Source organism: Gambusia affinis, linkage group LG23, assembly GCF_019740435.1.
Source record: "Gambusia affinis linkage group LG23, SWU_Gaff_1.0, whole genome shotgun sequence".
In the NCBI taxonomy this organism is placed as follows: Eukaryota; Metazoa; Chordata; class Actinopteri; order Cyprinodontiformes; family Poeciliidae; genus Gambusia; species Gambusia affinis.
The window spans coordinates 8,586,461-8,705,716 of NC_057890.1; the positions used below are offsets into that span (position 1 = coordinate 8,586,461).

The following is a 119,256-nucleotide window of genomic DNA, read 5'->3' on the forward strand; positions in this document are numbered from 1 at the left end:
GAATCTTTGGAATATACGTTTTACAAAAATACATCGATTAGAAGGTCTGCTCTGATGATTCTGCTAGAATAAAAGTTATACATATGGACCGACACCTGGCCAGCTGATTATTGTACAAGACACTCTCACAAACGGGTGTACTGTGTGTCACTTAGGCGGCAATTAAAAGGCTCGGTAAACAACGCACGGGCTCCCAGGGGTGGGATCTGTGCAGTTTGTCTAGAGACGCATGCTGTGACTGGAGGTGAAATAAAAACCCCAATCCAAACAATTATCCGGCCCCTCTTTCATCTCTCCTCTCGCACACCTGAACCCACGTACGAGAGCGGTAGTCCACACCCAGAAGGAGTCCCGAGAGAACGTGCTGCGAGTTTACAGTTACGGCACGAGCTTGTTTGGATAAACCGGCGCTCACTTCGGTTCTCAACTATGTTATTTTACTAAAAGCTGTACTGCAGAATTTATCAAAAGGTAAATATGTTTCAGAGGCAGAAAGGTAAAAATCTTTACAGTATTAATCAGTAAATCCCACTTTGAACACAAAAAGAAAAACATAATAAACTTTTTTTTAAGGTGTAGCTTGGATGATCATGGACGACAGAAAAGAATGGAGTGAGAACTCTTTTTTTCCCCTCCTCAAAGATCTTTTATATTGAAAAACTGTGTGAGATTTGTGAAAATAAATCGATGCACATGACAGATTTTCCTAATTCAAAACAGTTTCTCTCCTCAGTTGACTTTATGCACCAGAATTATAAAACAACTGGAATCTGCGTGGGGAAAGGCTTGTTTGCATATTAACAGATTGTTTGCATATTATTATTTTTTGCTTTATGAACATTACTCTTGTCTTGGATGGCCATTATGTTTTGCAATGGACCCCCGATGTGCTGTGTTCTTTGGAAACATCTAACTCCATGCTTGGCTGGGTTGCTCGTTTTTATTTTTTTCTTCTTCTTTTTATGGCATATTTCTTTACTTCAGACCTAGAAATGGCGATAATCACCAGGAGCCTGCATACAACTGAGGAAAAAAAAGCAATAAAACTGATAAAAAAACTTCCTTAACTTACATTGATGTATGTGGATCTACTTCATCCATACTGTTACGACGGAGAGTTGGGGCCACGCTACGAAAATAGAAATAGTGGAATTGTCTTAGAGAACTAAACAAGCCATGTTTTAAGACGATAACCTTAAATAATCAGATTTTTCACAATTATTTGTATTTGAATGTAAAAATATAAAGACAGTAGTAGACAGTCTTATTTTTTTTCTTCTTCTCTAGACTCACTTCCCATGCCACGGCTTTCAGTACATCTATAAGACAAGGGAGGGACAAAACACTTGGGGCCATAGATTTTAAGTGGCAGAATGATAGATGGATCAGACACATGGGAGGCATGTCCAGAGGATACAAGCCAAAATTTCTGTCAGAGGCAAAAATCCAACAGAGAGCGCTTTCTCAAATCCTACCGTCTTCTTCCTGCTCCTCCCCTTGGAGAGTTTCATCCCTCCCATTGATGCTGTACTTTCCAGCCATACTTTCCCTATCCTTTAAATCCCCCCCCCCCCCCCGCTCTGCTCTCCCTCACTTTTTATGGCTCTCCTTTTTCCCAATGTCCTCCATCTGTCTCGCCTCCTTTCCCTCATCTTGCTGCTCTTCCCCTTCTCTCCTCCACTCATCACCGAGGCGATGACAGAACTTCCCGGGCACATGTTGCTAAAACATCCAGACTCTGTGGAAGAGCACCAACACACACAGACACCGATTCGCTAGTCACATGCCGAAGGGATTAAAACAACTGTCCTTCACCAACCTAAGTGATGGACCGTGCACGGGAAGCAAACTAAAGTCTGTGTGTCTAACATTTTACCAAGACAATCCAAAATACCCTCTATTCTTCTTTTCTAAGAATCTCCATTCAGTTGTTTACACACAACAAAGTAAATGAGTAGGAGCATGAGTTCGGTGTTTGTCACCGAAACTGAACTGAAAGAAGTACTCTGAGGAAGATAGCATGAAAACCAAACTACAACTAAAATGCGGCTCAGTTTGTAAAAATGCTACGACTTGCAACAAAAAAAAAAAGAGAATAGATTCTCATGCCACAGTTAGGCCCGATTACTAACTGCACAAGCAAGAAACCACTTGAGTAGAACCTGTCTGACAACGTGGGCTAAAAGATCTGAAAAAGTAGTATGTGTTGTGATCCAAGGAAACGTGAGAACAGATGAGATAAATGGCAAACTACAATGAAAGCCATTATCTACAAATGGGGAAAAACATGAAACGGCGGCAAACACTTCAACAGCAGTATCCATTACTACAAGAAAGAGATGAGGCAATGAAGAAATCAATTAAAGAGCTCAGAGGAAAGAAGCGCTGCTAAGTAAGACGAACAAGATCCGTTTTATTTTTGCCAAAAAAACCCAAAACATGCTGATGATGATTTTTGCAGAGATATTCCATGGACAACAATGTCTGGACATCGGATATGAAGTTAATGCATTTAAGAAAACTGTATGTTGACAAACTCAAGTCAAATTTAGATGCTGTGACTTAACCTTAAACAAAGAAGAGTCAAACAAATTTCCTCTACAATTTAGAAGTCTTGTTGCCATGAAGGTGGCATTCATTACTAGTGTCCCGCTAACAGCACTTCCAGTTAATCACAGGGCGGGGCTAGACGACTTTATTCAAAGGACTGTGTGTATTGTGAACCATGGTTGTGGAGGGTTGTTGATCTGGGCTTGTTTTAATGAAAATGTAAGCTACAGGACTTGCAACCAGACTATATCATGAATTCCTCGACATACCAATGATTGGAGTCACGTTTTGGGCCATTTGTTAGATGGCTGAAGTTCAACAGAACAATGCTGTCAAGCCTAGCAGAAAATTTGTACTGGTTGCAAAACAAATGGGAAATTATAGGGTGAAGTAAAGAATGATTACTTTGAGTTGTTGGTGTTAAAAGCTCTCGGATCAGAAGGTAACCGTTTGTTTCATGCGCCTTGTGCATTTTGACTTGAGGATTGAGATTCATTTTGTACATTTTAAGACCAGATGAGGAACCAGCTGAGTCTTTCTGATGTTTACCAGCTTGAAATAAAATTTTGCTCTGACTGCATGTCTGGTTTATTTAACAGTGAATGATCTCTCCTGATACATCGAGTGAACCTTATCGACCTGATTTGTCAACTGTTTGGAACAATAATATATATATTTATATATCTGGATTATGTTAAAATTATTTTCATAAACAGCTCTGTAAGTACAGCAGGCATGTTTCTTTGTTGCCCGATGTTTTCTGTGTTGTTTTTTTTTATTACTCAGGGAAAAATAATGACTGTACTATCTGGCCAGAAATCTACATTTGTTTACAGTAGGGAAACTTGCTGTCCCACTATTCAGAACGGCGAGCATTCACTCAGGCCTCACACATTTCTCTGGCTGTTGTTCGACGAGAAGGCATGAAACCTGGCATTGCATTTGCACTTGTCTCTACATCAAGGCAGATAAGTTGTGCGGGTCCAGATTACTGATTACATCCTCTGTAAATACAATCCTGTGCATCTATCAACTGAAACTAACTCTGGTGTGAATTGCTCTGAGTGTGAGTGGCCAAAGTGGATGAGGGCAACTGTCTGTGTGTGTTACATGTGTTTCTCATTGCTTTGTTCGCCTATCTGAGCCTGTTTCTCACCTCCAAATCTCCGGGGACTTATCCTAAGGGAAGTTTGAGAGAACTTTGAGGAATAGCTTGTTCTTGGATTACAAACACAAAGATAAAAACTGTAATATTTCTTGATAGATTTGCTTTTAAATTTATAGCAGAGCCCCTTTCTGCTCATCTAGTTGTACATTTTTTTATTTGATGTGATCAACCAACATCAAAATGTCTATGAAGTGGAATAAAAATTAGAACAAAAAAATGTATATCTCTTTCAATTAATCTAAAAGACAAAAATCAGTCCCTTTTACTCTGGTGCCCCTAAACAAGTGCAACCAACTACCTGCAGAAGTCACATAGGAAAGACTCGGTACATCATGACAAACTCTCTCCAGAACTACATTTAATTCTGAGAGGCAAAAGTGAGACCTTTATGTAATCTGGAGTGCGAACTCCAAAAGTCTCCTCAGCTCACTTCCTTGACAAGTCCTTAGATCTCAGGAATGATGATATTGTTGCCAAGCAAATATCAGATTGTTTTACGCAACAGTTTGAAAGTTTCTCTGCGAGACAAAAAAAAAGAAAAAAGAAATCGTTCCCCAAGACGCTTTAGTTTGGAGAACGTTCAAAGCGTTTTCAAATAGATTATTTGTCTTATATTTTATCTCTCTCCAAGGGGCTGCAGTCTTGGGACTCTAGGGAGGATTTGAGATACTTGGCTGCTGTTGTAACAGTGACAGGAAAATTCATTCCTGGACTGCAGAAGACATTTGTTCTCCTTGGCCTCCCAAGTCGAGAGTACAGTCCAAGGTCCCTCCCTCCCCTTCGTGATTCTTCGCTCTCCTCCTCTCCTTGCTTACTTTCACCCTCCTTCTGATCTCCAGCCTTGCCCTTGGCTGACATCGCTCGGATTTTCAGTGTGTGGTTGTGCGCACACGTGTGATTGTGTGTGAAACATTCCTGAGAATGGACTCAGGAGCTATGTGCTGTCACACACTTCCTCCCTGAGGTCCACAGCCTAAAAGAGGAGGAGGAGCTGAAGATACTGTAGCAACAAAAAAAACAAAAAAAAGGCCAAAACTAGGTGAAACTTGTGCTGAAGTACAACAGAAAAATAGCACATGATCAGATTCCACCTCCAGAGACTAAAAGTAAAGCAAGTGAGTGTTTGTGCGAAGTGATTCTGTCATGCACACTTGTTGAAATCCAATAGTTTGTTTGTTTTTTCTTTTAAGCTAAAACATAACAGCAGGTCTCCATTGTTGTCACTCCCTCCATTGTGTATATGCACAACACACATCTACTACACATTATGGATGCAAGTCTATGAATAAAATCAGCTCTCAGTTTTTCATTTCTTAAACACTATTGATTACATAACCCTGTAACAAATGGATTTTATGGAACATACGTGATTATGTTTTTGGTCATTTAAATTGGGTATTGAGATAAATCAGCTGGATTTCGGACAAAATAGGTTTTAATTATGCAATATGATTAAAAGCTTTCTGCAGTCTAAACCATCAGAACATGATCTTTTGCTTTAAAGGACACTCTGGCATGAAGTGTCAAACATTCAAAAACAGAACTTTTGATCACGGCGAGGTTTTCAGCACGCATCTTGATCTGGAGGATGAAATGTTTATCTGCCCAGATTTAAGTCAGAACTAACACAGTATGAAACAGGTTCAATCATAGGTGGTTGAATGAAACACACATAATAACCCTAGCTATTGTTAAATTAGTATAATTAGGTGAGTGATTCCATGTTGTAAAAAAAAAAAAAAAAAACCTTTGACCCACAACGTTCCCAATAACCGTATCGTCATATCCCTGACTTCAATGCCTCTCCAGGCTTTTTAGCGATATGGCTAAAAGATTGAAAGAGGAGAGGCAAAAGCAAATGAGGTGGATAAGCAGTGCAATCCAACTGATAGAGTCATCCAGGATATTTTACTGTAAGAAATTGTCTCTACCGCCCAAATAGTGAACTGTTAGCATGTCAGGATAGTAATGAGACTGTTATACATCAAGAGAGGCTTTAGTCAGAGGCTTATTCAGGTTTGTTGCAAAACTGACCGCTACTGGAGCACAATCCTGCCCACAGTCTCACCATCCATAAAAAGGATCCACAAAGAAAATTCTTGAATGAAATGAGTTACAGCAACGTTTAACTACAGCTGATAAATGACAATTGATTACCTGAGTAAATGCAATGAGAAGTTTTCAAATTATGATTTCAGCTAAGAGAAAAAGGCATTCCTAACCCACTTAGCCAGATGAGAAACAGTATTGCATCTGACAACATGTGACAGGTCATGTGAATGAAAAATATATAAAGTAACACAGATGAGTAGACATGAAAGCATCTTGTCACTGTTCATATAATTTAAAATAAAAAGGTTATTACATGTGCTCACCCAAATAAATGAATCATTTAACCAAAGAGTTGCTGTTTCATCTTATGTGCAGTGGTTGTATTTGAGCTGAACTTACTAAAGTTGAGCCAAACTCTCATGAGACCATGTATGGTCATGGACTGTTGAGTAAAACACTCATTGCTAAGGTATGCCAGCTATGGCAGCTCAACTGCTGGAGGTCCTGCACAGGTTGGAGGTAGCATTCCGAATGCGATTTGTGATTTTTGCCTAATTAGAGGTGTGTGTGCCTGTGTAAAGTCTAGATGTCTTGAAGTCTTGATGTGCCCTCAGTTATGACCAAGATATCTACCTAATGGGATTACAGTTTAACCAGGCCATTCACTTGTTGCTGCACACCTGTGAAAAAAAGGAAGCAAACTGTCAGGAAACGGACCCTGTAGGGGAGCAGACGATGTTGAGCTACTTAATTCAACTATTACCTCTCAGAGGAGGCAGAAATTCCAGAAATGGGCAGGGGTTATGCATTGGCAGCCTTTCCTTTCGTAAAAATACCTGAATGACATGACTTAGCTTCGCTGGTGTCCCTCTATGTTCCTCCTCTGTCTACTTCAGGTGCAAGTTTCTTTTGAACACTAAGTTTTAAGTAAAGGAGTTTCCTTGTGAGCAGAATGTGGTACAAGAGCATTAAGACCTTACATAAGGAAGTCTCTGTTAACTAAATGTTCAGTGTAGAGCAAAAAGTATTCATACCTCTTGAACATTTTTTGGCATTATCCCATAGTTTACCACATTAAAAAAACGAATAAGAAAAACTAAGATTGCGCCTCTCCCTCGACCCTAATCCAGTTTGTCACGACGGCAGAAATAACACTAGCAGATAGACACATGATGGGGATGAAACAAATCACTGAACAGAGAGATAAACAAAAGTGACAGTAACTAAGTGGGTATGTTGCTACTGTGAGATTTATAGTCAGAAATTAGGACATCTTAAAGGAGATCACCGTCTCCTTTAAGATATTGTTAAGAAACTGTCGGATGTTAGGGATGTTCTAGAAAAACAGCCCAGCTTGCTATTGTTTGACTGACAGTTTTCCTTCAGGCCAAATCTGGGACCACTTACTCCACTCTCGCAAAAGATTTTGGTGCAGGGTTGTACGGGGTCACAGTAAATAGAGTCCACAGAGTCATAACCAGGAGAACGAACCAATTTTTGTGTCGTAGAGGAATTAATCCAGGCTACTGAGATCAAATTTCGGTTCCAGTTTAGGCTGTGAGTTTTCATGCAGCCTTCATGAGCAAGATTGTAGGGAGAAATTAGTACCAAACATTACATTTCAATGGTTTTAAAACACAACAGGGTGCAGATAACAATGTGGATTCCTACTTGGTCATAAAAAAATCGAACAAGGCAAAACATAATAGAGTTGACAATGGACCCCTGGTATTCACAGGGGTTAGGGACCACAGCCAACCTGCAAATAGATTAAATCCATCAACAAGGTTAATGTTTGGAGGAGTTGAAGGGAGACTTTTGAACTTAACAACACAGCGGCTGCCAACATGATGGTGGGAGCATCGTGCTCAAGGTCCGTTTTGCTTCTTGACGAACTGATATTGTCTTTTACTTCACCTTAAACCAACAGCTGTAAAGTTGAAACCTGGACTTAATGGGGTTTTCCGACATCGCAATGATTCCAAGCACACATGGAAACTTCTTCAAGAATGTACACACTGGAAAAAGGAATGCTTCAAATAAATCGATAAACGTGCGTCTTTAAGCCTCTGCCCAGATTTGTACCGTAACACTAGCTGTGATACAATGTGTAGTTTCCAGCTGGTCATGACCCAGCTCAATGTGGCTCAGTTTTCCCCACAGGGTTAAATGTCAGTTAAATACCCAAATTCATTAGTCACATTAATGGCCCGGTGTCTAGTTTTGTAGTGGTTTTAATGTCCAGATATCACTTTTCAGAGCTCTTCTGAATCCCTCGGCTGCACTTTTTTGTTTTAATATTGCAACGTTTTCATGTATTATCGCAACTCCTTCACATTTGTCTGCCGCAAATTAATTACCAAACGTAAGATGTGATGCAAAAGTCCAACAGCTTTTCAATCTCCAAAAACATGAAAAATATGGCATAACCAAGCAGGCCACTGCATGACAGATGGCGTGGATGCCTTTTATCCGTTATGAAAGCCAGATATGCTGATAGAAAGATAACCTGCCTTACTTTGCAATTTGCCATTCACTGCACATGACACCTAAGCCAGCATCAGAAAGTGTGCAGACCCACATCAATCTGGATTGTTTTCAAAGCAGTGTTCCATAAAGATGACGGAGAGAAAGCGAGATCAGAGATCTACCAGCCCGGCGTGCCCGACTTTGTGGCTTTTATCAGCCAGCCTGCGGTTCCGAACTCCAGAAGGTTGCAGGGTCAGGATTTACTGACCCGGAGGCCGCTTTTGTGCTCTCTACACAGCACTGATCCTCGCTTCCTTTCCAGCTACATGCGTAGGCCTATAGGCTTACCTTTCATGCCCTACTCCCCTTTTCTGTGTCTGCTGTAAATAGGCTTACAATGTTACAGATGTCTGCGAGAGGGAACACAAAGAGCTAAGGGGAAGCACAGAGAGTGGCTCTATGCTACAGTGAGGCAAGGAGAACAGGTGGAAAGAGAGTCATCTGGATGCAGAAGATTTCTCAAGGAAAAGCTAAGGTGCTATAAGCAAGACCGCTTGAAGTTCTAATGCAACTCTCTCGGTAAGTTAAGTGCAAGAGTAAACAAGCAAAAGTATGCCTAAAGTATGAACTGTAAACAGCAAATCAAGCTGTCAGGACGCTGGAGCAGCCGCCAGCAGGGTGAACGAGGGCGTTCCGTGCGGTTCTTACTGTGTGGGCTCACTGGCTGGCAGGGACAATGAGCCATACTGTTTGACCTGCCCCGGTCTGTCTCACTGCCAGCTTTACGGACATTCAAAAAGACCCACACTCACTCTCCCGAATTCAAAGCCAGGAATGAAAACTCAATCCAAAAGCTGAGCCCTTCAGATCAGCATCTAAGGCTCCGACTTCATCTTTGGCAACACTGCCAGGGTGGACCCTTTGACCTGTGGAGATGGGCACAAGCCCCTTGTAAAAAAAAAATGAAAAGACATTCCTGTACATCTGCAACCGTCCATACTCTAGATGCTTAGGACCAAATCTTCAGGTGGGTACCTGAGCCTGGTCGACCAAATGCGTCACCATAGATTCTTATGTAGATTTCCTGAGGTATCAGTAAGTCACTGTGCTTTCTCAAAGGAAATCAGTGTTGGGTAGCAACAGCCAGTGCTGCTTTACATTCCCACTGAAGCACCTTCTTTGGATGAGATTATTTAAAGCCAATCAATTGCTCCACTTAAGTCCACAGAGTAAAATCACTTAACCCACTGCGAACCTATAAAGTTTAGTGAGTTGCTCTTACTAAACTACACGAGAAGCAGATTTTCTTTAAGAGAATCACTTTTCTAATGTACGTTTCCTTCTACAATTGTTGGCAACCTCGCTCACCTTGAGTCCTACTTTCAATGTGACCACGTTTTCGATAGGGAAAATATTCCCACAATTGTTCCACACAAGGACTAATTGTGGATTCTTTAACTGCCTGGTTATTGGGTGCCCTCCTACAAGAAAAGGGTCCCAAGTTATTGGGACCCTTTTCCCAATAACTTGGGAAAAGTTATTGGGAACGTTGCAGTTTCGGGAACGTTTTGGGAACGTTGCAGTATCGAACGTTGCAGTTTCCCTTCGTGAGCAGGGTAGACATCCATCCATCCCAAACTGTAAAGCTTATTTAAATGACATCCTGCTGAAGGTTCTAACGTAAAAAAAACAGCTCCCGATTAGATGGCACTTAATTAAAAAATAGAAATTGCATAGCTGAAAGTAATAAAGCTAGGAACAATTAAGTTAAACGCCAAGTTATTGGGACCCTTTTCTTGCTTATATTTTATGCATCTTATATTCAACTGGAACAGCAATTGATTTTCTCATTTGACACTTTATAAGGTGGTAGTAAAAATAGAGAGGAGTATTTGTATAAGAAAGTGTTGGCCTCTAGATTTTCCAGAGTTCTAGATCCTCTCTTATAGTCTGTTTTCCTCAGGTCAAAGGATTTATGGGTTTGGGTTGATATGGTCATGGAAGACGGTCGATTTTCTGTCCAGCTAATCATTCCTGCGTTGATTTGCACATATTGTATTAATGGACGGCCATCCTGAGAAAGACTAAATGATGAGCTATTTTCTTTGTTTTTACTTGTTTGTATTTCAGCATTGAGGATGTAATGCTCCCTAAAAAGGCTTCTAGAGTTGGAAGGCCAAGATGCCAATGGTCAGATGTGTGGTACGGCATTGTAAATGGGATTTGATAACTAGTACTGACAACATCTCATTTCCGAAGTAAATGTAGCGGTAGTGATGTTCAGATTTGTTAGGACAAATCCTTTAAGTTCACAGATTCAAAGCTTTTAGAGGTATTTGGTGCAGATTTGAGCCTTTCTAATCACATTTACAATCCCACTCTTGGAGAAATATGCAAATCATCTGCGATGCCATGCTGCCGTTTCATCCTCACTCGCCTACACATTCCTACCGGAACGAAACCATGTAAATTAACTTTGAAAAACCACAGCTGAGCACCGAAATGCTACAGTAAATGATACAGGAAACACAGTTTGACATTTTCTTTCCAAGAAAAGAGCAGGAGGTCCTGTGACTCAAGTTCACTTGGATGTCAATTAACGGCTCATTAAACCTGCAAGCAAAGGAGTGTGTGTGCGTTGTTTTACAAAATGCGCTGGGTGTACTGGCTTTTCTTTTACAGTTGGCTGTACAGATAATAACCAGCAGTGTTTATCTGAATAAACCATGCGCACCACTGATCTTAACTTATTAGGACTGAATTTGAGGAGTTTTTTTGTGTCATGTTGTAGGATTGTGTCAGTGAAAACAGATAGGAAAGAACAGCTTTTCATTCCTTTATTCAAACTAATTTTTCAGTCTGGACCTTCCTGATTTTGTTTATCCAATCTAAAACTAAATTAGCATATTCACTGAATAACTGAAGCCAAGAGCATTTTCTGATTTAATTACGGCAATTTTACTATTATTTCTTACTTATCTTGTACTTATAGGAGTCTAAGCTTCCCTAAAAGTGCATGCCAGGCATAAATGTTTTTCTACACCTCTGAAACATATGGGCTCATGAATTGGAACCATACAAAATGTTTAGGTGCCATGCGTGCGTATGAGTGGGAGGGAAATAGAGGCGTGGGGATCTGCGCGTTTCAGCCAATGGGCGCACAGCACCACAAATGTGTTCTCTGGACGCCTTAACTCCGTGCCAGAGCTGCGCATCACTCTGCCCCCGTGGTGCGCCCCCTCACTCAACCTCTCTCCGGCTCTGCGCATCGTCATGCACCGAGATACTTCGTTCCTGAGCTTCTCCATGACTTGAGTTGTGATTTTTTATCATCTTTTCTTCTTTTGTTTTTGCCCCCTTTTTTTCCCTATTTGCCTGGATGCGTCAATAGTTGTGATTTCTACACTGTGATTTACGGATTACTGCGCCTGAGTTGTTTACGTCTTTGGAGGTGAGTGTTTGCTGTATGAGGTCTTGTAAAATTTAGCGGTCATTTTTTATGCGATTTTTTTTTTAACTCTTTTTGCTATTGGTTAACTTTAGTTTGAAAATGGATGTTGAGAAATATTACAGGGGAAGGCTGCAGTTTATATTATCTACCAAGAATACTTTCAACGTGAGTGTGAGCGTAAAGGTGCACTAAACGTAGGGTTCCGCGTGAGTTTCCAGATGTGTGGACTCAGCTGTTGCTTGTCACTCAGGTGAGCTCGTTTCACCCCCCTCCCCTCCCTCCACACGCACCCCTCTTTTTTAAATTCTTGCCGGTGTGTTTTGAACTATTCAGAGACCCCATCGGTGTTGACAGACCGCATTCCAAAATCCACAGAAACTCTACGTGCCATATCTCTGCAACCGCACCGTCCACAAAGTGCAAAACCCCTCTTCCTCCTCTCCACACTATGATTTCAAACATTTTACGATCCGATTACCCGAAAATCTATTGCTTATTATTATTATTTAATTGTATTAATTTATTAGTATCTATTTAGTCCTTGTTGTGTGTGATGTCAAAAGAAAAAAAAGAGTTTAGATTAACTTTTCTCTTTCAAAAAAAAAAAAAAAAAAGTCAAGTGGTGGCACCTAGTGGTGGCAAATATGCTGTACCGATGTTTGGTGCTTTCTATGTTGTAGAAATATTCCCAACATTTATTTTTTTTTTGCTCTGTAAATAGAAAATATTTAAAGTCCAGCGACACTTTCCATGTAGCACGTAATCTGCCTTGTAGTTAGCAGATCTGGAGGTGTTTCCCCCACCCCCCGCTGTGGGAGGCAGGCTTTGCTGGGGGTATACACTCTCTGCAATGCTAAGCCTTTGTTAATGAGTATGTATCCCTGTCCCTTCTCTGTGTGTGGTACCGGCTCTAAGTGCACGTGGATCCAGGTGTCCATTACGTTTAATGCTCGAGTGCGTGCACTCATGTGTCCTTTTTCTCCTGTGTATCTGCACTTCTGTCGCTACTTGTGTGTTTATGCATGTGCGATAGAAATAGGTGCTTGGACTCACGAGTTAAGCTGCTGTTAATTGGTTAGCCATTTGGACCACAGGGGAGACTGGAGTCAGGATGAAGTCATAGGGATGTTTGGCATGATCACTGCCTACTAAGGGATATATAAACTGATTGTTGCTAATATAGATTCCCAAAAGACTCCATCACTCCCATCCATAATTAATTTTTTTTTGGTAATTGAAACATTTTTGTTGTCCAAAAATGCAGAGGTAGGTTTGATTAATGTCCCCGAGGAAGGGAAGACAGGAACTTAAAAACTGGATGCAAAGGTAATGGAATAATAATTTTCAATGTAAATGTTTTATGCACAACCAAATACTGTTAAAAATGATTTAGTGCGAAATATCTTGATCCTGTTGTGTCTAGTTTGTGACTAAGCAGGGGTTGGTCAATTTCAACCCCCATTTCAAAAAACGTGCAGCGAAATAGGGTGTCTAAGTCCCACTTTTGAAGTATTTTGTTGAAATAGTTCAAAAGGAAGTAGTCCTCTATCTGCTGCTATTTGTGCAACAAATTGTACTCTAGATAAACTATAGCAAATAAACATTACTGAGAGTTTATCCCAATGTTGTCACCACACACCAAGCCTCAAAATCAAGAATTCCACACTAAACTTTTCAACACATTACAGTTTATTTATCACACCAATGCAGTCTATTTTTTCCAAATCACTTCTTGCTAGCTGTAGCAAGAAGTGGTGCTGGAAACCAGTGTGTGGTTTTCAGCACCACATACTGGTGCAACCGATCCTGGTGAACCAGAAAGTTGCTCTTTGCCTGTCTGATGCCTGAACAATCTAAGTTTTATATACAATTTCGACATCCGAGAGGCTGCAATTCTGTTTCAAAGGTTCATCGAAGAGGTTTGAGAAGATTCAGTCATTTTGCCACTCATAAAATTACTTTATAAAAGTAGATAAGTTTTAACAGATTGATTATTAGTGCTTCGCAGTCTTGCCAAGAAAGTTAAGAATGATTGCCAAAAATCAGCACAATTTTTTTCTTAACGTGGGAAGTTTACCCCAAGACCTTCTACTGGTTTAACAAATAGTAAGATGGATGAAAAGTTGAACGTGTCATAGGAAGGAAGAGAGAAAGATGTGATGCAGATCTCGTTGAGATGACCCTCAAGAGTCTTAGCTGTAGCTGGAGAAGTGCTTAGACTTTTGAAGGCCTCATTGAAATTTTATTACAGTGCTTTTATGACAGAACTGCTTGTGTTGTGTTCGTGGACAGTTTTCAACTGGCAAACTTGCTTTACAGGAGCTTCACCAACAGCTCTCTCCTCTTTTTTTCTTTCCTGTGAAACCCAAAAAGTCACAGAGGAAATCCAGCTTGGAGATTGTTTTGATATTGTTGGACACTCTCCTGGAAAACCTTTTTTTCTGCTCAACAATCAAGCATGCCTGATTTAGTGCAATAAGGTCTTGTGGAAAAACACATTGCCTGATCGCAGATATAACACCGAAGAGTTCAATATGGACCGTAATTCTGCCTAGAACTGCAGAAATTAAGTCAGAAAAAAAAAAAAATTAAATTGATTTTTCTCTGTTTCTACTGTGACTTCAAGAACATTCTGTTCCCTAGAATTTGGCGTTTTGAGTAAAATTGCATCAGGATAAAAAAAAAAAAAATACACTAATAAGAACCAGGAGTTCAGATTGGAAGCTTGAGTGAATTTATGTGTGTTAAAGTAGAAAAAGAGAAACACAAGAGGCTTCCATTTAATAGCAAGTCTGCACTGTTCTGTACAGAGTAAACCATGTGTGGATACAAGACAGTTCATTCTGTCATACTGTAAAACAATCAAGTCCATAAATCATTCAAAACCTTCACTTCCACCTTCTAACCAGCACAAACTCATCTATACACACACAGCTTCACAAACAACTCAACACAGTCAGTGCAAAGGGCCAAAAATTAAGGGGCCAATAGAGAAAAAAAGTGAAGCAATCTCATCGTGTCATAAATAAGAAGAGATTACCCGATTTAAGACATATGGTAATTAGTTCTAAAATTGCTCAAGCTAAAAATAAGTAGGTGCTTTTCAGGTAAATGCAAATACATACTATGTGTTAGAGAGACAATATTTTAGGCATTCGCTTTGAAGGAAGTTGCCTCATTGCTAACTGGTGTATCACTTGGACACGCTCAATTTGACCCTGAAGCGCTCGTCCAGGTAGCCGGGGACCTTGCTGCGGTACGTTGTATATGTAGGCACTAACCGTTATAATGAGATTCTCACGTTTCCACAAACCCGAAAAAATACAGCCGTCCTAAACAATTTAGATGTTAAATGCATTTTTCCAAACTCAACTCGACACGCTGTCCTTTAGGTCACTTTAAAAGCGTAAAATAGTGAAGTTCATGACAACATTTGGGTGATATTTTGCTGCAGTTGGTTAAGGGTTATGTAGGAGGGAAAGACTCAACATAAGGTCAGGGAGGGATTAAAATCTGGAAATACAAATGTTTCCATGCTCACACTTATAAGAATGCACAAGATCTCTCATGTACATAACGTAACCTGAAGGCCTAATTTGAAAACAAAACAGAAAATATTTTGAAGTGCAACACTGATTATTAGTTACAACAATATCTACACTCTTTACCATGGTACACATATTTATATAGAAATGCTCAATAAACAGCTAGTATAATTACTAATCATTACTTAATTACCACTAACCACTTTATGCGTATCAGGCATCAGTCTTGGTCAGGGATTTTCATGTGTGTGGGAGGGCTTGGTCAGTAGTCCTTCGTGTACAAACACTTAGTGTAATCTTTGTGCTCATTGAGTGGTTTCAGACCAAACCCTTCAGGCCGCATTGGCTCCAGAAACCTAGTATTATGGTTAGTTTGTGGGTTGGAAAAGTAATCCCAGGCTTAGCAGACTAGGAGACACTGAGTAATGGAGTCCGAGGAAGAGTTACGCTAAATTCTGTGTCAGAACTTGCAGCGGAGTTGAAATGAAGTTGCCCACAGCGCTTTCCGGAGCAACACTGCTGCGCGGAGAAGGGCCGCTGACTCGTGCCTGCGAGTGAGAGTTGATACGGCACCACCTTAATTACCTATACACACAGCTCTATTTGATGATGATTAAAGCCACCCTCACGCGTCTGCTCAGACGGTGTCGGCCGCCAGCAAACACGGAGACATTAAAGGCAACGATCATTAGATGATGATAATTAAAAGGCTTTAAAGTTCAAGTTCAAGTTAAAAGTATAGATGGAAGTAGAGGATCGCATAGGAAGGCACAACTGCTTCGAAGAAAACACGTAATTATTTCTTATCAAATGACCACCCTGGGGGAGAAAACACAAATGATAGCTTTCTGTTTGGTTTTTGACTGGGGACAGAGATAAAACGGTCCCCAGAGCAGATTCTGGGCTGATGAGTTTTACTTCCAGACATACAACATTGCTCTTGTGGTGGGAAAACTGTAATTTGTATTTTTTCCTTTCGCTTGTTTTCTTGATCATGCTTTGAGTTTGAGGTCTTCCAATGTGAGCTTCCCAATAAGAACCACTGCTTTGCCATAATTATTCTCTTGAACTTTTCCACATTTTCTCACAGTGGCACCATAAACCTCAATGCAGATTATTGATATTTGGAGTGGCAGAAAACCCTCGTAGTGTATGAATACATCGGACATGATTCCAATTTAGAACAAAGTATTTGCATGGGTTGGCATTGTCCAATCTAAGATCAGGTCTGTATCCACTCTACTTTTACAAAGCACAGTATCTCACACCTCAGCGTGTTTGACATACCAGATTTAAATGGAGTGCCGTAGCCGATTAAATATCATGAGGAAACCTGGCCTTTTGCAAGAAAGTTGTAATTGAGCCAAAATACAAGAGATGTGCTTGTTATTATAGGATTAAAACATGACTCAGCTTCTGCCTCTTCTTAGATTTGTTTCATGTGTTAGACATTTTCATCTTGAGGCAAAGACAGACCCTTTAAGTGACTGTCTCAAGTCAGCTCGAATAAAGGACAGTTTGTTGCTTCCTCTCTTCGTTTTATCATTTTATTTTTGTTTTAATAAGGGGTTCTATTGCTAGTCAGGACAAAATAACATCATGAATTGTGAATTTTGCTCCTTAAACATTAGATCTTTAAGTACTTGAGAGAAATGTTAAGTGGAACCTATTTATCATTACATCGGGTGGTTGTGTCTCTCCAGTCGTTCCCTGCCTGTCACAGTTTCTCCACATCTCCTTACATCATCCCAGAGGAATAGTGGGTCTTTAATTCATTCTAAGAGGAAATGGCTCCCTCGAATCTGATGCCACCCGGAGTCAGGAAATGGACCAGTGTGATAAATGCAGCATAATGAGGGTGGAGAAAATTACAGGATTTTCACAAAATTTGCTGAAAGCTACACATTTTTCCTTTACTTGTCCAGAAGGGAGCTTAGTCTTTCTTTCTTTAAAACATTGGCTCAAGCTAAAGTAGGAGACTTTCCATTGCCAGAAGGTGACAACACAGTAAATGTTTCAGTTTTCAATGCAGTGCTGAAACCAACACCTTTTAAAGTGACCCAATACAAGATCGAATTTGAAATCAACCCAGCTGTATAAAAACAAATGAGCATGTATAGTTTACTTAGTCCTCTACTGTCTATACATGTTTGAAATATTCCCAAGGTAGGTGTAAATTCAAGTAAGATTAGGAATAATGTCTCCTGTCATTTGGCTCCGTCTCATACCCAGAAAATTTGGAGTCTGAAAAAAATCGAAAACTTCAGTGACATGTAGCGCTCATCAGGCATGATCCATATTCATACTGAAAGAACTACCCCTGGCTAAAGTCTTAGAGCTTAACTTTTTCTATTACCATTAATGTCGAGAAATTCTGTATGTAACACACTGACACAGTCTGGTCTTTTTTATTTTGACTGCCACACTTTCTTCTGGCCTGAAACTCATGTGTTTTGCCTTACTTCTTTCTGCTTCATAGATCTCAGCAAAAACTTTGACATACCTTATCAATTATTAATGCTTAGCAGCAGGCAATGGTAATAATAGTCAACAATAATATTGATAAGAAATGTTTCGGTGAGCACAATTCATAATGTTCCTATTATTTTTACAAGCTCTCTGCTGCCCCCAAGTGATAAAATATATTGCTAAGATTCTTTCATTTACAAGAGAAAGTAGTCATATTCAATAAAATAGGAAATGAGGCCAGTTCATCAGATTTGAAGGACTTTTTGAAAACAACCCTATGTATTAAACAGTTTTTAGTAAGCCCACATTTCTGTGCTATTTTTTAGGTGTCTGATGCAATAATCCAATTTTAAATCTTATGTCTTCTTTTGCTGTAAGTGGAAAATCTTAATTAAGGCTTTCAATAATATTGCAATCAATTGAATATGTCTGTACTTCTGTGCACAACATCATGATATCTTTACTATAGCTATGTTTGGTACCCTTTACCTCTCTAATTAATTCAACTGTCACAAGTTTATTTCCGCAGCACCAATTAGCAAAAGTGACGTATTAGAGAAAGAAAAACTGGTCCGTTTTATATCCAAATCAGTCTAAATTTTAAATTCTGTGCCTTGCTAACTCCTAAAAACATATTTCAGATAGGAGAATAGAATAAAAAAAGTTTGGGACTTTCCAGTTATATTTTGTAAAACCTAAGAAACAGTAATTTGACTATTATCTGCGCTTCACTGCTGCTAGACGCTAACGTTTAATTCAACTTTCGTTTTGTTTGTTGTGGAAAGGTGATTAAATGGCCGCTTGCATTAATGAGTTGGTATATAAATGTCTTAGGTGTTTACACAAATGATCTCCAAACCCCAACAGTAAAGTAGGGGCTGAGGGGAATCATTATCTCCAACCAGCCACCCATGAAATAACAACATGTGGGGCCCTGTTTGTGTGTGTGTGTAGTGCTGATCTACATTTGTGGGCCGGCATGTGTTTTTTGTTTATTCTATAATTTGCATGTGTGTATTTTAGTGTTTTGGGGTGTCCTCTTTAAAGAATATCCCCTGTATTCCACAAGTTAACAAAAATGCAGACTGATGGGTTACATCTTGAACTAAAATGTACTTTTCGGCCCCCTGGGAGTCTCTGGTTTGCACATCGTTGCAACAATGCTCAGGCTTTGCTCTGAACTTGGCTGAAACCCTATCGTTTGGTTCAGAGGGGCACAAATATGCTGTATATCCCTCTTATACTACTTCCTTCCCCCTAGTTGTTTCCCATCTGTTGCAGATTAGTTTCAGTGTGTTTAGAGAGAAAAGCCTGTCGCCGAGCAGGACTGATAGTAAACTCACAAGTCAGAACTGTCAGGTAGGTCCGAATTAACAGACGCCAGCTGAGGATATGGCAATCGGAGAGGTTGGGGGCAGGAGGGGGAGGGGGCGCTGCAGGAAAGAGACAGACAGAGAGAGAGAAGGGGAGTCTGAAATTACACAGCGAGACCACCAAACGGTTCATCTGTTTACCCACTAAGCTGGACCATTACTCGGGGGCCAGTGTGGAATGCCAACGCCGATTGCCAGGCCAGATTTAAGGGCAGAGGACAAACACCCTACAAGACATGCTACATCGGCTCTTATGACGGGGTTTATTTCAGCATCACAAGATGTCAGTGTGCTCAAAGCAGTTGTCCTATTACACATAGCTTTGACCACTCTTTTGGCATTTAAATTTTAAATGTTTGCTAGACCATGCAGCTGCTTCACTCTCGGCCTTCTAAAATGTCTTTCAGTTTAAGGTGAAAAAAAAAAAAGTGTTTAAGAAAAGGTTTGTGGTTCCACACACATCCTTCTCTGACACTACGGCATATTGAGAATTGTGCAAGCACATGTTGTCCCAACTTTAGTAATGAGTGTGACAAAGTGCCTCGGGGGCTGCAAACTTGGTCCGACCTGTCATCTTTCCCAGCCCTGTTTCTAATGTTAAATCATGGGGGGGGGGAATATAATAAAAAATAGGGTATTTGTTGGGTAACACACAAATGTGTGGGTGGGTGTGTGCATGTCTGTTCTGGTTGAGTGATGTACCATCCCTCTGGGGTCCTATTATTAAGGCTATGTGTACACAACCCCCCAAACCACGGCCAATATCTATCTCTATCCCTCTGTCAGAGGGGAATTCACACACTTACACCAATGTACAATCAGGTTTTCCCTAAAAATGTGATGCAACGATTCTTCTTGATTTGCCTGACATGTCATATTAAATGCTTCTTGTTGTTTTTTTAATGCAGTCAGTTTCTCAGGAATATTTCTCAGGAAACTGACTGCACATTGCATGGATCCGCATTGAGTGGCACAATTCATTAAAGGTTCTGTTTGTGTTGGCCAAATATTGACATTGCGTAAATCACTTGAGCTGATGCTCACAGCGGTAGAGGGACCAAACGTAGCAACGATTTATCACTCCTAGATAAATCAGAGTGATAACGTTGGCCAGCAAAAACAAAAACATGCTGAATTTTGACAGGTGCACGTAAAGTCGGCCATTTCTCTTTATCTGTCAAGACGAACAAGATAAGTTAGTTTCTTATCTTTTGTTGTCATCTCTTGGTTTCAGAAACATGAATTCATGGCAAGTTTCTATTGTGATTCTTACCAAGCAGCTCATGTGAAATATTCCCAAGTCGTCTCGTTACTTTAAGTGACGTCACTGGAAGATGTGGGCTGTATGATGTTAATTTGTTGGGCTAGTTTCCACATGACATTTCCAAAGAACTGGGTTTACTTTCCTTGTAAATAGCGACACCTGCATTTGTGGAAATAAAGTCTTACCAATTATTTAGGTTTGAAATCCTTTTATTGAGATGCTAGAGAAAGCGTCCAACAGACCAGATTTTTGTCCATCTGCAAGTAGTATAGTGTAGCGTCAGGCATCCTGATCACCCAACTGCTGTGGCGCATTGTTGGTCAGCTGGCTGCATTTTTTTTTTTAAATTTGATGACATGGAAAGCAATTTTAGCCTCCCTTTTAATGTAAAACGATTTTAAAACCGCAGTAGCCAACCATGGCTATCAGAGCTAATAGCTCAACTACCAGTTGTTAGTCTGAAAAGCATAACAAAAGGAACGATCTGCTCAATAAGACCTTGAAAACCACCAGCATAATGATGGGTATTAATCCTTTGGTTTCCGCACCATCGCTGTCCATGTTTTGTTTTTTTATGACTGGAAATATTTTCAAACAGCTTATTCTTTATGTAAGTTGGGGAATAGTGCAGCAGCTTTCTTTCACTCAACTCACCGACACCGACTGGCCAACACACCACAAAAACTAATTTTCCTTTTCAAAGGAACCTTATGGTGTAGCATTTTCATCATTCTGAAACCCTAACTTGTTACAATTGGAAATATACATCGATTACAGCAATTGTACCGTATCAGCTCCAGTCTGTTCTGTTGTATGCAACTTCGTTTTAGGTTGAAGCCGGCAACATGATTTCAAAATGCTTGAATTCCCCAACACACACACACAATTAGACACACACACACACAAACACTCCTTTCAAAGCAAAGGGTAAATGACCCTACGGCTTTTATTAAAGAAGGAATGCATCACTTAAAATGATCAAATTAGAGTTGGATAGGAAGCACAACACTGCTGTCCCCTACATGCTTATCACAGTTATGCATTTCTATAAGTCTCTAACGTTTTATTTGTTCTGTTTAGCGTATAGGTTTCTCTTTATTAGACAAAGTGTTCAGCTCAGGTACTGCTTGCTAAAATTCAAAGTGAAAAAGTATGGATACAACTGCTCTAAAGGCTGATTAACAATACTGCATACTTTCAGTACACATGCATGCCATACCATTGCCCTTTCTGAAAATTATTAATACATGTATTCTGTCGCCCCTTCACAATAACTACAGCAACCGTTTTGATTTTGTCAGACATTATTTCTCTGAAAACTCATATCCATCCAAGCCAATAAAGAACATCATCTTTCAAAACGTGGCTTTATTTGCTGAATTTCTTACCATTATTGTGGTTTCAAAAAAAGTTCAATGCAAAGTTTTAAAACCTAATTCCTGCCTGTGCTTCCTTCGCAGTTGACAATTTCCTGCGTTTTATAGTTCTTTTATTGCCACTTCTGTCATCCTGGAGGTGTGCAGCTAACACCCTGCCGTGGTTTACAAATCACGGCAGAAAGTTTTACAACTCGAAAGTTAAACTACACTTGGAGAATGAGTGTCAACGAATATTAACACTGACCCGACGGGACGAACTACAAAGAAGCTCCGCAGACCTGATACGGCTGTGGAAAAAGGCAAGTTGAGCCGGTGGGCCTTGTTAGGAAGAACTGAAGGTCTACTTTTCCTGGCGTGAAAGGCCGCCGAGAGGCGTGTGTCGGCATGGAAAAGCATGAATGGGTTGGGAAAAAAAAAAAAAAAACGGAGTCAAAGTGGATGTGAATTGAGACGCTGCTCTGAGGGTTTTATGTGAATTCCATCTGTGTAAGCTGATTGTCAGCCACAGAGGACATAGCTTGGATAAAGGCACCTTGAATACACTTCAGTTGTCAGATACAAGCTCTTCCTTATAGAGATGTCTGTTTATTTTCATTGTGTCAGTGACAACGCCGTGTTAATCTCACACCCTTGTTATTAGAATCGTGGGTCTATATCGCACATATTTGTGACTTCGACAAAGTGCAACCACTTCAGTCACTTTTAATTGTGCGGAGCTGTTTGGACAGTCCTGCATACATCTTTGTGTCTTCAGACTTTATGCATACTTAGCTTCTGGAACGGTCTCTGCTCTGTTTGAGTTTGGCTTTTATGAAAAACTACCCCGCAACACGTTGAGACATGCGACTGTCCTGGCTAATCTTCTTTTTGAACAATCAAACAAATCTCTCCGATGTCTTCTTTAAACAATCGAGTAAATCTCTCCTGACAGATTCCAGGTGTGAATATCTGGTTGAATGTAAAAGTAGAGTACAATAGAAGAGGAGCATGTTTGCTTAGTAAGCCATCCCTCCACAATACCAACCAAAAAAAAAAGAAGAAGAAGAAAAGGCCAAATCATCTGGTAGACTCTGCCAGAACTGCCAGTCTTCAGCTTTTGCCAGGGGAAAATAGCTTTCCTTGAAAAGTTATTGAGGAAACTTGATCAAAAGCTGTGTCCCCCAACTATTTTCCAATTTGGCTACATTTAAGATTAAAATTATACGTTGGTCCAATAAAAACTTGGTAGTTTCTTTTTGGATATGAGCCTAGCCGTTGGTAAAGAATGTGGAAAAAGCCAGATAATTTTATCATCTGAAAATCTAAAGAGCTTTCTGTTGGCAAAGGTGGAAGAAATGTATAATTTTATCTACATGTAATTACATAAACATTTTATTGTAAAAAACAACCAATCTACATGTATTTTTAGAAAATGTTTTTCGCTCTAACCAAACACTTCTCCTTCCTACTCAGCACTTCGAGGCATCTCAATACAACCACAGAAACATCGGAACTTGCATACAAACAACTTTGTCTTACCATAGAACGTTCAAAAAAAATGTGGCATAAAAAGGAATGTTATAAAATGATATTTTTAACGACACAGAGTAGCTATATACTTTTAAAAATAGAACCGTAGATTATCACTCCCTTTTCCCTGCCTTTTGCAGGGTTCTCCATCAGTTGTGCACTACTACATGACACCATTCTTTCTCTCTCAAAAAAAATAGACAAAGAAAGATCAAATTAAACTTGTTTTAGACTGTTATGCCCTGAAAATCAGACAAGCAAGGAATATTATTGTTTTTTCAAGAAGATATTGTTCTTATTGCAAAAATTAAAGCGACATGATGTAGTTGTCTTGTCTCTCGCTCTAATAAACAACCTACTGCAGGATTTAATAGGGGGGAAACATACTAAATAAATAGAGAACATTAGCATTGTTGCGCTCAAAGTTGCAAATAAATCTTTAGAACTTGAGGAAAAATTATTTTACTCTAGCTGCATTCAATACTAGCCTGGTAACAAACAGCCCCTTTTGCCATGCTTTTCTTCATAAATTGCCAAATGTATGAAGACTACAACTCTCAAAAAGCGCAGAAAGTCAAAACTCACAATTCCTCCTCCCTCTGTTCACTGATTGGCTGCTTGAAATTCTTCCTGAGAAATCCAGCTCAATGGGAGAAAGCCCAGACAGGGCACTGCAGGAAGGTGAGAATTGAGGGTGAATTGTCTGAGAAGGAAATGGATAAGCTAATGCAAGACATTTGTGTCCAGATATTTGAAGGAACGACTGCAACTGTTTTCTTGCTTCTTGATGTTGGCACACAACTGAACCTACAGCTTGAGGGCGGACATTGCTTTAAATAAAAATGCACATTGTTTCCATCTGCTATTACACACGACACCACGTTTACCGCTACTTTTTGTCTCACACTACGAAAAATAACAGAAATAAGAACAAAATGACTTCATTCTTTACACATGAAGGGTTTGGGATGTTTTGGATATTTCAGTATTGCCAAACTATTCACCCGTCCTAACAGTAGCATTGTATGATATTCTAATAAGTGGTACTCTGTGACGGTTGACCTTGCTGCCAGGATTTAGGAGTCTAACTCCAAAAAAATAAAACAGATCATTTAATCTTTTTAATGTATTATGCACTTTTGTCCTCATTTTTTTGCACTGTTGCACTCTTTATATTCTTTTAGGAGGAAGCCAAAGAGATGGGAAGGTCAGTTGTGTTTTCTAAAGAACCACAGATCTCTGGCCAAAGAGCCCAGGCCAAGTCTGAAAGACAGATTTCTATCCATTGTCTGCCATAAAGCCAGTCATCCTCAGCCCTGTCGTCTATTCATGCAGGAGCATTCTTCTCCCACTCGTTCCCTGTTTTCATTATTAGGATTAAGTACCTCGCTGTCAGAAAGAAAAAACAGAGTTTGTCTTCTCCCTACCCATCTGCCCGAATAAGATCTGCAGAGCTTCTGAAATGCATATCCAGCTGAGTATCTCTGGAAACCCAATGAAACCGCTCTGAGTGGGGGGAGCAATGAGAAGCTTTTGTACAGCACAGCCAAGACCGTTGGAGAATCTTGGAGCTTTTCTGAAAGGTTTACCTTGTGACGTAACATGACTTTCTAAATATGAATCGGAAGGCCAGGAAAAAAAAAAAAAAAAGAAAGAACTTGCCTCTCTCTCACTCTCCCAAGCTAATTAGCAAAGTGAGTCATTTCTCATTTCCAGCAGGTTATGGCATGCGACAAACAGCTCCGCTGCCCTGTTTGGGCAGCGACTTTGTTGGCTCATCAGAGAAGAAGGCATCATTGTCCGCCAGACAATTGACTAAACCCATTTCTCATCTTTGACTGTTTAAATGAAGCTGTTGCCGCTTTTCAGCCTCTCACAATGATGGATGGTGCAGAACTTGATCAAATAATCACAACAAACATCTCCAGGCTCATCTGGCGAGTTTGCTTTAACTCACTCGTGCGACGGTTTCGTGGACAATCCAGAGGGAATCCTTCTGAAGGATTTTCTCCGCTGCTATATATACCAAATCGTTGAGAGTTTCCTGAAGCAAAGTGGTCCGTGACAATAACTTCATTGTGATTGCCTGAAGTGAGAGATGAGAGCGGGGGACCCCTCTCCTCTACATCATTCAGACCTCTAAAAGAAGAAGAAGCGCAGTGGGGACGTCTGCATGGGGAGGGTGTGACTGGACCGACCATGAGAATTTCCAGAGATGGATGAGAGTGGCTTGAGAGGAAGCAGGGTTAATCTTTAACTCCTGACTCACCAACAAGACATGAGGGATTTTTAGCTGCTTTTAAATACGTCACAGGAGGGAGGCTGTAAGTTAGGTGTGGAAACGTTGCCAGTGAGAAACAATTTTAAGTTTGGTAAAATTATTCTCTGCACAAATCTAATAACTGCCCATGAGATAGTTTTTATGCTACGTTCGATTTATCTCCGATATGAAAAATGGATCTGGGAACAGTTACCACAATAAAGTTTACTGTATAGTTGTTGCCGCAAGTTGCCAACTGCTAGTTGCTAGAGCTATCATTAGTGCTAGAATGCAAGGGGATAGTAGCAAATATTTCATGATGTTAGGCTTTAAATCAATCATGTAGTCTTTGTGTAAAAAGGATCTATGCTAAAAGTCTTTGAGTATTCTTTGCACGCAGAACCATGAGTAAACAATCTGTTTCTGTTCCTAAGATAATGGAGCAGATGGGCTAAACGCACTATAAGCATGACCCTAATATAATCAGCGGCTGAATACAAATTAATGGAAAACTGGGAGAGCAAATCATCTCTAACTCATTAGTCTGGACTCTCACAGAGACAGAGAAAACCACAACATGCAACTGTTTTGCATCAGTACAATGAGTTTCATATAGATGAATGTGTCAGGGAAAGACAATGAAATAAAGATAACGTTTCCTGTAAGCAGCACAAAATACTGCAAATTCAAGCACTTAAGCTGGTATGACGAAAGTGAACATTTGTCTAGTAAAAGATTTTAAAAGTTAGAGACTAAAAGAGAAGACATGTCATCAGCAATCATGCAGCCCAGTGCGGTGCTGCTGGCTGCAGGGCCTGGTGTTATGCCGGTGGAGGAAGGGAATGCGGAGATAGAGACGATGGGTGAGGGGGGTGTTGATTCTGAAGTGTGTGTGTGTGTGTGTGACTGCGAGAGACACTGAAGTGCAGAGACAGGCGATTTGCTCTTTAGGGCAGGAATAAGGGAGGGGCTGACAAGGCTTGGCTGCCCCAAGAGCACACAGTCAGAGAGGGATCAGAGATACAGCAGATAGAGACGTCACCTCTCTGCCCTCGCTGCTCCCTTACTGGACTTGGAAGCATTTAGACTGCCAAATGGGTTTCTCCTCCGACTGCTTCGGAGCTGTTCTCTGAGCGTCGTGATAGCTTAAGTTGACTTTTAAAAGAAGAAGGCTGGAAGGAAGGGTTGTTTTCTGACTGATCCGGATCCGATTAGAGGATGGATGCGTGCTGCAGGAAGGTGGCCAGAGCTGGGAAACTGAATGACATTTTTTGAAGTTTGTCTCAGTTTTGTGCAACAGTGGAGAGAGACAGATGCTTTCAGCAGAGGTAAGACTGAAATAGAGTCCAAATCTGAAATGAAAAAAGCATTTTCTGAGGTTGTCTTTTTTTTTTCTTTTTTCTTTCTAACAAGTGCAAGTGGTCTCATTTAAGCTGTCAAGTCTCCTGAGCATCTCCTAAAATTATTGGTCTTTTAGTTAACTCCCTCAAACTGTCAGAAAGCAACGATCTCCATCTCTGAGCTTATATAATAAACTTCCGTAAGTAAATCCCAGCACATTTACACAATATGAAAGTGATTTTCTTTTTTGTTAACTCTTGCTTGCCAGCTGAAGCTTTGATGGATTGATACTTTTCTGCCCACTCAAGAGTATCTAAAGCACGTATGTGTACACAAGCTCACATTAGCACAGCTGCCCTCTAATGTAACTTAGAAAAGCAGTCGAAAACACATAAAGCATTTTGTCTTGTATTTTTGTCATGTGGCAAAGTTTTCTTGTTAAAAACTAAAGGGAAACACTCCTTCACACGTTTTTGTTAGCAGTTTGTTCAGTTATTTTGTCACCTGTCAACGAACTTTGCTTTCGTTTACTGTTTCAGTTCAGCTTAGAGTTAGTGTTCGTACAGCTTACTGCTACTGGGAGCTAGAAAAGTGGAAGTTTATAACTTTTATGAAACACTGTCAAATGGGTTGAAATTGTTCACGATTTGTTTAGCCATTTATTTTTTGGTCACGTTGCAACTATTTGTATGTATAAATTGTTTCTGTCGGTAAAAGCTAGTGGTAGCACAGCTAACTCCTACAGGAACTTGGAAAAGTAGCAGTCTAAAACAAATTAATTTTTGCTTCAAAAGTCATGGAGTTGTATAGTATGTTTTTATTCTTTTGTCATTTGGCAAATTTTTTTATCTATGCCTATTGGTTTTGTCGAGGTGCAAGCAAGCAGTGAAGCACAGCCATCTGCTAGAGGAAGGTAGAAAAGAAGTAGGATGTTTGGAAAAGTAGCAGTTTAGTGAATTTGTTCATTTTTTACACTAAACCCTGTTCCTACTTTTGCATACTATAAACATTCACGTTTTCAACAACCTGCTTTTGGAAGTTAGCACAGGGAACAGTTCCAGGTATTTTCCACCTAACTGACATGAAATGCGACACTCGTATACTGACCAAGATTATTACAATTTAAAACTATATTACCCAATCAAAGTTATATAAACATAACAATTTTTTTTTGGCATACTATTAGTATTTACATTTGTTCCCTGCCAAAAAAGGGTAATGGGATGTATTTTGATGATTTGCTTTAAGTTTGCCAGCTAAGTTGAAAAAACAAAAAAAACAAAAAAACTACATCTGGCCTGTGTTTACTTGTTTACTCCAATGCAATGTTGTGGCTCCAAATGGCCGTTTGAAAAAAGAAAGAAAAGAACTTTTTCTTTTTAAAACTCCTCAACGTCCTTTTGTTGCGCCTCCACAGTTGCCCACATCTTGAAGAGGAATACCTTTCTGTTTGTGTTTTTTTTTTTTTTTTTTTTTTAACAAAGACAGCCATTGTGTTATTGCCAAGTGGTGACATGGTGAAATGTGAGTTGCTGTGTATATTGGCTCAGGAACCCGCAGTCACCTTTTCCCTGTTGCTTGCGGGATGAGAGGCAGGGGAGCTGAATGGCAGACGCACATGGTGACAGTGTTGAACAAAGGGGCACCATGTCCAGTTCAGTCAAAGTGAAGTAATGAGGGGGTTTTTATTATTATTATTATTATTATTATTATTATTATTATTATTATTATTATTATTGATTTAGAACTTTTTTATAAAGTGCATAGGATGGAAAATACAAGATAGTTTTGGTAACTCAAAAATACTTTTGCATGAGAAATAGACATTTTTCCACCTCCCAAAATTGTTGGCATGTAAGTAGGTTCAAAAGCTTTAAAGTAAATGGCAGCTATGGGGATTGGTGACGCCAAGTGACTGATCCTTGCAGCAGCTCTGAGATTTGGAGATTTCTTCCACAGATTAATGTGTGGAAGTGGCCATAATATATTGTGTCATTACATTGATATAAAACATACGGCCTCAGTGATTTTCATTTTCTTGCAGAGGACACCAGGATTTTTATTTAAATTATCAAGATGACCTGGGTCCTAATCCAACCCTATTTTTCTTACATGATTTTGTTTGTTATATATATATATTTTTTTATTATTATTATTATTCCTATGTGGTTTAGAGTGGTAGCTGGTATTTTCCATTGTAATCAAAGTATTTAAATATTGCTTTTGTTACATTTTTTAGAACATAATTGTTTCATCTCTGGAAATTTGTCCATTTTATGTTGGACAAAGTGCTGTATAAATAACAATGTCATCTGCGTAGCATGAAACTAACTGGGTTTCATGCCATTTATTTATTGTTTACTTATCACACTTATTTCCTGTTGAGTCATTATCTCCCCTCAAGTGAACGCAACACTCAAATTAAAAGTTGGATCTGCTCCGCTGTCAGATTATGTAACCGCAATCAAAAATGAATTTGATTATTGGCAGCTTTGCACCAAAAGGCACCAACAATTTTAGAGGGTGCTAAATTGTAGTAATAATTAATGACGCAAACTTATTTTTTAAACATGTTTTTCACCTAATCTCATCATTTGTTGATCTCCACTGGTTAAGATGAGATGATACAGGATGAGTAAAGAGAAAAGCTTCTGCTTGATAACACTATCTATCTCACTATTACAGATTAGCCACCGAGGAACAAAGCAATGATAACATTCCTTTTTGTTCCGTGATAAGAGCTGCAGGCTTGCTTTAAACTACGACTCTTATCTGTAAGCACTACGTTCTGCCGCCCTGTATGCTAATTGGAGGAATGCTTTTTAAGCCCCGAGTGTTGTTCCTGGGGTGACGTTGGAAGCCTGGGGGGGTGATATTTTATGTAAAACAGGCCCCCAGAGTTAAGTGTAGGTTATTTTTTTATAGCTTTAAACATTTACATTCTTCTTTTAGGAAAAGAAAACAATTAGCATAAAATAAGTGAAATATTTATTTTCTAAAAGTATGTCGGTGGAGATTTCTACAGATGTGATTCGTTTATACTTACAATTTTGGAAGTGGCACTAGTTGTAATACACGTGAGAGAAAAGCACCCTCACAATTTGAAATTTACTTGCGTTTGTCCCTGTATGTCGACATGCGGCCCATTTATCCAAAGCGACTCACTGGTGAGGAATTTTACAAGTGTAATTAGAGGCATTGAAATTTCACACTGATAATTATAGCTCAACGCAAAATACCGAGACGTGATTGTCCCTCAAAATTCTGTTCTTATCTAAACTCTAAACTCCATTCAGTTTTGAGGTGGATGTGTGAAGTTTCTGTCTGGTTTTCACCCAAACAGACCACTCTGGACTTTATTTCGTTGGGAAAGATGCAGAGTTTGGGTCCTGTCTACACGGGAAAGTGGCTTTTTCGACACCTCTAGCTCTTGTTATCGGGCTGCGGGACCTGGAGAACATAGCCGCTGCAAGATAAGAAAGCTACTCCTGAAGGTGGAGGAGGGTGAGACGGAGTTGGGGAAAGAATTGATGGCCCTCCAAGCATTAGCTGGTCCAAGCGTTTCTTTTTTTTTTCCCCCCAGCTCATAGAACAAAATCCGTTTGCAATGCTCCTGCATGTAGATTCCTGCTGCAGTTTGAGTGTGTGTTTTGTAAACTGTTGCGTCTGAATAGTTTCACGGGATTCAGTTCAGACTGTTGGATTTTGCATAAAATGAAACTGTGCTGCATTTCATGTCAGGCTCTAAACATTAGATTTGTTTATATTGTGTGCGTCTCAATGGAAACTACGTTTTATGCGAAAGATTTGTCTGATAGTTTCTTTGTCCAACTTGGGTCTACAATGGATAAAATGTATAATAGACTGGGAGTGGCATCTTCTTTTTTACAGACTTAGGGTTTATTATGTTTAAGCCAAAAAAAAAAAACCCTGAAAATGTTATCTTTTTGGTATTTCACAAGTTGAATTCAGCTTTTAAAACTGTCATAGTGTCATGTCTAATAGAAATAGGTATAGAAATTATAAGGTTCTTCGAGCAGTTGTGTGTACTGTATGTTGTCCATTATTTCCTTTAGTTAATATTTATTGTAGGGAATTTTATATTCCAATTCTTTGAAGATTTAGATAAATAGAAGTCCCTTTAAAACTCCACTTAAAGTCATGTTTGGTTGTAGAGGGTCTTTGAATGATAAGATTTTTTTGTTCTTATCTATAAGCAATCTGTAGATTATCTAAATTTAACAGCATTTTCACTCAGATACTAATTTATAATCACTACATTTTATTACTCTGACTTGTGTTAATTCTTGTATCTTAATTTCTATATTTTTTAGGTTTTCTTTATGTTTTGTGATAAACCAACTTTTTTTAAACTTTGTAATATATGTTATTTGTTCCCTATGTACCAATTCAATAATTAAGGTAGCTTTCTAATCGACCCTAATCCAATTATGATCCAAGGATCTTGTGGCCGTGGCCACCCGTTGGCCACCTCTGCACTACGCCCCTGCAGTTGTTATTCTTGTGTTTGACATGTGAACTGGCTCGGTGCTAAATTGAGGGGAAACTGTTTTTACTTCACTGCTCTTCGAATGTTTTGTTTTCAGCCAGTGTTAAACTCTTACAAAAATGCCGGTGCAAAGGCACTTTTCCCGTTGAGACATTAAAATAAACAATGGCAAACTGACCGATTGCGAGCAATTGAAAAATAATACTTGTGAGAAAATCCAATATCAGCAATATTCCAACCAAACGAATGACGAAATGGCAAAACTCAGACGTTTAATTAGGTTAAAAACATGTGACGGAAGCAGAGAATTTGAAAAATAAAGGGCCACTTTTGCAAATATTAAATCGCCAATCTGTTCCGTTTGTCCTCGCAGCACCGGAGCGCGATGAACCTTGAGCGCAGCGACAGAAGGGAGCGTCCCGCACCCCGAGGGCCAGAGATGGAGGCTCGCTTGGGGGGGAAAGTGGGGAAGATCATGTCTGTGGGCTTCCAGAGGAGCTCCACCTCAGATGACGACTCTGGCTGTGTGCTCGAGGAGTACGCCTGGGTGCCGCCGGGACTCAGGCCTGAACAGGTAACAGCCTTCCAAAGGGATTTAATTTGACCATTTGGAGAGATGTACATATAATCTTTGTCTTTAAGGGTATGTTTTAGAAAACCAATCTAATTTTAGTGTAGGATAAATTGCTGACAAAGCCCGAAAAATCAACACATGTAATTGGAGTTTAATTGTGCAAAGTTGTTTGCTATAAGCAGGAGGTTTAGTTCAAGTAAGGATATTTTTGCGCCGACATGCCCCGACACTGAGCATCTGCTCATCCACATTTAGCTGTGTTTACTGAGGATAAAGACATTCATTTCAACTCAGTCAGAAAATACTTTGCCATGTTTTCTTTTGCCTCCAAGGACATGCAATCACCTTTTGCTCCGGCTTCCGTTTCTCCTGTCAAGGGAAATTAACCGAGGCAAACATTAACATTTACAGTCCCTCGCTGTCTGCTTTTGTGTGAAGAGATTTCACAGTCGGGCGCCTGTGACTAGATATAGATCGACATGTTTGGCCCATGGAGTCACAAAAGAAAGACACACAGCGATATGCCCGGTTGACAGCCTAAGACTCTCCTCTCTTTAATGCCTTAAAGCAACCAAAACAAAGAAGTTACCGAAAGGGCCTGGCGACAGTTCAGAATTGCTCATGCATGCGTCTCTCTCCTTCTCCAGGTCCAGATGTATTTCGCCTGTCTGCCAGAAGACAAAGTGCCGTACGTGAACAGCCCGGGAGAGAAACACCGGATCAGACAGCTCCTCTACCAGCTCCCGCCACACGACAACGAGGTACAAAGACTTTTTGTTCAGCGTGTGACAAGAAAAACACAGTTATTCAGAAAGGAAACAGAGCCAATGTTCCAGTTACACAATAAATACTTAATTAGACAACAATAAAACTAACTTTTCATATTGTTCTGTTTGTTATGACCGATATTTCTTTTTGCATCAGGCTCCTTTTAGTTATTCACTTACAAAATGCAGACATTGTTGACGGGTAGCATTCAGCTGCATGTGCAAGTTAATCCCAAATACATAGAATAGTACACAAAAACACATTTATATTTTGTTGTACAAAACATAAAATAAGATTGCAACGGCCAAAGGGGCAAAAACAGAGAAGAAAACCCAAAGCAAGAATGTAAAGTCGGGCAGTGACGCCCCTGCATCTAAAACTGCTGGCAAACGATTGAAGAAGGCGGTGTAAAATAAAACAAAATTTAATTTCCTTATTTTATGGAGACTTTATGCAGATTAAAGAGTGGCATTTCAACCATTTATTTCTGTTATCCTTTATGATCATGGCTTAATGACAACATCAATTGAATCATCCACAAATAGGATAAGTCATCGAGTCTTTGCAATTGGAGCTGGCTATCCATAGATTGCTCTATCCAAGCATATTGATGGAAAGTTGAACAGAAGAAAAAAGTGCTTCAGATGTTTGGTAAGTCCAAAATGGAGGATTTGTCCCCACAATAACCAATATTAACCAATAACAAAATGACCCAAATGACTAAAGAAGGGTCATATTTTAAGCAGATAGTCGAGGTTGTATTTTGTAAATCCATTGAAATCACTTACAAAACTGCCAGGAAACCTGGTAAAGAATTATACGAGTACATCCTCCATCAAAAAATCCCACTGTGCTGCACCAAATTTTCCTGCAGTTCTAAAAGAAATAAAAAGCATGCTGGAGACGTCCTTACATGCTGCTGGTCTTAGTGACAACTAAAGATCCAAAATCTTCCAAGTTTCATACAGAAGTTAATCATTAAAGGTTAAGAATCTCCCCAAGCAAAAGGCTGCCAATTGAAACGCAAACTCGCCTGCTCAGTCAACAGCTTTGTTGCCCTTAGATGTGTGAGGAGAGTCCTGGCACACAACATGTACATGATACAGGTGTTAAGCAGACAATACAGTGGACTGGGTGGTGAATTAATGAATTAACTGGATGAACATTTCTAAAAGAGAAACCTTACAACAGATGCTTTCCCTCAAAAGCAGCAAAATACAAATGTGCTCCACTTATGATGTTCAAACCAGCTCCCCTCCTTCTCACATATGGAGGGTTATCACCAGCTGACTAACAAGAGGGGCTGGCAGGGGTGCTCTTTGTGTGTGCACATTTGGAAGAGAGAACAACAGGTATACTCGCAGTGTTTGAGCAGTTTTATGATGTTTGCTAGCATCGCTGGCAGCTTGGGGAGGCGAGGTGATGCTGGAGTGGCAGTGGTTTGGAGGGGATAAGCCGTGTGTGTGTGGGTGTGTGTGTGTGTGTGTGGGTGAGAGGAGAAAGAGACAGAGTCTGCATCGCTAGCTGTTGTTTAGAGATCATCTGAGCTGGTTGTTAGGACAGCCCTGCTCTTTTATCTGAGCCTTTATCCTCCTCTCTAAATACAGAGGAAGGGTTTGTATATTGTTAATGCCGTCCTTTCAAAGCAGCCTTGGGCAGAGAATTAGCTTCAATTAAACTCTTTCTACAACCATATTTGGAGCTGCTTCACCCAAACACACAGATGAAAGCAGTGCTATCTGCTGGACTTGGTGCTCATTTAGCTTTTGCTTTGCACTTAAAATACCCATTAAGTGGACAGATGTTGTGCAAATAATGTTGTGCATATATATATATTTATATTTCATCCCTTTTTACTATACCCATACAAAACTCCAACTCACCTAATTAGCAAATAGATTCAAGCTGCATGTAATTTATTCCTGAATAAATCCAGCATCCTCATTACTGAGATAAAGCAGAATAGATTGTGTAAGTGTATATTCAAAAGCCAGTAGATGACAGAAAACTTACACCCTGAACATCCTCACTTTGAAACATGGTGGTGACAGCGTCATACTTTGAGAATGATTATCAGAGTTAATGGGAAAATGGATGGATCTGAATACAGGGCAGTCCTGATAGAAAACCTGTTGGAGGTTAAAGACTGGGGCAAAAGTTCACCAATCAACAGAACAATGAACCTAAGCATTCAGACAATTGAATGTGTTGGTGTAAGCTACATTTTTGCATTAAAATGGCCTACTGAAAGGCAAACCTAAATGTAGTTGAGATCCGCCAATGCTGATAGAAACACACAGTCTCCAAAGTAATCCCTACATTTCACAATTTTCAGATTTACTCATAAAAATGTTGAAACCAGTTTGTCACAGTTCAATTATCCACCACATACAGTATTAATTCCTGAGAAAGTAGATATAAGCTTTTGGTTGCAATATAAAATGTAAATAATTGACCTTTATTTCTTGCTATGCTTTTTAATTCCATTTTTTTGTGGTTGCTTCCTACAGTTGCGCTACTGCCAGTCGTTATCGGAGGAGGAAATGAGGGAGCTTCAAATATTCAGCACCCAAAGAAAGAGGGAGGCGCTGGGGAGAGGGACGCCAAAGATCCTCCCTAGAGCCCTGCAACACACTCGCTGTGAAAACGTATGAGCCTCACACACACACTGACATATTACTGTGCACACATCCGCTGAGGTGAGATAACAGTCACAGAGAAGCCAACTCATTTAAATCACGTGAAGCCGATCCACTATCCTTTTCTGGTCCTGACTGGCTAATATAGTCATTTTAATCACTGACATAAACTTCCTCATTAGGGCAGGAGAGGAAACGGGGAAATTGGAGGGCTCATGTTTAAACCAAGAAGAGAGGCCATTTTCCTCATGAGGAGCTCAGCCAATTTCCTGTCTGCCATCTATAACCCAGCGTGAGAGACTGCAAATAAGTGGCCAGATTAATTAGTAATTCTTGCACAGTCCTAAAATCCTGTTTTTATCCAAATGAGTCACAGTATGAAGCAGACAATTCCACATTAAGTGCTGTAATTAGACCATGCAGAGTTGGTTGCGAGGCATCTTGACATTTTGAATGAAGTTGGGTTGAGATCAGGACAGGAATCAGTTGCGTTTGCAGATACCGTAAACAGAAACATTAAGTGCTGCTGATCGTATTTCTGAAAAAAAAAAAAAAAAACCCGCCTGCCTTCGTTTCTCCAAACGTAAATATTGGTATTATGCGTCTTCCGATGCGAAGAGTGACTCAACCACATCCTCTTCCAGGCCCCCAGAAGGGAGCAGATGAAGCTAATTCCCCTCCCCGAACATTCAGATGCAGTCTGTCACCACTCAGACACAGAAGCTAAAATGGAGGGGGGATGCAAGGTCACACACATGCTCCCAGGATTCCAACGGACACATACACACACGTTGGACCGGACATGCATATCTTTACGGCAGCTCTGCAGACATATGCTATTGTCAACCACAGGGCGTTTAATGACAACACAAACCTCATCGCTTTGCTAGGCTTGGCTTGTAGTGATATGCAACACCACAGTTTTCAAGGCCCCAGTCTGTCCAAAGTGGTCATAATGGCTAACAGCTGGGCATGCTGTCCCATAGCTCTCTATGAATGCCTTATAAATATGCCTAGTTATATAAAGACTGCATGTTCAGGCAAGCTTTAATGATCTCTATGGAGTCATGAGACCTTTTGTCAGAAGGCCAAGGCCACTTTACAGACCAGAGGTGCTTTACTATGAATTACTGACGATTGGACTGGGCAGGAAAAAAATGGTATAGGTCCCCGAATAATCTTTAGCTTCAGTATGCTCAAGGTACGATCACCTTTACGTCTTTGCCGTCTTCGCGAAACTTAAAACTTAGCAGATATACAAGTGTATGTCAATGAAAAGTGAAGCTCTAATGTGAGAATGCCAGGTATGTCCTTGTACCGCACAGTATATGCACCAACTACATCGCCTGGAGTTGCTTTTCTTTGGATAAATCACTGCCTTCGTATAGAGTGGCAAGGAGCCGAACAGCCTATGTCGCTGCTGAGGTGTGAAGGAAGTCAATTTTCCTTTAATATAGGCTCAGCTGCATTGCTGGATCTGGTGTCTAACGCAAGGAATGCCGCAGCTGTATATACATCTGTCTTTGGTGGCTCTTGAAGCCCTCACTTGAGCCACAGTTCACACCGTGTAAATCTCTACAAAAACCTTGGCTTGAATGGGCTTCGCTTCACAATCCTCTCAAGCCTGCTGTTTTTAATTCATTTCACCTTCCACTAAACCTTTCAGGAATATGCTTGGGATCTTCTTTACCAATAACCTTTTGTCACCTACCCCACTTGTGGAGGGGTGTGAGTGATAAAGATTGGATTGGCAAAAGAGGGACCATTTTTTATTGCCATACTCTAATAGAAAAAGACTTTAATTACCAGGCGTAATTAATCTGTATGTGTTTTATCCTTTTCATTAAATGTACTGAAATAAACTTTCAAAGACACTCATTTATTAGAATGTGTCATGTATTTTTGGCATTTTCACTGTCTACTGATTTAATCCATTCCACATGCCTATTTTGAGGTTTATTTCGCAATCCGCTTTACTTAGATTTGCACGGAAGAGTAATTATCACTATTAGCGTTGGCAGCTTAATCTCACATATTACCTGCTGCTTGTGTTCGACAGTGTTGCGGCGGCATTAATGGAGGGGAGATGGCCATTTTTGCCTCCAGAGCAGGTCCGGGTCCCTGTTGGCACCCGGCATGCTTTGCATGCTCCATGTGCCAGGAGCTTCTGGTGGATCTCATCTATTTCTACCAAAATGGCAAGATCTTCTGCGGGAGACACCACGCAGAGCTCATGAAACCTCGATGCTCTTCTTGTGATGAGGTAATTGGCCCGATTATTTAACTGCTGTATTTTAAGTTGATGCAAACTAACGGTGGTTTTGCAAATGTACTTAGATCATCTTTGCAGATGAATGCACCGAGGCTGAGGGACGCCACTGGCACATGAAGCACTTTGCCTGTTTTGAGTGTGGGACTATGCTAGGTGGACAGCGGTACATCATGAAAAATGGACGGCCCTACTGCTGTGGGTGCTTTGAGTCACTGTATGCAGAGTACTGTGAGGCATGTGGTGAAAACATTGGTAAGTCATACTTAAAATATTGAGAAAAACTTTGTGACAAACATATGTCTATGCATAAATTTGAGTGTTAAAACATTAAACTTGTGGCAGGCATTTGTATTCCACCAAAGACTGAATCTACCAAGTAGCACCTTGAATACAAATTACTTGTTAAAAAATTAAAATTTACAGCTTTAATATCACAAAATGTGGAACATATTGAAAAAGATTCTCTATCAATCCCTAGTCAGACACATGAAAACAAGATTACAGTAACGTGATTCTTACTTTCATTTCCCTAGGTGTTGACCATGCCCAGATGACCTACGAAGGCGTTCATTGGCACGCCACAGACCAGTGCTTCTGTTGTGCCCAGTGCAAGACATCTTTGCTGGGTTGTCCCTTCTTACCCAAACAAGGGCGCATCTATTGCTCAAAGGGCTGCAGCCAGGGGGAAGATGTACATGCCTCAGACTCATCAGATTCTGCTTTCCAGTCAGCCCGCTCTCGCGAATCCCGACGGAGCGTCCGCATGGGGAAAAGCAGTAGGCCCGCTGAACAGTGGCGACAGTCACAGCTGTTTAGCCCTCCTACTATAGTCACCTCTTATGAGCACAGGTTTGGGGAGGGTGAAGAGGACAGAGATGGTGATAGGGACATTGATATAGTGGGGAGCAAGCTAACGCGTCTTGGTCTGGAGGAGGAGAGATTCTGGAGGGAGCGGGAGGAACAGGACGCCGGTGGAGAGGAGGATCCAGAGGAGTGGGCTCAGCATGAGGACTATATGACTCAGCTCCTGCTCAAGTTTGGTGACCATAGCATGCTGCACCAAAATCAACCACCGTCCCTAAAATCACCGAGCCCCAACAGTGACTCAACGCAGGTAATAAGTACATCAGATCCCTGGCTGAAGTCCGATTCAAAATCTGTGGGTCTTAACCCCTCATCCCCCGCCCCTAACAGTCCCACCCAGAGCCAGACTTCTGATCAGTCTCGAGCCAATAGCCTCAGTCCAGGCTTGATGGATAAAAAGCATCTACCTGAAATGTACTGGGCCCAGTCACAGGACGGCCTCGGAGACTCGGCATATGGAAGCCATCCAGGTCCTGCCAGTGCAAGAAAGATACAAGAGCTAGAGTATGACCAAGATCAGGAGCAGTCTGGAGTAGGAAAGCAGGCTTTTTGGCCAGATACCAGGGAGTGGTACGAGGACTCCCTGGAGTGTATTGCTGATGAGCTAAGGAAGGCTGAAAAGGGTGTTGGAGACTCCATGGATTCCCTTGCTTTGTCAAACATCACTGGTATGTATAATGCTTACTGTCTTAATTCGGTTCTTACATTTGATCTCAAAAACACATTCTAACAAATATTCCTTCTTCACTCTTATTTAGGTGCATCAGTGGATGGGGATGCACCCACACTCTACAACCTTCATGGCATCCAGGATTCTTCCATGACTGTCGAGTGTGAGAAAATGAGCAACATGGGTACATTTAATTCTTCCCACATACACCACAGTGCAAACTCCCTTAGTCTCAACATGGAAAGGAGAGTTGAGGAGGCAGAGAATGGGATTGGGCTTGGAATGAGGGTTGGTGCTCCCACAGGACTTCACGCAACATCTCCTCATTCAGAGGGCCTCCCTGGATCTTTTGTTCAAGCTCCGGCTCTAAGGAGAAGCAAGTCACAATCCAGGCCTCCTCAAGTGGTCAAGTTCTCAGAGGACACAGTGGACAATGGATATAATGATGGATTTGAGGTTAGTGTTATGAAACATCCCATGAGTGAGAAGCCACAAAGGAGAGTGTACTGCCCAGATGAACCTGTCAGAGCAAGAAGCCACTCAACAAGCCACCACGGCAGAAGCAGGCCCCAACACCACCGACCGGGCCGGCGCCACAGGAGCCGCAAAACTCGCTCGGACAACGCGCTTCACATGGTACCTGTAGACAGAGCGCAGAGGCTGTTTGAGCATCAGCAGCAGGGTATAGTAAGTCCACCATATGGTGCGATGCGTCTTCAGAACCCTGCACACATGCTGCCGTTGGCCTACTCCCAAACCCGATCTGACTATATGTTCCGTAGCTCAGACCAGAATGACCCACGGTTTGAACATTTCATGGGTCTCCACAGAGATGAGGACGACTGGTGCTCAACCTGCTCCTCATCATCATCAGACTCTGAGGAAGAGGGTTATTTTCTTGGCCAACCAATCCCACAACCTCGAGCGGTTGGGCGCTACTATGCAGAAGACTACCCAACAAGAGTGACCGCGCTCACGGCCCTCAGCCACAGCTCACAGACTGGTTGCAGAAAGGGCCATAGCTCCAAAAACTGTATCCTTTCTTAGCGAACCAAGCCATTAATCTTATGAAGTGCACTACGCAAAGCAATATGGTGAAGATTTTCAGTTAGGTCTGTCATATTATGTAAAGAGGCCATTACTGACCTGTTTAGACACTTATTACGTGTATGCAAAGCTGGTTAAAATGTTCAACATTGATAGGATTTGAATACCAGTGAAAGTTTGGAATTTCACCAAGAGAGGATTTTATGTTCAGTCAATAGTTTTGCAATGGTAAATATGGTATATGGTAAAAACATCCCCCCTGAGTTTAACAATGCAAGTAAAGCCAAGAAACTAACCAAATAACTATTTAATGTTTACTAAGACAACATAAAAATGTAAATAATAAGTTAAAATTTCAGTTCTAGTATTTTATACTCATTTAAAAGTGTAAACATTGTTTTGCTTGAGAGAAGAATCACCAAGTTGTCCACAGAAAAAGCCCACATTATTCCTGTTTGATGTTTGCAACACCTTCCACATTATGTAATCACAAACCAGTACAGAACTGGCAGCAGCACACCTGTATTTGCACCTGACTACAAGCATTGCTCTAAGATAACCAACGTACGCTCTGTGATGTAAAGGTGCTTGCAATAAATATTTTCTCTCCAATTGCTCAAGAATGCTCTGCTTGAATCATGTTGTACAATTTGTAACATATAATGTTTTGGTTTTTTTCTCCTAATTTTGACTTTGAGTAGACAAACTTTCTAAATACTGAAATAAGAGGGAAAAACAAGCAAATATGAAAGTAATGTAAGCTAGGTAGTCTTGACCTTCAAAAGTCAGCAAATGGCTACAATACAGAAAGCTACTCAATATGTCCGTATCTATTGACAGAGAAAGCAAAAAAAAAAAAGAAAAAACCGACAAGGTTTTACCGGGTTGCCATTTTTCCCCAATATTAGCACTTGATCCCACGAGATAAAATTATTTAAAAATTCAGCAAACTTTTTTTTTTATACATAAAACACTACAGATCTTTCTACGTTAAAGGACAACCAAGTTATTTCCAGTTTTAAAGTAACATTTACAAAAAGATAACCAATACCTTCACTTCAGTGGAGAGTTTCCTAGTTATGAAATTTGGCAACAAAAAAATTATGTTTATTCTAGAACCTTCTCCTGCAACAATTTTCTAGTCATCTTTTTTTAAGATTCTTTACCATTTTGAAAAGTTGCCGAAAGTAAAATGGAAAAGACAAGAAAACAAATCTCAACTTCCTGTTCTCTTGGGGCATAAATATGTGACAAAAAGGCATACTTCTCTTACTCTGCAAAATGGGAAACAGTAGAAGATAAGAATACAAAGCCAGGCAGTTCTTGATACTTATAAGTCAAGACATGGCTACAAGGAAATAGCTGCTTGCTAACGATAGCCACATCTACACATACAGCTTTTTTTAAGCTATCAAAACTGAAACGGTTGGGTGAAGATTTATAAAACCTACCAAGTGACAGTAATTCACTTGGTAGTGAATGACAATTTCTTAAAGAAAAGCCCTTTCAATAAAAGTTAAACACCTCTCCTTCTAAAGACACAGAACTGAAGTAGTGTCTTTAATTTCTAGTTTTTTAAGCTGATCAGGTTCATCAAAAAACTTTACATGAGTGATCCATGACTTCTTGTGTTGCGGAGTTACAAACAGGACAAAAAACAAGAAAAAACAAAACAAAAAAAAACAGACAATTTCTCCTTGCTACTTCAAAATGGGGAGACATCCCTGACTTCCTATTCTGCAAACATATGACAGACAATTTGCCTTTTTCCTTTTTAGCCACTTTTCATAATGGGAAAGATTACATCTTTGCAAGACGGATGGATCTGACTTTTAGTATATTTTGGGAATATCTAAAAATGGTCAAGCTTTGTGCATTTTGCTTTTTCAGAAATGTCAGATTGAGAAAGGCAATTTCAAATATTTTAACAGTACAAATTTTTACGACGACTTGATTTCTGTCTATTGCAGCACCGAGTGATACATATTTATTCAAGTTACACATCAGAAAACAAAACGTTCAAAATGTGAGATCATGCTTCAAAACTGAATGCCATACTAAACATCATAAGAGCCATGGAGGACTTGTAGTTTAAATATTTAAACAAAAAAACAACTTTGATGTTTTTATATTTTTCATAGAAAACTTGAAGGTAAAAATGGTCCATTCAAAAATAACACTGCTCGCTCCTGTGATGAGTTCCTCAGGTTGCTGTGACCTGCAGTATGTTCAAGTCCAGCAATCCTAAATCTCAGCCGTTAATCCCCCCAAAAAATAATAATAAAATAAAAATCCTCAGTCTCACATTAATCGGAGCGGACGTAGACGAAGCGCATCAGAAAGAAGATGAGCTGTGGTTCACTCCGGTTTTTAAGAGTTTCTGGGTCATGGCAGGAGTGACAGAGTCACAGACGGAGGGTTCTGGAAACCGGACGTCCTCGTCCAGCTCTTTGATGAAGTGCTTGAGGTCCTCCAGGCAGCGCTCGCGTATCTCCCCGAGGTTCTCCCTGAGCGGGACTTGCAGCTGCTTCTCCAAGCTGGGATCCTTTGCCACCAACATTTTGACCACCATTCCGAAAGTCTCGCAATCCTGCCTGTAGACCTAAAGGACAGGGAAGTTCAATTAATTTCTTTTTGCTATGACAAAAACTGAGAAGTTTTCATATATTATTAATATATTATAATTTGGGGATGAGGAACCGCCTCCGTCCTTCTCTACCCGTCATCCGGATGCAAACACTTCACAGCGCTACACTCGAGCTTATTCAACTGGTGTGAACACATACAAAGCAGTGTCAGAAGATAAAAGACTTATTCTTCTCTTGTACTTAATGAGCCCACTTGAAACAAGCTGAGAAACAATAAAAAAAACCAAAAAACATTTAATTGGTGTTTAGAGGTTTACGTCGGGGATTAAATGAGCAAAGGACATTTCTGTGCTTCAAAATTCTCCACTGTGAAGTTACTATCATTTCTACACGAGTTTTGAGTGGTAAAACATAAACGCTGCGTTGGAAAAGCATTAATCTGTTTACAACTTTTCACATTTGAACAAACTACAACCACAAACTACTTTAGTGGGATGTAGCAAAGGGTCAGTGTGCAATTTAATCTCAGAATAAATTTAGCAGCTGTGTGAAGGTTTTATTAAAAAGGACATTACCCCAGAGTGAAATACGATGTCTTTCTGTAGCAGGAAGCTGTCCAGAGTTGATGGCAAAATGGAGGACAATCCCGAAAGCAAAACGTTTTTAGATGCTGCAGAAGACTTTAGACCGCAGCTGAGATTTAACACCCAGCTGGATTGGTCAAGACACACAGCCAGAGGAACAATGGAATTATTCATATAGATTTAAAAAAATAAAATAAAAATAAAAAATCGCTCAGTCAAAAACCCAACCAAATCAATACTTTTGCACATTCACTTTCCAGATTTTTTTATTTTTTGTATTTTATTTTTAAGTCATTTTGGGGATCAATGTTTAAAGCTGTTTTAATATTAGTTAAGTCTTATTGTCTGTAGGTTCAAACAAACAAACAAAACACAATGGTAAACTTGTGTTCTAATTTTCAGAGTGTATTATAGGGCTGTCCAACAGTTTTGTAGCATCTGTAGTTAGAACAGCTTTATTAGAAAACTTCTGAACTTGTCAATTCAGGAATGGACTTTTTTAGACTGAAAACCAATATTTTAAAATAGTTTGCGGACTTAAATTATTTTATTTTTGTAAATCCCTAGCAAATAGCAAGTTTTGTTAGTGTTCTTTGATGGCATTTTCGAGCAGATAAAAGAACCATGAGTCTGAATTTAAAGTCGTCTAGAGGCCAAACAGGTCCTTACCCAACAGATCCACACCTGGAAAGTAGCAAAAGCTACACAGTTTAAAACTGCATAGAAAATATAAGAATCTGCAGAAAGATGGGCAGAAAAACAAACAAAAATAATAATATCTAAAATATAATATCTAAAATACACTCCATCCAGTCTGACTGAAACACATTCCAGAAGAAACATTGGCTATAACTGACAAAATGTGAAAAATAAAATAAAATATATTCATACATCAACATGTATGAATATATGTTGCAATTTTCCAACATATAAGCGTTCCCGTGTGCCAACAGGTTATTCCAGATTAAATAATTGCATTTATGGGCCAAAGAAACTGACACCATTTCACAACGTGACACATTTACTTAGCTAGTCCGTCTCATCTATCGTAGAGTTTTCTTTTTCTTGAGTCAGAGCAAAATTAATTCAGACACTGATGATGTTATACAAGTAAATGAGCTAGAGGGCTGATTCACAAACACAGTTCATGTAAAAATGCATAAACACAAGTTTGTGCCCATCAGGCTGTGTGTTGTACATTAGGCCAGGCAAGACAGACTTTTAGTCGTTCCCCAACAGCGGCTTCTGCACTGCGGCGCGCTCTGACTCACCAACTTATTTATAGATTTTCAAGTCGTTCCTAGAACACAACGCATGCTCGCAAGAGAAGAGAGTTCCAGAACAAAGATCTGCTGCTGTCAAACAGGGTTGATCTATTTCTCACTATAGAATAGGCTTTAAAAAGTAAAACATGTCACCGGCAAACAGAACAAAGTATCTGTAATATATTCTATGATGAGTGGAACGTTAGCGAGAGCTGGACAAAACCTAAAGGCTCACAGGTCAATATTTATGACCTATTAGTACATTAAAAGTGATAATCTGCAAAATAATAAAAATAAAAAGGGTGTGTTATAAGCCTTTTCATGAAAATGTTAAAAGAAATTATGGGCGCAAATTAAATAAAAATTTGTTTCTCTTCCCCGCACAGATTAGGTACAACAATGAATTCTCACTATTTCCATTTCAAAATTCCATCCTTGTCTACAGTAGAGACTGTGTGTGTAACTCAAGAGCTAAAAAGAAGTAAATAAATCAATGAGTTTGATTTAAACGCATGTTTTGCTGCAGCAAATATAGGATAAAAGTACAGTAGTAATCTGATGGTCAGACAACCTCTGTTATTTACCAGAAGTTATTATTTGCATCCTTCAGTTAGTGGAATGATGAAGTCTAGAATTTAAAGATTTCTCTTAGACTGTGTAAGAAGCCTTGTGGGAAAACGTGGGATTTTTAAAAAGTGAACACTGGTTGTATTAGTTTACAGGTACTGTGGATTTCTCTTTCATCCTTTCAAGATCAAAATTATATCTGAAGGTTGAAAAAATGTATATACAGCTCCCTCCTAGTATTTTGGTGAAACATCCCTTAGCATATTGCGAAGAAACCACAAAGTTATTTTAGCCATTAGCAAATTTCTGTTTTTATTTGTGGAAGGAACCAAAGAATAGTAAATAAACTTCTTACTGGTTGAAGTCAGGGCTTTGGCTAGACCATTTTAAATGTTGAAACAAAATTACCCCCCCAAAAAAAAAATTACAAGTGTTTCAGGTTCGTATTAAGCTGTTTTGTTTAATACGACCTGGACCCAATAAGTCCCAACCTTCTACAAATACTTGCAGAGGGAGGGGACAAAAAGTGGTGTTGGTTTTTAAATGATTTACTTTAACAATAGGAAGAAACAGTCACATCAATCACTTCAGAGGAAACGTACGCTGGTCATCAGGATACATTTTCCAAACCAGAGGGTGACACAAATCAAACACACCATGTCCTTTAAACTGGGTGTGTTTCATACACACCTTGTGTATGTATAACATGAGCTGGGATGTTATTCATGCAACGTCTGATTGTCTCACTCAGCAGCTAACTATTTATACTATTCTCACAGGATGCGTTCAATCAGTGTGCGGACAGCGGCTTCTATGAATACAGGAAGAAGCTGTTCCTAAAAAAACAACAAAAAAAAACAATGTGCTGAAAATGAGTCCCACTTCCTACAATCCATCCGGTTATCCAATCAGGAAAAAATGAAGCAGTTCTCGACAGAATTAGAGCGTCTTTCTTAAGAGTTCTTGTGTATTTACACTCTTCAAGTCATCCAAAAATCAAGACAAGATTACTGTAAAACATATCCATATTTAATGTGAAAGTTCTGGTAAAGTTAGAATAAAAAAAAAAAAAACAACTAAGGGGGAAAATGTATGTTTAAAAAGTTGCAAGAAAAATTTGCAGAATTAGAATTAATTTCAATACAATCCAACATTTATCACACAATAGTAAGGTTTTCTATTGCTGCCGGACACATGCGCAGTATAAAAAATATTGACATAACTGTATCTAAATTTACAACAGCAATCAGTTTAAAGTTAGCATAAGTGTAACTATTACAATTGGCAACATTAGCCTTATGCTCTCTATAGAGCACTTCATACATAGATGAAGTTCTCATCTTTACAGCACCTTTTTACTGACTTTTTAGCTTGTGTGTTTGTATCTCCCCTTCATCAAAGAATGTAGATTAAGACAGACTGAAAAAAAACAGGACTACCATCCCCATCCAGCTCTGCAATCTTTTTAACAAAAACAGACAAAACACTTCAACAGTTCCTCTGCGGCCAAATCTATTTATACTCCTAACCCAACGATATAAAACTGCCTTTGTTCCACAGCCTGCGCAGTGAGGAGTAAAACTAACCCTTTTACAGCCTGCATGCCTTGTCACTCACTCCAACCACTTTGGCCGAGTTTCAGATCAAGCCAGCTCCAAGACTGAGGCGACCCGTTAAGGTTTCGAAGTCAGACGGTCGCCGAGTGTTTTTAGGAGCTGCTTGATTCTGTGTGTTTGTGTGTGTGAGGGCACTAAATCAAAACGGGGAGCAGAAAGCCAAACATGTGGCCCACACTCGTCATGTGAGGAGGAATACTGCTTTGACTCACTGCAAAAGGATAATTGTGTTATTACAGCGTAAAATAAACTAAGTGAGTTTACCTGCGCGTTAAAGGGATGATGGCAAATTATGGCCAGCGAACCTGACGAGTGCTCTCAGACGTTTTATAGCTGCTGGTGCAAAGTCGGTGTGAAAGCAGCTTTTAGGTTCTAGTTGGTGTACAGAAGCACCAACTGTTCTAAAATTAATTCACTAACTAAGAGGAAAAGAAAGAAAGCAGTAGAGATGTATACTCTATGAAAAATGTTGATTAAATTACTTTTGTCTGGCAGGATTATGTCCCAACAGTCTGCTCTCTTATGAAAAACAACCTTCAAAATCTGGAAATCATAAAAGCTTCAGAGAGCAACGACAGAACAAAAAGCTGGAGTTGCAGAAGCAAAAAAACAAAAACAACCACTAAGTAAATAATTAATTCCCTCCCCAGGCTCCTCCATTTTTCTCCCCCCCAGAATGTTATTTAACAAAAAACTCCGATAACATAAAGCAGGACACATTCTGAAACATTCACATTCTTTAATGCAACATTTTAATGTTGCATTAAAATGAAAATTCTGACCTACAGAGTCGGCCACATGTATCGGTATAGAAATATTTGATCAAGATACCATAATGACACATTGAAACGTGCTAAAGAACTCTCTGCTTTGGGTTCATTTTTCTCCGCGCAAAATCTTCCAATGCGAGATTATCTTGCTTACCAGGGAGAGGAGGCAATTAAAGTGGCCTATAGTGCGAGTTAGAATGAGACCATAAGGACTAAACAGTTGGGCTGTAAAGCAGGAGGGAAGCCGCGGCGTCAGCAACAACACTGCAACAAAGCTGCAGGCTCGCTGGCGCAGCTCGACGTGAGAGAGTGAAATGTGTCCTCCAGGGCAGAGTTAGCTCAGGATTTAATGGTTTCAAGTAAACCAACGGTAGCGTTCACTGGTCCGGGAACGGCCTTCATCAGACAAGTGAGCAGGTCTGGAACCTTTAGCCTGAAGTGCTGCAAGCTCCGTTAAACGGATATCCTTTGCGTTTATTGTGCGTTTACAGCTAGTCCCAAACTTTGTTCAGTTGCACCCATGTCAGAACCGTTACTAGAGCTATAACACAATGCGACACTTTTATAAGAAGCGAAAATAGAAAAGAAAAAATTTATAAATCTGAGCTTCAGAACATTATAGCAGCGTTTGCAGCAAAATCAAATCACAGAATCTCAAAGTGTAATCTTGAGTTTCTACACAGAATTAGCAGAATATCAGCAGTGTTATTTTTTGTTTTAGTTTATCCTAAGTAGTATTATTTTCATTTGCAAATCAGATCGAAATGATTTAGGTTAGCTCTAAAAATATCCTGAAAAGACTCATTAACCTTATCGGTGCAAAGTAAATGCTTTTATCGCAGTACCTCTCTAGTGCAGCACAGTAAATTAAACTGTGATATTTGAAAATGGCAGATCACTAGTTCTGAGTAGATTCATTGCACTATGAGTACCTTTTCTATCTCCTTGGCTTTGGCTGCGATGGCCATGGTTCGCCTCTCTTCTAGGTTCTCTGTAGACTTTTTGCCGTCTTCAGTGACCGGAGCCACGACTGGTTCCTCCTTTTCTGCCTCTGGAGGATTACTTTCCTCCTGTAGGGAGAGGAGAAGAGAGCTTTAAGTGAATCCTGGCTTTAAAGGAAGCTAAGAAACTGAAAAGCAGATTAAAAATGATTTTGAACCAAAGGAAGAGTTGGAATGTGGGTCAGTAACCCAATGCCCGGTATCAGTGGATCACCAGGACCTGACCGACTGTTACTTCTTTCATAGGAAGCCGAAGTTGATGAAGTATAGTAAAAAGGTCAAACTTAGCTCTACAGCAGTTTTTCCGACATGAAAAGTCGGAGTCACTGATGACAAATGAGTAAGCTCAACTCTGAACTACATCTAGAAATAAAAACAAAAGGGAACATTAGGATTCCTGCTGGTGTTTTCATAATGTATCAAAGCTAATCTAATAATACTCAAGCGGTTTCTACTCATTGGCTTGTCAGGTTTTGGACGGGAACTTCAGAAATTGGGAAGCATCACAACAAAATCAAGCCTTCTAATGAGCAGACTGGAAATTGTGCGTAAATTAGGACGCATTTCTGCTCATTTCCTGATTCTACGAGAGTTTGACGGGCAAGGAGCAGAACTGCCCAACCAGGACTAAAGTTTGCTCATTCATCCAGGGGAAACGGGCAGCGGACCAAGTCATCTTTCATTCCTAGAAGTTGGAGTAAAGACATTACAAGCGACGGAGCATCAAGTCCGGCTGCGGTCTAAAAATGAAAAGCACAACTCATAAGGAATCATCCAATTATTCCTTCCTATTCACTGCCGAGCGTAGCTCCAGGGAGAAGTCCTGCGTACACGCTTGTGCACGTATGAAAGATCACATTTGTCAGGCTTTGGCCTCCTTTGCTCGAGTTAATAATAAAAGCAACCATAACGGAGCCTTATTTTAAGTGGCTGGGAAAAAAAAAGCTCAACTAGCGCTGCTCTCAAGTCAAAGCTTATTTTTTCCCCACATATGAGGGAATAATGTGAATGTGGTCATTTTTAGAGTATATGTAACAGGCTGCGACACAAAAAACACAAAAAGACATTTTCATTCCAAGATTTTTTTTTTTTGCTTACTTTTCTAGACAAACATAAATGCCTGCATGGTCTAAAATTTTATTAAGATTTATGTTTCCAATGTTCTAATAGTTTGCATTCATCGGAGATATATTGCTGCCATTGCCAGGGATTTTCCAAATATGAGACTCTCCAAGCACTAGTACTGACTGAGAAAGTAGGGCTTTACAATAAGTTGATATTGTAGGAATAATTGCTTCAATGCAGAAGCTGTTGCTTCAAACTGAAATGAAACAGAAAAAGCATAAGATACCTTGCAAATGTGGAAACAAACTTTTCCCCAATTTTAACCACCAACTTCCTTCAATTTTAGTTTTATGTAAAAGATCAACATGAAGTGGTTGTGAAGTGAAAACAGACAAATAAACCTTTTGAAAAAAAGTGGCATTTCATTTTCAGCCCCCTTTCCTAAAATACCCTGAAATAAAATCCAGCGCAACCTATTCAGCACTGTTTTTTTAAGTCCTGTTAATTTAATCTCAGTAGAAATGGAGACATTCTGTGAAGGCCTCAGAGGCTTTTCAGAAGACATCAGTGAACAAACATTGTCATGAAGAAGAAACACAGCAGACAAATCATTGATTCCGCTGCGGTGAAGTTCAACGCAGCGTTTGGTTATGAAACGATACCCTCGGCTTTGAACATGTCACACAGAATCAATCCATCTCCCAAAAACGGACAGAATATGGCACAACTCTAAACCCACCAAGACGAGGCCGCCCACCAAAACCAGACAAGGGGAGCATAAATCAGAGAAGCAGCAAAGGGGTCTGGAGAAAATGCGGGAGAGTTTGGCAATGGAACAAACTAAACGTCCAGAGAAACCATTGTTGGAAAAATAAGCGGTAAAACATCCTGTTTAGAGTTTGCTGTGGAAAATAGCTGCACTGATCATATTAGAGGACAAACCTTCACCCTGAACACAGCTTCCCCACCATGAAACATGATGGAATCTGTGGAAAGCTTCCAACACGGGTTCAGACTCTCTCTATCCGGTTGGACTCAGCTAGAGACATTTTACAACAAAGAATGAACAAAGATTTCAAAAATGGGCAAAACTCAGTTACCCTGTAAAACTTGCAGCTTTAATTGCAGAAAAGGTGGTTAAATAGTGGCTAATAGTTTGCAGAAACACACACAGCAGTTCAGTTCTTTATTTCTGAAACAGTGAAAAACAATTCATCCTTTTAATTCATCTTCACGTCAGCACAGATTTCCATTGGCCTACCCCCCCAAAAATAGCACTGAAGTTCATTTCTGATTGTGAAATAAAAAAAAATAAAATAAATAAAATAAATAAATAAAAAAGGTTCAAAGGCTAAGAACACTTCTGCATGACGCAAGAATCCACGTATCTTGTTATTTTACGTGGTCAAATATGAAATGGCAACAAAGAGGATTTTTGTGCAGAGATGAACCTCCTGGTGACCTTTCCTTTGTTCCAAATCTAGCTCTCCACCCATAGACCACCCTGGCTCACAGCCAGAGGTGGAGGTGCTCTATAGTTACCCTCCTCTTTGGTCTCTTCAGTCAGAGATGGCTCCAGAAAGCCTGCCTATGTGCACGCGTGTGGGTGCGCGTGTGTGCGTGTGTGTGTGTGTGTGTGTGTGTGTGTGTGTGTGTGTGTGTGGAACAGCCACAGCAGGCAGTGACCCAATCTATTAGAACAAGCTTTACTGAATGTGCACAGCAAAAGGCGTACATCTCGGCCAAGGTTATGGGCATGTGCCCCAGAAACAGATCAACAATGCACCGCAGCACAGATCAAACCCAGCAGAACCACGTGTGTGTGTGTGTGTGTGTGTGTGTGTCTGTGGAGAGGTGGGACACTAACAAACTTTTATCACAGCATTGATTGAACAGGACATGAGTCAGACAAAGACATGTTTGTATCTTGCAACAACTCGTTTGTTACCCAGCTTTTTATACTTCCAACTAAATACATTCTTACAAAACGCACACAGTCCTCAGTTTTTAAAACTCTCTCTCTTTGTCCCAAAAAGGAAAAAAAGCAGCTTTTGATTGTGGCTGTGGTAGACCAGACCTCTTCTGAACTGGTTCAGTGAAACCACAACACCATTGTGACCATAATATAACCGTTTCATTGGATTTTTTGATTAAAGTAAACTCACCACAGACTTGTAAAATGCTGCAAGTCAACTGCTCTCTGCTTCACTTTAGAGAAATGAGGTCGGCGCTACAAAAGCAGTTTGGGATAATGTTTTAGGAACGTCAAAAAGAAATTAAGTGACTAAAGGCCAACCAGTATGGGTCTCCATTGCAGATGTGTGTTTATTTTTACTTGTATAATGATTTTATTTTTTCTTCTACCGTACATAGAATATTGCTTAATTGAGATGTTTGAAAAATGTGTAATTCTGTTACTCTAGTGATGCAGACATTTAAACCATCTACATGTTGTTCATAACCTATTAACAACACTCTGCTATAGTCAAAGTAGTTGGGAACGCTGAAAAAAAATGCACTTCTTTTTGAGATGAAGCACAATTACACAAAAGTTTTCCTCTCTGAATAATTGCATTTCATTTTAGAACAGCATTTAAGTGTTTTGCTAAAATTTCCACTACAAAAGCTACAAGGAGAAGATCACAGTGGGATGCAAACAGTAAATGGAATAGTTTGAGCGCTTCTGCGCATAAAATTCTTTCACGTATCATTATTCATCAACAGATTTTTCCACCTGAGCCGTTCATCTCTGCAGTTTTAAACATGAACTTCTTGGCTGCTTTTTTGCCCGGCCTTGTCAGTGTTGGTTTGCAGTTGTGCCATACCATTTTTATTTTGGGATAATGAGAGATTTTACAATATCTGCAGCTTGAGATAATGTTGTTGTTAATTTAACCTTGCTTTAACCTTCACTGCTTTCTCTGACCCATGATGCCGTTAGTTCACTAATGTTCTCTAACAAGCCTCTGAAACTCTGCAAAGAACTGGATCTGCTGAGATTAAATGATAGTGAAGTTTATACTTGCTAATTTTATTTAGTGGTATGCAAGTAAAGTGGGCTTAACACAAATGCACATCACACTTTTATCATATGCCAATTTCTGTTTGTCAACCAGATAATTTCAGCAAAAACTATTTCTGCATAAACTCTGTGTACAAGTAATTTAATTCCCTTCTAATTTGGTTAAAAATAAAAGTCAAGTACTCCTAAAAAAAACAAAAACAAAAAAAAAAAAAACAGAAGACCAATATTGATTCACAGAATAACATTTTGGTAGCAAAAATTGTTCAATTCTAACACTGAACAACCTATTTAGCCTATGTATTACAGGAATAAACACTGAAGTGATTAGCAAGCAATTCTTTCAGAGCATTTAAATTTTTTGGTCAAGATCTGAATGAGGCGGAAAATACAGAAGCCTCACAAATTCAAGTCCGAACGCTGCTTGCGAGATTTGTGTTGCACATCAACGTCTGAAAGAAAACTTAACGTCCAACAGACACTCTTGATCTGAATAAGGAAACGATTGTTCAGTGTAAACAGCATAAACACGTCTTAATGAGCTCTGTTGGGACTCCTCTGTCTTTGCGGTCAAGATCATGTGATAAAGTTATGACTCGGGCTACTGACTTAACCCCTTGCTTCTGGGTGGCCTCTGCTGCGCACACACACACACACACACACATACACACAGCTCTCTAATCACAATCACATCTGATCTTATTTACCCTCCTCTGCGCAGCTGAAGATGGATGACATGAGCAAAACAAACTACTATTTACAATTTGGGGAGGAGCTGTACACTAAAAGTAGTTTTTCAAAACTTGGTCAACACTTGAGCCACTTTCCTTTACCGTTATCAGTCCATCTGACTGAAGTCTGCTTATACCACAGATAAACACAGTGCAGGCCTGATGGCTTTTTATGCTGCGGCTGAACGCTGCTTTAAAAGCCATTAGCATGCTTCGGTGGGACTGAACCACCGACAGCGAGGATGGGATTTAAGAAGTTCCAGATGCACCCTGCCGGACGGCGTCGAAGGCAGAGAGCAGGGCGACCAATTAATAAAGTTGTTTTGCATAAGCAAATTTAAACCCAAGTTGGTTGTTTGTTAGAAACACGAAGGGTTCTTATGCTCCAATTCTCTCGAAATATCTTTAAATTTAAGCAGACGTTTCTTTGTTGCTCACCTTGTTTGATGTCGCACTCTGTGGGGAGCCTTCTCGTGACAAGCCAGGAATTTTGTCTGTAATTATAGGAAAAGAAAGAAGAAAGAACAAAGAACTGATACATTGAGCTTTAAAACGGCTGCAAACATGAAACATTATCCATCAGAAAAAGGAGATTCAGGAAAGTGGTTGAAAAAAAGTGATGAGAAGCCGGGATTCTACGATGGAACTGGAGAACAAGAAAAAGGAGTGTAGCGTTCGAAGCTAAAACACAGCAACGCGTTAATTGTGATCACCAGTCGAGCTCTTTAATATGGTCTTTCTTTCTTTTCTCCCATTTGAATAATTTAAGTTTTCTGGGTCAATTAAAAAACTAAGGTAAAACCTTGGCGCCCAGAAAAGCAACATAAAAATACGCCAGTGGAAACACCGGCTTCAGGAATATCCATCAGGTACTCTGCACCTTCTTCCCACTACTTCCCCTGAGCATGAGCTGGTGGCATCTTTACGAGCCCCGACTGACGGGACGACAGAAATGAGGAGAAAGACTTCCTGCAGGACACGTTAGAAACTCTTTCTGTCAACTCAAGTTACTCGGACTTAACCGTTTCATTTTCCATTCATTGAACTGTGTGACATGCATTTAAAACCATGTGTGGTGGAAAACCCAACGATGCAGCGCACCTTGAACACAGTAGCTGTGAAACAAGGCGGTGGCAGCATTGAGATGTGGTGATGCTTCTCAGGTCAGTGAAGCTTGAACTAGGATGGAGTAAAGTCCAGGCCAATCATAGGAGACTTTGTGTTTGTCTAACACAAAAAAAATCCCAATGAGATATCCTGGGATTTGTGTATCTGTAAAATAAAACGAGGAGAAGTTCCAAGGTGCAAAAATCCTATTGCACGGCACTGGAGCCATATCCTCTAACCTCAAACAATAAAGAGTTGAGAAAGCAGAATTAAACTGCTTAGCTGGGATTCCTTGCATTTGCATTTTACATCAGTAAAACTTTTAATAAAAGTCCAGGTCAAGTTGGTCACCAACAACAAGACTGAACTTTACTTACCAATAATCTTGGACTCAGTACAAGTTTCTTCGTACCCTGCAGGAAGACCAAACCATAAAATCACTAAGCCGAGGATGATACTTGGGGGAATCCAACATAAAACCCCCCCACAAAACTATGAGCCGGTCCCTTTAATGGAAGGTTTAGTCACGTTTCTCCGCCTTAAGGCCATTTTATCATGCACCCCCTACCAGTTAAATCATTACCAAAACACACCATTATTGTTCAGCAATGTAAAAGAAAGCACCTATACTAATCAAATACTTATTTCACAATGGAAAAGCTCAAGGTGAGATGAAAAGCACAGGATAGCATCAGCTCTCAGAGGAAATTGGAAAGTTAAAGGTTTGAAGGCAACAAAAAAAAATTAAATAAAATAAGAAAAAAATCATGCAGCACATAAAGAGATACCTTAGCACTTTCATGTGTTTTTGTGTATTTGATTTGTCAGTGGGTAAAATGAGTGAATTTTGTCAAAAAAGAAAATATTTGAAAAAAATCTAATTCTACTATAATTAAAACTATTGTAACAGCGACAGCCAATGAGTAGGAACAATGAAATGTGCTAATGTACCTCACAACAAGATGAGGTGACTTCCTTGTTCTAATTAATGATTACCCCCACTAGGTTATTGTATATTTAAAACTCATGAGATAACTTGCTTAAGACCTGGGTGAAAAATAGACTAGAGTGAAAAACAGTTGAAGTTTCTGGGCTGGTGTCTCAATTTTAAATGTTTACAGAAAAAGTCCCGATTCCAGAATGTCTTTTAATCCGTTTAACTTTGCTGCAATCCTCGTCATGTTTTGTGCACAATAAGGATGCAAAAAAAATGGACATCACCCAGGTCCAAGCTCGCTCACGTGAGTTGGTGTACAGACCCAAAATGTCATGTCCGCTCTGAGGAAAGAGCGCCCCCCAGAGGTGCTCAGAAACACCTGTGTGACTCTCTGGACCGTCCAAATCTGGAAAAGCCAATCAGCCAGATTGTCAGTCAAAGACACAGAATGAGGTAAGGCAAACAAAAGAAATGGAAAACAATAGAGGCAAATTTTTTGACAAAATGTGTTTGTTTTAATGTATTCAATCTTTCTGAAAATGTAATTTGATCTGTAATGAAAATGCTTGACATGCTTATGTTGAATGGATTTTTTGCAGGACTTGGTCCAATAACTAAATATTTAGTAGCTTGAGGTCCAGAGAACAAAATATCAGAGCAAAGTAAGAAATTACTGGGAAGTAGAAAGGAAATCTCAGTTTTCAATACTTTTACGAAGAATTTGAAATAAAATCTGAAAACAATGTTGAATTTTCTTTCCTTTTCACAGTAAGAAACTACTTAAGTTTTGGTTCATCACCAAAAAAAAAAAGACAACAAACTGTTGTAAAATATTAAAATGTTCAAGATTTATTAATATCTTGAAAAGAATTGTAAATGGCTCCTCAAGCTACTTATAACCCTGATTTCAAAAAGCTTTAAGATATACATATAAAAAATAATGCATGTTTTGTACATACTCTTGCCTTGCTGTGTGGAAAAAGGCAGGTTCTTTGCCCTGTCTGGAGAGTAGCCTCTGCTGCTCACGCTGGAGCCAGAGCGACTGTGAGGGGAGCGGGCCACGTCGCGGCGGACAGGGGAGCGTTCTCTTAGGGGAGGAAACAGGGCTGCCTTCCTCCTGTAAGGATCCCTTTCCTCCCTGGAAAGATGAGAGATAAATTGGTCTCAAATTAGTCGTATTCCAACATTTCAAGTGGGAACTAGAAAATTGCTCTCATTTTATACCACAATTTCTGTTCCAGGTTCCATTTATTCTAAAACGCAGTGCAAAGTCGCCATCTAGTGTTCACTATGATGTACTGAACTTCATTTTGGATGAAAATATTTAATTATCTATCCTACATGTTGAAACTTCAGCCTCTAATGACTTTCCAACATTAGCTTGAGACAGTGCTAAGAAACGGATTCCCAGGTATCATCATACCCTCTGTCCAGGTTCCGGATGGCTTGCACTAATGTGTCTTCCCCGCTTTCTGGCAGCGATCTGGCAGCTGGATAAACGCCCTGGCTTCTCACACTGGGAGGTGGAGGTGCACGAGCACTGAGGGGAGAAAAAATAAATTACATGAATTAATAAAAACACTGAGAAGTGGTTGCAGAATTCTAAGATGATTTTTGAAACAAGTCTGGATTTTTATCCTGACTTCTTTCAACTAGTCAGTTCTACTGAATAGTAGTAAATGATTTGCGGCAGCATTAAAATTGTACGCCGTTCGAGGAACAATGCAAACAGTTTTTCTGTGTTTTTTCACTTGTAATTTGTTTTTATCTTCTCTGTTATTACAAAGTATAATTTTTTTTAAATTAAAAACATAATAGAAGGTGTTGCGGTTAAAAATTAAAGGAAGAAAATATAAATAACTTATTTATAGAAAAGTGCTGGAGGCTGAAAGGATTGTTTGGAGTTCCCTCCTGTTCCCGTTGCCCTGAACAACTTGATCTCGGATAAATTGAGAACAATTGAAGGACTTTTAGATTCTTCAACGCCAAACTAAAGTTACCTAAACTACATGACCATTACGTGAGGCAATGTGTAATAATTGGGGATCGATGAAATATTAAAGCTTTGATTTTCATGACTAACTCATCATTGTGGTACAGAAATGAGGTTTTTAGACAGAAGATTTACAAAATGTGTTCACCATGTCATTTTGTGCAATACTCCAAGAAATACAAAAAAAGGCAGGTATTGTGCATAAAATTCTGGTAAACAATCTTAGACTTTAGCAAAAAAAAAAAAACAAAAAAAAAGACAAAAGGGACATAATTACCCAAACTCCAAGGATCGTCCCGCATGAGGGTCTTCTCTCGGTACTCTGTAGGGAAAATCTTCCTACAAATTTTTTTTTTTTTTTTTTTTCAAAAAATACAAATAATGAAAAAAGAAATGCAGTAGATTAAGGTCTTGTTTGTATGCAATTTAATCTTCATCAATACTTAAAAGGTAGAACGACTGCACATCGCCAACCTCAATAATGTAACATTTAATCCAAGCAGACATTGACATGGCAAAGCAAAAAAGAATGAACAAAGGAATCGTTTTATACATACCCTTCGTGCTGGTGGGATTGCTCTGCGCTCAGGAAAGTGGTGGCCCTCCACTTGGTAGCCCCTCTGATCGTCATGGAAACCTCGAGGGCCGCCTCCATTCGGGTAAAAACGGGGACCTCCTTCATATTCGTACCCGCCTCGACCGTACTCATCCTCCGGTCTGCCAAACGGGCCTCTCCTCTCGACGGCTCCGGCTGCCCTTGGATACGGACCCTACGGAGAAGCGTGGAAAGTAAGAATTATTGGGGGGGAAAAAAAATTAAGTACATCTTTTGTTGTCTAAAAAAATTGTTTTGTTGGAATAAACATAGCTTGCAACTTGTGCTCCAAATGACAAGGGCAAAAATAAATAAATAAATAAATAAATAAATAAATAAAGTAAGCCTCTACACACTTACTGGCCTTTCTTGCATAAAGCGGTCTTCATACACCTCCCGTATACTTCTGTCTCTTCTGTATGTCACTGTGAAAGGACAATAATAAAAATAAATTGGCATTACATAGATGTGTAACAGAGTGAAATGTGTCAGACATTTAATTCTTGTAATTTTGATGACGATGGCTTAGAGACAATGAAAATAAATCATCAGCTCCGAATATTAGGACATTACTCAAGACAAGCGAAAAATGATCATTTACTGCATCGGTGGCAGAGCTGATCGGCCTGTGGTTCTGCTGAAGTGTCATAGGAACCCAGGTTGCTTTGAAATCATCCTTCAGATCATTTGCCTTGTTGACTTGGTGCTTCTTAAATTCCGCTTGAAGATCCCTCAAACTCTGAGGTTCAGGTCAAGCCAGTCGCTGGTCAGTGAGGCACGGTGACACCATGCTGTCTGAACCAGCTTCAGGTAGCATTCCCTACCACTACCAGTAAGGAATGGCAAGTCAGCTTGTCAACCCTAGAAACCTTAACACTTCATGGTAATTGACTGCATTGACTGGACTTTAGAAAACAGCGGACTAACCCCAGCAGACTGAATGGCAACCCCAATAACCGACTGTGGAAACCCCACTCTGGATTTCAAGCAATGTGGATTCTCCGTCTACTTGTTCTCCAGCCTCTGCTAATTTATTTTAACCTGATTTTGAACCAATTTGAGCAATTCAGTTCTTTATTTCCAAATCCCAGTTAACATACTTCTGTCATATCTGGTTTAGATGCCACTTCACACAAAGAAAGTGAGCTTTCATCTATGTGTAGTGGCTCTTGAGCCAACTCCAGCCTAAGTTCACACCTTCTGAAGCTACACAAACACTAGAATGAATTTTGCTTGACCATCATCTCCATTCTTTCCTTCCACTCAACTTTCTATGAATATACTTGTGTACAGCATTCTGAACAACCAACTTCTTTAGCTATGACGTTTTGTGGCTTACCCTCCTTGTAGATGGTGCCACACACTATCTTCTGGATACCTGTCAAGTCAGCAGTCTCCCTCATGTTTGTGTAGCCTGCTAACCCACACTGAGACCATCAGAAACCGTTTGCAGGAGTTTTGAGTAAAATAGGATATGCCATGAGTTTCTAGTATAGAGTCGACAAATTATTTATTTTAAATAGACTTTAAATCAATTTTGTTACTTTATAAATCACTGAAAGACGTAGCTCCACAGTGCATTAAAGATTTGCTCTTGCTGCATCAACCTTCCAGACCACCAGGGTCTTCTGGTTCTGGACTGCTCTGCGTCTCCAGAACCAAACATGGAGAAACAACATTGAGATTGTAAGCACCACAAATCTGGACCAAACTTCCTGAAAACTTCAAAACAACTGAAGTTACTTTAAATCGAGCCTAAAAACCCACCTGATTAAAATTGCTTTTGAACCATAATAAACGAAGCACTGAGCAACATATTTGATGTGTATTATTTTGGTGCTGGCACTCATCAAAATGCAATGCTTGTTCAATTGTTGACTGTATGGTGTTTTCTTTATCACTTTCCGTTTTTCATATGCAAAGCGCCTTGAACCGCATTGCTGCGGAAAATAATCTGAAAATAAACTTGATTGATTGATTGAACTTCTCCACAATATTCTAATCTTCCAACATAACATTGATTTTCACTATCAGTTTGCCATAATCATCAAAAGTACAAAAAAAACACTTGACAAAATTCTCTCCATGTGTATTCAATCCATATTATACTTTCTGAATGATATGACAAAATACAGAACTTTATTACAACACCCCCACCTACAGTTGTACTGTTACCAGATTCCATAGCCTGCTACACAATACATAAAGTAGAATTTACATGTGTACAAGTTTGTAGTAGTATTGTGATTAAGTGAGAGAAAACAGGGATTGTGAAATGCAACCCTGGTTTTGTTTATTTGTCCCTTAAATGCTGCTTCTACTCTAAAGGCTTGGTTGGTTACTTACTTTTCAAGTTTGTTGCTTTTCGGGAAATACGACCTTCAATCAATCTGTGGAGAGATTTTCAATTGCATAAATAGAACAGCTAAAGATTTCTGAAGAAAGCATGCACAAATCTTTATCTGAAAACAAAAACATAAGTAAATAGAAAGACTTATAACACAACAAAAAGCATAAACGCAAAATAATTCAATGTGAAGCTTATAAAATGTTATTTTACCACAAAAACAACTAGTTTCTGTTTAACATGACCGATTTTGTTTGGGCTTGTTGTCCTGGAATATCGTAATGAACACCTCGCCTTTGCTCTGTTAGCTTCGACAGCCATTTATAACCACAACACTGTGGTTAATGTATTAAATACACCAACTCAAAGCACAATAAAGAAGAAAGTAGAGCTAACTCTGCTAACCCGTCTGTGCAGCAAACATTCGCACGTTTTGTTTGACGTAAGTGCAGGTTAGCTTTCAGTCACTAGCGCATAAATTGCCCAAAACAAATATTTATAGAACTTCTGGTCGTGCACAACCAATTGTATTTTAAAAAGAAATTAAAAGCAATTTCTCTGAGGGGAAAATATCAAAACAGTCTCACCTCTTCTTTCCGTTGAGCTAGCCTAGCCTTTCAGAGTTGCTACACAAGACGTATTTATTAGAACGAATGCGTCATCAAGCTGCGACGAGTAGGCAGCGTTTTGTTTCTTTTAGCTTTGGTATTTAGAAACACAACCATTTTCTTGTTTTGCCATAACCAAACTGCGACTTATTAGTGACATCCACATAGGTAAGTCTTGCATTGAACTCACTTGCGTACACAAAACCACATGACAACATTGAATTGAAATTGATAAGTGATTATGTTCTTTTTTATTATTGTTTTGCATCAACAGTCTGTCCACTATGAGTGGGGGTTTAGCTCCAAGCAAAAGCACAGTTTATGTATCAAATCTACCATTTTCTCTGACAAACAGCGACCTGCACAAGGTAATTTACTTTTTTGAAAATCATTCTATGCAAAGAGTCTTAGTACTGTTAAAATCTACATATTTTAATCAATTAACACTAACATACATATTTTGGGTCATTGCAGTTATTCACAAAGTATGGAAAAGTTGTAAAGTAAGTATTACCTGTTTTTGTGTTTTGTTTTATAACCATTTCTCACACAAATTGAAATGCTATGTTAATTTCAGCATTTTATTTGAAATTAAATATAGGGTACTTAAATATAGATATGCCCCGCATGAATTTACCAAATGCAAAGTTTTTAAAACTGAAGAAAAACAAATGAATAATAATTCAGTTTTGCTTGCACTTGGTAGTATCATAGGTTTGGAGACAAACACCTTGCAACACAAGGCCCCTCAAAGAAACCAAACATTTGGATAGGCTATAAAAGCCTGGTTTGTTTGTCTCTATGCTTCTTTCTTTTTGACTGCCAAGTGGTCAGATATTTATTTTTTGTACTTGTGTACATAAGCTGTTCTGAAAGTGGATGTATGGCGAGGCAAACTAGCAGGATTGGAATCATTATTAATTTATTCACGTGGTCAATTTTAGTGGAAGTAATGAACAATGCAGCAGTCCTGAAGTACTAAAAAAAATATGAGCATGTGTTTTTTTTTTTTATTTAATTTTATTTTTTTTAGTAACTTGAATGTTATTTTGATTAATACAGGCTTCCCTGACCTCCTTTGTTACTTATTTGATGTCACCAGATGCATTTACACCTGGACGCTTTTAGAAAAAAATATAGAGTTGGTGTTTGGCTTGAATACATCACAACTTACATAATTGTAGCAAAAGAGAAACAAAAAAAATTCTATTAAATACTACTCTATAGCCAGCAAGCTATACTTGAACTCAAGTTGGATTGATTTTTCAGAAAAGTCTGGCTTGTAGCATTAGAAAACATTTAATCTGCTCACAATTTCTGTGCTGTTTATTCTAGGGTTACAATAGTGAAGGATAAATTCACCCGACAGAGTAAAGGAGTGGCGTTTGTCCTTTTCTTGGACAGAGAAGCCGCTCACAATTGTGCAAGAGCAGTGAACAACAAACAGGTAAGCAATAATGAATGACTACATGCATAAACTACAGATTTCTGTCAGTGTTTCTTTAATGCATGTTAACTGTATAAAGGAAATTTCTTTATCCACCCAGTTGTTTGGCAGAACAGTTAAAGCCAGTATCGCTATAGACAACGGGCGAGCAGCAGAGTTTATAAGGAGACGGAACTACACGGACAAGACCAGATGTTATGAATGTGGGGTGAGTGAACACGCAACTTTGGGAAAGGCAGACTTGTAGGAATGCCCTATGTGAATTCAATCTATGCATTACAGGAAACGGGACATCTGAGCTATGCATGTCCTAAAAACCTGCTTGGAGAGAGGGAACCACCAAAAAAGAAAGAAAAGAAGAAGAAGAAAAGGGCTCAACAACCTGAGCAAATGTAGGAATTGTATTATAGTTAACAATAGAACATATTTTTTGTATAACTTCGTACACATACATATATATATATATATATATATATATATATATATATGCATTTCTTTTAGTGAGGAAGATGAAGAAAGTGAAGAGGAAGGAGAAGACCCTGCCCTGGATAGCTTAAGCCAAGCCATAGCTTTTCAGGTAATTCTCAGCATTGCCATATGTGTAACATATTTATATTTAACATGTGTATAACCAAAGTCTCTTGCTAGATTCACTTCAGTTGAAATCTTGCCATAATGGAAGTATGGCAAAAAGACAGAAAAATATACAGAAAGCTTTAAGATGTCCATCCATCCATCCATTTTCTGTTCACCCTTTGTCCCTAATGGGGTCAGGAGGGTTGCTGGTTTATCTCCAGCTACGTTCCGGGCGAGAGGCGGGGTACAACCTGGACAGGTTGCCAGTCTGTCGCAGGGCAACACAGAGACATACAGGACACACAACCATTCACACACACACTCACACATAGGGAGAATTTAGAGAGACCAATTAACCTGACAGTCATGTTTTTGGACTGTGGAGAGAACCCACCATGCACAGAGAGAACATGCAAACTCCATGCAGAAAGACCCTGGGCTGGGAATCGAACCCAGGACCTTCTTGCTGCAAGGCAACAGCTCTACCAACTGCACCACTGTGCAGCCCCTTTAAGAAGTCCACAACCTATGTGGCAAACATGTGAGGGAAGGTTCTCTGGTCAGATCAGACCAAAATTGAACTTTCTGGCCTGGATACCAAGCAATTGGTGCAGAAAAATTAACACTGTGCCTCACCCTCAAAGTATAAACATGATAGATACTTTTATTCAGAAAGTTGGGGTTGATGGACTGATTGATGGTGCTAAGAACTTGTAATTCTCAGAAGGAAACTAACTATATTTAGAGACAGCAAAAACTTTAAACGCCAACAATCACGTCACATATCTCTACGAAAGTTTGGGACCTTCCCACAAAGTCACCAATCAAACATTTGAGCATACCAGCATTTATGTGGTGCAAGAATTACAAAACTATTGATGAAAAGAGATTTCTACAAATTTGCTCAAATGGCCTAAGTGACCCTCCGAAAAATTGCAATCAGTGCCTCTTCCAGGAGCCTTGTAAGCTTCATGAGCTGAAACATCAGAACAAATAATAAAAATGTAAAAAATCTGCTTACTCTGTGGTAGATATTTCAGGTACACTCTAATGACTTTGCTCTTTGGCACATTTTGTTTTTCAGCATTTCTAATATGGTAGAGCTTATGTCAACTAACAAACTGTCTTTCTGGGGCGTCTCTCCAGCAAGCCCACAGGGAGGAAGAGGAGAAGAAAAAGAAAAGGCAAGCAGAAGAGGACAATGCCCATGCCTCGGCATCGTCAGACTCCAAGAAACCAAGGATTAAAAAGAGCGCATACTTCAGTGACGAGGAGGAACTGAGTGACTAATACACAGACTTTTAAACCGCATACATATTTATCAAATTGTTTTCTGGTGAAGTCGAGTTTTATGTTCTTCAAATATTTTCTGAATAAAATTAGCTTTGCTCATGTCTGTGTGTACAGTACATATTTATTGCTGTGGGGCGGGTGCTAACTAAAAGCTTAATTCATATGGAAGAAAGATATATTTCTTAACACTTTGGCTGAACCGACTGTGAAGAAAAATTTTTACAATGCTTTTCAGTTGGTAAATTAGCTCATTTGTTTTAGAGCTTGAAACAGGAACAAGGCTAAGAATTTAATTCAGAAGAAAGTGGAACATGCCGTTTTCAGATTTCAATTTAGTTCTATTAATCATGAGGATATCTGATGAAAACATTATATCTAAGATTAGAATATTACATCACACCAATACAAATTTTGCTTATGAAAAGCAAAACGTTAAAGGTTGTTTTCAAAAGGCATTTTTAATCCAACAACTCATATTCTAATTTATTGAAGAATATGTATTATAGATGCAGTGACTTCAATGTTTATTTTGTTACCTGCCATAAATTACATACATAGAAAATAAAACAAATCACTTTCTCAGAAAATTTGAGTATTACAAAAAAACCAATGAAAAAGGATGCAGAAATGTTAAGTCTCACTTCTCTAATAATTACCCACTAATTCTGCAAACTCTGTTATAAAGCACCGAGTTAGCAGAGTGCTGAGTCCATCCATGTAGCCATTTATTGGAAAGTTTAGTGGAAGGCAAAATTCAGGTAGACAGACATGCATAACAAAACAGTAATAACTGTATACTTGAAGGGACGATGAAGCATGGCCCATTCAGGAGATTGCTGCTGCTGGAATCGGTGGCTCGACTCCACACACCGATGTATCAAGGACAAGCTGTAATGGTTCCATTTCTTGTTTTCAGCCTTGAACCAGAGACAATTTCTGACGCATCTTATCTGATCTAAAGAGAAAAGTGACTGAATTGTTTAGCTGTCCAGTGTTTCCAGATGAAAGAAAATTCTACATTTTAAATTGGAATTCAACTCAATCTCCTCCATGCCATGCTTCATTATTGCAGTAAAACCAAGCATTGAAAGGATATAAAAGACGTATTTTACCATAAACAGACATTTCACATATTGGGTTTTCGTTTTCTGTAAGCGCTGACCGTCAACATTGAAACATATCAATCTGTGCACAGTGATTTTATAATAACTACTCATAGTTATTATAAAAGTTAAGTCGCATTAACTTTTATAATGCGACTAATTAAATTCTCATCAATGTAGATGCACCTGCAATTCGTTTCCGGTACAATTTAACAAGGACGATTCACTAATAGGAGTTTCCACAGTGTCCTTGAATGCAGCATTATTCATCAAGAAGAGGAATGTCAGCCTCAGGAAATAAACGGACTCTGATTGGCCCCTTGGAGTCACGTGGCGATTTCCCAAGCGGAGTTTCCACGACAGCTGGAAGACGAGCGGGTAAAAGGCGCATCGCTTCTTTCCTGAAATAATCGGAAAATAACACGACTTCTGCTCGTCCCAGCTCCTCCAGATAAACCCTGGTCTGGCATGGGCGACAAGCGGAGCCCCACAAGGTAAGCAGTTCGTCCTAAATATTTTAACCAGGGGAGGGGAGCGGACACAGAGGCAAGCCCACGGACCACGGAGGGGGGGGAAGGAAAAATGGGCTTTTCTCTTTCGGTCTCTCCCTCTCCTTCTCGTGTGTGAGCGCGTGCCATGTATCCTCGCTCGGGTGTTAAAAAAAACCTCATCGGCAATTACAGTGTCAGATCACGGCGCGCGTTCAGATGATGGTTTCCTGAATCCTTTAGGCTTTAACCAGAGGTTTGCTTTCGCTATTCGAAGTCACTCTTATCCCCCTCATTTTTGCTTCTAAACTCATTCTTTTTTTTCTTTTTTTTTAAAATTTCTTCTTCATTTCCACATTTATTGTCTTTAAAGGCCGAAGCGTCAACCGAAGCCCTCCTCCGACGAGGGGTTTTGGGACTGCAGCGTGTGCACCTACAAGAACACGGCAGAGGCTTTTAAGTGCATGATGTGTGATGTGAGGAAGGGGACGTCAACAAGGTAAGGCGATGGATATGGCATTAGGTTTTATGTGTTTGGGTGGGCATTAGTGGGTCCCCTGGGAGGGAGAGATGGATGGATGGCTGGGCTGCCCCCAACCCCCTTACATCAAAACGACACTTTGCCAGGATCACCTCTCTTTTGCTGCCCTTACTCTTGCATAGATAATAAAATTCTTTATTAAGCATTAATAACACATTCAAACCTTATTCCAAGTACAAATATGGCTTAAAAATAGTTAACAGTTGTGGGCCACATGCTTATTTTTATTTTTTTTTTTTAAGTTTTTTTGTTGTTTGTATAAATGGTGGATTTGATTATTTGGCAGAGTCCAAAAGAAGAAAAATTGGGGATTTTTTTTTATTTTATTTATGTTTTTATATCTTAATTTATTTCTATTTGACATTGCTTAACCCAATTACAGACTATTACTGCAAATTTAAATCAAATCAAATTTTAATGCATAGGGATGTAGAAAACGGTTTCTGGTAACCTTTTTATCATTACATCTTGTACAGCATACCCAAAACTCTGACATGTCTCAATAATTCACTGCTCTTATAGCTTAATCCACTGACCATTTTGTTTGTGCAAAGGTGGTCATCTGTCTGAAAAATACTTATTGCCAGTCAAGTTGATACAATTTTGGCTGTTTTCTTCAACTGTAACATTTGCAGTTGAAGAAAATGAGCAAGACATGCAACACCTTTTCCTGAGGTTTAAAACAACATTCGGAACGCTAATGGTAGCGTAATAGAATAGTTAACTACAGATTCTATCCAAATGGATTGCTATACTTGTCTTACTCTTGGAAAAAAAGCAGAATAAAATATAATTTAGTCTTACTAAAACATTCATGTACCTTGCAACTTGCCCATGCCTATAGGGAACCGACTTCTTTCCAAACAATATACACACCCTCGATAGATGGGTAATTACCCTCACGTTGATGGCATTAAGGTGCACAGTTCATGCAGATATATTCCCTCACACTAGAAATTGGAAGCAGGAAATTGGAGGTATTCCTGAGCGACTCTCTTTGAGAAGGAAAAACAATACAAAGGAATAAAGGAGAGGAAGTGCAGCAGTGCACTCCTGCCATGGGACCTGGTGTGTGTGTCGTTCCATGATCTCCCTCTTGAGTGAATTACTAATTCTCCTCCTGCATTAGCACAACTTTCGCAGTGATTATGCTATCTAAAACAATGGGTCTTTGATGGCCTTTGTGGTTATTTTTTTCCCCTGCGTGTGTAATGATTCCGTTTATTTCTTTGTATTGCGCGAGTGGAAGTCTTTGTTGTAAAAAGAGCAGCTGCCAGACAGACAGCCATAGCTCATTACTATGCAACAGCTTAATCATCCTGCTGTCGGAGGGACACACACATGCACGCACTTGAGCCCAGATGCGCCCATCATGCAAATTTTCAACATGACTGCATGCATATTTGCAGGGTAATACACACACACACACACACGCACACAGGCAAAAAAAGAAGAAAAAAAAAAGCTGGAGTTCAGTTGTTGAAAGTGGGTGAAGCAGCGGACATGCTCCTGTCGCCATGTAGAGGACACTTCATCGACTCATCAAAAGTAGCTCTCAGCTCTGCCAAGAACTCGTCTACATCCTTATAAAAACAGACGTGACTTTATTTGCCTTCCCCATCTTTTGGTTTTAGTTCTTAAGGATGTTGGCAAGGACGCAGCTCAGAATTCCCTTCCAAACCGCAAATTCCAATAACATCTCCTGTGTTTTGGAGCAGACATGCGTCTTTAATCTCTCCTCTTTGCACATCCTCAGGTCTTTCACAGTGTTGCCTTCAAAGTGTATTTGGAGTTGGTGCCAGTATTTGGGTTTGGGAACCGAAAGAAGCTTTGTGTTTCTATGTAGCGACGGTTTCTGCGTCGATTCATATGTTTTGGATACTAGTACAGATATTTCCTGCTACAGTACTCTAGATTCTAAAAAATCCTGATACTTCAAAGTCTATGAACCGTGCATGTCCTGTAGAAGTGACCCAGCCGTATAGCATCAAAGATGTTCTTGCTCTTCCTGGGCTTCACACTGAACCCACATGGAGTGTTTGTTGAATTTAAAGCTCAGTCCTAGTCCCAACTGACCAAATCAGTTTCTGTTCAAATCTCAGTTGGTTTAAGCAAACGCCATGTTAACATCTGTCGTTTAGTGGTCTGAAATGTCAGATATAGTCAAGAGAAACAGAAAGATTCCTAATGAGAAGTTTCAAGAAACTCTGTTTTTGATTCATACCTTAGCTAAATATATGTCCAGATATATATTTAGAGGCATTTACTTTAAATCGGTTGCTGCTAAGGGTCTCTTTGAAGGTCATTATTTCGCAACCAAAGTATTGAAATACTGTGACACTAATGTGATAGTGCCAAAAAAGCTGCACAGATATTAGTGACCAAACGCTTCAAAGGAGTTGATTTCTCTTTGAGCTTATTGAAGGCAAGCAGATTTTTATGCTTGGTACTTAACAAGAATGACTGAGCTGCAGCTGCAAAGCAACAAATTCCTGTCTGACAGGGGCATAGCGTGTGCACATGTCAGAAGAAGCATCTCACAACAGCAGCTAGTGGGACTTTAAATCAGCCTATCACACAGTAACAGCACAGGGTTGACACGTGAAATATCACAAAAGAGATATGAAAGCATTTGCTTGTAGACTTTAGTCCAGATATCAGAATTAATGTTTTATATAAGCAAAGCTTAGCACATCTTGTAGAGTTTAGCACATCTTGCAGGCTGGATTCCAGTGGAGTGGGAAGATGATCTGCTGCAGGGGGTCCAAAGCCGTCTGCTGACTGAAAGCAGCGAGATGAGTCTGTGATTTTGACTGCATCCAAGCAAGCGCACATCAGCAGAACTGGACTCTTATCGGAGGTAATGGTGTCTGCAGATGACAGTTTGACGAAGTGGGAACTGGCTGATGTTTCACTAATGCTGTCAGCAACTCAGAAGTCAGATTTAATGAAGCACAACCTGCAGCATACTGAACGTTTTGGTATGTAGTGACTTCGCAAGAGCATTTTTACCCCTTGCATAGCCTACTTTGTGTTGGTCTTAATAAAATACGACGCAACTTGTGTCTGTAATGTAACAAAACAGGAGAAAATCTAAGGGAATACTTTTGCAAGGCACTGTAATCGTGGTTCTAAATTTGAAGTGGTAGAGAAGTGACTTTCTTGCTGCAAATCGAATGCAGTCATTTGTGCAAATTAATACAGCAAATTGCGTTGCTCCTCTACTGCTAGCTTCTCATTTACAGTATTTAATCAAAGGAGCCGTAGAGGAGGCAGCGGATGAGGCACTCATTAAATTACCAGTTTGCTGAGAAAAAGCAGGGCAGATTTTTATCTTCCTGGAAGTGCTTGGGCTCAGTCCCAGTTTTTTGAAAACAGATGCTGAATATGGAGGTCACGGAGTGGGAGCATTGTTGTGGTGTTTGACAAATGAGGGACAAAGAAACAAGTACACGGTTACACAGGCTCTTGAGCAAGGCACAAGACCTTTATGCAGCCAGGAAAACTCCTTCCAAAGGTCTGAGTATTGATGGAAAGCTACTAAGCAAATTAAAGTCAGGCCTCTGGTCTGATGTTTGGAATCAAAGCTAAATATGGAATAAATGCTTCCGACAGGGAGCGTTAAGGCCTAAAGACTCTTAACAAAACATTACGTGGCGTAATAACCTTCTCTGGCATCAACTTCACCTGTAACATTTCACTGAGCTGACGAGTCAGAGCCACCAGCGACGCGCTGAGCGTTTCAGATCTTGTTTTGCAACATTACAGACTCATTCTGCAGGTCAGGACAGTGAGCCTGCTTGTGTTGCCGTTAGTCCTCTCCTGTTTGTGCTCATCCCTCTCTCTTTGCGTTTGCTGTTTGCTCCCTTTTTTTTTTTCTTCTTCTCCTCTCCCCCAGAGTCGAACTGAACCTCGGGCGCCTTTCTGACAGAATGACTGATGTGCAGGTTTTTCGAGAGCTCCACCTAAACAAGCACAAGCTATTCTGGCTGACTGGGAGCCTGTCAGTATTTGGCTTTTTTTCTTTTTGGTTAGATGTTTTTTTCCCCTAAAGCTCACCCACACAGTGAAAGTGCAAAAGCAAAAAAGTTAAAAAAGCAACAAAAAAAAAAGTGAGTTATTTTTCTGTTTTCCCCTTATTAAGGTTGGTAATGTTGTGGAGGTTTTTTTTGTTGAAACATCTGACAAAATCTCTAAATATTTTTTGCAGTGTTGATTTAACTGCCCAAAAACCAAATGGCAACTATTTAGCTCAGCCGTTTTTCAGCTTCTCTAATGAGATAAAATCAAGGATTGGTAGAAACGTCCTAAGTATTTATTTATAGCACCAGGAACAAAATCGTGTTGTTTGGACATAACACTCACTGCCACTGTAATATTCTTGGCAATTTTTTCTGCTGATTTATAAATAAGCAATAAACAGGTGAACTGCGTCAAATCATCAACTTTTACCAACCAAAATACCAGCTGACTGTAATTTGTTTTGTTAGCTTCCTCATGGTGTACATAAAAAAGTGTTTCTACACTCCAATCAAAAGCCCATTATTTCCCAGGTGGAAATGTTTTGTTTCATATCAACTTCCTGCTGCATAAGATGGAGGAGGAATTATGGGTGGAGTTTGTTGCGTTTTGTGAGCAGAGGTAGTGGCAAGGCGGAACTGAAGCCTATTTTAGTGTAAAGAACCAAATCAGAGGACTGAAAATATGCGTTTGTTACCTCTGTGATTCTACCATGCTGTAAGTACTTGAACACGCACAAGGATTCTGTCCTGAGGCTCACCGTTTGAAAGTGTAAAACTGAGCAAAAGTGATGGATTTATTTCAAAAATCTTGGTGAAAAGGCCTATGGATTTTTATTAGATGGAAAAATGTGTACAATAAGTTGGAGATTAGTGCATCTGTGTTCTGCTTTCCTGTAGGGATAGATGCTTTTTCAGACTGATTCCATCGTTTATGGCTTTCAGATAATTCTTTTTCCCAGAAAGCTTGAATATTACATAAGCTCAATAAGATATATTCTGTTTTAATGAGATGCCTCTGCACATGTTGTCTTTTCTCATGAGAAACGCTGCATGCAAGCTACAGTTTTCCCCATTTTCCTGCCTTTATAGTGCCAGTGTGTGTGTGTGTGTGTTTTTCTCTCTAATTACTCAGAACTGTGATGTTAACGGAGAATAATGCCTCAGACAGTCACATGTTCTCATCCCCTTAGGTGCTGATAAATTCCTTGGTTTGTTTTCATTGTTCTGCCGAGCTTTTGAGGCTCAAGTCATTGAGGAATGAGTGTTATTAAACACATCCACTTCTCTTTTGTGCTGGCGTTCTCTGAATATAAATGGATGCCATGATTACATTTTCTGCTAAGTGTCGCAGATGGGTCGTTAGTGTGGGTTGCCGGTATTAGCGCTCACACATTGTACAGACAGAAAGTGTACACCTCGGACAATGAAGCTAGCTGTTATCACATCAGTGCAGCTCAAAAATTATAGCTGCCCGATAAGCCTGTAATCACTGATTATGACACTGATGCATGACGCATTGTGTGTGAAGGCAGGGGATTGTGTGCAGCACAGTGTGGTCAGTGGGCTGCAGAAGGTGTCATAAACCAAAGGACAGAGAAAGCCATCTGTCTGTGTTTTACAGACACACACACACACACACACACAAAATGGTAGCATGTACAGGCAGGAAAAGATATTAATCATCGGGTTGGAGGAGTTCCCAGGAGCAGCGTGCAACCTGCTGCTAAAAAAGACAAAACACACACACACCGTCATTGAAGGTAATCAACAGGGTGGAAAATATACTATTTCACAATCACCACTGAATAGTGAGATGAGATTTCCTCATAGCTGCCCACCACCGCGCTGCATACGTACATGCAGACCAACAGCTGTTCCGAGGGTTGTTTGCTCGTCAGTGTGCTCGACAAATTATGGCTCGTAGTTGAAACATCTGCGGAGCCATGCTTAAGATCCAAATCATTAAAAGATCAAAGTTTGCTTGCTGTGTAGAAAGATTCCTTTCTAGCCCTTGAAACAGGATCATATGTGCTGCTCCCTAATACAGTTTAGATATTGGATGGTGTTTTTGTGGAGATCTATTTTTATCTATTTCCTGTTACCCTTTGTTTGCTTTTCTAGAGGGGAGCTCCCTTATTTAAGTTCACTCGCTTACAAAGAAAGGAACAGCCTTTAAAATGATGAAAAACACTGAAATATGTTGCTCTACAAAAAGCAAATTAACCTGCAAAGATATGAGAATAATTGAATGTGAAACTACCAGGTTCACATCCTCCTCCAGTTGTCATAGTCCAGACCTTGAACCTGACTGGATAGCCTGGAAATACTGGCATTGCTAAGAAACCCAATGCTCATATATAATGAAATGGGTTATAATAAAGGTTTTGGGCCGAAGATTACCTCAAATTTAACTCTCACTCCTACTGCTAGTTTCTGGAATACATCTCCATCTCTCAGGACGGTGTAGGGTTAGCTACACGTCTCTGAGCAGCACCTGCAAGACAATCAATTTCCTACATTCCAACCTTTTCACCCTCAGGCAAATTTCAGAAAGTTGTGAAAGAACATTTTGCAGATTAGGAAAATCTAATTTAAGGGATCTACTTAATCTAGAATATTCTATTCCACAATTGTCTGTGTTTTGTAGACTTTCACTAACATTTGATTGTCTAGATGCCAAAAAAACTGTAAAATGGGCATCACTGAATAGGAATACTACTTCGGCACTGTTTTGTAGGGATTAGAGATGTTATGAAACTCAGAAAGACCTAATAATTGCAAAAGAACGATTCAAAGAACACAACAGACACTTAAAGATTTGTTGTGCCAGGTAAATGTGCACACACACACTGTTTATATGTCTGTCGGCAGCAATAAAGTTACCATCTGTTTCCAGCCAAGGCCATTAGTGGAGGAAGAGTGTGAGGTCAGTGAGTGCATCGGAAGGAGGGAGAGGAGTGTGAAAACCCACACTAAGATAGTGATAGATCGCGTGTGTGTTTGTGCACAACATATTCAGGATGAGGTCAGCCAGAGTTCCCCGTCAATAAAATGTGAGGGTTCGGGTGTTTTGTTTCAACTGTGCACGCTACAGGACAAAGCAAGTTGGTCTCCAACCCTCTCCTTATTCTACAATGAGCCCTTGTTTCAATCTTTTAGAGGAGAATCTTTTTTTTTTTTTTTCTTAACAGACTGTGCAGTTTTGTTTGGAAAACGTTTGTCATCCAGCTTTCCCTTCTGAAATCCATGTCTTTGGTTTCTCCTCACAACATCCCAATTTTTCCACATGAGTAACTGTTGCAGAAACGATTGCCTGAGTGGAGCAGATATTGACTCCCAACTACTCATCCAACACCCAATATTGTCAAAGAGAATGAGCTGTTAGCATTATGTGCTGAAATTATTTTCGGAATCGATATGCTCTCTCTCTCCCTCTTCTCAGGCTCCTAGTCAGCAGCCAGAGAGAGCTCAGGGAAGGGCCTAAGTGGTAAGATAAACACCGTTTGATTGGGTTACCAGAGCCAGTCCTGTTTAGACTGGCTGCCTTCCTTCATTCTAATAATACATCAGCTGATTGCATTTAGGTTTGACTTTGCAGCAACCCCTCCATTTACTTATAGCAACCGTGTCAGAGTTGATATGAAGGCAAGCAGACGCAAACCCTTTCAACAAAATACTTCAAGCCGGACAACACGACACCGTCTGTGCATTGCCTTGTTTGTGTTCTTTAGAGGAACTGTGGCAGCCAAAGGGTCAGTGAGTTCACCACCATCACGTCGGAGTTGTTACAACAGAGCTTGCGGCGACCCTGAAAAGGCTTGCGGGCTTTGTCACAAAGTGACACAGCTCAACATAGATTCACTGTTGAGCTGTGGCGTACTTTCTATGGCAACAAAGAAAAAAAAAGGCAACGGTGGCAGAAAGTGCAAGTTAATTACCGTACATAGTACTGGGTGTCAAATGTTTGCTGCGTTTCTCAAAATGGCTTTTCTTTCAACGATATTGAAGGGGAGTAACTCTTTGACTGTTGTCCAAATGGCAATTATTGCGCTCATTTTATTTAATTATGCGATTGATTTAGTGATTATTTTGACAGCCTTAAGCATGTCCTTCTAAAGCAGGTACAGACTGGAAGAGCAAAGTTTAGTCTTCTCTGATTTATTGCATTAATGAGGAGTAATAGACTTAATGGGTCTGTAATGACAGCAAATTACATTACTGAACAAATGATTTCCATATAATCACACTCTTTCCACTGTCTTTTATTGTTGCAGGAATATTTAACATAAAGAAAGCTTCAAACTCTTCACAACTCAGAAGACTTGGAGGCATCTATCTTTAGTTTAACAAGAATGTCAGCAGTTTTGCTGCATCTTGCTGACAAGACAGACATATTAAAGCATCTCGCTATTGCCACCCTATCATACAGTTATGTAGGCCAAGAGGCCCATTTGCATTTCACTCTACCCTTGCTTGTACTGAATTTGATTCTGTAAAGACACTGATAAGTCTGAAAAAAAGGCTAATAGGAGCCTTTTTGAAGCTGTGCCCAAATTTAGGTCACCCCAGAATCGCTAAACAACCATTTCCCCCCTCTGAAGAAGACAGCTGATCACATATTCCCTCCTTTTGGGGAAAATGGCCAAAAGCTGCTGCATTAAGCCGAACGGGCCATAGAGACTCATTTTGGTAAAAATCTGGCCCGGGGTTCTGCAATACTTGTCCAAATGGGCCGACACTGCAGATGGTTTCGGCTACTCTGTGTTACCAGCCTTATGATAAAATATGGCAGCTACAAACGTCCATTTAGTTTTCATGAAGCCAAAGTCTGCAAGTTTGCTTCTGGTAGAGCATACATGAGCTTAAATCAGATGCATATTTTGATACATTTACCAATTCCACATTAGGGAAACTTATTGATTGTTAAAAAAACAAAAACAAAACTGTTTTGATGCCACATTAAAATTATATATTTTTTAAAATCTATTGGTGTTTTTGTTGTAAATATATCTATGGACCATAAGGCTGGCATACAGAAATGGAAAACTCTCAGGTTGAGTCATTTAACTGATCACTGCTCTCAGCCTACATTTTAATTGGCATATTTGCATTAATCTGCATGCATTGTTGCAGTGATGTGCATTAATGCAATTTTGCATCTGTTTTTTAAAGACATTATTGTCAAAATAAATGACACCCCCCTTTGTGCAGCATTTGTTCAGGTTTGCTTTGGAAAGCACAAACCAACAGCATTCCTGAACTCATACAACTTTATGGTACATTCAAGGAGCAACTTGTAGATTAGGAAGCATACAATGGTCTAAAAATGGAATCTACAACTCTCCAGTTTCTAAGTACATGTTCGACAGTACTGGTGGGGCTGATGTGCCAATTGATTTCCCTTCCTAGTCCAGCATAGGGATTCAGATGAGCAGTAGGGAAATTCTTCATACAGCAAAATAACATGAAGGGTTGAATTAGCTAAAAGTAAAAAGTATTTTAAGTAACTTGCAAAATTTACAGAACTTTAACGTTAATCAGTGTCAACAGGCCATAGTCCAATCTGTGAAAAACACAAAAATAATTTACACCAAGCAATGCAATTGGATTTATCTTACAAGGAGCTCAGCTAAATCTTATAAATGAATGAATAGATTTCAGTTAGCAAACAGGACTTCAGCTTCTCCTTGTACACCACAACAGAACTGCCTCCTTACCCAGCAAACATCAAGAGATCAACCAAACATCATGATAGTAGCAGAAGCTCAAAAAGACAATGACTATCAACATCATTAACAATTAAAAAGAAATCTTAGCAACATTTATCCAGAGCTGCATTAGAAATATTCTAACCAGAGAAACACATGCACTAAATAAAACAGCAGCAACATTCACAACTGACTACCAGCAAACACTAAATGACCAAGTGATAGAAAAAGAGCAGATTAATTTGATAGCTGAAACAAATAAAAAATGCTGAGGAACAGAAGTTGTAGCTTACCGGTCATTTGTAAAATCCTCTGCATTGTCATGCAAGGTGGAGTAAACTATCCCTAGAGTGTTATTATCACATTTATCACCACTTTCCCTCATTATCTTCTTCTAGATTTTTTTATTGGCGGTTGGCAAAATCATCTGGTATTCATTACCGCCGCCTACAGGTTTACCCATATATTCCTGGCAGGTGAGAAAATTCAGAGCACCCCAATGACGATGTTAATTGGTTAAATGTTTTAGTTTTCCCTAGTAACAAAACACAATTGGCTAATTAGTCAAACTCAGAGGGCGCTTTGAGCCTTGACCCAGAAGAAAAAAAACAAGAGTATGTCGACGGAAATTCACTATTAAGTGTGAGTTAGTGTATAGGGTTTATTTATTTATGTAATTAAATAATTCAAATTACATTTTGGCTCACAGTATTAAGGAAAATACTGTGACACTAAATGACCAAGATAAAACATTGTAGATAAAACATTATTTATCTACAAATAATGTTTGTAGATAATGTTTGTAAGTCAAGCTCTGTGTACCAGTCAAGTACAGAATAAAGATATCAAAGGTTAATAACGTGCTTTACAAAATCTAAGATTATTGGATAATCCAGTTCAAATATCACAAATCTAATTACTTTTTATGCTTTGTAAAATCCATTTTCCAGATATCAGAAAGCAGTGAATTAGCCTGTAAGCTCCACACTGTCAAATCAGAAACCACCTTTAGCCCTGTTGGTCGATGATTTGTTCAGCAGATAGATGAGACCCGACTCCTGCCAAAGCCTTTGAAAGTTTTGGTTTTTTTTTTGGTTTTTTTTTTGCTTTCAAATGTCTAGAATGCTACTGAAACTGCTGCAGAAAATCTGTAGATTTGAGTTTACAGAAGTGTCAAATTTAAAAATGAAAATTTGAAAGCATTCCATATTGGGTCCATTCACCTGAACCAATTATGTCCTACAACATGCATCTTACCTGCAAGAGTTTTAAAATACCTCTGCAGAAATTTAATGTCTCTTGGATAGTGAAACGTGTGCACTCCTGCATTTTTAATATGCCATTTTGAACCAACATTAAAACTCAGCAGTGCCGTCCTTTCTAGTACCAACAGGCTTTTTTAGCTCTTCATTACAGCAGTAGGCCAGCGAGAGGTCATGGGCTCTCTGTGATTTTCCCTCTCATTAATCTGCGACACATCTCTCTTCTCTCTGCCGCTTCATGTCTCTCCTCACTGCCCTCCTCCCGCACAACCAGGAAGCCTCGTCCCGTCTCCCAGCTCGTCTCCCAGCAGCAAGTAACGCAGCAGTTTGTTTTGCCATCACAGCCCAAAAAGGAAAAGAAGGAGAGGGTCGAGAGGGACAAGAGTGAAAGAGAGCCAGCACCCAAGAAGAACATCCACAAGAAGATGAGGTAAACAAGTTAATTCTGGTTTTAGGGGTCAGTATGATGCTTGCATCAGAACTAAGTGTTAATAAGCACAGGATTATACATCGTTTACGCTTTCGTCCCCTCTATTAGGCCAAGATTAAAAAATATTGACCGGAGCAGCGCCCAGCATCTGGAGGTGACAGTTGGAGACCTCACGGTCATCATAACAGACTTTAAGGAGAAGGCCAAGCCCTCGTCCACATCCACTCCTTCCTCCAGCTCTGCCTCATCGGCCGACCATCACAGCCAAAACGGCTCCGGCTCAGAAAACACGGAAAAGAGCCTCTCCCACTCTTCCCTATCCCGAGGAGAGGGAAGCTCAGTAAACGGGGAGTCCCTCTGATTCCCCTCTCCCCCCCAACACCTCACAGGAAACCTGCGTCTCCAGGGCCCTCTCCATTGTCACTAGTGGAAAAACTTTTTGGGGCAAGGGGCGATGTTTTGAAAATTCTGCTTTTGAAAGGTAAGATTTGTTGTTCAGCCACCCAAAAGATTCTCCACAACATTATGAAGACATGTTCTGCTGCACCGACTAAAGTCTGCTGCTAGAATATGGACTTCCAAAAAGTTTGGTCCTAATGAGGAACTTCTTATTAAAACTTGGGACAAACTTTGGACAGAGCACTCGATCACCTTGAGTTGAGATTTAAAGTTTCCTGTAAGAACTGCACAGTCCTACTGTTATCAACATGGTCAGCAGCTTCTTCTATCCCTACTTGGAGATTTCCAGTTTAAAAACTTAAAGCATGACCTTTCTCTGTCTCACCAGCGACTCTCGAACCCTACAGCAAACCTTTACAGCTGACCTGGAAGCTTCTTTCTACCACTAGAGCTTATTGCAAAATTTCTACAGGAGATTTGGTAATGAAAGCACGACTAAACATATTAAAGTCACACTGATCTGAAAGGTAAAACCTGGAGTTGAACGATGTTGCAAACAATCTGCTTTTTTCCTCTCTACAGAGAGAGAAAGTTAATACAAGGTGTTGTGCGGTGGAATAAAATATTAACCAAGGACTCCCTTCACTAGACACATAAAGACATAACGTACATTTGTACTTTTAATCTCAGAGTAGAAACATTCCATCAGGATGCCTGTTATGCTGCCACTTTTGTTTTTTTTGGGGTTTTTTTTTAAACGTTGCTATAGTTCCAGTAAGAAGTCAACATCCACTCACAATCGTAAAAGTCACATTCATTTTGGGCTTTGTGATTAGAATACAAATAGAGGTTTTAAGCCTGTATAACTTTTGATTTTAGGAGAAGTTGAAGTATTTAGAGATAGTCTTTTTGTGCCAGTCCCACTCACAGCAAAACATATACGGAGCCTCAACATGATGCTTCCCCCACCTTTCTTGACAATTTGTACTGTATTTTTGCTCCAAACTTACTTCTTGTCATTGTGACTAAAATGTTTCTTATTTCTCCATGACTATAAATCTATCCCAAACACACATCAAACCTCGTTTTGGAAAGGTTACCTCGACATTTCTGAATGGTAACCCCTCTACCTTAGTAAACATATCTAGATTAACATTGAACCTCTACAATTCACACTTGGCCTGGGATGAGTGGATGTAGACTTCTTACTGTGGAGCCGGCATAAATCATGCGTCATAGCGAAGGCATTCCCTGATGTCAGCCTCTTTCAGTGTCATGACGGTCTTTGTGAATCTTCTGGGGAATGTGACGAGTGGTCGAGGTGCCGACTCGGCCTCTAATTCCACTCGTTTTTGGCCAGCTGCATCCACCTTGATGCACTACAATAGTCTAAAACTTTGTCCGTGCTATTTCCCATCCCCCTCAACCTTTTCTCTACAAAAGCTAAATAAACTATTAACATTCATAATGATACACCAGGGATCCTACTTGTCAAATTCCCTCAGATGGAGATTTATATTTGTAGACATATTCTAAAGGCTGGAGATGTGCAAATATGCAACATTTTTGTGCTTTTCTTGAACTGGAGCTCGTTTCAAACCAGGGTTACTGTTAAAAGTCGCTGATTGCACAAGAAGAGGAAGATATCTCAGCTAAGTATAAAAGGTGGCAAAGTGACTGAAACCGAAAAGGACTCTGGTATGCTTCTTGCAACCTGCGTGATCTGCAGAGAGGGCTCAAGTCCTTGAGAGAAAGCACAAGAAGCCAATTTTTACCACTCAACGCAAGATGCGGGTGAAAAATAAGGGTGGGCTTCTCGACATGAACTTTGACAAAGCGAGGACTTGAGAAACTGAGAAGCTTTCGAAGACAATAATCTCCAGCAGAACCACCACAGATGAACTCCACCGTAACCTCTATAAGAACTGTAAAATAGTTGAACAGAGAAAATAGCTTTCTATAATATTCTACTACAATGTTTGGATGTGGTTATATTCATCATATCAGTGTTGTCAAGATTTTTACATTTTAGCTCACAGCCAGAGAAGTGTCACAGCATGATATTATTAAAGTCTTGATATATTGTGGAAAAGGCGGCGTCTCTTAGTTGTTAGGACTGTTTCATGTGTCCATTGCATTCACCACTCTAGCTGGGACTAGGTGTGTGAACTCAAAGGTTCATTCGTGGCAAAAATGGAAAGAAATTGCAACTTTATCACATATTGGTAGTTTTTTTAAAATTATTATTATTATTGTCATTCGTCATGCTTTACCATGCTCCTTTGTTAAATCTGTGTTGTTTATTATGTGTCTAAATAAGAAACTTACCAAATTAAAAACAAGAAAAACTCGTCCTGCTTATTGTACACATGCACACCCAGCTATTATTTCAGACGTGCAAGTGCATGTAGCTCCCAGCTTTCTTTTTTTTTCCCCATCTTTGCTACCGGAGTGGGAATAACTATTATTCCCACTCAAAGTTGGTTCCATTTTCCTCACAATACAAGTAATATCAGTTTTCATCAAAACAAGCATTGCTCAGTCTCAGGGCAGATTTGAGAACTCCAAAGCACAGCAAGATCAAGTAAACATTTATATTTTATATACGTTCTTTAGTTACTCATTTTCACAACTTTTGATCAAAATACCAAAGTGTCTTTTTTTTTTTCTCCCCACCTTGTCGATCATCGATGCTATTTTTTTCCCCACACTTGATGATAATTCAATTGACCTTCAGGTCTGTCTGTCAAACGTACCCCACTCATTGAGAGCAACTCTCTTAAAGCCAGACTGAATGAGTCCTTTCAGGGAACCCTATTCATTTTTCGCTCCCACCCTTCCCCCTACGGAGGGTCTCCGCCTGCTGCTTGCTACTGGAGCGGTATCAAGTTGAACACCGCGAGGACAGAAGATCTTCTTCCCTTATACCCCTTCAGAATAAAAACATGTGATCCAAGAGGTGAAGTGAGTTTTAGTTGAGTATTAGAAGAGTTCACTTTGTTACTAACCACCAGAAAGAGAATCAAGAGGTTGTGACTCTTCTATAAATTTTCAGATTTAAGCTTCTTTTTTTTTAAACTTGCTTTAGAAAACAGATGCATTGGAATTAAAACAGACCTGCAAATATCTAACAATTTAAAAAGATGAGCAACAGAGGAAGTACAGTTGCAAGGGTTAGTAATTGAACATCTGAGATAAAGAAAATTAAAAACTTTTAACATCAGTAATAAACAAAAGAAAATATGATACAATCATTTACAATGTTTACTAAAATTAATAAAGTAATTAATACAATGTAATAGGTGATATGTTGTGCTTAGTGTTTGTAGATTGTATTATTGTTTTTACGTTTTTGTGATGTAACATACCTCTTGTAAATTACACAGAGTCTCAAGAGTTTTTTTTCCTGTATAAATAAAGAATTACATAAATCAAATCCACAAATGCAAAAGAATAATAAGGTCCACTTAATGCTTCATAAAAGAAACTATTAAAACGGCTTAGCTTCAAATTTTTGTGGAGGTAGTTGTTGATCTTCAAGATTACCACCAGAGGGCGATATTGCCTTTGTTCGATTCAGTCAAAAGGGTTTTATTTTCTCAAGCGCAACAGGAAGTGCTTCCACAAGTGGTCTAACTTCGTGGCTAGCCAAAATCAGAAAATGTTAGTTTTTATGTTATGACTTTAGTTCCGAGATGCGTTTTCGAACACCATAATGCGGCGTTACATACGTGCGCTGCTGTTGTGCACGGTGTTCGCCGTGTTTTCGGGCTTGTATGTTTACAGCAAGCTGTTTAACACGGACGTCTCGGCCGGAGGAAACGGAGCGAGGAGGGCTTTCATCCCACAGAGAGGCACCGGAGGCAGGCGGGGGTCAGCGGTCAGAGCCGGGCCCCAGAAACCCCACTGGTACAATAGGTATTTCGGGGTATTATTCTTCGGGAATTACGTGGGCTAAATTTAAAAACGTGTTCAAATTGCATGTTTGAAAGCGTAGTTTGAGATCCAAAAGTTCGATCGGAGAGATGTATTGGAATGTGGCAGTGATTAAGCACTCGTATGAAACCGTTGCAGAAGCATCAACTTGATCAATGTCTATGGAAAAATGACTTTTTGTAATATTTACATCTTACATAATGAATGTGTTTCAAACATTTTTACTGCACCCATTATTTTGTGTAATAACAGTGGTATTGTTAGAGGCCTTTACTTTAGGCTTCTATAATTATTATTGTTAATTACAATTGTTATTGTTCTTTTAGTCATAATTAATTCTGAAATCATTCATTTAATTTCTTATGTAATTTATTGGTCTTTATTGACAGACCAGTCAAACTACAAAGCTTGGTCCCAATGAAATCAAACAAAGAGAAATCTGAAAAGTGTGTTTTTTGGGGGACATGTCTGCAGATCTAGACTGAGATTCTTGTCCATTCTTTTTGGTATATTAGCTGATATTCAGCCGGGTTGGATGGGGAGCCTACATGAGATCTAACCCACACCATGATGCTGCCACCACTATGTTTCATTATGGGGATGGTGCATTCAGTGGACATATTAGTTTTCAGTCACACATAGGGGTGTTGCATGCCGCCCAAAAAGTTTGAGGGTTCTTTCTCCATGTCGTCATTGTTTGCCTGTTGACCTTTTTTGTGAACAAGCAAAAAACAAGCATAAAAATATAATAGTACAAGTTTAATATCTTTAGAGTAATATAGAGCTCAAGTCTTTCCCCTCAGGTATATCATGCGTCAAAGCGGGCAGATAGAAGGTGCGAGGAGCGGCGTTCAAAGGAGGCCTGAGCCCACCATGCACCTGGCGGTGGTGGCCTGCGGGGAGAGGCTGGAGGAGACCCTCACCATGATCAAATCTGCGGTGCTTTTCAGCGTCAAGCGCCTCTACTTGCACGTCTTCGCTGAAGATCAGCTCCACGCCGGCTTCGTGGAGACTGTGAGTTACCTTCCGTGTTACCATCGGGAATTCTCCCTTTTCCCACTGCTCATCGTCAGCACTTTGTACCGATGCGTTTCAGCTGGAGTCGTGGCCCGATTCGTTCCGCTCGAGGTTCAACTACACCGTGTACTCCATCAGCTTCCCCAGCGAGAATGCCGGCGAGTGGAAGAAGCTCTTTAAACCCTGCGCTTCTCAGAGGCTCTTCCTACCCGTGAGTTGCTCAGAGGAGGAAAATATACTTGGAGCAGCCTCGAGGTCAACATCTTCGTCATCGGCTTTTCTTATTTGTAATTTTGCAGCTGATCTTAAAGGACATCGACTCGATCGTGTACGTTGACTCAGACATCCTCTTCCTTCAGCCTGTAGATGGCTTATGGGACTTCCTGTCCCAGTTTAGTCCTTCCCAGCTGGCAGCCATGTCCCCTGAACACGAGGAGCCCCGCATCGCCTGGTACAGTCGATTTGCAAGACACCCTTTCTACGGCAGGACGGGTATCAACTCTGGGGTCATGCTTATGAACATGACAAGGATGAGAAGCACCTTTTTTAAGGTGAGCTTCCTTCTTTTGACCACAAGAGGGCCACATTCTTCTGTGCCTGATGTCCACGAATGTCTGAAAATGCTCGTTTGTGTTGATAGAACGATATGACCAGAGTGGGACTGCGCTGGGAGGAGCTGCTGATGCCTCTCCTTCAGAAATACAAACTGAATATAACCTGGGGAGACCAGGACCTTCTGAATATTATTTTTCATCATAATCCTGGTAAGCATGCACATCCTCGTGGTACGGATTCTGCACTTTCAGACAATATATTTCAATTAAAAGCTTCAAAATTGAACACATACTTTGGTAATACCGTAGATTTAATTAGTGAGGGTTACCTCTATTTTTTTTCTGTCCATCTGCTCTCAGAGTTTCTGCTGGAGTTTCCATGCAAGTGGAACTATCGCCCTGATCATTGCATATACGGCAGTAACTGTGCCTCAGCTGAGGAGGACGGTATCTACGTCTTGCACGGAAACAGAGGGGTTTACCACGACTACAAACAACCAGCTTTCAGAGCCGTTTACGAGGCAATAAAAAAGGTTTGAGATTGCCAATGAGGAGGTTTTATTTTGCATTTCTGTGTTGATTCAGAAGTTACATTTTACAGTGTTTTCTAGCTCAAAGACGTTTTCCGGTGCGCTTCAGATCCCCCAGTAAACTCTTTTGCTCGTTTTCATACTTTGTTTGAATTCAGACCACTAGATTTCATATCTTGAGGTATTCACCAACTAACTTTGCATTTCTAGGTTGTATAACCTAGAATTTAAAAGGTTATTTAAAAGTTGCTCTAGATAAAACGTAGCAAATTCAACAAACGCATTACCTATATGGAAAGGAAGTCAAAGAAATATCTTTATAGAGTCAGATGACAGAATTGACAGATATCAAACATATCACCGTACACGAGGAGGCGTGGATATTTATTGTAGTGTTTATTATTTATTGTGAAAAATTTCTTATAAAAATTTGGATTTATCATCTCAAACTTCAATTAATGATACTGGGAGTTTTATTGGAAATGTTATTTTTACCATTTTCTCCACTGTGATATAAATCGGACTTCTTTAAGAAGAATCCCATTTCAAATGGAAATGTTTTAGAAGAATTGCATGTTAAAAAAAGTAAAAAAGCAGTACCAAATAGTTTTTTTAAAATCATAATTTATATTGTCTTCACAAAATGTCATAATAAAATTCTAAATACAACTATTATGTGGCTTGCAAACAGTTACTAGAGTGGTTTTCTATTCCAAGTTTCCCTTCCTTCAGAAGAAAAAAACCGTGCCTCTCGTTAAAAAAACAAAAAAAAGTCCCCTGGGTACATCAAAGTTTAAAGAGCGGATTTGACAAGGCCGCTCTAAGTCTTGTTGGTTTAATTTAGCTCGACAACTGATGAAAGCTGTTTCCACCCTGGGTGACCCAGCTGCTGTCCTCCGCCACCTCCTGCTTCTCTCTCCGGGATGAGATTTTGAAGTGGTGCTGACCCCAAAGAGCAAAAGGGCTTTAGAGTTCGCAATTGCCTTGTGCAGCAAAACACCAATCTTCGTCTTTGGCAGGTGCTCAGATTGAAAGCTAATTTGCCCCATGAGGATGTTTATGGGTTGCTTACCCGCTGTTTAATGATATTGAGGACACAAGTGGCATTTACTTAATGAAGCCATCAACACTGCGGGTCTCATTGCTTTCCCATTGAACGTAGATCAAACTGATGGTTTATCCATACCTTACCCATAGCCTGGAGTTAAGACTGTAGCTTTATAGGACAGGATCAATGACACTACTGGACACGTGTACTACCGGCACATTTTTCCCCCACTCCAAACAATGCTTTTTATAGATTTGTGATCAACTCTGATTTGCCAGGAGGTTCTGAGCACATTGGTTAATCTTCTGTGTGGTTAAAATGTCTGGACAGACTATTTAATCCATTTCAATTTGTTTAGATGCAGCAGCGCATGTTCCTTTTTTTTTTTTGCACCTCATAATTGATCAGAAAGTGGTGGAAGAACATCATTACAGAGTTCCTGCTCGTCAACGGAGAAACATTTCCAAATTTATTCACGTATCCGTCGATATCTACTTTCCTCACTCCGTCATCGATCTGTAATTCCATCCATCCCGAGCTTGGTCCAAGTTTCCACTGTAACCGTTCAACTATGTTTAGTTTTATCCTATTATCCAAAATGATTTACAAAAAAGGACTTAGTTTTGCAGTTAATATCACTGGTAGCGTTTCTTATGTAATTCCAACATTGTGGAATGACAAATGAAGAGAGTTGTGATTTTTTGTAGGGTGGTATTGTCACTGCTGGCCGACAATCCCTCGACCAAGTTGTGACACTCATGAATGTCAGCAATAATAATAATAATTTTAAAAAAGGTAATAATCATAAAGCCAAAGGTTTAAATAAATAAACTTTAAGACATGCTGATGCACCCCTATTTGTTGTCAGCAACACAGCCCTCCTTCCCCTCCCTTTGTAGAAAAAAGTCTGAGAAGCAGCTGTTAATTTTATTTTATTTTTTTACCACTGGCGGTGCATTCGGAGCGTGATTCCAGGCACGGACAGCCACACAGAATCAATAACACCAACTGTAAATGCAACTTTATGAGCGACGGGCCTGTCTGGCTTCGGGCTCGTAAAAATGCCGCTCTCTTTGCGACCCAAGATCAAGGAACCCAACTGCAAGCAAATGAGCTGGCATAAAAAATGTTAATTCCCCTTTGATTTCCTCAGAGCATTGTAAAGAACCCTTCATTATTGGGAAATCGTGAAACCTCTGCCATCTCTGGTTATTACTGGACACTAAGCCTATAGAATTACCTGGAGACCGACGGTGTAGAGCAGTTTATGTTTAGCCAGGATTACCGGTCGCGTTTATGGGCCCCAAAGGTCACGAGTTTGCCTTAAACCTTACAACAAATGCATTCTTTTGTCTTTCCAGTATTCCTTTGGATCAGACCCGGTCCCCTCTTTGTTGGATCCTTTGACGGAGGAACTACTGAAGACGACTCACACCTACTGTGGCAAATCCAATGCACTCTTTACCAAGAGACTAGCACTCAGTCTGGAAAGCATAAACAGGAAAACTCCACATGGACGATGATGTCTATGGGAAAGTTGAGTTGTAACGCGCTTTGGTAAACTAGCTGACAGAACTTTCAAATCACACAACTTTGTGATAACAGGCAATGATGCAGTGAAGATTTGACATTCTATTGGAGAACAGCTCTTTGGAGCTCCTAAAGCCAGCTGCCATTGTGTCAAACGGATGACAGCAGCATCTTACTGCTTGTAGGTTGCTCTGGATAAGAGTGTGGCGTAAAACCACTGAAACCTGCTACAAACAGTCCTGAACTAATATATTACAGATGTATAAATACAAGTATTTGAGATGGAAAAATGCACATCTCAAAAGCATTTTTTGATGTAGCAAGCCTCTTCCATGGAGGAAATGGAAATCTTCTAAATCTGATTGAAAGTGTAAAAACTAAGAAGAAGAAAGTCACTGGAATTTCCATATTGGAGAGTTTATTGAACTTTTATTTAAATGAAGTTGTAACCACTGGAGAAGTGGATAAAAGGTTTTGATATCAGTGTGCAATGGACCACTTTTTTTCTTTTCCATAGCTTTTAGAAATTACTTAAACTAGGAACCTCCTGACTCCAGGACTCAGGATCAATAACTAAGTTTTAGGTTTTATTTTTTGTTTGTTTTTTCTTGAGCTAATTGGCCCGCTATGCTACGTAGACGACTATTCAAGTTGAAGAAAGAGCTAGCTGCGGCGGCTGAAACATTAAAATTAAAACCTTTGCTACTCAAAGCAAAGCAAAACGTTTTGAAAGTTAGTGAATATTTTCTGTAAGTTCTGTCTATCCTGAGAGATGCTACCATCTGTCACCATTTTACGCACGAATTAAGTGCTATGCTGTTGGAATACTAATGTAAAGCAGATAATACTGATAAAACTGTTATTTTACTGCTTATAGATTGATTTTAATTACGTGTTGGACTGAGTCTAGGGCTGGCATCAGGGACAGATAATCCTGGTCTCGACATGCCAATCTTAAATACTTAAAGAATGTCTTAGTAAAAGTGACTGTATGTTGAAAATGTTGAAATATTTAGCAGCTCTTTACTTGTTGGTGTCACATTACCAAATCAGATGTTATATATATATATATATATATATATATATATATATATATATATATATATATATATATATATGCTGATATATGCTGAAAATGTGAGCAAAGTACCAAAATGGAAATTCTACCCCTTCAAAGTTTTCTTTTCTTTTGCAATGTGCTTTTTATTTTTATGTACAGTTTTAAAAGAAAAAATCTCTATATATATTCATAGCTATTGTGTTAATAATGTGTTAATTGGCATTCAGGTGTAAAATAATAAGACTGTTGAATGTGTGAACAACCCACTTCTGATACCAAAGACTTGCTTCTGTAATTAAAGTTTGTGCACCACTGAATGTATTTCATGTTGTAAAGGGTTAAATGTGTCTTATTCAATGTTGCAGCGTCTCCAATTTTTGTAATTTCATTAAGATTTTATTTACATTTTTAAAAATATATATATTTCGACAGTACTTTATGTGGCCACCAGGGGGAAGCATTTTTTTTATTAGCGGTCATTACTTGTGCTTTAAGAAATGAAACCTATTATTTTCAGATTAAGTTAAATTAAGAAGGCATACCGCCCTGCAAAACATATTCATAATCTTTGAAATTTTGTTGTTTCACATTAAATTGAATAAAATCTATGAACTTTAAAGGACTTTATTGAAGTGTTATGTGGTAGACCGACATCATGTTTCAGATAATTGTAAGGTGAAAGGAAACTAGACATGTTTTTTTGTTCTTGTTTTTTGTAAATGCATCCATAAAAAGTAAAGTATTTAGCTCCGTGTTTATTTTCAATATAAATCCAACTATCCTGTGAAGGTTTTGGAGAACAGTGAGAGAACATTAGCACCATGAAGACCAAGGGGCACACCAGACATCAAAAATACTTTATGGCATACAGCCAAACTATAAGCTTCCAGGATGGGCAAAAAGACCATAATCAGAGAAGCAAGATACATGTAGTAACTCTATAGGAGCTGCAGAGATCCACAGCTCAGGTGGGAGATCTTGATGTTGGGATATCTAAACTGTGGTTGAAAGCCAACTCTGAACACACCATGCTCCCTGTGAAAAACGGTAGCAGTCTCCATGTTTTCCTGTAGTAGGGACTGGGAGGCTGGTCAGAGTTGGTTGGATGAGGGTTGGAACCAAAGAGATGATCATGATTGATCGCCGTTGTCCTCACACATTTGCCTGCTATTGTGCAGCCCTATCAAAAGCTAAAACTATAATCATATGCTAGAGTGGCTTAAACCCAAATATCATTACGACAAAAAAAATCACTTATTTCATGACAAATATGTGAGAAAGGCATCTTTTGCAAACACATTACAAATGAAGTGCGTAATTCCACTTTTAAAGCAAGACTTTCATTTTTTTTGTTTGGCCGGTTCTTGGTAAAACGACATGTTCTGTTGGCCCTATAAAAGTTTTAGGCTGAAGCCTGATGCCATGTTTCAAACACCAGCTCTGACAGATCAATGACTTCGCCAATAATCTATGACTAGGCCGCCCGATTCAACACTCCTCGCACCGCGGCTCCAAGCCGCTCATAAAGTGTAAGTGATGGACCAATAACACAGCCGCCCTATAGGTGCCCTGTCTTTGATATCCCATTGACTGCAGCAGATGAGTTTATGCTTATTCCCGCTGTGTCGGGGCACACCGTTGTCTATTTATGGTTTCTGAGTTAGTTTGACTCATTACACCATAAACGTCCCCCATTCATCACTATATATCTATATGAAAGCTTATCAATTACCTTTATTGACCCGTGCGCTTTACTGTAGCCTATGGGTCACTTTGGGTGGGGGAGGGGCTTGAATGGAGCCCCGTTTTCAATAGCTCATCTTCCAAGGTTTGATTTCCCTGAAACCACATGTTTCATATTATGATAAATTACTCAGATTGGATTTCTTTTGTGTCGTCTTTTTTTTTCCTCACTGCGAGAGAAACTAAAATAAATACGTGACCTCCAGCTCTCGGAGCGGGTCGAGTGGTAGATGCTTGGAAAAAAACAAAAAACAAAAAAAAAAAAACCGGGAACATTGTACAACTGCTGAACGCAAGTGTGTAGGCGCGTGTCTGCGTGTGTGTGTGTGTTTGTGACGGACTAAAGGAAGAAATAATGTGAAGGGGGTGGAATCCAGGTGAGGTTGGCCATTTTTCGGCATTGTGGAGTGGAGAGCAGGGATGAGCGAGTGTTGGGAGGACTGAGAAAAGGCTGATGGAGAGTGTTAGTGATGAAAGAAAAAGGCTGTCAGAGCCGATGCAGCAATTAAGGTGCTTTGTGGCTTCGGAGCTCGATCTTTCAGAGGCTGTCTGAAAACAGAGTTGAGCTCTCAAAATTATATCATCAAAAGGAAAAAGAGAAACAGGTCTTTCTCTCTTTTTTTTTATTTTGGTAAGGGGAGCAAACATGTTCTTTGATGGCACTGTGTAAAGCCACCACTGTCGCAAAGATGGTCCAATTCATGGCACAAAAACAAGCACAGAGAAGAGCAGAGGTCCTTCAAGGGAAACAGACTCTCTCTCTCTCTCTCTCTTTCTTTCTCTCTGTGGTAAATTATAGGTGGATGAGTGCAGCATCATCAGGCTGCTTTAATATTAAGGCGGAACTGTTCCCATTACTGCATCAGCGTTAAGTTATAGCAAAAAGAATACACACTTTCCTTTCAGGTCTAAAGTAAATGGCAATCCTTCAGTTCCCCTAACATCATGAGGTTCCCTCATGGTTTCTGATGATCAATTCAACAGCTATATATCATAATTTCTACTACTTTTCTGTCCGGTTGTGTTCAGACTGATAGAGCATGGTAGTTGCCTCCATTTTCATGTCAAGAAATCTGGAACCAAAGTGAAACAGGTACTACAAGGCAGTCGAGGTGTTTAAAGTCCTTTTAAATGACTAACATGTAGCATAATTGTCAATTCCAAATGAATAAACTTTCCTATCAATGAATTCTCTTAGAATAACGCTGCAGTGATACAATTAAATTAAAAACATTCTAAATGTTTCTAGAAAGATAGAAAGACAAAAAAATAAAAATACAAACTGGTCTCCATGGTTTCATCACACTGTCGTTATTTCATAAAAATAATATTAATTAGAACGGTAGCAGCTCTGCCAGAGATCCAATTGTTCCTCGAACTCAAATAAGGTTTTAATGACTCACTTCTGGCCGATAAGACAATAAATTATGAATCAAACCGCAATGAAACGATTTTACTCAGCAAACTCAGTGTCTAAGCAGTATTTGTAATGTTTTTTTTCCCATGTGCACTTTCATGTTTCCCATAAGAAAAATAAAGAAAGAAGAAGAAGAAGAAAAAAAAGAAAAACATGACACCTGCCCAATTTCTGACAGCACAAGCCTCATACAGGCTCAGGTAAAGGACACACGACTCTGCAAATGTGAGCATGTTTGTCACACTGTACCTCTAGATCGCACAGCAGGGGGGAGGAGTCATTTACATGCTGTAATAGGGTGTGCATGTCACAAAGCTGCAGGAGATGAGAGGCCCAAACACCCCGTCCTCACCTCCAACATGCAGGATGCCATGTTCTGTACATGTTCTGTACATGTTTGCACCTCTGGGGGAGAAAGTTTGATGCCCAGAGAGACGGAAAGCGCGACTTTGCTCCAACTGAAACTGAATTTGCTGCAGCGTTGTTGTTATTTTATTTTTTTTCTTCTCACAGCGCAAAAACCGACAGAGGAATCGACTGTCGTCACAAGCAGATTGCTTTATTTGCCTCCGCTGACTGTTTACTGTGCGTGTTTGACAGGCTCTCTCCACTGCAAATGCCATGAGAAGCCGTGCCAGGCGATGCCCGTCCAGCTCCAGAAGAAGATCAGTGTTTGCCGTCCTCCCTCTAATTTCTGCCCCCTGCTGCCTCTTCTGCTTTAGTCTCTGACCCAATTTCTCATCTTGATCTGCAGAAGAACTTTTCCATGCTACTCCAAACACAAACACTGCACCTTGATCAGAGTGTATTTGGGATCTTGGAGAAATGCAGTGTTTTCAGATAAGGCTGATTCTCATCACGTTTGTGGGAATCGCTGGTTATCAAAGTCTTAAGCCGCTTGTGTTTGGGAATCCGGTTGTTACAATGTGACCAACATTTCCAAGCACATGGAGCACAAAGTTAAGACCTTTCGAGTATGTCGTTTGGCAGAGATGCAGCGTGCAACAAAATTAAGGTTCGAAAAGGTCGGGTGGGTCCTGAGGGGCCATATTTGATAAATAGGAAAACATGCAAGTGGGGAAAAAGGACAGACCTTCCTTCATGCTACCTTCAGGCTACGAGTGTCTTACTGTTGATGTTTCCCCAAAATTTGGCCTAAGGATCTCAAAGCAACAACATTAAACTCAGTCTTATTTCTGTAAACTACGTCTGAAGTTTGCATAGAGGACTGCTGTGACTTAGAATAATTAGTTGTCAAAATTAGACATGCCAATCCTAATTTTGTTTTTCTTTCTACAACACACAATAAAAATACTGCAGATTCCTCGATAGAGAATTGGTGATTATGTGTTGTCTGCAGATTCTCATGGACTAAAGTTTTGTTGAATAGAAATATGTTAAAGGGTCAATCATTGAGCTGCACAGCCACAATTCCCTCCAGACAGTGTCTAAAGTAAGCTGATATTTTTATTTTTTATATTTTATTATTTTACTACCCAAGTTCAAAGCTCTGCCATATCTCCAAAACCTTCTGTGTTATCTAACACTATTCTTGACCAGTGGGATTATCTGAGGCTCCAAGAACTGATAAAAAAAAAAAAAGAAGAAGAAGAATTTAACAGGGGACAAAGCTTTTCCCTAACAAGCCACTTTCCTGTAAAACCAGCTCCCAGTTTGGGTTTAAAAGCCAAAAGTCCACTTTACTCAAAAAAGTTTACCTTTTGATGAAACTTAAACTTACATCTCACTTGGGGGACCATTATGGTGCTGTTGGCCCAGAGTGACAGGATTACAATCGTACATCCCCCCTGAATTCTTCTCATCCTGTATGTCATTATCTTTCCGTGTCTCTCATCCAGTTTGTATTTTTTATTTATTTTTTTTTGTCTCTCCATGTACCTTTCTGAAGATATTTCTGTTTCCGCGTTGTATTTTTCCAACACTCGGTGCCAGATTGATGGCATGCCAGGATTTTCTTTCTCTTTTTTCTATTGTTTGTTGCTGTCTCTCTCTCTCTCTCTCTCTCTCTTGCTGCTATTCCCCCCCTCGTCTTTTTCTGTCGCCCCCCTCATTGACTTTACTTCTCTTGGCAACTTCCTAAAGAGTTTTTGTTTCCTCCTCCTTTTCTGACAAAGAAAACTTTCTGTCTTCTTTTGTAGACCTCATTTTATTGCTAAATTAATTTCGTGCTCAGAGACAAAATGTTCTTTTTTTTTTTTTTTTTTTTTTTTTTTTAGAAATGCACCGTTCTTTTAGAATGGTTTTCATTCTAATGAGATGTGAAGCTAAACTCTAAAAGATGTGACCTGTTTGTGTCCGACAAAATACGCATTTTACATGGAGATTTTTTCTCTTTCATCTTCAATTCATATGCAGCAAAAAACAAAAAAAACTCTTAAGATTGTCTTAGAATTAAACAGCATGGAAAAATACAACAAATACACAGCATTGTCATTGATTACAGATGCTTTTAAAAAAACTATTTGTGATTTGTGAAAGTTTTAATCATAAAATGGGTAAAAAAAAAAAAGAAAGAATTCTTTGGTCTTCCCAATATTATTGCCAATATCTAGTTTTGTTCTCGTCAGCCTGATATTCTGTATCTTCTCCGCAGCTGAATGTGTTATTTCACCCCTTCCAAACCTGACCTTTAATATTCACACCACAGGTTCACAGCATTCCAAACTACATCATTCCTCAAATGGTCCCTTAACTCAACCCTATGCTCTCCCTCTGACCTCTCTGCGACCCCATGCATCTGTACCTGAAGCTGGACTAAATCACAAGCCTGTTTCGGTTTTAGTGAAACATTTTCTTCACTTCTTTTTTTCTTTTGGATTGATTTGGTGCTCATGCCCAACCCACTTTTCAATGCCACCCTGGGCAGCTGCCTGTGCTGCTCATATAAAATAGCACCACTAATCCCCTACTTAAGCCGCACCTTTCAGCCAAGCAGACAGTGACAGTTGGTTTGTCATTACAGACCTACCAGCGTTCATGATGATAAGGTTGGGGCTTCGGACTCAGAAACAACATGATGCAACTGAACAGAAAGTGGAAACAAAGAGCAGAACTTTCCAGCCATCTATATTCTGTGCGTAATTATAGACAAGTGGATAGCTCAGGTGTAAATTAGCATGCATGTGTCTTTCATATGTGAATGTATACACACATACACACACTCTTGCATCACTCGTGCTCCAGCTGCTCTACAGATGTGAAAGAAACTTGAAGTCAAAGCAAAGAGGCTGCTGAGATGAGAGAATCTGTATTCAGAAATTACTGAACCTGCTGCTTTGATATTTCTGCCTCTCTGGACCCCTCCTCTCCTTCCTCTCCTCTCAACCCCCCCATTTCCTTTTCTTTTTTTTTATCCTCATAGAACAACAATAGATTCCCCGTTACTGCCCTCGCCGTCCGCTCCGGAGATATTGGTCCCCGGAGTGAAACGACTCAGAAAAGATGTTAGGGTGTGTGTGTGTGTGTATGATCATGTGCGTATTTATCCATTTGTGCAAACAAATGTCATAGAAAGCAGATGTGCTTTCGTAGTGTGTGCGTGTGTGTGTGTGCGTGCAAGGGGACGGCTGGGAGGCTTTATTGTAAGCTTATCTTCTCCTTTCCCCACTTTTTACGCTTTTCTCAACACACCTTTTTTCTCTCTCTCTCATGCACACACACACACACACATCCTCTCTCCGTTCCCTTGTGGGCTTTTCAATTAGGTAATTACAGTGGCAGTGAATAGAGCCTGTCTGGACACTGGCACTCCACTGTAGAGGCACCTGTCCCCCTGCAGACAGCAATTACCTGCCAGGCTGGAGGGGAGTTGGAGGCTATTGTCTGCGTGCGTTCGTTCGTGTGTGTTTGCAAGTGTGTCGTTTCTCGTGACACGTCCATGTATGTATTTCTGTCAACACACAGGCCTGTTTGTGCTCACACATGTTTAGGCTCTAAAGACTCCATTGTGCGTTTGCCCAAGACGCTTTCCATATTTATCTCCGGCAATAAAGGAAGTTTGGGGATGTAATTTTATCTGAGCTCCTGCTTACCCAGGCAACCATCAGCTTTATCTTTAATTATAAATATTCCACAAAGCCAGCGAGACTTCGGGCGGTCAGCTGCAGGATTTATTTATTTATTTATTTTTTGCCGGCGGGGCACACCACTCACATAAAGCTACCACCTACGAGCAACACATAAAAAATAAATAAAAAAAATCGCTATTAAACGTTTTGTTAATATTTTTGGCAATTTAGCGAGTTTTTTTCCAAGGTAGCAGCAATTAAATGCATAAAAAAAATTGGCAGGATACCAGCCAATAGACCACTAATCTAAAAGCAAAACTTAGCTTTTTGTACATGTGGTCCTGTCAAAAAGAAAGAAAAAAAAGAAACTGTCATGCAAATTCCTTCTGTTTTTGCTTTTTCGAAATAGAAATTTTAATATGAAAGACAGGCTTAGTGGATTGCTAACAACTGGTTGTGCCACCATCGGTAGCAACGTCTGCCATAAAGTGTAGCAAAATGTACCTAAAAATTTTAAGATACTTTTAGAATTGTTTCTGTTGTGGATATTACAATAAACTATTACGGTACATTAAAAACTGAAATACTGCTAAAACCAGCATTTTTTTTTGTTACATATATACCCGATAGCATGAGTTGGTTCATATTATCTAAAACTAAAAATGTGAAGCGAAACTCGCCGATTACTGCTTACAGCTAAAACAGCTAATCTCACCGTATATAAAACATGCTTAAATACTGCTTGGAAAAAGCTTTCCAACACACAAAAAACTATGTTGTATTAAATTACACCACTAACTATTTGTCTGCTCATGCAGCAGCAGCACTCAGGCAGCAGAAGTGTGTTTGTCCAAATTACACCCCGATGGATCTTGCGCTGCTGTGTTGCTCCCCAGTGTGTTAATTCACACTTGGGTTCGTTTTCTAGTGAGCGCCTATTGATCTGCCAGGCCACACATGTAAGCCCGTAAAGCTCTGCTGAAGCAAAGCAAAATGTCTACTTTCAAAAGCGCGACGGAAGGGCAGCGGTGTGATTCTCCGTCGTTTCAGAGCTCAGAACCCATCAGCCCCGCTGTCACCAAACGAAGGTGTCGAAATGCACCCGCTTCGGATGTTATCATCCCATAGAATGGCGATTATCAGTGGTTATCAGCCCCATTGAATGGCCTCAGTTGGTCCCTGATCTGCCTGCTATCAGGCTGTTATTAACCATTCTAACCATTCTATCGGTGATAACAGCCGCTTGTCGCGAATAGAAACTTTTTATTTTTTTTTACCTTTTTTTAAAAACCTTTATTTATAATTTCTCTGCAAATTTGAACAGGATATTAAGAATTTACTAAAAATACAAAAGCCAAACCTATCCGTCATAAGATTTTAATTAGGTATTGTAATAATCGTTACAGTATTTAAAAACAACTCACTAAAATCTAAAACCGGAGGTTTTTTTTCCTCTTTTGTTTATTTTTGTTCGCTTTTTTAAAGACCTATATTTCCAATATGCCTTTGATTTCTTTGGATTTTTTCCAATAATTCACTCAAAATAAATGCCAAAATTTAACATACTTGGATAATTTTATTGGATCTTTACAAGACGTGTTCTCTCAATTCATGCCGAGTTTTATATAGGCTATATATATATATATATATATATATATATATATATATATATATATATATATATATATATATATATATATATATATATATATATATATATATATATATATATATATATATATATAAAAGGTATATTCTAGAGTTATGTAGTGTTATGAGTTGTCCAACCTCATAGCCTTCCACTAGGTGGCTGTATGTACATCCGTAGTTGCTTGCAATCTTATCAATAATGATAAGAAGAAGTTATCTTATAATCTTATTTTTAATTAAAAAAGTTAAAAATAAAAATACGGATGGATTTGCTCATATGATTATATGAAAATCTGTGTTTGTACCATATGAAAATGTTTAATATTTTTATTAGTAGTAATAATAATAAATTACGGATTGCACCCGACAAAACATTAGAGAAGAAGAAGAAGCTTACGTCATTCGACGCGACACTTTCCACGGTCGGAGCTGGTGAGTAGCCCCTGAATCTGTCAAATAAAAATGTAGTAAAAACCTCAAAAGACCGAAAGTCTACATTTATAAATCTGCTGATGGTAGTTCTATGAGTTAATGTTAGCGAGTATGTGGCACAGCATGTGTTTGTACAGATTTAGACGTTTTAACCCTACTTGGTAGAAAAGGCTACTTTAGCTCGCTAAAGTAGCCTTTAAAAGCCAGTCAGGTTCAAATGTAGCTGTCCTTCATACCTTTAATAACAATGTGCTAAAATTTTGTTTCATATATCTTAAAAAACCGTATACTTTTCAGTATACTAGTTTATATCAGTATATTGATTTAATGTTAGGATTCTGTCATACAGTTCATTACATTTCATCGTTTCCCACAGTGTATTATAAACCCTGAGGCCATCATTCTTTATTTGTTGCCCCACCAGGCTAAGCATTGTTTATTTATTTAAGTCTTTGTAAAACGTTTGCATTTTCTGTGACTTTATAGTTATTGTTCATGCTAATTATACAAGCTATGCCAATATAAAGTCTTTGTTTTCATTTTAGATCCGGATCACATACACAGGAGTCACTCATTGAAGATGAATCACAGTAAGTGACAGAAATTTGTACTCTTCTATATTTGAACAACAGTTCTCGCCTCAAGTAAAGAAACTGTGCGTTGTTTTCTTGTTGTTGTTGTGGTTAGGCTGGACAGGGATCTTGAATAATTGAGAGACACCATGGTGTAAAACGAAGGTGGCTCCTTCGGATGACATTTTCCAGAGAACACTGAGAGATGTTGACCAGGAACTTAGAGGTCAGCTGATACGAGCACAAAATGAAGCAAGGAGAGGGCCACTCTTCTCAACCTGAAAAGAAGATGTAATGGTAACACTACTTCTTCTCTTGACTGTATGGTCATTAGCAAAATTGAAGCTCAAAGGTCTTGTGGTAAACCTAAATTTAATCTTTATGTTATCCCTGCACCATGCATATTCACTCTAGGTACTTAAGCGTCTTTATGCAGTGTAAGAAGTGACTGGTTTATTCCAACTTGTCCTTTGTCATGGGTATGTGCTTTTGATATGTATAAGGTTATTTATCTTTGGTGTATGAATATGTTTCTTGGGTGTATCCTGTCTTTCACCTAATGCCCGTTGTAAATAGGCACAGATAAGTGAGTATTGTAATACATCCATTTTCTAATGGACATTCAATGATCTTATACATTACGGCAGATATTGAGTCACTGTAAGAACTATCAGTCTTTATATTCTGAGGATAACTTTTTTAAGAGTACAATTAAAATATCATTCAATTATTGGCAGTAATAGATTTTGACCTACAAACTGAGATTTCCTTATGCGAACTTTAGTGTCATGTTGAATATCTTGTGTAGAATTAGCTCACTACTTGTGTTCACAACATCCAAATTGAGATAAACACTATTTCAGATGTCAACCTTTTATTATGTTTAACATACTTCCATAAATGACTATTGTATCATGTTTTCATATTGTGTTGATTGTATTATTTTTACTAGTATTTATATTTCTTCTTTCTTTACAGATGGACAGGGAGTTGTTATAAGGCTGTCCAAGCAAGTGAATGCCTGTAACAGGAAACTGAAGAAGATTGTTACAGAGTACAATAATCTGCAGTGGCCTCCACAAACTGGCATCTTTCCATCACATTTAGAATTTTGAGAATTGTGTGATGCCTCCTCCCAGCTGTACACATTGTTTGATGAACAAGTGAGTAGAATTGATCTAAAGGTTTTATTCAACTTTCTACATGCTGTTATTCACTTTATGTTGCTACTACATTTAACAAGGTTCCACTTGCAATTGTTCTCTTATTTTAAAGATTGAAGATCATGGTGTTGTTCCAAAGAACCTAAAAAGTCGAGCAATAGAAGCCCTGCATTTGAAGACTAGAGCAACTGAAGAAAAGCTTCTACTTAAGAGAGAGATGAACACTGTCATTCTTCACCTTCATCAACAACATGGACATTTAAGTTCAGCTATAAATGATACTGCAGATCCTGGTTCAAAAGCTGTACTTCATCAAAACATTATCATGTTAGAAAAGAAAATGTACAGTGCAATGAACATGTTCAAGAGGTTTATCGAAGTTGGTGCCCCTCCTCCAAATCATCACCTACCAGAGTTTAACTCTTATTCTCAAGCACTTATGTCTCCAGATCTACATTACATAGACTATGATGAAAGCATTGACGATGGAGAGGATGAAGCGGATGATGACGACAATGTTGACGAAGGAGAGAACAGCATAGATTGTGAATCATCTTCATGATTTATGGCCACTTACTGTTCTATGTGAAGAGCACATATTCCAGTATAAAAAGTTCATTGATGATTTTCATATAAGCTTTTTGTTCTAACATCTCAGTTTATTGTTTTTGATATTGTTGAGACATATCTGTTTTTTAAGTCAAGCTATATATAATCAAGGGCATTTTAATTTTACTCATTACAGCTTTGTAGTCTTTTTCACATTTATTAATGTTCTTGTTCAGTATGACATTGTTAATGACTAAACTTTATTTACAGTTTGAATTTAACTCTTAATCTTGAGATGCTGCATAATCTGCTTTACATAATATCTTTAAATTTGAGCACAACAATGAAATAACTAAAACGTAGTGGACAAAAATTTTGTGATGTTCATATTTGAGAAATATTTGACTGTTATCCAAGAATTACATTATTTTGAAGGGCACTACTCTGTATTAAAAATTCATTGAGCTATGTCAGTGTTTCTGTGATATTTCAGACAGATTTCAAAACTTACAATATGGACTATTTGTAGCCTGTGTAGGGACTTACAAACTGGATGATTTGATTTACCTTCCTGGTTTTAGTAAGAATGCCAGCAGCACCATAATGTATCATCTGCAGTTGGATGATTGACTACTTTTTTAGGAGACCCCTCACACCAGCATCCAGGTTGAGTGTTTGCTGTCTAAGCACTCCTTCCACTGCTCCACCACTCATATGGCTGCACAGACTAGTGAGAATTATCTTACTGTTAGATTTGCATTTAGTTTTGCAACTGTAAGGACATGTACATTCCTGGTTGTTTAAAATGTTATAGAGCAGTTAATATTAGTGTTGATGTTTATGCTTTCTGGAGGGCAACACGAATATTGACATCCTTCACACCAGATATTACATTAAAATTTAAGCACACAGCAGGACGGATCAGGCAGGAATATAAAGACAGAGAGTCTGAATAACACCAACTGTATGTCAGAAAATTCTGACATGTAGTCTTATGTGATTTGTCTCTGCTTACATAAAAAAAAATATATGGGCCACTATGGAAAATGGTCACAAACCATTTTGGGACCAAAATGTCTGCCCTCTTTTTTCCCTTATGGGGCCCACCTAGGTATGCCGGCTGGGGCATCATGACATAACTGTTTGTAACCTACCTGAGAAAGCAGCAACATACAGTCATATGAAAAAGTTTGGGCACCCCTATTAATCTTAATCGTTTTTATGTATAAATATTTGGGTGTTTGCAAAAGCTACTTCAGTTTGATATATCTAATGGACACAGTAATATTTCAGTATTGAAATGAGGTTTATTGGACTAACAGAAAATGTACAGTATGCATTAACAGAAAATTTGACAGGTGCAAAAATATGGGCACCTCAACAGAAAAAAGACATTAATATTTATTAGATCAGCCTTTTGCAAAAATAACAGCCTGTAGTAACTTCCTGTAGCTTTTAATAAGTTCTTTGATCCTGTATGAAGGTATTTTTGACCATTCCTCTTTACAAAACAATTCCAGTTGAGTTAAGTGTGATGGTTGCCGAGCATGGACAGCCCGCTTCAAATTATCCCAGATGTTCAATGATATTCAGGTCTGGACTGGGATGGCCATCCAGAACATTGCAATTGTTCCTCTGCATGAATGCCTGAGTAGATTTGGAGCGGTGTTTTGGATCATTGTCTTGCTGAAATATCCATCCCCGGCATAACTTCAACTTCGTATCAGCTTCTTGAACATTATTCTCAAGAATCTGTTGATATTGAGTGGAATCCATGTGACCCTCAACTTTAACAAGATTCCCAGTACCAGCATTGGCCACACAACCCCAAAGCATGATGGAACCTCCACCAAATTTTACAGTGGGTAGCAAGTGTTTTCTTGGAATGCTGTTTTTTGTTTGTTTTTTCCCCGCCATGCATAATGCCTTTTTTATGACCAAACAACTCAATCTTTGTTTCTTCAGTCCACAGGACCTTATTCCAAAATGAAGCTGGCTCGTCCAAATGTGCTTTTGCAGACCTCAAGCGGCTCTGTTTGAGGCGTAATTGCTGAAAAGGCTTCTTTTGCATCACTCTCCCATACAGCGTCTCCTTGTTAACACATACTATCTGTAATAGTGCAGCTAAACTAAATATGAGAAAAAAGTGAAGTCCTGATCATAGTTTAATACACTACAATTACACTCTCAATGACCATATACATTACTTTATAACATCCTCGCACTTACAACTCACAGGGTCTTATTGTTGCGGCAAACGTTCAATATTTGAAATGGAATGCGCCCCATCATTGACACACGGGGCCTTATTGTCGCGGCAAACGTTCAATGTTTGAAATGGAATGCGCCCCATCATTGACACACGGGGCGATGTCATGATTAAACTCACCAGTCTGAGTGGGTAGCAAATTCTGTTAAAGTAAGTAAATCACATTTTCCAGTCATAAACTGAACTTATCAGACAGAATGAAATCCTAATGTCAAATCGTATTAATAGTTTTCATTAAGCGGCAAAAAGTGTGTAACTGGTCACGTGGCGTGTCACCCATTGATAACCAATAGTAACATGTGACGTTGTGGAACTACTGCATCCCACAATGGAATCTTCTCCAGCTGTGTCCTATCAACATGCCTGTCCCAACGATTTCGCAAAGGGAGAAAGTGCCTTTACCTGAACGTGTCGTCTTCTAACCTGGTCAATTTGTTTATTTAAAAGGAAAGATCTTACTCATTTTTTTTGCTAAAGGGTATTATTTGTGCTACCATGTGGAAATTTTTGAAGTGCAACAGTAATGAGTTCAGCTAACATGCTCACTGATGTGTTCGTTTGATACCCAAATATTTGTTACTATGTAAAGCACTCACATTTGACACAATATCTTTTCAATACAAAAGCTTTTATTGATGCATTATACATTTATCAATTGTTTAAGACAAACTACAGGAAATGCTTACATTGACAGCTTTCGGATAAACAAATGTCACAACTGTGACCAAATTAGAAGTGTCTTTTTTGCAGTCCCAGTGATACATAATACATTTTGAAAAAAACATGTTTAATGACAGATAGCACAACACAAAAATACATCTCCAATAAAAGCTTGTTTTACAATTTTGCTGAAAACAGAAGTGAATGATTTCACAGACCTGAAGATGTTGCACAATGGAGATCCATGGCTATAAAAAACCAAAAACTACTTATATCATATGTTAGACACTATCTTCGAACATACAGATTTGAACATTTTGGACAGTGAGACACCATGTCATTATTCCAGCAAAGAACCAAGTAGTACTATAAGACAATTTTTCAACGTTAAACATGTTAATGTTTCACCTTCGCTCTGAAAGACTTAATATCTGCCGTAATGTATAAGATCATTGAATGTCCATTAGAAAATGGATGTATTACAATACTCACTTATCTGTGCCTATTTACAACGGGCATTAGGTGAAAGACAGGATACACCCAAGAAACATATTCATACACCAAAGATAAATAACCTTATACATATCAAAAGCACATACCCATGACAAAGGACAAGTTGGAATAAACCAGTCACTTCTTACACTGCATAAAGACGCTTAAGTACCTAGAGTGAACATATGCATGGTGCAGGGATAACATAAAGATTAAATTTAGGTTTACCACAAGACCTTTGAGCTTCAATTTTGCTAATGACCATACAGTCAAGAAGAAGTAGTGTTACCATTACATCTTCTTTTCACGTTGAGAAGAGTGGCCCTCTCCTTGCTTCATTTTGTGCTTTCGTCGTATCAGCTGACCTCTAAGTTCCTGGTCAACATCTCTCAGTGTTCTCTGGAAAATGTCATCCGAAGGAGCCACCTTCGTTTTACACCATGGTGTCTCTCAATTATTCAAGATCCCTGTCCAGCCTAACCACAACAACAACAAGAAAACAACGCACAGTTTCTTTACTTGAGGCGAGAACTGTTGTTCAAATATAGAAGAGTACAAATTTCTGTCACTTACTGTGATTCATCTTCAATGAGTGACTCCTGTGTATGTGATCCGGATCTAAAAATGAAAACAAAGACTTTATATTGGCATAGCTTGTATAATTAGCATGAACAATAACTATAAAGTCACAGAAAATGCAAACGTTTTACAAAGACTTAAATAAATAAACAATGCTTAGCCTGGTGGGGCAACAAATAAAGAATGATGGCCTCAGGGTTTATAATACACTGTGGGAAACGATGAAATGTAATGAACTGTATGACAGAATCCTAACATTAAATCAATATACTGATATAAACTAGTATACTGAAAAGTATACGGTTTTTAAGATATATGAAACAAAATTTTAGCACATTGTTATTCAAGGGCTGAAGGACAGCTACATTTGAACCTGACTGGGTTTTAATAGGCTACGGTCGCGAGCTAAAGTTGCCTTTTCTACCAAGTAGGGTTAAAAACCTAAATCTGTACAAACACATGCTGTGCCACATACTCGCTAACATTAACTCATAGAACTACCATCAGCAGATTTATAAATGTAGACTTTCGGTCTTTTGAGGTTTTTACTACATTTTTATTTGACAGATTCAGGGCTACTCACCAGCTCCGACCGTGGAAAGTGTCGCGTCGAATGACGTAAGCTTCTTCTTCTTCTCTAATGTTTTGTCGGGTGCAATCCGTAATTTATTATTATTACTACTAATAAAAATATTAAACATTTTCATATGGTACAAACACAGATTTTCATATAATCATATGAGCAAATCCATCCGTATTTTTATTTTTAACTTTTTTAATTAAAAATAAGATTATAAGATAACTTCTTCTTATCATTATTGATAAGATTGCAAGCAACTACGGATGTACATACAGCCACCTAGTGGAAGGCTATGAGGTTGGACAACTCATAACACTACATAACTCTAGAATATACCTTTTAATTTCATTATATGCTTATATATATATATATATATATATATATATATATATATATATATATATATATATATATATATATATATATATATATATATATATATATATATATATATATAGCCTATATAAAACACGGCATGAATTGAGAGAACACGTCTTGTAAAGATCCAATAAAATTATCCAAGTATGTTAAATTTTGGCATTTATTTTGAGTGAATTATTGGAAAAAATCCAAAGAAATCAAAGGCATATTGGAAATATAGGTCTTTAAAAAAGCGAACAAAAATAAACAAAAGAGGAAAAAAAACCTCCGGTTTTAGATTTTAGTGAGTTGTTTTTAAATACTGTAACGATTATTACAATACCTAATTAAAATCTTATGACGGATAGGTTTGGCTTTTGTATTTTTAGTAAATTCTTAATATCCTGTTCAAATTTGCAGAGAAATTATAAATAAAGGTTTTTAAAAAAAGGTAAAAAAAAATAAAAAGGTTCTATTCGCGACAAGCGGCTGTTATCACCGATAGAATGGTTAGAATGGTTAATAACAGCCTGATAGCAGGCAGATCAGGGACCAACTGAGGCCATTCAATGGGGCTGATAACCACTGATAATCGCCATTCTATGGGATGATAACATCCGAAGCGGGTGCGAAATGTTCATTTTGTGAACAGGTTGTGAACAGTTTTCATTAGTTCATGCTCACGACACACATGAGCGCGTCACATTTTAATGATGCGTCTCTGTAAAAAGCCGTTTGCAGCCAGAGTTGAGGCGACAAAAGCATGAAGATTTACCGTCAGAGGTGTTCTATCGCCGGCTGCTTTGTGGTTGTTAAATGACATTGATGAGAACACTGAAGAAAAAAAAACCCTCCTGGCTGGGTTCCAAGCTACGGCAGCCCGGTGGCTGCTTATCAGCGTTGTTCCGAGTGGAGGAAGCGAGGCAGAATATGAGGCTGACGGTTCGGATCAGTCGCCGATAAGCATCGCGCTGGACTAATGGCGCTCCCTAACGAAAGGAAATCTGACAAGGAATATAATTAGAAAAATCATAATCATATCCCTCAAAGATGGATTCCTGCTGTGTGAAGGTGGAGGGATTGGTGAAATATAAGGTCATGTATTTTGCCAGTCCAAAATGTTTTGTCTATTTTTCTTTAATGTTTATCTTGGCAAGTCTCTAATAGAGACTTGCCAAGATAAGCAAACTATTTTCCAGATTAGTTTGAAGTTGTCTGCCATTGTCCCTGGACTTCTGCGCTTCAGAATACTCAACTTTGTTTTTATCCTCCAATCCAAAGTCACTGCAAGCATCAAGTCCTCCTAGCACCCATTAGTCTTCACTAGGAGAATCCTCCCTGGACTTCCTGTCCCGGGCTTCTCGTGACCACAGCAAAATAAGATGCAACCGATCGCGGCCGTTACCTCCGTCAAAGGTTTAATTTATTGCTTCTTCCAACAGTGAAGTGGAGTTTGAAGAAATCAGCAAGATTAGGACAGTGATTTTTGCACAGAGCATTTACCTTTCATGATCAATTAATTGCCATGTGTAAGATTAAGTGTTTGCCCCAGATTTGATGCATTGCTGGCACTTCTATTTCTTTAGACTGTTTTAATTTGCACTTGATCAGATGGGGAGAGGGACTCTGCGCTTTTTCACTCCACATGGTCGGAGTATTCCGTCCTCTTAGGACTTGCGGATAATTTGACCCGAAGATGTACTGCAGCGCATTATGAACATCTGGTAATAAAACCGGCTTCCGCTTGTTTGATCTGCCGAAAACACGTCGACAAATTTTAAAGCGGCTGGTATCACTCACCGAAGCGGCTTTGCTCCGCAGTGACAGCTTCATCTCAGGGCCGAGGCTACGCATCAGCCGTTATCAAAATTTAAGGTTTTAATCAGCACTGGCTATCATAACTGGATGACGGCTGAAATAGGGCTCCCACTTGCGCAGAGTCTGTTTTATTTTTTCCCTCTTTTTTTTTTAATGGTGACACTCAATCAGAACAGAATGAAACACTTTGAAAGTACAACTTCACCATCGCTGACCTTAGGGGAGTTACGACTGGAGGTTGCCGACATTTTCTACGTTAAATAGTGTTTGTTCTTACATTCTCCTTTGGGGTGCGGGGGAAACGCATAAATATAATATTTATAAATGTAATTTTCATCATTATTATCATCATTAGGCTTTGACAATCTACTGCTGGCCTTGCGTCATTTATGACCGTCTCCAAGTTTCCATTTTTTCGGCCAACGACTTTGTTGAAAGCGGCTCAGTCCAGAGAGTCTTCTCCAAGCGAAATTTTAATTAAATCATAAATTGAAAATGAAATTCCCTGAAAAAGTGGGCAGTGAGGGGTGGGGAGTCTCCATCTATCTTGAGGAACATTAGGCTAATGGCTGAACCCTGTAACACACATTTTATTGGAGGGTTTTGCAGTGGATGTTAAATCAATTTAGCATTTCGAGTTATTAACCTCCTAATTAATGAATCCTTCTGAACACGGGATCCTCTCATTGGACAGCCAGAGAAAGGAGGGTGTCGCTGTAGCAGCTGTACCATTGATAGATTAAGAAGTCAGCATTCAGGATGACCTTGAGGACGTTCACACAGACTGGTTACTGCTGAGATTCCTCACGGTCTACCATCAAACCTCAGTTGCGATGCTCATGTGACAGTTTTTGTCCTTTATCCTTCCGTCTCGGTGTGTAACCATGTCTCCATTGCTGTTGACGATGTGAGCAACTTCTCTCCTCCACATCCTGGTGAACTAATTCCCAGCTCATGAGGTTTCTATACAGGCTGGAAAAGCATGGAATTTGATTTCAAGTTTCCCCCAAGTCTGGATAAGTATGGGAGTAAGAGACAAAAATATTTCCGGAGTTTACTCCCCATATCACTGTCCTAATGTGTCCTTCTTGTTCCTCCCTTCTCACGCACACATCCTACTTTGTATCCGTAGTTCATTTTGTTTCTTATCACTTTCCTGCAACGCCTGGATTAGGAACCATTGTGATGGCATCACGAGTGTCTGAAGGATGCTGCAGGCAGTTTCCTGAGCATCTGACGGCATGTCATAGCGGCGAGTAAAGGGGCAAGAATCAAAAGACATCTTGGATGTTTTACAGTGAATTACCAGACTTTGACAGAGCCTGGCAGGGATTACAGTCTTTGGCTTGTTATGTTTTGTGTGTCTGCATGTATTTTTGTACATGTACTTTAAAAAAAGAAAAAAAAACAACAACACAGCAATCGGCATCCAAAGGCTCACAGCATCACCAGTCCCTTCCTTGTGTGCTTCAAACTCAGATATAGATTGTTTAGATCTACGGCTCTACAGAGGAGTAATTATAGCTTCTAATTGCATCAACTCGGAGCTCTCCTGGGAGCAACACAGCTCCAAAACAGAGACGAGATTAATAATGAAATGATGAGACATGAACTATCACAGGATGATGCTCTGGGAGGGGAAGCTGCAAATTTAAAGATGTGGACAAGCGAGGCCTTAATCACTTTATCTGATTGGTATTTGGAGTCATGAATCTCAATTAGCAGGCCTTTAGGATCTTTCTTTGGCAGCTACGTCGAGTCCACCTCCATGATTGGACGTTCGCCGCTTGTCAGGTGGAGTTATTATGATGCTAAGACAGCAGAAGAAAACGAGCGATGCGAGTGGACAAACTTTAACCGTATATCTGCGAAAAACAAACATCTGCTTCTTCATGGTTTTGCATCATCTCATTAGATCCAGCTTCTCTTTTTCTCAGGTTGCCGTTTTACCTACAAAACTGACAATGTGCTTTTGTCTCCATGTGCTCACCGACGTTGCCAGGTCTTTGTCTGCCATAATTACTGCTGAGTAGGAGAAATCGGGCTTTTTACCAACACATCCTCTCAGCAAACCATATCTTTCATCTTTAGTCACGCAGCTTTACACAACGGTCGCCTTTGTACTCGCTCAGGCTATTTTTAATTGCTAAGAAACCAAACCGTTGTCTGGGTTATCTGTGGACAGGCAGTTTAACTCTCATTTAAGTTTTCTTCACGAGTTTTGATAGAATGTGGTTCGGACATGTATAATTAAGCAATTTCATGTCAAAAGTATTCATAGTCATTCAACATTTTTCAAAGTCATGAAAAATTGTTTTTTATAGTTTGCCACAAACCATGCAGGAGTTATAATAAGCTTGTGCAACAAGATGCTCTCCAGGTATTGAACTTTTTTTGGCCTACTTCCAAAAAAGTTGCAAGTAGTGTAAAATTAGCACTGCACATCACCTGAGTAAATCATCAGGATGGTGATGGCGTCGTGCTGAGAGGACGCGTTTACTCAGCAGGAACACAGCAGCCGCTCAGAGTTCACAGGAAGACAGATGGAGGTAAATAGAGGGCAATACTGGAAGAAAAGCAGCTACACTCCAAAAAACACAAAAAAATGATGAAGGGGAGCAACCATAAAGATAGAACCAGAGATCCAATGGAATAATTAAATTGTATCTTATTGAACTTGTAAAAAAGATGGAAGATGTCAGTCTTTAGACATCTTCAGAACTGTAGTTACAAAGTATGAATCTGGAGTCTTGGCACACTTTCCAGATTTCTATTTGCAAATAAATCTTTTAACCTCATCCAGCTTAACTATCTACCCATCTGTTTTGGTCAATCACATAAAATCCGAAGCAAAGATATCACATTTTGTGATTGCAATGGGACACAATGTCAAAATGCTCAACCGTATGAATAACTTAGCCAGTATCTACTGTCACTAAGCAGGCAATGCTCTTGAAAAGTGGAATCAGGGAATAACAGAACTGATTTTATCATTATTCCAATTCTAGACCCGCTTTTTTTCCCCCCACTCTCTAGATGAAATAAATTGCAGGCAACTCATTGCACAGCGCCTCCCTGACATCACCTGGGGTAATTCTGAGGGAATGCTAATCTGCGATTCAGTTTGATAATATGCCTATGAAATATTCACACCTCTCTGGCTTCTCCCAGCATTGATTTTAGCATCCTCTGAGCGGCTTCTTTGTGGAACGCATGTCTGATATTGGTGGAGGCTCCGCGGTAGAGTGTGTGTGTGTGTGCGGATGACATGTGGGAATCACTTAGACGAGTATCCTACTTGACAGTTGCTCTCCACCATCCAATGCCTCTCACCTAAGGCTGACATCCTTCAAAACCAGCCTGCCTGTCGTTTGCCGCTAATTGATTTGTCCTTGGATAGAGGTGTCTGTGGAACACTTTTGGGAGGAAATACTTTTTGACAAACGTGCTGCAAAAAACCATGTACTGAAAAACAACAAAAAAAGGGGGCGGGACCTCAACAAGACGATGCTTTCAATACCTTGAGGTGAATTATTAGCTTTGTGATGTGTCGGATTGTTCCATCGAGCTTCTTCATAAAGCGGAATGGGAGCAACGCAATAGCGAATCTGGTTGTTATCCACACACAATATGTTGCAGGCAATGAGTTGCCTGCAATATGTTCCTTAAATTCACGCTGATGTTCCAGTTTAGTGCAGCTCCATTTGACATGTGCATGTCATCTTTAGAGGTAGGATATTGTATGTCATGTAGTAAGGCTGCCAAGCAAAAACAACAAAATGTTGACATGAGTTATATAAACACTGGAGTGGTGAAAGAAAAAGGACAAGAGGAAAAACGGTGGCTGGCTATTGAGAAGGGATGTGCACCTTTTTGAAGTTGTTTGTTTTGTGTTTTTGTCTTGAAAGTTGGCAGCCTAACAAATTGTAAATTAAACGAGACCAGAATACCGGTGGACATATCTCTAACAAAAAAACAAGACATTTGAATTTGATGTGTTCGTTCTGTAAGGTTACCATGATGTTTGGAACATTTTTTCTTCCATCTTTCTACTTTTTGCTATGATTGAAATTCAGTAAAAAAAAATAAAAAAAAACAACATTTGTGGCTTGCATCTTTAGTCAAAATTAGTTATGCTAAAAAATAATTAAGCTGTGTAATAAAAAAAAAAATTGGACGAAATTTCAAGTATGTGACCTCGTCCAAACATGTCAAGACAGACCGCACTGTAAAAATAGAAAAAGATAAAACAAGCAGCTGGTTGTAATTGTTATAAATGGTCAAAAAAACATAACTAAATTTCGCCTATTATACAACATTTGTTTATAGAGCTACTAGCATTAGTTGGTATGTGCTGGTAAGCTCTCTCGCCACTGGGTTAATCCTAAAAGATAACCCACTGTTTACCGTATACATAAACAGTTAAGCACGAATGCAGCGCAGATTGGCTCACTTGCGGATAGAAGAAAATAAAATAAAAAGAGATTCTGTAATAGCACTTAGCTAAGCTCTGGGACTGCTGTGGTGGAAAGCCTTGTTCTTCATAGAGTAATATTTGTGAAGGGATTCATGCAAGACCGGGAAAGGAAAAGGCAACCACAGGTGGAAGTGACCTCTACGACTTGTGAATACGGATTCAGAAACAGCGACTCTCCGTAGCACCTAACATGCCTGGAGCACCGACATGAATACATTGTCTTTTCTGACACCGAAAGCGTCGTGTTTCTTTGGGAGCATGACCGTGGAGGATGCAATGAATGCAGAAATCGGGCAATTATTCAAAAAGACGACGCACGAAAGCCTCGAGCTGAATTGTTGTAGCCTTTTGAGCTCAAGTTCACTCATCACAGGGGGATTACTTAAGAGATTCATCTCTTACTGAATAATAACTGCATACCTTATGGCCCCTTCTTCAAAAAAAAAAAAAGAAAAAAGAAAAGGAAAAAGAATGCTTTAATATCATCCAGTTCTCTCTCGTATTATAAAGCTGAGTCAGACGGCTCATTTAGCTATTTGTCTTGTCCGCTTTACGCCGCGTGATCCGTCATTGTCAAAGCACATCTGAAAACATTTTTCTATTCAATATTTATGCGTCAGCTTTCAGCGTGAAAAAGAGGATATTTAAGGTACTAATAAACAAAAGTTGACCTCTAAATATGAGAAGCATCTCGATACAAGAGCCATAAAAATGCAACATTCTGCTCCGCTTATTAGCATGTACAGTAGCTCCCAGTGTGATATACTCTTTTCTCTCTCCTCCAGCTGTCTGGGAAGGCAGAGGAGGCTTCACACAGGACCAGTAATTGGTGTGGCTCCGAGGATCTATTCCCCGGTGTTTACACCGAACAAGGGGAGCGGCTCATGTATCGGTGTCGGAAAAGGTTAAATGCCTATGCTGGCATTAAAATGCAATTAACGTGGAAAAATGAAACCGTATCTCATCTCGAGCCCAAGATATATATATTTTTAATATTCCACAGCTCCGATGGCGACATGCTCCGGAGATCATTACGAGACATACTCTGACATTGGGTTCCGTTTCAAATAATGCTTTCTGCACAACAACGACAACAACAAAAAAAATCACTGCGTACCGGAGCGTGGGTCTACGTGGAAACGAAGCAGACATTACTCTTGGGCACAGGCCCATAAAGTTGCAGGTTTAATTATTTGATTGTAGCTTAGCCGGGTTTCCTGCACACCTGATAACGGAATGAATGTCTGTTGTTGAATGTCTGATTGCTGTGAAGCTTTGGGCTAGAGGGGCTGATTAGCCATTTGCATTTAAATTATGTGTCGACACATGATGCTGACATATGGCTCAGGTGATTCTGAAGTAAGGGAAGGAGACAGACCAGTAAATCTATAGACGGAACAGCTTTAAAAAGAAATATATATATTAATCCCCCACCTGTTCTTATCATGGGTGGCTCCTCTCCCCCTCCATCACCAATGAAGGGTCGGAGGATTAAAGGTCTTAGCTCTATTGTACTTTATTGCTTGTTAACAGGGAATCAGCACCCTGAGGAAAATTCTGAGGTTATTGTAACGGAGATCTACAATTCTAAAACAACGCAGAAAATCGCTGTCATCGCTCACCACATCTCGTTCTGCTCACTGATTGGCCAGGTCAAAAATTGACTGGAGACAATCCAAGTCAAAGGAGGAAAGCCCAGATTGTGCTGAAAGTGAGAATTCTTTTCCCTGAGTGGAAATGTGCAGGAAGGCAATGGCCAGGTAACGTGTATATATATATATATATATATATATATATATATATATATATATATATTAATGTTTTAAGCTGCATCAACTTATATATGTCAACTAAAAAAAGAAGCATTAAAAAAAGTCCCAGCCACCCATTAAAATCAAAGAATAACTTGATTCTTTGATCAAAGAATAACTTGATCAAAGAATCAAGTTACTGATTCTTGATCAATAAAATATCAAGAATCAATAACCTGACTCAACAAAATACTTTTGAATCTCTGAGTTTATGTTGTTTATGAGAAATTGCACTGAAATTTTGCCCTGTGGTTCATCTGTGTTGTTTAAAAGCGCAATAGTTTGTGAAAAACAAGCAGGTGGATGACAGGAAACCCAGGATGCAGGCTGGGAATGTTTGAGCTGTCTTCACAGACTTTAGGATGATTTAAGCTAATAATGTTGCAACATTTCCTGTCATGATTGTTATGAAGGGCCCTAATTCAGGAAAAGAGGATTTGGAATGAGAAAACTCCTCTATGGAAAGAGGAAAAAAAAACCAACAACAACAACAACAACAAACAAACAGAGAGAAACTCAAAAGGCACTAATGGCAACATGAAGAGCTAAGAAGAACCTCAGGACATATTAAATAAACAAAACTAAGACATTTACTTTGAGAGGAATGGCCTTTGATGGGTCAGGAAAACTGGCTGCGAGAAACAGCCAATCAGATTTCTCACTTTGTGTCCAAACTTAGAATTGCCTTGATGAACCTTTCAGTGCAGATAAACTAAATACAGATGTTGTCCTTGGAATGATGTCTAAGACCGCTACATAACACAAACGTATAACAAAGATAAAAGTACATGATCACTTTATTGCTTGCTTCTAAAGATATTCTGGTGTTGCAGTTTGCGGGAGCAGAGATTATTCAGAAGGTAAGGTTCACTCAACTTTACTCTTCCCATCTGACAGCTACTTTTGAGACTACGCCCACTGCGAATTATAGCTTGTTACAGCAACAATCAAAATGTGAGTGCCATTAATTTTATTGATTAATGGCACGATGAGAGCCCAAAGCAAAACATAAAGTGTACAGATTTGGTCTGTATTGACTGGCCATTAAGTAGAGATTCAGAAAGCTCGGCTGTCTGATATAGTTAATTAGCAGAATCAATTCCAAAGCGTACAGTTCTCTGTCATGTTGTCAAACAGCCTGCTACGGTTTCCTGTGTTTTCCACAAGCATGTTTTATTGATTATTTTCCTCTTACTCTTCAATACATCGTATTTTCCTCTCTGCCAAGTTCGAATGTTGTCTTGAACTGTGCACTCTGCTGGCTCATCAGACGGAGGGGCAGCGAAACCAAACCGATTCGTACCACAGAGAAAAAGTGACCCATTTACAAAAGCGTTTTCTTGCTTTTCTTTCAGAGAGCCCAAACTCTTCAGCTGTCGTGTCTTTGACCGACAGACGTACTCCGAGAAGAGTTTCCCTGATTTGTGTCCCTCTTCCCCAGTGGTAGATGCTCTCTGCGCCCAGCCCGGCTTTGTTGGCCATCATTATTTCTGCTTTCTGTCGCTAACCTGTCCCTTTCTGCAGCTCTGGGATCATTACAAGCCTGCTCCTTCACTTGTCAGACTGCCTGCCAAAAAGAAAAAAACAAAAGAAAAAAACCCCCGCCTCGGACGTTTCGAGCTGCTGCAGCCTGCCAGCCTCAATGGCTTTGAAGTAAAAAGGCCCATCATTAGCGAACACCTTCCCTGTCCTGAGTTTGGACCTAACCTTTTATCTGTAACACAGAGCTCAAGGGTTCCCTACCTATAGACTACATGCATTTCAGAAAGTTTGGCTTTCATCTCTTTCTACAGACCTACAGACCCTGACAAAGATTGATGTGTAAAAAGACACAGAACTTTGCAAGGTAGGAAATTTAACTGGTTGGGAAACAGAGATTTATTTATAAGTAATGCATAAAGTATCTGTTTCCCCAGTGTCATCAATTTAATGTATATTATTGGTAAATAACTCTTAGTTCACATAACTATAGCAGATGAGGCTGATGGATAAATAATTATTTGACTAGCAACCAACCAATCGCATCTCACCTTGTTCCGAAGCATTTTATGTCATTTATAGTTCTTGAAAAGCCAAATTGAGCTTTTCAAATACACACATCACGCCCAATGTCAAGCACAGTGGATAATCTGTGATGCTGTGGGCTCGTTTCTCTTCCAATCATCCTGCAAAAGTTGTTTGAGGACACGACGTAATCAGGACTTCAAAATAAATAGACATCCGAGGTAAATTATGGGAACGTCCGGCAGAAAATAGGCCGATAAACATCTAGGAGACATGGAACATAGTATGAACATGGAGCCGTTCCCCTCAATGAATAGATCTATTTCAATTAAACGCTAATTTTTCTCAATACGCCTGTTTCCTCATCTCTACTGGCTGGAGCCGATAACGGTGGAGAATAACCAAAGATAAGCTTCTGTGGGCGGATCTTGATCTCTGTTAGGACCATCAGGAAATCTACACTGAGATAAGCTTCTCATTATGTAGACAGCAGCCGATCAGATCTCAGTGCTTTAATTGTGTAATAGTAGCAAAGGAGAAATTTCTGGAAGCTTAGATAAACCCTCTTAAACCTTTTAGAGTCGCAAGATTTCAGGACTTCCACACCTAAATATTGTTTTCAGATGGATTACTGTTCTGTTTTCTACCTGTCCCTTACAATCACATTATATATACATATACACACACACACACATGTTCAACAGATATTGCCAAAATCACTATAATTAGTTCAATCATGCTAACAAAGCAAGTTTTCATCACAGTCACATCATTTTGATTTTCAACAGCAGACACTAGAGTAAGACTGAAGGTTGTCAATCCAACTTCTACAGTTTATTCTGATCTAAGATCAAACTCAGCACTAGCACTGACGTTACACAATTTCACAATATTGACGGAATGACTTGAACAAAGCTGCTTTTAAACTCAATTTTTCCCCAGACATAAACCAACTCTCTTTCACTCCCGGTGTGATTTAACCACATCGGTCTGCTGCTGCCGCTTATTGTAAATCTGCAGCAAGAGTTTCAAGTTTCTGGACTTATTGGTTTTAATTTACTGAGTTCTTCCTACTTCACTGCTTCAAAGGGGCTGTGAAAGACAGAAGTACCATCTGTGCCCTGTTGTCCAGACATATGAAATGTATTAACAAAAATAATATAAACATGTCTTCTCGATGGCTAAGTTAATCTCACGGAGACTCTTCTCATTCTGAAAATCAATTTGCTTTCATCAAGTCTAATGGCTCTCGGTTAAAGGGATCCACTTGTAGGAAACCGTCCATTATTTTTGCGGCAATAAACTTTTCGAAAACACTTCAGCGTCAAGGGAAACAGGCCGCAATAATCAAAAGAGCTCTTTCTAAATGCCATCGCTTTTACTTGGACGCCATGTTTATTTACTTCAACTTGCACCTTTTTGGATTTACGGCTGTCTCGTCTTGGAATTTCGCCAAGAGGTTGTGCCTCACCGCAACATTTTCAGAGCTTTTCCTGACTCTCAGTGAATCACAATTGGATTCCCGCGAGTGTAAGTCGACATTAATACAACGTTGCATCAGCTAATTAGAGTCAGGTAGCAGTCAGCAGGCTGAATGGTGGCACACGGTCCTCGCAGACTTCAAGGAGGACTGCTGTGGATCCGGTGCTATAGAGGCACAACTCTGTGCAAGCTTTCAGAACCTTCCTCTCAACATGCAACGTTACTGGACTTAATTATCCTGTAAATGACATCATGACAGGCCTAAAACACAGTGCAAGTGATCGGAGAGCATTACGTCACAATTCCTTCCCTGAGCTGAACATTGATTTTTTCTTTTTCTTGCATCTCCTTCTTCAAAAACTCAGCAGTCGGTCGCTGGTGGAGCTGAACACCAGTTCACACTTCAGTTTAAAACAAAAACTAGTGACTAATACAGCTGTGTTAATAAAGTTTATTTGTCTCAAGAAAAAATTAAAGAAATAAATCGATATTAAAGCTGAATTATCTTTATCGGGGAGCTGGATTACACAATTAAACAGTGTGAGAAATCTGTTTCCGAAGAAATATCTACTTTAAATATACCAGTGTTGATACTTTCTGTTAAAATTGAATAATTTTTTTGGGAGTTAGATCCCAACACAAATGAGAATTACTAACTCTAATATCTGTCGTTTTTTTATGACTAAGAAAAGATTTAAAGACAACACAAAAGCCAATAAAAAAAGGCAAATAAAATGTACAAGGATGAACATTTATAGTTTCGACAAATTAAAGTCTAACTTGATCAAAAACAGGTTTAAGTGAAAGGTTTCAAGTATCGTTTGGAGCTTTGCAGCTCGCTTAAACAGAAAGTAAACAGATGGGAGACCTCTAATATCCAAAGATCACCAGCAGCCTGACATAAATTGAGTCAGGTGCTATTTTTATCTTCAGCTGTAATAGTAATAAGGGCACGAGAAAACTAACCTGCTTTCAGGAAAACGTTCTTAAAGTTGAAACAGAGCCTCAGCTTCCTCCTGCTCGAAAGGCGCCACGGGAGTTGAGCGACTGCCACTGTTGTTCTTCTTATTTCTCTCAATCCTGTAATAATAACAACATGTTGCTTCAAGAGTTTCAAACTTAACCAACCTGGTTTCAGGCTTTGTGAAACAAAAGGCAATTCGATGACATGTTATGCTTATGTGCTTCAAAATAAGCAGTTATTTGGTAAGACTTTCTTTTTGGTCATCACATTTATGTTTTGTTAAGACGACCAAACCTAAAGCTGAGCTTCCAGAGTAGCGTCTCCTAATGGCACTTTGCAGCTGGACTTCTATTCTTTTTGCCTACTTTTATTTAACTTTACTGAGCTTTTCTTTTTCTTCCTAAAACAAAAAGGGTTTTCTGATGTTTGCTGCCAAAAGAGCAACAGAGAAAATAGAATGGAAAAACTAAAATAAAAAATAAAAAACAGCTTTCTTAATGTCCGCTCAGAGTGCACCCAACTCTCCAAGCGGAGCAGAGCCGGTATTCTCAGCAAAGCACTCTAAACCAGCGAGCCCATAATGATGCTTTCAGCGAACCAGTAAGATCAGACGCAGTCAGCTGGATCAATAGTTGAGCACATCACTGTTCAATCAAAGCCTTCACCCCACAGGGTAAACCACGCTTCAGACCCACTGGGTAACGAAAGCATGTGGTCGCTCTTTCTATTGTCACTACCCTGAGACAAAAAGAAAAATCGTTTTTAAACAAACACAGAGTGTTTTAGATTTGCTTCATATTCTGCGTTGTAGTACGAAGGAGGATGTTACACAGGAAAAACTCCTAACATCTCTCTCCACCATCCCATGAAAGGATGGTTGATCTTTTTTTTTTTTGCCTCCTGCTCTTTCTCTGTACTCCGTCTCAATTATCTCAAGTGTTAAATCTGCAGTGGTGCTGGGCCTCTGAATATTTTATCATTCTCATTAGGCAGAAGTTGAGCCACCTTTATTGAGAATCTTACAACTCTGCATGACTTTGTGCTTGGAACGAAGAAGAAAATAAAAAACAGCTATTAGTGCTTCCTGGTGTGTCTTTGAAAGATATCGGGTTAACTCTTTAAAGTTTGTCACAAGGAATGACAGACAAGTCCAACTGTTTGACATTTTCATTACTCCTGTGTCATCAGAAATGCATTATAGTAAGACAAATACATTAGTTTATTGTTTATTCCCAACAAAAGGACAGATTTGCCACCGTTTTCGCCAGCAGATTTTATGCTAACCCTTTTTTCACATCGACTCTTTGTTGCTGTGGCAGTTCTCAACGTGTGACACAAGTAGTGACCCAGGGAAACATTACAAAGGGGATTATACAAGTACAAAAGAAAAGATGGCTTCCATCATTGGAACTAAATAAGAAAAAAATACTTCTACTTCAAAACTTATAAACTCAAAAGAAAGGTTAGAAATGTTGAAAAGCTTAAACTTAACTTTGTTTAGGAGGCAGAGCTTTCTCTCTCTCTCTAAAAAAAAAAAGTATTTCCAAAATCATACAGAGCTTCACTTTTTCCATATTTTCTTATGTTAGTCTTATCCTAAATTGTATTAATCTCATCAAAAATACTACAAAATTAGGGCAAACAATCTGTTACCTGAGAAGAGTCCTGTTTGTCTTGTCCCGCTGTGATTTAATGAGCTGATGAGAAACAGGTGAGCTCGTTAGTGGGCGGAGTCAACTGGTCCAAGTGCAACGTTCAAAGACATGCTTTTTGCTGCGTTGGGAATAAACATGGTTTATTGTTGCTAAATGAATTTAGGTCCTTGGTGTTTTTTTTTTTAAGTCGCTCATCACTATAATGAACTATACCAGGAGTTAGCGTTCAGCAGTTAAATATTTCATCAACCAAAACAAACATTTAAAGCATTTAATAAGATTGAGCAACAGAGATGCATGTAAATAGCGACTTCCGTGGAGGTACACCGACTTGTCCTTCATCACAACGAGACAGCTAAGAAAATTTGCCCGCCGTTAATTAGAACTCCGAATCAGTCATTAGCGTATAATTGGGGCCGTGAATAGAAGTTTAATGAATGGAAAATGAACCGTCATTAACCAGCTCTGATCAGTCGTTTGTTCTAGACGGAGGCACAAATCCTGATTGTGCTGCACAGAGAAAGTACAATGGACGTTGTCGTTGCTGCGCTGACAAAACAGTAGCAGATAGTATTTAAATGCGCACGTCTTTCCAAATCGCATACAACCTGTTTTGTAAACAGGAGACATCTTTTTT

The 119,256-nt window shown here is 39.4% G+C and overlaps 5 protein-coding genes and 1 long non-coding RNA gene across 15 annotated transcripts; 5 read left to right on the top strand and 1 right to left on the bottom strand.

Moving 5' to 3' along the window:
- Nucleotides 1-11,312: 11,312 nt before the first annotated feature.
- On the top strand, nucleotides 11,313-40,794 carry prickle1b (prickle homolog 1b). Of its 4 annotated transcripts, XM_044108621.1 has the most exons (9): nucleotides 22,226-26,817; nucleotides 26,903-27,029; nucleotides 31,714-31,914; nucleotides 32,562-32,675; nucleotides 35,193-35,330; nucleotides 37,381-37,584; nucleotides 37,659-37,845; nucleotides 38,127-39,125; nucleotides 39,216-40,794. In XM_044108621.1, the coding sequence occupies exons 3-9, from the start codon at nucleotides 31,726-31,728 to the stop codon at nucleotides 40,172-40,174; spliced, it is 2,790 nt and encodes a 929-aa protein (XP_043964556.1). In that variant the 5' UTR covers nucleotides 22,226-26,817; nucleotides 26,903-27,029; nucleotides 31,714-31,725; the 3' UTR covers nucleotides 40,175-40,794. The 4 variants fall into 4 exon arrangements, with proteins under 4 accessions (XP_043964553.1, XP_043964556.1, XP_043964552.1 ...); XM_044108618.1 differs by lacking the exons at nucleotides 22,226-26,817; nucleotides 26,903-27,029 and adding an exon at nucleotides 11,313-11,690; XM_044108617.1 differs by lacking the exon at nucleotides 26,903-27,029.
- A 907-nt stretch (nucleotides 40,795-41,701) lies between these two features.
- pphln1 (periphilin 1) lies at nucleotides 41,702-118,719 on the bottom strand. 6 transcript variants are annotated; one of them, XM_044108631.1, is made up of 13 exons: nucleotides 118,618-118,719; nucleotides 116,967-117,080; nucleotides 60,362-60,405; nucleotides 58,376-58,440; nucleotides 57,978-58,190; nucleotides 57,698-57,759; nucleotides 56,851-56,967; nucleotides 56,387-56,565; nucleotides 55,750-55,833; nucleotides 54,868-54,903; nucleotides 53,822-53,877; nucleotides 48,497-48,634; nucleotides 41,702-42,776 (listed from the first exon to the last, which is right to left on the bottom strand). In XM_044108631.1, coding segments are annotated over exons 3-13 (1,218 nt in total). In that variant the 5' UTR covers nucleotides 60,363-60,405; nucleotides 116,967-117,080; nucleotides 118,618-118,719; the 3' UTR covers nucleotides 41,702-42,509. The 6 variants fall into 6 exon arrangements, with proteins under 6 accessions (XP_043964566.1, XP_043964568.1, XP_043964567.1 ...); XM_044108633.1 differs by lacking the exon at nucleotides 55,750-55,833; XM_044108632.1 differs by lacking the exons at nucleotides 116,967-117,080; nucleotides 118,618-118,719 and adding an exon at nucleotides 60,950-61,029.
- On the top strand, nucleotides 61,028-64,387 carry zcrb1 (zinc finger CCHC-type and RNA binding motif 1). The gene is made up of 8 exons (XM_044108645.1): nucleotides 61,028-61,138; nucleotides 61,245-61,338; nucleotides 61,445-61,473; nucleotides 62,306-62,417; nucleotides 62,518-62,625; nucleotides 62,700-62,809; nucleotides 62,919-62,994; nucleotides 64,140-64,387. The coding sequence occupies exons 2-8, from the start codon at nucleotides 61,255-61,257 to the stop codon at nucleotides 64,281-64,283; spliced, it is 663 nt and encodes a 220-aa protein (XP_043964580.1). The 5' UTR covers nucleotides 61,028-61,138; nucleotides 61,245-61,254; the 3' UTR covers nucleotides 64,284-64,387.
- On the top strand, nucleotides 65,671-80,590 carry yaf2 (YY1 associated factor 2). The gene is made up of 4 exons (XM_044108646.1): nucleotides 65,671-65,883; nucleotides 66,251-66,376; nucleotides 77,685-77,840; nucleotides 77,949-80,590. Exons 1-4 carry the CDS (start codon nucleotides 65,858-65,860, stop codon nucleotides 78,199-78,201), a joined length of 561 nt encoding a protein of 186 aa, XP_043964581.1. The 5' UTR covers nucleotides 65,671-65,857; the 3' UTR covers nucleotides 78,202-80,590.
- Nucleotides 80,730-87,924, top strand: gxylt1b (glucoside xylosyltransferase 1b). Its single transcript, XM_044108630.1, has 7 exons — nucleotides 80,730-82,157; nucleotides 82,979-83,189; nucleotides 83,272-83,403; nucleotides 83,492-83,743; nucleotides 83,833-83,956; nucleotides 84,107-84,279; nucleotides 86,686-87,924. The coding sequence occupies exons 1-7, from the start codon at nucleotides 81,955-81,957 to the stop codon at nucleotides 86,845-86,847; spliced, it is 1,257 nt and encodes a 418-aa protein (XP_043964565.1). The 5' UTR covers nucleotides 80,730-81,954; the 3' UTR covers nucleotides 86,848-87,924.
- On the top strand, nucleotides 97,872-99,939 carry LOC122826591. Of its 2 annotated transcripts, XR_006369824.1 has the most exons (4): nucleotides 97,872-98,053; nucleotides 98,171-98,235; nucleotides 98,735-98,919; nucleotides 99,032-99,939. It is a non-coding gene; the product is annotated as an uncharacterized LOC122826591 (long non-coding RNA). The 2 variants fall into 2 exon arrangements; XR_006369825.1 differs by lacking the exon at nucleotides 98,171-98,235.
- Nucleotides 118,720-119,256: the final 537 nt, after the last annotated feature.

Excerpts from the sequence above, each read along its gene's own strand:
- prickle1b (XM_044108617.1), top strand. Across the intron at positions 35,331-37,380 it reads AACACACTCGCTGTGAAAAC|TGTTGCGGCGGCATTAATGG; the intron begins GTATGAGCCTCA and ends TGTGTTCGACAG. Across the intron at positions 37,585-37,658 it reads GATGCTCTTCTTGTGATGAG|ATCATCTTTGCAGATGAATG; the intron begins GTAATTGGCCCG and ends AAATGTACTTAG.
- pphln1 (XM_044108631.1), bottom strand. Across the intron at positions 58,191-58,375 it reads GCTTTATGCAAGAAAGGCCA|GGTCCGTATCCAAGGGCAGC; the intron begins GTAAGTGTGTAG and ends GCTTCTCCGTAG. Across the intron at positions 54,904-55,749 it reads GAGCGGACATGACATTTTGG|GGTACGAAGAAACTTGTACT; the intron begins GTCTGTACACCA and ends GTCTTCCTGCAG.
- zcrb1 (XM_044108645.1), top strand. The coding sequence starts at position 61,255 with ATGAGTGGGGGTTTAGCTCCAAGCAAAAGCACAGTTTATGTATCAAAT. Across the intron at positions 61,474-62,305 it reads AAGTATGGAAAAGTTGTAAA|GGTTACAATAGTGAAGGATA; the intron begins GTAAGTATTACC and ends TGTTTATTCTAG. Across the intron at positions 62,418-62,517 it reads GAGCAGTGAACAACAAACAG|TTGTTTGGCAGAACAGTTAA; the intron begins GTAAGCAATAAT and ends TTATCCACCCAG.
- yaf2 (XM_044108646.1), top strand. The coding sequence starts at position 65,858 with ATGGGCGACAAGCGGAGCCCCACAAG. Across the intron at positions 66,377-77,684 it reads AGGAAGGGGACGTCAACAAG|GAAGCCTCGTCCCGTCTCCC; the intron begins GTAAGGCGATGG and ends CCGCACAACCAG. Across the intron at positions 77,841-77,948 it reads AACATCCACAAGAAGATGAG|GCCAAGATTAAAAAATATTG; the intron begins GTAAACAAGTTA and ends CCCCTCTATTAG.
- gxylt1b (XM_044108630.1), top strand. The coding sequence starts at position 81,955 with ATGCGGCGTTACATACGTGCGCTGCTGTTGTGCACGGTGTTCGCCGTG. Across the intron at positions 82,158-82,978 it reads AAACCCCACTGGTACAATAG|GTATATCATGCGTCAAAGCG; the intron begins GTATTTCGGGGT and ends CTTTCCCCTCAG. Across the intron at positions 83,190-83,271 it reads ACGCCGGCTTCGTGGAGACT|CTGGAGTCGTGGCCCGATTC; the intron begins GTGAGTTACCTT and ends GATGCGTTTCAG.